Genomic DNA, 132,010 nt, shown 5'->3' with positions numbered 1-132,010 from the left:
GCTGTGGCAGTGCAAGCAGCAGGAGGGGCTAGCCATCTCGCGTACAACGTCTGAAACCCCAGGTATGACCCCTAGCCCCTCCTGTCACTCATGCTGCCCGGATACACTTCTATTTTTAAAGCACTAGGCTGATCACAGCTATCAAGGGTATATCTACTTGAGCTGGAAATTACACTTCCAGCCCCAGTGCAGAGACATCCCTGAGAGTCACCAGGAAGTGTGGCACTGTAGAGTGTCCTGAATATTACATGACAACCTTAAACTTCCTGTTGCAGCTTAACCCTCTAGGGGACATGCAGGATCAGGCTCTAGGGATGTACCCAGGGTGTCCAGTCAGTCCACATTCCAATGTGGGTAAAATGCTACATTTTAAACTAAATAAAGTACTCTTCACTTCCTGTTCGAGGACCTGATTCAGAAATTCACTTAAGTACGTACTTAACTTTGAACATGTGCGTAAGGCCTATTGAACTCAATGGAGTTAAGCACATGTTTAAGTGCTTTCCTGAATCAAGCCCCTAAATTGTTGTATAATGTAGCATTGTGTGCTGTTAAAATTTAGGATCCTGCAGAATGAATGATCCTGTATAAATATAAGACACTGACTTTTACTATTCTTATAGATTTTTTTTTGTCTCTTCCTTTCTCTCAGCCACAAGATTTTTTTTTAAAAGAAAGTTTAAGCAAAATCAGTTGAGCTATTTTTGATTTGTGCCAACTTGGAAGAAGAGTTCCTTTTAAAAAGATAAGTTGCCTTTTTGTGCTCAGATAACTCAAAGCAAGTTAGTTCTTTACTCATACTTGATTTGAACTTAGTCCTCAGTGAAAGCATATGATATTTCTGAGGAAAGTTGGTTCACAGATAAGAAGTCAGACATAAGCAAAGATGATGAAAATTGTACTGCACCTATAATCAGTTTATCACTTTTGTTTATTTGTGGACCAATTCTTTCCAACCTGTCATTGGCATTGGTCCTCAAAGGTTAGTCCAATAGATCCTTTATGCTAAACAGAGATTTGATTGATTTAGTTCCACTCATTACTTTTAAAGCTTTTCCTGGCTATTTTCAATTGTAATTTCTGATCACCAAAAGAATTTGAAGAACCATCTGTCTCATGACAGGCTTGTTTACATCGAAGTTCTTGAAAAATGGCCATCCTTCCCCCTGCTGGCAATCAAATCCAACATGTAATCACCACACATGCACACCTCCAGACTCACTAGCTTTAAGCCATGGAGACAATTGTTGCCCAACCCCCCCATTCCACTCTCCTTGTTACCAGTTTGGAAGAAGAACAAGAAATAACTCCTAAGGGAGCGCTGCCTAATTTTTGTTGCTTTCCACAATTCATAGCCTCTTTCAGCTTCAAGAACTTCTAGTATTTTGGTCCAAAATCCTTCCTATGTTTATCAAAAACATGCTAAAATTGTGTTTATATAAAGAAAACACTGCTTCTTCATCTGCTGCTGAATCCTTGGCACTGATGTTAGCTTTCATTGCAGAGCTGTAGCAGTAAACAAGAGAGCTGACTCCATCAGTATAGGACATGAGCTGAAATCAACCCCCATAGAGTGTTGTAAGTAGCACACCCAATCCTTGTAGATATCTGATAGCATGCCAGGTGTACAATAGGCTCTGAGGTAAGAGCTGAAGGCATTTCAAATGCTAGGCATAATAGGGCCCTACTTTAGGAAGGTTTCTAATAGTCACTCTCACACATGTCTACTAATAAAGATGATCTTTACTAGGGCTTGCAGGAAGGAAAGGATGTTCATGCCCTAGGCTTGATTGATATATTACACTTTACTGGAGAAAAATATGGAAGGTATATCGTCCCTTGGTAGATCTGCTGTCAGCTGTCCAGCAGGGAGGCACCAGGGGAACCGGACTCCTTGGGGGTCCTCAACTCTAGGCAAACAGGCCTGAGCTTGATGTGGTCTCTGGTCTCCATGGGCTCTTCTGCATCTCCTGCTTGGCTAGTAGTGCACATAGTCCCACAGAACTGTGCTCAGGGGCCTCTCTGTGGCCCACCATCAATGAGTGTGGTTCCTCTCAATAAGCCTGTTAAATCTCAATCCACAAGGTTTATATTTGTTCTTATGTCCTACCCTGCTCTTGAGTCCCCAAAATCTTGAGTCCCTGCTTGACTTGAGTCAACCCTGCTAGCACAAAGGGTACAAACTGCACCCTGGTGGAGGGTAGGAGGCATATCTCTGCCCCATCATAGGGTTGCAAAGCTGCTTTTCTAATGGGCTGCTACCTTCTTTCCAGCCTGCTCTAGTAAGGTGGCCAGATGGCTCACAACACCAAGATTTTTTTTTAATGTGGCCTTTTTCTTTTTTGTAACCTGCATCAGGACTGGGGCTCACCTGGTTCTGCTAGTTCACAGTCACATCTACTAAAGCATCTGAGTCTCCCGTGGTTGGCCATTGGGAACGCTTATGTCTCCATATGTCCAAGAGTATAGACGACTATAGTATAGAATCTTTCAGAATTCAAAGGCAGACCATGGGCTATTTCCCAGGCCTCCTGCTGGGCACGATGGTGGTGTGAGGGGTACAAGTGACAGTTGAGAAAGTGTCGGTGAATAAAGGAGAGACTGATTGAGGTCAAAGGCTAGGTGGAAAGGGAATGTAGACTAAAGGATGGAAGACAGAGACTGTCTACTACTCTGTGTCCATGCAGTGCCTCACAAAATTCTTGGTTGACCCTTAGGCACTACTATAATGAACATGACTAATAACAAAGTGAGGACTAGGTACAAAATGAAGAAAAGGAAAGACAAGATCAGAAAAAACAGGAGGACAAGGAGATCAAAGTCAGTATCAGGAGAAGGGCAAAGAATCCTGTAGGACTTGGAACAAAGGAGAAAAACAAAGAAACAAACCCCCTCCCTCTCAAACCAGCCTATTATAGTATAAATTATAAACTATTACCTTTCTAACTAAGCTCATTAACTATTTTCATACACTTAGATTGGCTATGAGAACTCTTTCACTGTGTAATATTGACCAAGGCATTATCCCTTTGACAGTGGCCCTTATTTGCTATAATAGGAAGCAAGTGGCTCTCTCAGTGGGTGGATCAGACCCACATTCCCAGCTGCGTTATAAATGTGCTTTAAGAATTCTGTCAGAAATTCAGTATTAAATTATTATGTCTCCCTCTGCCTACAGTTCTCTCCCAGTAGCCTTAATTTTGCCAAATATTTAATTCCAGAATCTTTTCTCTTAACAATCTGCACTCTCTTAGCTATGTAATCCCACCTTTGGCCCAGTTTTAAAATTTCAACACACCGCTATACACACAGAGGTTGAATAGTAAAATTGATCTGTGAGTATTGTTGTGAATAAAAGGCTTTGCTTGCCATGATTCATGGGGTCACATGCATTATTTATATCGAATTGGACAAATCACTGGGTATTTATAAAAGTTTGAGTTTCACAAACTTTAGGACAAATAATCATTTATGTAACTATTCACCCTGAAAGTATGATTTATATTTTCCCTCACCCCATTTTTTATTCTCTAGTTTAAAAAATTTCATTCATCTAGGGTTTGTTCATGCAGAATCCTGAGCATTTCTGTGAGCTGCGGCACACCCTCAACATATGCTGATCTCAGGGAGTGGTGAGCACACTTAGCCCTTTGCAGGATTAATCCCCCTTTTCAGGGAGCAAAAACAACATGGGACTTAATTTGCATAGTATGGGTCACCCACTTCTTCACCCAGACAAGTCAGTGGATACTTACAAAAAATGAACATTATCAGAAAATAAGAATTGGGCCACAGACAATTTGCTAATCTAAAGGGGCCAAATTTGTGCAATTGTTATTTGTAATGAAGAGTTCAATCATCTCTGTGTATATATTGTTTAAATTAAATGCATGTTCTTCAATTTAAATCTCATATAGGCTTCAGCTTAAGCACCAAGCCACTAAGATATCTGATATAAAAATCATTAACTTTAACAGCTTGTTCAAAGCCCCCAAGGCTTCCTGGTGTAGCTTTCCTTAGATTACTTTAGCATGGGAGAAAATAAGTGCTTGGTGACAGTGGTGGCAGAGGCTCTGCTGCTCCCTCAGCCTGATGGTACCCAAATGCTTCAAGCCTGCATGACAGAGATTGCTGACGTCATTGATTGCATGATGCACTATGTTGGTGTGTAACTGATTTGTGCATCCTGACGCTATAAGAGTACAACTGATTTCTAAGCTACTGCATCAGTCAAATAGTTAAATACTGTAAGTTTGTCAGCACATGATATGTATAAATGTCTGATGTATAATGTATCTATATCTTCATAGGTTGCTTTGTGCATTCAAAATGTATACATAGAAAGGAGAGGGTGTGCATATGCATTGCATGGAATCCAAATGAACTGCTGGTGAATCCAGTGGTGGCACTTTTCCCTTTGAGTCAGTGCTGAATCAATATCTGAGCATGGGGTTAGAGATTACTGTATTGTATGAAGTGCTGGTTTGGAGAACATTTAAAATCAAAGTCCTAACTACTTGTGGTCATTAACGAACCCTTAGAATCTTTCACAAGAGTACCAGTGTGGTGACCAAATTCCACAGAAGAGGCTGCAGATTGCAGATGCAACATTAATCAATCCACAGCAGCAGGGAAAGGGCGTGGGAGAGGGCCTGGAGATGTGCTGAGAAAACGCACAACATGGGGAAGATCAGTGATGCCCAGGGTCATCCCAGTGATTTGCAAGGTTGCCTTGTATGGGAAGATATGGGTCAATATTACTAACGCTGGAGCTGCACAACTGTTCTCCTCTTCTGTGTCTCTTAAAGCATGAAAGAAAGGATTTAGTACACATAATGGAAAAGGCAAGAGCAATGGAAGCTAAAAATGTAGATGAGATTTGGTACAATGAAAAGGGGAGGGAACAGCCTAATGAGCAGGGAAAAGATGCAAAGGTACCCAAAGTTATCCAAAATTCAACAGGCTCTAATGCTCAGATACTACGGTGATAGGAACTATATAGGTATTAAGATAAGTGAGAGTTATAGCCCTTCCTGGTTTCACTGGGTCAGTTATATCCTAAGAACAGCCTCTTACTGTGTTCCATAAATACAATAAGTACTAGCCAAACTTAGGAAGTGCAGAATCATGTAAACGTAATTTAAATGCAGTAAAGCTTCCTAAATTTCAGCAAGTTCTGGGTATGTATGTGGGCTGAGGGAAGGTGCATGGCATTTTCTATTAAACATGGGCATGAAGCAAAGTCTGGGATCCAGGTCAATGGAGAAAAGGAAGAGGGAAAGTGAGAGGCTTGGCAGGAGAAATGTGACAGAGGGAAGGTGGCAAGGAAGGAGAAGGGTTACAAAAAATTTCAAATCCCAAGGCATTAACAAGAATGATCATTTTCAATGTATTTCAATAAGCAACAGCCAACACTCAATAGTGGGATGGCAAGAGCAACTTCTATCACGTTTAAAAAGTTCTGCTGGCGTGAAACAAGAAAATAAGCATCTCCTCTTTAGAAATGCTGAGGAATGTTACTGGTACACTGAAAACCAATTGTCTTGGAGCAAGTGCGTGTTTTATAACTCAACCAATCAAAAGCCCAAAATGCACTCCACTTTTGTGAATAAGAAAAATTATGATTGGCTAAAGTTAAATAAGAATCAGTAAATGTATGCCAGTTAGTTTTCTAGTTGGATAACACAAATTCCATTTGGTATAATACATGGTCAGAAAGCAATAATTATTCTCCCTAATTCTAACAGCCCAGTCCTGCTGTCTTTACATGTGATTAACTCTCCTTGAAATCATAAAGACTGATTAAAGGATTAGGGCTGCAAAAGAATAAAGTTATTGGGCTAAATTCTCCCCAATCATATCTCTGCAGCCCCACTAACTTTAAGGACCTTGGTGGGGCAAAACTGAGGTTAGAATTTGGCACAGTCAGTAAAAAATATATTTTGCTTATTTATTTGCTTTCTGAGTGCCTATACTGACATCATTGTAGAATCTGCACAGAATCCTGCAGCATTGCAGGAGTGTATTATATATGAAAACGTTAAATAAATAAAGTCTATGCACAAATAATAACTAGTATTAAAAGCAAAATACTTCTGATAAAAATTACAAGAGGCAATTCAAAGGCAATAGTCTCAAAAATGGGTTGAAGGGAAACTCTGAGGGCTTGTCTACACAAACATTTTATTCATGGCAAGCTGGGGTATGAACCCACTCTGCATTAGTCTCCCATGCACTAACGGTCCATGTGGACCCTGCTGATGTGCATTTAGTTTGTTAGTGCACTTCGCTGTACCCTGCTTTGAAAAGGGAATAGATTGAATTTAGTTCTTTAACCAAGACCCAGATAATGTTGGATTACAGGTTAGTTATGTATTTGTATCTTTGAGGATAATGGATTTTGCCAGCTAATTTGTTTGTGGCTAGTAAGATGTTTGTCAAATAAACATTTCACTGTTGAATACTTATAAAGCAGTATCAAGCTATTGATGTCTTTATATAAGTAAGATAACGATAACATTCACCTTCATGGTAGAAATATTCCATGGGAATACTGACTGTTATTAATATATTAAAAGGAGATATTTGGGTTTAAATCAGTACATGCATCAGTAAGTGATTCAACTAAGCTTCAGCTAGCATACCAAAGCATTACTCATGTATACATTACCATTTTCATTTCTACTGCAGCAATAGATCATTCCTCTCCTCCCCCTACCCCCATCCCCCACTGAATGCTAAGAATACTGCTTCAAAATGTACTCAAAAAACCCTAAAGGCTCATGGCAACATTTGGGTAATTGCTCATTTAAATACAAACATTAGATAAGGACAAAGAAGAAAGACTCTTTCAAACCATGTAGTGTACAGTATATATTCTCAGGAGGAATACACAGACTCAGCCTTTTCCATTTAATTAGCCCACATTTTGCTTATCACAATTAGGAATGTAGAATCAATAGGCACAAGCCTAAAAGGTAAATAACCTCTTAATTTTAACCTTAGACATTCTCATATTTATCAATGAAAAATCAAGTGTGAGGATGGAGCAGAAGAGTGTGAACATTTACAACTGAGACTGTGGAACGTGTATGTGTTTGGGACTCATTATTCACTAGGGCTGGGTTCTGAGCTCCTTACGCAAATTTTACTATGTCACCGCTCAAGCTAATTCCCATTGACTTCATTAGGCATTCTGCCTGAGAATGGATTGAGTAACAACCTTAGAATTAGGTCCTAGAAATCTCAAGTAGTAACTTCTAAAGTAACGTGGAATCCTAAAAAGAATGGGTCACATCCTCCATTGGTGTAAATCAATGCAGCTCCATTGAAATAAATGGAACTGGGCCAATTTACACCAGCTGATGATCTGCCCTGATATCTGAATACAAAATTATAGTAACAGTAATTTTTAAAAGACCATGATATTCATAAACATGTATTTTGTAATTGCTGTACATATTTATTTATGTATTTGAAATCTATTGAATATTTTATTTTCTAGGCTGCTGCCTGTCATATTGTGATGCAGGCAGGAGCCAAGCTGCAGAAAGAGGTTACAATGTAGGTAAATACTCTTTGAGTAATCTTGAAGTGACACACTACACCCAGTGTAGTGGAAAACTCAACTCTAAAACAGCTGTAATGGACACTCCCCCTCCTCAATAGGAAAGAGTTGCTTCATGCTCTTGGTCTGATTCCTTTGTGTTTCATTCTGATCTCAGAATCCCCCTCCTGGATTGCACCATCAATGTAGATTACATTGTTTGTCGTGCACCATGTTGCCAGTGAAAATATTGGTGTGGTTTTTAATGACCTGATTCAGACAATATCAGTGCCTTCCTGCTGAGTGAAACATGTATTGAAAGCGTGAGTTTGGTTTTTGACAATTGCTTTGCAGTGTCCTATGGTCTAGGGATAGGGAAGGTTTATAGGACTTAATTGAAGGCTCTATTTTTCTGTGGAAGAAGTCTATGCAGATCCACAGAAACTGGAAAAAAACCTGCCCAGCTGAGTGATTCGGTAGGCAATCATCCTGAAAAAGCTCTTTATTGGTAGTATTTTGTTACCTTTATGTGACACCTGGCTATGAGGAGGAATAGAGACTATAGTGAGTTGGCAATTTTATGCAATTAGTAATTCAGTAGAGATTTTTAACCCCATGCATGAATACACACTGTATTTTCAAGATAGAGAATTATTCCCAAAGCTAAAATATCTCCTCAGTGCGTTCATGGATGGAGGATTGGACCAGGCAACTCATCTTAGAATGTCCTGCTTCATGTAATTTATTGATGCCTGATCCTGCAAAGATCTATGCAAATTTATAATCCTATCGACTTCAGTAGGACTACTTATATGGATACAATTAAGCATGTTTTTATTTCTTTGCAGGTTTGGGGCTTAATTTTTAACCTTTTGTTAGTTTTGCTGAGCGAAGAAATTTATTCTCTTTTGCTGTTGGAGATTTTAATGTCTTCTATAGCTACTCTCTTCCCTTTTCCAAAAAATATTGCAAGGCCAATTTAAGGTTCTCTGGAGGATTAAAATATCAATTCATAATGTCAGATAGTCAGTAACAGAGAGAGACAAAGACATGCATGTGTCTTGGTATAGTGTCTCTGCTTCTCCTAATACTTCAGGAAATAAAGGCATATTTCTGAGATCACTGTCTGTCCTTTGCAGAATTTAGGAATGCAGCTGTCAGTCAGCTAGAGGAGAGTGAACATGCCCCAGGGTTAGGCTCTCAAGAGAATTTCACTGAATGTGAGCTCAATATTGGACATCTATTAGGTTAAGCGGAGCTATTCGTATAGCTCCATGCTGGGAGACAGCAGGAGATGCCTAGTGTTAAATGTGGGGTTTTATTAACCAAAGCTTTGAGGGTGAAATTTAACCATATGCAGAGGGCCAGCACAAGATCTATGCAGCACTGAAATCCCACTTAACCCCCTCTGTGGGACTTCAGTCATGCGTAAGCATTGTGCTGGCCTTCTGCACAGGGGTAAATTTCACCCTTTGCTTGTAAGAAATGTCCATATAATCCTAGTTTTAAAAAGTGCAACAAATTCACCAGTAAGTTGAGTGAGCAATATTAATATTTGGGTATCAAACAAATGTGCTTATATGAATCCCTTTAAACGTCCAATTGCTATAAAAATACATCAGGCAATATACAAGGCCAGTGAAGGTTTTGTAATAACAAAGTGAAATGTGCTGTTAATGCTATAGCCACATGCCTGACAATTATGTTTAATCATCCATTATTTAATAATCCAGAGTTTTGGGGGTTGTTTTAGCTTGAATTATTTTTGGAGTTTAAATGGTTTATGATGTGGTGGGATAAATTCTCTCATTTCAAATTCACTGATTAGATTTCTAGGATCCCTGTTCAGAAGATGACTATGGTATTCCACAAATGTGCAGTCTAATGGTATACTTTAATATCCAGAGTTGCTAGCTCCAACTTCATATTTTGGGTGGAGTTCTGACCCCACTGAAGTCCATGAGAGTTTCACCACTGATTTAAATATGGACAGGATTCCACCCTTTGAATTTATTTGAATTCAGCCCTTTTCCCTCAGTCCAGATGTATCAGAGCTTTGTCAGTATTAATCTTTAATTCTGAATATTCATCACATTATTTTAATTCTGACCATACCTCCCAACTGTTTCTGTCATTACAAGGTAGATCATTCATTTCAGACTTTAATTCACCTTCAACCCAAATAAACTCAGCATTAGGCCTTTAAGCTACAGATGGCAGATCTTTAAAAATGAGCTTACTGAAGACCTCTTACATGTTAAAAAATTAGTTCCACATCATTTCAAGCTTCCTGCTCAGCTATTTTTGTTGTTCTTCCTTTTATGTGTCTCACAAACATAGTGCCAAATTATGGTCACTTTTGGATGGGTGGGCAAGGCAGAAAGAAGATGTAAAGAGCTTTCCTCTCCACTAAGATAAAGGTGTAAGATGTAGAAACTCTGGTAAAAAATGGAACATTATTTCCTGACCCCAGTTACAAGACATAATGACATTTATTTAAAAAAACTCAACAAACTAATAAAACACCCCTGTGATATGGTAGGAATCAGTATCCATTGATCCAGAAGGTACCCTTACACATGAAGCCCAGAACAGGGAAAGTGCAAAGATGACAGAAAGTGCCTCCTGGAGGAGTAGCACAGAATCTCAGCCTTTGTTTTTAACATATGTGATTTGTGATTAAAGAAGTTTCTTGCAATATCACCATATCAGAAGAAAACTTATCTATAAACAACAAGCATCGCTACTGAGTATAATTTTGAATAGCATTCTCTCCTTCTTCTGGTCAGGTTTATAGTCTAGTGGAGTTTCAGTAATCATCCTCTAGATCCATCTCATTCTGTAGCAAGTCACATTTAAAGCAAAATTCAACCCTGATTTAAACTAGATCTAAACTAGCAAAACTCCATTGACTTATGTGGAGTTGCTCAGGCTTACACTAGGCTGAGGCTGGCTCTTTGTCTCAATAGTTTTCCTGGTCTACACCTAAAAATTAGGTCAACATAGCTACAGCTCTCAGGGCTGTGAAAAAATTCACGCCTTCTGTGATGTAGTTAGATCAACCTAATCCCAATGCAGCCGCAGATAGGTTGATGATAGAATTCTACCATTGACCCAGGTACCACCTCTTGGAAAGGTGGATTACCTACAATGATGGGAAAAATCCTTCTGTCAGTGTAAGAAGCATCTACGTATGCTACAGGGCTACAGCAGTTCAGCTGCAGTACCATAGCTGGGCCACTGCTGCATAGACATACCCTGAGTGTCCTCGGTAGTTTTCATACTACCTTATATTATGCAATCTTTTTATCAACAGAAAAGTTATGAGTATTATTGATCTTCTAATGATCTATCCCATGACTTACCTGGTTATCTCCATTCTTTACAGGTCTGATTCTGCTGTGTGTAAAGTCCTTTCTGTAGGGTGCCAAGTGCTCTCACCTCTCACTGACGCCAATACATAACATGTAATAAATAAATCCCATTAAAGCCAATGGAACTATAGAGATTCCATGCCTCACAAAGGGTTTGGACGCTATTTCCTTTCTTATTGTTAAGAAGTCTGGTCGACTATGGTTGCATCTTAGCATTTGGCTCCTCTGTGATTACAATCTTTTATTAAAGTGCTAGAGGAAACAAGATAATGAAATGAACTATGAAGCATTTTGTGACGCTTCTCTGTATGAATAACTCTGTTTAAAAATAAATTACAATTGTGACTGTGGTTTTAGATTTGTCCTGAAGAAGCACAATGTGACTGCGAGAAATGGATCTGACTTCACTGATGGTATTGCACTATCAGACAGCATTGACAAGACTGAACATTTAACTCCTGAAGAACAGCAGGCTAAATGAGACAGAATGAAGCAACAAGCAATTTATATGACATGCTAATTAGGCATTTAGTGCATCTGTTCTCCAGTTAATACATGTGTGCAACTCCCATTGAGATAACGAGAATTATATGCATGTATCAAGGGGAGAAAAGTCTCCAGTTATTGCATAACTGCACTGTAAAGAACAGAAGAGAGCAAGACAGGGTACAGCAATTCAGGAATCTAGGTAGCAAAATCAAAACGAGAAGCAGTCTTATAAGGCACACTTATTCCATTAATGTAGAAATTACTCCAGATTTGTGTATGGATCAGCACTGAGTTTATGAACCCTCTTTGACATCACTTCCTTCCCCATGATTCTCTTTTTCTATGATTTAATTTTTCATCTCATTTTGATCTTTAGTTCTTTAATCAAGTCATATGAGACTTGCAAAGGGATCTTACCACGCAAAGACAACTTACCACCTGAAATCTTTAAACTTGCAGGTGCCCAAATTATTAAGGTAGCTGGGAAACTGGGAGAATTCCTTAGGATTTCAAAGACGCAATTGTAGGTATCCTATACAAAAATAAAGGCAACAAGTCTGATGGTGGCAACTACCCCCATCTGCTTGCTATCTGCAGGTACTAAAATACTGGCATGTATTTTGCTCAGTCGGCTTGTTAAAACAGTATTGGAGAGGTTTCTACCAACACCCAATATGAATGTATTTCAGGTTAGAATACCACAGACATGGTTTTCATTGTGACACAGACTCCGGAAAAATGCATTGAACAAAACATGGAACCATATACTGTCTTCATTGATCTAAAAAAAAAGCATTCAGCACTGTGAGAAGAAATGGCCTCTGGAAAATTCTGCAATGTTTGGCTTCCCCACCAAGTTTATTACCCTATGTCAATTCTACACAGACATGGCTGGTCTCAAGTGGTAGCTTCTCTAAACCATTCCCAATACCTAATGAGGTGAAGTAAGGCTATGGTCCGCTTTGGTTTCTTTTTCACAGTACTGATGGAAAACTCTTCAGTCAATGAAGGTTTATAGCAAAGACAAAAGTCCCTGAGGAACTCGTGTGTGAAGATCTTTTTGCAGATGACTGTGCTCTTTTCAGTTATAATGAAAGTGACATAGTGCTTAGCCTTGAGAGATTCCCAGGGTCAACTACACAGGTTGGTCTTACCTTCAGCCTGGAAAAAACTGAAGTCCTTTTCCAACCAGCCCCATCAAACACTGCCACTGAGCAAAACATCTCCATCAATGGTACAAAATTAAAGAATGTCAATCACTTTGCATACCTTGACAGTACTCAAGTGATGGTTCCCTAGATCAAGATATCAAACAGAATATGAAAGGCAAGCCAGACTTTTGGAAGACTTCACCACACTCAACCAGCATACAATCAAACTGTCAACAAAACATTATATACAACGCAGCAGTGATAACATCCCTTTTATATGGGTATGAAACATGGACAGTTTATCACAGACACATTAGGCAACTTGAAATATTTTACCTGAGCTATCTTCATTCTATTCTGAAGGTCCTATGTCAAACACTAACATCCTTAAAAGAGCAAACACAACCAGCATCAAGGCAATGATTATCAAAGCTCAGCTGAGATGGACAGGTCATGTTATCAGGATGGGTGGTGACAAACTCCCAAGAAAAGTCCTCTATGGTGAGCTGAAACTCAGATAGTGCAGGAAGGGTGGTCATTGTAAATACTTTAAAGACATCCTTAAACAGAATTTCAACTCATATGGTATAAATACTGATAACTTCGAGGACACAGCCAAGGACAGACCTGAATGGAGAGCAACTCTCAATAAAGGTTGTAAACACAGTGGGAAAGTCAGATGCAAAAGACTGATTTTAAAAAAGGACCAAATGTCATGCCAAGACTTTAGTGGGAGACTACACATTCCTATGTGACATCTGTTTGTGACCTGGATCCTCGCAGATCAGTCTCTACAGCCACAAGAGAACACAGGAGATGCTATGACATCATCATCGGCTATGATGGACAGCCATACTCTAATCCTGTATGTTTGAGGTGTAAAAATTCATATTCAGAAAAAAGTTCAAAGAAGCTGGGATGATTAGTCTGTTATCAGTCATGACTAAGATGAAGAGAGAGATTTTAGCAAGCCACTTTTCCTGAAATAGAAACCTTACAAACAAGAAATGTCAATCACATGAGATTTAACGAAATTCCTGATAGCAATTACTTACATCATGATCCTACCCCCTAGATTTTATTAGGAGTTTTGCCATTGATTTCAATGGAGACAGGATCGTGCCCTTAGGCTCTGATTCAGGAAAACATTTAAGCATGTCCTTAACTTTAAGCATATGCTTAAATTCCATTGGCTCCAGTGGGACACAAGCACATTCATAAAGTTAAACATGTGCCTAAATGCTTGCCTGCTTAGGGATCCTTTACTGAGTTGTGGCCTTAAAGAAGATTCTTGGCACTGGCTAGCAATTAAGAAGTCAGAACATGAAGGAAGGATTGAATGACCATAAACAGGTGATATCACTGGGAAGAAAGCTGAGGTAGGGAAGAAATGTGATGTGCATTCCAAATAAAGAACTGATGTGGCCCAATTTGGACAGAAGAGACGTCAAGGTGGTTTGAAAGTAACCTTGACAGTGAAGAAGAAATAATAATGGATTCAAGTTATGGTGACATATGAAAGCTATGTAATAATACTGGTTGAGAGAGACAAGTTGCCTTCTGTTTCTCAAGGAGTGGGAGTTCTCCAAGTCTAAAGTAAGTACTATAATAATTATCAGAAAAAAGGCAAGTACAATTAAAACACTCTCTTTAATGGGGCTAATTTAGACCTCGGCTTTTAAAAATTGTTTTCATGGCAAGTGTGATTTGATCCCATTTTTTCAGGTGTCTGTCTTTGGTTTACCTGTAGTTATGTGTATATTTTTAATTGCTTGTTTAATGTTCCAGAGCTCCTTACAAAAATAGCAATTGCTAAGGGTTTACATATCTTTGTCAATGTCCAAAGTAATAAAGAGCCAAGGGAATTCCCCCTTCTCCTTGGAGAATTTTCTTTTAAAATGCCTCTTTTTAAAGAGCGATCACATAAGAACTTGTTTTTGTCATCATGATAAACTTTTCTCCTATTGAGAGCAATTCCTACACACCAAGAACCTTTTCCTGCTGAATGTTCTGAAATGGGCATTTAGTAATGAACCCTTCATAGCTAAAAAAGGGTTAAACGCCTGTTCAGTAAGTTATTCTTCGAGATGTGTTGCATATGTCTATTCGACTTTAGATGTCTGTCTGTGCTTCGGAGCCAGAGAACTTTTTCCCATAGCAGTACCTGTCGGGTGATGCATATGCCTTCTGCACACTCGTGCTGCCAGCCAAGAGTATAAAGGGCTGGAGATGTCTTGACCCCCTCAGTTCCTTTACACTGGAAGCCAGGATTTGAAGTGACTCCAATGTAGAGGAAAAAGAGGGTGAGTCATGGAATGGATATGTGCAAGCCATCTTGAAGAACAGTTACTGAACAGTTATGTGACAGTTTTTTCCTCTTTGAGTGCTTGCACATGTCCATTCCACTTTAGATGAGTCGCCGAAACAGGGCTGGATTAAGGGGAAGGCGACTCAGGTGACTGCCTGGGCTCCCGGCTTGGGGGGCACTGGGCTCAGAGTGCTGTTTTTGTTGTTAGTGGCAAAAGGGAAAATAGAATGTTTGAAGTAAAATGCTTTAGGTATTCTATATGTGGATTCATTTTTCACAAACCTCGTAGAATGTTTTGGACTTTTGCATGCAAATTTATCATCTTATATGACAGGGATAAATCATGCATGCAAATCGTGCATCGACGTTGTGAAGTGGGTTACAAAGGCAATAAAAAAATAAGGTATTCAAAAGTTTAACAAATGGAAGGGGAGGCCAAAGACGCTCCCCTGAAATATCTGCAATGGGAACATGGTCCAGGAAAGCTGCTGAAACTGCTTGAGCCCTCATAGGATGTGCTAAAACTCTGTGGGGCGGAGGATCATTAGCAATGTCATAGCACAAACAAATGCAGGAGGAAATCCAGGAAGGTATCATCTGAGAGGTAACAGGCTTTCCCTTCATTCCATCAGCAAAAAAGCAAAAAATAATTGAAGGGATGATCAAAATGCCTTAGTCCTGTCCGGGTATAACGCTGATGTTCTGTGGGTGTCTAAAGTATTTTTTTCCTCATCTTTGTGAGTGTGAGGTGTTGTAAAAAAGGTCGGAAAGTATGTAATCTGATTCATATGCATATTGGAAACTACCTTGATAAGAAATGTTAGGTGCAGACACAAACCAACTTTGTCCATGTAAAAACCATGTAAGGGAGAGGTATAACAGGGTCGTTGCCGCCTGAGCATCCTCCTGGGGCCAGAGGTCACTCTGCAGCACCTTGCCTCTGTTTCCCTCATCAAGGCTCCTTAATAACTCACTCAGGCCAAAGGTAATTAAAACATTTCCCTCCTGGGTCCATTTTACTCAGTCCTTACACACTGGCCCTCCAACCCAACCCAACAGTCATCTGCCCTTCTTTCCAGAAATGGGTCCCAGTTCAAAGTCTCTCTCTCTCTCTCCCCTTCTCACCCCAAGCAGGGATAAATAGTCATTGGGCCAGAAAGTGAGTAAGAATGGTTCTGCTGCCTGGTGATTAGGGCACCTCTGTGGGAGGTGGGAGACCAAGACATGTGCTCCAATCACTCTTTCATTATTTATCCACAGTGGAACAGCTTCTCAACAGGAGAGACTGGGGGAGCCTCACATCTGAATATTCCATAGCTCAGTGGTTACAGCACTGAGAGGTGGGAGACCCTGTTCAAATCCTTTCTTCCCCATTAGGCAGAGGGGAGAATTGAACTTTGGTCTCCTATATCCTAGGTGAGTATGTTAACCAGTGGGCTAAAAGTTATAAGGTGGGTAGTAGCAACACACAAATAACATCATTTGATACATCCTGATAGTTATAGTGGGACATCTTTACTTGCAGAATTACTTGCAGAATATTCTAAAGGCAGTCAGATTGTTCTTCTTTTCTTTTCCTTTATGCTGCTTTTCCTGGTGAGGATCATGGAGGCAGCATGGATAGTAGGGAGGACCAGACCTCCCTTTCTTCCGCAACAGGTTCAAGCTCCTCCTGGGGGATTCCCAGGCCAGCCGGAGATATAATCCCTCCAGCGTGTCCTGGGTTGGCTTTGGGGACTCCTCTCAGTGGGACGTGCCCAGTATAGTTCCAAAGGAAACCTACCAGGGGGCATCTTTATCAAGTCCTCAAACCACCTCAGCTGGCTCCTCTTGATCTGGAGAAATAACAGCTCTATTCTGAGGCTCTCCCAAATAGCTGAGCCTCTTATGTATCTCAGAGAGTCAGCCCAGCCACCCTGCGGAGAAACCTCATTTCTGCCGCGTGTGCCCATGATCTTGTCTTTTCGGTTATTACCCAAAGTTCATGCCCATAGAAGAGGATGAGTCATGGAATGGTTGATCTATAAGACATAGATTGATCTGTAAGCCGAGAGCATCGTCCGAAAACTTAGCTCCTGCTTCATCACCATGGATCAGTACAGCACCCGCATCACTGCCACACTAATCCACCTGTCAAGCTCACACTCACACCTACTATCACTTGTGAACAAGATCCCTAGATACTTAAACTCTTCCACTAAGGCCAGCTGCTCCTCTTTCACTTGAAGAGAACACTCCACTTTCTTCTGGGAAAGAACTATGACCTCTGATTTGTAGGTTCTGAGTCTCATCCCAGCTGCTTCACACTTGGCAGCAAAGCGTTCAAGTGCATATTGGAGATCACAGTCTGAAGAAGCAAGAAGGACAACATCATCTGCAAACAGCAGAGATGCCACCTCCAAGTCCCTGTACCAGATAGAGTCCACAGCACAACAGCTCCTTGATATCCTGTCTGTGATAATCACAAACAAGAGTGGGGACAGGATACATCCTTGGCAGAGTCCAACGCCCACTTTGAATGAACTCAACTTAATGCCAAGAATGCAGACACAACTCTCACTCCGGGAATAGAGGGGCCGGACAGCATGCAGCAGTGGCAGCAGCATCTCATACTTCCACAGCACTTCCCACAGGACATCTCCGGGAACATGGTCATAAGCCTTCTCCAGGTCTACAAAACAAAGGTAGACTGGGTTAGCAAATCCCACAACCCCTTGAGTGACTGCAAGACAGCAAAGAGCTGGTGCGTTGTTCCACATCCGGGACGAAAACCACATTGTTCCTCCTGAATCCGAGGTTCAATTAACGGGCGTAGCCTCTTCTCCAACACCCTGGCATAGGCTTTGCCAGGGAGGCTGAAGAGTGTGATTTCCCCCTGTAGTTGGAACACACCTTTCGGTCTCCTGTTTTAAAGATTGAGACCACCATCCTGTTTTGCCAATCCCAAGGAACTGCACTCGGCTTCCATACAACATTGAAGAGATGCGTTAACCACAATACCCCAACTTTGTCCAGTGATTTCAACATCTCCGAGCGAATCTCATCCAACCCTGCTTCCTTATTGTTGCAGAGGCACTTTATTGCCACAGTGACCTCACAACAGAAATAGATCAGATTACACTGGAAGTTTCCAACACTACCTCCTGAAAGGAGGGTGTGCCCACCAGGTTGAGGAATTCCTCAAAGTGCTCTGTCCACCTAATTCTGGATTACCCTTATCGCCTCTGGAAAGTCATTCCACAGTTGAGGCCTCTTCAACTGAGAACCCTTTTTCTTCTGACTCTCACATGTTTCATCCTCAGCTTTGTCAGGGGAATTCTCCCAATGAAGGGCAGTTGCCTTCGTGTGTCATTGATGAAGATGTGATTCCTGGTGTAGTTGCATCTTCATACTTGATGACTTTGTAGATTAGGACCAAGGCCTTGAACTGGCAATGGCAGCAGACTGGCAGCCACTGGAGAGATCAGAGCACAAGGATGATATGCTCACAATACCTGAATCATTCTGCACAAACTGGGGCCTCCACATTGCTTCCACTTTAAGCCCTGAAGATAGTAAGCTGCCGTAATCAGTTCTTGAGGTAATAAATGTATGAATCGGGGAACAGGTGACAGTTCCTAGCAAGCTGCGATAGAAGAAGATATTGTTTTCCCTAGCATTCATTCATTACCTGCTAGTCTAAGCTTAATGAAGAGTCAAACAGGACCTTGAGGCTTCATATCACTTTAAGTAATTCAAAAACCAATTTTAGTTGAACTAGTGCAACTTTTGTGTATGAACAAGGTCTCAGGAAGACAACTCTGCATAGAATTTTACATCCATTTATATTCAGTTTATGATTAGAAGGATTTTTTCTTTTCTTTTCTTTCTTTTTTTTTTTTTGCAATTGTAAGGGCTTGAAACTTACTATTAAAAAAAATCTAAATCTTTCACATGGGCTAGATCCAGCCTACACATTGGATGTTTCATGCCGGTGGTGCGGGGGGAGGACCTTTGAATCTTTGATTAAGACCTAAACTAATATCTCCCGAGCTGTATTCAGTTCCCTGTTGGTTATTCTCAGCAGCATACTACACATGCGATCAAATCTCATTCTTCAGCAATAAATGCAAATGATTGCCAAACATAATATTTTAAAACAGTATCTTGACCCTGACAAGATACAATCCACTATACTTGTTCTGTTTCAGAGAGATATGGGCGCCCACTTCAGACTTACAGGATGTAATATTTTTCTAAAGAGACAAGTCTGTAATAAACCAAGATAGTCAAGAGGAAGGATGATCGCTTTCCTAAAATGGAAGATTTCTCACTTTGGTTGACTGGAACACAGTAAAAGAGTAGGATAAAACTTGATATGTATAGACTGGGGCAGGTTTAGGCAGACAAAAAAGGTTATGAAGTACTGTTAAATTTGTCATTATTCTATTTCATAGTGTTAGATCACACCATCAAATAAACTGCCCTGAAGGCTAATGGGACGGCAGTGGTAATTTTAGGAAAAATATCAATTCCTCAAATATGCATGTTAAACACTATCTATGTACTCTCATGTAAGAATACCATGAAGGTTTGATTCTATGCTGCTATACTGCAGCAAAACGTCCAGTGAATCCAATGAGAGTTTGCCTGTGTAATAAGAACAGGACGTGACCCTTGGTTTATTATAGCAGGAGTGGTAGCATAAAACACTGTTATCCTTCACTTATAACTTATCTACATTTTCATGTTTCAGACTGAAATTTTCCAGGCCTTTATCATTTTTCATGGACTTTGGCTTCATTAACAATTGCCCTTGTATGGAGGGGGTCATTAACCTATGCATTATCTTCATTACCATGTGTGAGGAAGTTGTTCTTTCTCTAGATAAGTTTTGTGTCCTTCAGAATGCCTATTTCACCAAGTTCTTTTTCCTGGTTCAGTCCTGAGCCAGGCTATTCTCTGCCTTTTGGCCACTTTGCGGACAAATTTAATTCCCAGGGCATCACTTCACCTGCTGTTGGACTTTCCTCTTCTAGCATGGATATCTCTCAAAGACACTCTGCTGCTCCCATCAATCCGGGAATCAATGGCATTGAAGAACTCCCAATGAATATCGCTTCAGCTTCTCAAGATAGAGCTTCCAGGTCTTTTAATATTGGATTAAAACTATTTTTGTCATTTAATTTCCTAGATGGTGTTTTTTTAAAACAGGAAAAGTAGGAAAAGAAAATATTGATATGCGTAGCATGTGTAGTTTGCAAGGTTCCTAATCTGAAAATATTGGGTGTGTGGAGTTAATGAGAGCCGACAGTTCTGTCATCAGATCTTGTAGTCTCTAAGAGTGCATGTAGGGCACAACCTGGAGAGATTGAGCACTCTGACCTTCCCTTAAGAAGGTGCCTAGCACCTTAAAGGATCAGGCCCTTAACTAGTTGCACAATATTCATGCTAAGTTTCAAGCTTCAGCCTTCAGACATTTTTGCTGTACTCATGTTTTTAAAAGTATGGCTGGGATGGTTTTAAAATGGGAAAAATCTATTTTTTCACTCTCTCATGATTAAAAAATGGTGGAAGCTATTTTACTCTCAAACCTTCCTCCAAAAGGTCTGAGCATGTGAAATTAGGGGTTGAAATGGGAACTGTTTTGCAACTTCTGCTATTATATATAGGGTCAAATTCTCTGTTGATGAAACTCCATTGACTGCAGTGAATTTACACCAGTAAATAATTTGGCCCATAGTGCATTTTCTAGTAGTTATTTGTACAATATATTTATTTCTTACTTAAAAATTGAATTAAATTACATTGGGTAGAGGATTTAATATTTCAAATAAGTTTTATATTAACGCCATCTAATTAGGATTGCCTGTTTCTAAGTAACACTCTTTTCGAGCTCTAGGGCAGAATAATGCAGGAGGCAAAATATCATAGCTATACATAATAAGCTCTTCTAGTGATTAAAAGAGACCTGCCAAAGCATGTGTCAGATATGATAGAGTTCATTTTCTATAATGGTTCCACAGTGAGTTAATTTTTTTCAGGCAGCTTGATTCTTATCCTTGAAAACAAGTTCCAGATTATTTATCTAGGCTAATGAATATTTCTAAATTGAGAGTAGAAAATGGACAAATGTGATGCATTACATATAAAGGGGCAGGATGTATTTTTTCCATTAGTTTTAACAATGTAATTACAAAAAATTAGGAAAGATTGAGGTGGGAAAGTATTTATCATCTTAAAAGCAAAAATGAGGCAATGTTACGTCTTTTCACTCATGGCAAATCCATGTTAACCAGTGCTGTGCATAAAAAAAATTCTTGCTTTTATCATGTGAACATGAGCATCCTTACCATGCATAGACAGGGATGACCCATGCAAAAAACTGATGTACAAAACCAGACAGAACAGTTTCATAGCATGGTTTATACCACAGTTAGGTAAATATTTTCATTTTTAAACATGGTCCTTACTTATGCTCTTTTAGTATGTGTACAGACAGGATCCAAGAATGGGATATGGACCTTTTAACCTCTAATTCACTAATTTAGGTCCAGCCCAGGTCAGTAATGTACTAAAGTTATTACCAACTAATGGCTCTTTGCTAGCTTAGGCCTGGTCTACACGTGGGTTTTGTACCATTATAACTCTGTTAGGGTGTGATTTTTCTTTTTTTAGTGATGTAGATATACTGGTCCAACTCAAACTGTAGATAGCCTTATACCAGTATAGCTTATTCCTTTTCCCATATAGGTATAAAACCAACCCTATAAGCACATTTTGTTCTCTATAACTGTATCTACACACTTGAAGTAAGGGTGGGGTTGTATTATACCTATCCCCTTAAAGTGATGCATCTTATGTAGATAGACAAGGTAGATAAAATGAGATGATAGACTCAATTGTAAATGTATCCATATCACAAAAACCATTTTCACAGTTGGTACTAATTGATGCTTCTAGGTATGTTGAGTTCCCACCCGTCTCTGAACAGGATCTACACAACTTAGTTGATGTTTATTCCCTTCCTGGGGTTTAGCTCTATTGATAAATCACAGAACTGCAAACATTTCAGCCTAGGTGTGCTCCTGAAGCATTGCTGTTCTAAGGGTTTCCTTGTGGAGATCTCGGACCTGAAGCCTAGTCCCTTTTACCCAAATTGCCACTCCTGCCTCCCTTATTATCCAGAGTGGAGTTAATCAGCTGTACCTGCTGCAGGCAGCATTTTCCTGCGGGATTCCAACACCTGCTAACAAGGTGGGGAAACAGAAGAACCTGGCCCTCTTGGTACAATGCCCTTATGTGTAGTTTTGTTTGAGAAGCCAATGGATATGGAGTCTGTATATATCTTTTGAAAAAGACAGAGAACAGGCGGCATGACATGCACTGTCACTCTCTGTGTTGTATCTTTCTAAGCCCTTGGTTATTGACATAGGACCATAGTTGAGGCCTATAAAGGGAACAACTAAGTTGTTTGAGTTGATGCCGGAAAAGTTGAAAAAAGTTGAATGCAGACTGTAGAATCTTATTCTTATTTTTTTTCTAAAAGGCTGTTGGGAATAAAGAAACACTGAATATGCAAATTATACTGAAAATGCACTTGACTTTGCTACCTTGACTTCACCAAGGCATGCAATGCATACCAGTGATTTCAAAGCGACCAGCTTCTAAATGGTTTTCATTACATGTTAACTTTAAATCTTTGTCTAAAACAGCTAATCACAGAACTGTAGATGACATATCAGTTAAAATTTTGATGCTGACATGAGACAACACTTTTTTATTTCAACCATAACAGATGGCATTTACTCTCCAAATTAAAGCTTTGTTATGCACAAATGTTAACATGGGAACATAGGAATTGCACACTATATCGAACCTGTGGTCTATCTAGTCCTGCATTCCATCTCCAATCATGCACCCCAAAGCATGAGGTTTAATCTCTTCCTCACTTTATGTTACCATTAATTATTATAACTCTGGATATTTTTTTATATCTAAATAAATCTCCAATCCCTTTTTGGATCTTGCCAAGTTTTTGGGCTAAATGACATCCCATAACAGCAAGTTCCACAACTTACTTTTTTCACACCATGCATAATTATTTCCTTTTACTGGTTTTGACTTCGCCACCTTTTAATTTCATTAAATGTCCTCTTGTTCTTTTGTTATGAAACAGAGAAAAGCGAAGCTCCTAATCTCCGTACCGTTCATTATTTTATATATACGTATTTATTATGTCTTCTCGTATTCATCTCCTTTTTGAGGCAAATAATTCTAATTTTTTCACTCTCTCATCATATGGGAGTTTTGCTGTGCCCCTAATCTTTTTCTATTGCTCTTCTCTTGAACCTTCTCTAATTCTGCAATGTTATATATTACTGAATGTGTGTCTGTAATCTGCCACCCTTTTGGGAAGTAGGAACTGCCTCATCCACCTTCAAAATAAGTGACTGGATTGTAGGAGGAAGGGGCAAGCTTTGCTAAGGACTCAAATGTCAACAACAAAAAAAGCCAATTTCTCACTTTCATCCTTTTTAATTTAATGACTACCCAGGAGCAATTCTTAAATGCCTGCATATTTAACCAGATGGGAGAGGTCTGGCCCTTTGGCTTTCTGGGGATGCACATCAATAACATTAACAATGCCTGAAGAGTTCCAGAGGGGTAGCCATGTTAGTCTGTATACAGCAAAAACAATGAGAGTTCTGTGGCACTTTAAAGACTAACAAATTTAATTTCAGAAGGCATAAGCTTTCATGAGCCTCAGCTCACTTCCTCAGATGCAGTAGGTAGAAATGATATAGCAAATGGGTAACATATAGGAGGCATCATATACATATACAAGCTTGCAATTAATTCTTAAGTTGTAATATCAACCTCTGGCTTTGGTGGACGGAGGGCGAAAGCTTTTGCCTGCTGAAATTAAATGTTAGTCTTTAAAGTGCCACAGAACTCTTGTTGTATTAACAATGCCTGTGTGCAAACAGAGCACAGGAGTAGGGAGTAGCCAGCATGTGAACTAAAGGCACAAAAACTTGGCTGCATCTCCTGGTTGCATTTGTTTATATAAGCTGTGAAGTTCATTTCCTGTCCTGTCACCTGATCACTCTAAAACCTGCATAACCCTGTTGCAAGCCAACAAGGATTTTTTTTAACTGTAACAGAGACCTGAGTAGCTTTTAATATAACACAAGCAGCTACATATTTTGAATCAAAAGTAGTTGCCTATAAATATTCAAATAGTGTGTATAGTATGTTCATTTTGGACCTAAATATTTTGCCAGGGTACTTTTTACTTAAATTTTCTGGGGAAAAATATGTTCCTGGCCACATATGATTAGTTTCACACCAAAATATTTTTTTCTTCTCTGAGTTGTAAGCTTTTGAAAACAGGTTTACAATGGAAATGCTGACAGGCTAACTGGATGTTGTTATAAGGTAATATTCATAATATGCAATTCTCTTTTGTAGTCACACAGCTCAGTTATGATGTATCATGGCTAGTTCAATGAGACATGCTCCTCTTCCAAGTGTTTCAAGGAATACAGTGCCACGAGATCCTACAGTTTGCACTTATAAAGGAGATCACTGACTGAGTAAAAAGAAATAAGCAAAGTAGTTCTGAACCATGAGGCATATCAGTTTGCTTCCTGAATCCTGCCAATTATATAAAAATTATTTGGCAATCAAGAATGGTCTCTTGTTGAGAGGGTGCTTGCTAGCTTATGTGATGCTCCTTAGTGAAAAGTCATGCAGCATGTTTAAATAAAATGTTCTCAGAATAGTTTTCTGTCTTAAGAAATAATTTCCAAATACACGTTTTTAACCATGTGCCATGAAACACAACTATTTTTCCTTCTATGATGTAGGAAAACAAATTTAAAAACCCTTTCACATAGAGAATCTCAAACAGCTTTTTATCTGGCAAATAGCAAACTAACTACAGTGCCAAACTCCTTCAGAATTGGAAACAATGCAATGTTCCTCCTAATTACGGACTTGGAAACAGGAATAAAGCTCTTGGTGCTTGTAACCAAGGTGAAACAGATGATCCCTTCCTTCCCCATGCATACACATACAAGCTTTTATGCTGTTCCTGGCTCTAAAAGGTTGTAAGACCACAACAGGGTCTTACTTTGATCTTGCAGCTTCCGGACTTCAGTATATATTCCTATGCTGCCCTTCAGTGAATTTCACAAATTAATCACTGAATTTTTCCTATCATTTGAACAAGCTATAATTTGTTTATTGTAAATATGAAATTATATTTGTAAACCAGTTTAGTGGTAACAGCTACATTTTCTCATGAACTACTGTCGCTGCTCTGAAGGTGTCTTATGTAGTATTATACAGGAGGACAGACTAGATGATCACAATGGTCCCTTCTGACCTTGGAATCTATGGGCTAGTCTTCCCTTAAAATTTACAGGGGCACAACTGTATCGGTACTGCTGTGCTGCTGTAAGAGCGCTTGTGTAGCCGCCTTATGTCAACGGGAGAGAGCTCACCTGAAGACATAATAAAACCACCTAAATGAGCAGCGATAGCTATTCATCAGTTATTACCTGAGGAATTTAAAGTGCCCACAGTTGCATCCTTGTGCATAGGCAATTTAACTTCAGTGGGGGCGCCTAAGCCTCTGATTCCACAAGGTAAGCACATCGCCTGATTTCACTGACTGAGTAGCCTCATTGACTTCAATGGCACTACTCACGTTGGCTTTACAGCTATCATGCCCATTCCCAGCAGCACCGGGGTGCATTGGCACTTAAGTACCTCTTTGAAACAGGGCCAAATCATGCGGGCCACACTCACTCCCCTCCCCCGGCAAAACTCTCACTAGGGTGACCAGACAGCAAGTGTGAAACAGCGGGACCCCTTTTGGGGGGGGGGGAGGGGCGTGGAAGGTGTGATGGTATAGCTGCGTATATAAGACAAAGCCCCTAATTTAGGGATGGTCCTGATAACATTGGGCCGCCTGGTTACCCTCAGTGCCACTGACAGCAATAAGCAGCAGCGCCAGGGATAAGGCAGGAGCACGCCCCGTGCAGGCTGGTCTCTGTCCCAGGTGCTCCAGGCTCCCAGCACGGTCCGTGAAGACGGGATCCATCCCGCCCCGGAGCGGGCACAGGCAGCAGCCGCTCCGGCGCAGGGCAGCGGCCGTAGACCTGGGGCTAGGTCCCCCGCCCAGGTGGATCGGGGCGATGCTGACCAGACGCGCCTCGCCGCCTCCCCCCGCGGCGGCCGGGCTCTGAGGCTGAGCGCGCGACAGGAGCCCGCCCCGTTGTGGGACCTTGCAAAGGACGCGTATCGCACCCACGCCACGGCTCACGTCACGTCAACCCCCGCCTCCTCCCCCCCCAGATGCCCGCTCCACGTGCACCGCCCCTCCCCCTCTCCCCATGCCGGGGATTCTCCAGCCCGGCCTGACGTCATTCCCATGCTGCATCGGTGCCGCCCCCTCCCCGGCCGCCATGTTGGGGGAGGAGGGGGGGGCGCGGTGCGCGCAGAGCAGAGCGGAGCCGCCCCCGCCGCCGGCCGGCAGCAGTAACAGAGCGAGCTCCTGCGCCGCCTCCGCGCTCTATGGGCCGGCGGAGGGGACCCACCGGCTCCGCAGCTTGCTGCCCCTGAGGCCGCCGCGGGGCCGGAATATGAGCAGCGGCTGCGGGCGGCGGCGGCTCCCCGGCTAGCGGGCGTGGGGACATGGTGCCGTTCGCCCCGCTGGAGGACGCGGAGGAGCCGGAGCCCTGCCACAAAATGGAGCTGTGTGTGAGCGGCGGCGAGGTCAGTGTGGGGCCGGGGGCGGGCGCCGCGCAGGAGGGATGGGGGCACCTGGCGGGCACTAGCTGCCCCCGCCCCGGTCCCACGCGTGGCTCGTGTTGCCGGGGAGAGTGGGCCGGAGGCGGGGAGTGAAGAGCCCACCGGGCCCGGAGCCTGGACCCCTCGAGACTGTCAGCCCCCATCTGTCCTCCCCCCCACCCCGAGACTGTCAGCCCCCTGATTATGCCCCCCCCGGAGCCCACTAGCGTCCCCCATCCCAGCTCCTGCGTCCTGAAAGCCCACTTGCCCTTCACTTCTAGCTCCGACTGCCCACAGGCCAAGTCTAGCAATTCCCCCTCAAAGCCTTCTGCACGCGTCTCCCCTTCAGCCATCCTTTCTCCTTCCGAGAGCCCATGTATGTCCTTACCCCTGGCTCCTGCTGCCCCTCACTGCCACTTCCTGAGCCCACCTGCCCCATCTTGATCCTGCTCCGTTTACCCTTTAGAGTCTGTCTGCCTTTTGTCCCTAGATTTAGCTCTAACTCCCTCCCCCCCCCCAGCCCTGCTGTTCCTCACCCTGATACTCCTGTCCCTCAAGAGACCACTTGCCACTCACCCCAGTCCTGCTGCCTGAAATAACCCAACTGGGTTTCTCCTGTCTGTTACTCTAATCCTGCTGTCCTAAACCATACTGACTAAATCCTGCTTACTCCTCATTCTGATCCTGCCGTCCTCACCACCCTTATATCTCAGCTACAAAGTCCATTTGAACCTCCTATCTTCAAGACCCTACACATCCTAAACTGTCCCTTCAGTCATCACTCTGTGCCCCATGTTTCTGAGATCTCAAAGTACCCATTAACTAGCCCATTTCAAAGAACTGGACTCATCCCCTCTACTAAACCACCACCTTGAACTATCCCCACCCCTTTCAGCTGCTTCCTCAGTCCTCTCTAGATCTGTTAGCTGCCACTTCCTTGCACCCAGAGCCCTGATGGTTACTGTTTCTAGGCTCAGCAGGAGCTGAGAAACCTCTTCTCTCATGGGTTTATTCTATTTGTAACAAGTGAAAAGTTACAGCAGTGTCAGCTTGTTTGAGTGAATTAATCGCCATTAAGAGTGTTAGATGTTAATTTGGTGTGGTACCCAGTTCTGTGTATGTTTAACTTGCCAGGCTATTAGTTGTGATGGAGAGCATGCTGTTTGGTATTGGACTTTTATAAACTATCCTGGTAATATAAACACTTGCTGCTGTTATAGTTTTGTTAGAAATTTATTTGGGTTTTTCAGATTGCGTAATTTTACTAATTAGCCCGTATGTTTGTGTCTGCATGCAGGCAGTAGCAGAGGCTGCCACATTTCTCTTTACATACATACAATACATACCAATTAGTGATTTACAGGAAGATGTCTGAGATGAAACAAGGATTTGGGTTCTTAGCACTTCCCTAGTAAAATCAAAGAAGCTTTTGCTAGGGGAGTTTAAATGCTGCTCACAGTTTCCCTAGTTCTTCTTAGAGACATGGCCAGAAATGGAGCACCAAATGTGATTTAGCTGCACTGTGCAATTTTTAAATATCTTTTAGTACTATATGCATCAGAGTAGTATGTAACAGCTAAGTGTTATTACTTTTATGCACTTAAATGTAGAAATCAGAAGTGCACTAGAACCTGGGTTTCCAGAGTTGTCAGGCAAGACAGTTGAATTGAATGATCACACGTATGTATCTGAGGGATTGATTTACATGTTGCATACATGGAAGATGTTATCTAAGTAAAGCTTCTAAAAGGGGTCGCATTCCTGTGGCACATCAGGCTGTTCTTATCTTGGTAAGAAACTGCATGCATCTGTAAGTACAAACATACATATAGTAGGCCTTGGATATTAAAGGTCTGGAGGGGGGAATAAGAGATTATTATTGAAGGACCCTGCAAAAGTTATATTATCTGATAACATATTTATACATGAAAAAGTATGATACTTCATTTTGGCAGGGAAACCATAAGGAGCCTTTAATTCTGTTGTATTTCTTTTCTCTGTTACTGTGTCCACAGAGTGCTGTTCCTAAACATTGTAATTAAGATACATAGCTGTACACACTTAAATATTCTAGTGATTTAATACTTAATCACAGTCTATGTATTTTAGTAATTTAGAAAAATACTATTATAGTTACACTGGTTGTCTGGATAAACACATTCAGATGTCTGTTGTATGAAGATTGTGTTTAAACTATGATTTGTTAAAATAATAAAACTGCATCTCAAGCAATAAATCTTATTTTTTTATTCTAAAGAATTTAATGCCATCATTCATCTGTTTTCAACTAGTTCTGTAACATGTCAATATGTTTAACAATGGTAAATTTCAGGTATTGTTATAGGTATCATTACATAAACTTGTGTATCTCTTACACTCACTTACTTTACATTGGTGTGATCTCTTATAGTTGCACAAATACTGCAATTTTTTTAGCTGACTTTCTTTGACTGTGTTCCTGTTGCTTTTGTGTTCAGTTTTAGCCTTCCACAAATAGTCTAGCACATGAGTTTGCTGGCAGCAATGGAAGACAGGCTTTAGCCTTTGTGCAGAAAAGCACATATTAGTGATCTTGTTAATTACAGCGGGACTAGGCTTGTGCTTAAGTGATTTGCTGGGTTGGGACTAAAGAAAGAAATGTGAAATTGGCAGTGGACCTTGTTAGAAACCTGATTCCAAGAGTTATGCTCAGGAAACCAACATACCATGTGATCTATGTCCGACTAAAATAGCTGAGATTTCTAATTTTGAATATATACAGTGAACTGTTTGTACAATTAAAAAGCCAATAATTATATGAAGGGATTCAGTGAATAACTTCTGTAGAAAAACAAACTTAAGAAATCGTAATGGCTTAGGATGAATCACGAATAGTAAGACTAATGAACTGTTTATGAATTCACCCAACTCTCTATTAGATTATTTTTAAATGCACTGTAATTCAAAAACAAAACAGAAAGCAGTCTTTATTTTATACTCTCCTTTTATGTTTTACGTGCATAAAGGACTTTTTCCTTGCAGCTGCATTTTTATAACTAAAAATGCAAATATTTACTATTTTGCAATATACCGTTTTGTATGAGTTGGATCATGCATATGCAGTAGCATTTTTTAGTTCCTTTTTGGGACTCCCTATTCGCTCAGTAACTGTGTTTAAACTGTAGTTTATTTTGAGTTAAATTTTTTTGTTGATGGCTTTTTAAATGTGTAAATGTGTAGTATGAGCCTTGGTATGTACTGCATCATGCGGCTTCATATTTATGATTTGGGGGGTCTAAGATGACCATGGACTCTATGGAGTTGCAAGGAGTTAATAGTGATGATTTTTCAATAATGCATATTTAAAAGGGCAGGCCACTTACTCTAGTATTCGTGCTCCAGGCCGCTGGGTAAAATAGTTTAAGGTGAACATTCAGAAATTACCTTTGGGGATATACTTGTTGGCTAAATTTATCCCATGTTTTCCAATGAAATGGCACTTATTTCTTGAACTGATAATTTAGGAACAATCTGGCAGTGAGGAGGGAAAATAAAATATTTTATTTGGGAAATACTATTGCTTCAAGGCATAAAAACCAACCTCTGAGAAGTTAGGTATAGGTTTTCCCCAATTGCCCACTTCAGGGTTTTTCTACACTCTTCCTTTGACACATCAGAGGCACTGGACTAGTTAGATCCCGTTCTCATCTGATGTTATAATACTTATGTTCCTGTGACAAATATGGGAAGTCGCCTAGTAGTCAAAAACATTGCTTCCTATAAACTGTCCTTTTTTTTAAATGAGTAATGTGTAGATGTTAAAGGTCTCTGTCAAGTAGTTTAGGTTTCAAATGTGGGGCAAATGATGTATTTTCATATTTACAACGGCTGATATACGCAAATGTTTTCATGATATTAAATGGACGAAAATAAATATTTTACTCAAATATCTGTGCAGTTGTAACAGTATACTACATGGGAACTGGAAAGTGAAAGTGACCAGGATACTTGTGTCATGTTGGTCATGTCCTTTTTAATAGTTCTTCTACAAAAGTGATCTCTCTCTCAAGTTGAGAACATGAATGGAACTTGGAGAATTTGGCTCTGATCCTACAATTGGATCTGTCTGGCAAAATCTCCATTGACGCTAGTGGGGCTCCATGTGAGTGCAAGGATCTGCTTGCACAGATACAATTGTAGAGTCAGAGCCAGAGTCTGTTTGGTTCATGTCGTCCTCATTTTACTTTTTGGTCCACTTGAATTACATGTCTTATCCATTCATTGCTATTGGCTCTGCAGCCAATTTAGGAGGGATTTGAAGGGGATGTTTTGCTTTGTATTTTTTTCTTTATGATGTACAGTATAAAAGACCTGGAAGGCAGTCTTCTAACTTTTTTTACCTTCGAAATAGCAAGAATATCTAGGCTGATTGTTCCCTGTATGACAGAGATCTTTATATGTTCATTGTAAGCTTTTTAAAGCTTTTATTGAAAGGGGTTGGGCATCAAATCTTTAACCAAAAATAAACCACTCTTTATCTAAGTATGTGTGCAGGAGCCTTACTTCCTCTTTCTTATCAGTTTCACATATGTTTTCTCTGATGTACCACTTTATTTGTCCATTGAATCTCCCTTGGAAACCGTTGTCAAGGACTAAACTTTGTTTAAAAAAAAGAAGTGAATATTTTTGTGAGGGGAAGGTGGAAATTTTTAAAATCTTATTTATACATCTTAAAGAAGGAAAAGGACACAACACAACTTCTTTATCAGGTCACCTTTATAGTGGCTGTAGGATCTATGGCCACTTTTCCCCTTAAAGATAAGTCTGCAGTGAATTCCATCAAGTTACTCATACCAAAAGATGATACTATTTTTGAAGATTTAATTAAACCTGTAGGATGTCTTTCATTGTGCTTTTGTGTATTTCCATAGAGAAATAGCATAAGATAACACTAGACAATCTATTTCATTCTATGTTTCTAGTTATCTTGTAAAGAATAGTTAACAAATGTTTGATATTCTCATATTGAAACAGATGAAAACAACTTTTGTTATTTAAAAAATCCATTCAGCAAAACCAGAATTCATGTTGAGTATGAACCCTTTCTGTTCAAGGGCCCATACCAAAACATACTTGGGTTATAAAGTTCCTGTAAGACTGGAAGATGCTTTGAACTACTTCCAACTACCTCCATTCAGCAAACAGCATTGATTGTTTTTAAAAAGTAAAGCTCATCACAGTCACTAATAGACAGAGGAATTTAATCAACATGAACATTGTGCTTATGCCTACAGATGTATTTAGAACCTGAAAACTAACTTTAAAGAGGAAAATTCTATGTTTTATCTACCAAGGGCAAGGCGGCTTGCATATACCTACCAAAAGCTGTATCTCTCCAAGAAGTTGTTGAGATTAGGTCTTTCAGATGTGAAGTGGTTTTGAACAATTAGATTATATTGAACAATTCACTGATTCTAGAAAAGGTTCTCAGATACACATAGAAGACAAGACAACTCTGGTACTACTAAGAAATCTGAATAAACTTGTTTATAGCATATTCAGTTTTCAAGGTCAACCTTGAAAAAATGTAATTAAAATCAATAATTTACGTGTACTAATATTGCATTTTTGTGTTTTGATACTATTCCAGAATTCTTGTAGTACTTTAAGTACTTTAGTACTTTCTTTTGAGGTGAGTGAGAGGAATTGAAAACTTCACATGAATTAAGAAATGCAAACAGCTATTTAAATTGGGTATTTAATCAACTTTTAATCAAATGAAGGTGGTAATGTGCAAAATTAGAATAGTGTCAGATGGCTTCAAAATCTTATGTTTTCTAATTGGGTTTGTTACATCTGTCAGTCTCTTTAGTTAGGATCTATTAGTTTTGTAAATTATTTTGCTCATGCTGTAAACTCTTTGAAGAATAGATGAAACCATCTCTTCATTGGTTAAAATTCACAGGGAAATAAAAGACTCGGAATAACAGTGACCAGAAATGAAATTATTCAACTATAACAAAAGGGATATTTGCTTAGGATAATGCTGTTAGTTTTGCAAAAGGCAAATATTGTCATGCATATGAGTTAAGCCTTACAATTTCTGTTGTGCCAAGTCAGTGCAGTGCATCTCTTGTCTCACCTATCCTGCAAGGTATTGCAGAGGCTCTATTCAAAACTCCATAGTTAGGGTTGAGTTCCATATATGGTTACCCTAATAACCTCCATAATTTATTTTCTTATTTGGTCACTTACAGTTTGAGCTGGCCAGGAATTTTTGACATTTTCTTGTTGGAAAGTATTGATTTTTTTAAACTAAAACTTTTCTTGGAAATTTATTGGTTTCAACAAAACTTTTGCCAAAATGGTCTTTGCAGGTCCAGGATGGAATTTCTGGTCAAAACTGGAAGGGAAGTTGGGCGGGGAGAGGGTAAGACACAGAAATACGTCATGTAGCCAGTAGCCCAGTGAATGCTTGATTTGAACCTGGATCTCTCACATGTCAGATGAGTGCCATAACCACCAAGCTATAGAGTCGGTCTCTCTCCTATCGGACCTGTTCCATTTTGTATGAATAGCTAAATATTCATTAGGCCAAAGGAAGATTTATAGCTGGTGGTTAGGCAGAACAGGGACTTGAATCAGGGTCTCCCACATCCTGTGTAAGTGTCTTAGTCACTAGACTGATGCTTGTCCTGGGGTGCCTCTGTTTTTTGCTAAAATTTTGAAAGGTCTGTTTTTGCTCCACATCAGAATGAAAACAAATGGCAAAATTTCAATTTTTTGCAAAATGGAAATGTTTTACAACCAACCCTACTTAACTGTGTCCTGTGAGACTTATCTTATGCCTACATCTTCTTCAGGAAGCATGCACAATCTGTACTATAAGATAGCTAATATAAGTAACTCAAAAACAGTGAGAGTCCTGTAGCACCTTAAAGACTAACAAATTTCTGCAGGCATAAGCTTTTGTGGGCTGCAACCAACTCCGTTAGATATATCTGCATCTGCAGAAATTTGTTAGTCTTTAAGGTGCCACAGGACTCTCATTGTTTTTGCTGTATACAGACTAACATGGCTACCGCTCCGGAACTTTTCATTATAAGTAACTCAGGTGGCCAGATACTTAATTGATGACATTTTAGTCAGGAATACAGATACAGTTGATGCATCTTTTATAGTAAGAACAACTCACTGTAATCAAAAAGGAAATAATTGCATCTGAAAGAAACTTCTAGGCAGTTAAAAAAATAAGGTCTCTGCCTGTGAACAGCAATGTGGAATTTCCCAAACAAATCTCAGGAATTCTAACTTAATTGGCAAGATAGTCCTTTTTAATCTGTCTAATGTGGCAGGCTCTGCACAAGCTTTATTTAAAAAGAAATGAGGACATGTTTTTCTGATAGAATACTTTTTTTGAGAACCCTTTTCAAAATAACTGGTGCTTCAGTAGACATGTTTTATTTAAAACATCCATGTAGGTTTGTAAAAATACTATCTTTGTGCTGAATAAAGGACTGGCTCGTACTGTGTCTTTTGGACTGAGAGTATGTTAGGGAAACTGTAAATTTTAAGGAATATAGTTGCAGTGACTTAGCATGGTCAGGTGTATTATAAGAGTGAAAACCATTTTCGTGGAAGCATAGTATTCAGGAGAAACTTTTATGTGGTCTAAATGCAGTGTTTTTATCTTCCAAACTTGTTATGAGCCTCTTTTTTACATGTTGATTTTACCCGGCTGACTGTAGATCTTATTCCTGAACCTTTGGTGATATTGCCTTTATAAAATGCCCAGTTCTTCTGTTTTTCATTTTTCTTGTATTCTTTAATTCTGTTGGAAAGACAAAATGAAAAATTTTAAGTAGATAGATAACCAAACCAGTTTTGATCTTTGAGAGTTGGATTCCTTTGTGGTTTGGAATTGTTGTCAACCAGTTGGAGTGTTCCACTTCTGCTCTTTTCTTTTTCTAGCTAAAACCTCCAGGCACATTAAAGCAAAACAAACTCACTAAACTAGCTGACACACCTTTAGTAGTAGTGTAAAAAAAAAAATTAAATTTAGCCACAGTAGTTCTAAGGGACTGTGATGACATTGAGGGTTTCCCCTGTTGGAGGAGTTATGGAACTCAGCCTATTCTGTGATATGTATATTTTACTATAGTAGATATATTTCAGCCTGATGACTAAACCCTACTTAGCCAAAAGGCTTGATTTAAAGGAAATAAAAAAAAATACCATTAATGTATTCTCCCAAATTAATGCAGTGCACTCCCAAACAGTCACGAGATCCACTAAAGCTGTAGCAATGTATTTAAATTAGAAAGCAAATTACACTTTATCTTCATATAGAGAGGCTGTTTGGCATTGAAAGGTTGGTTGGACTTTCAGAGCTGTTCATCTGAAAAAGTAAGTTATCACCATTAGTGTTGTCTTATATAATATGACTTATCTGGTCTTTTGTATGTAAAGGTTTCTTTTAATTTGTACTAACAAGTAACCTATAACATCTTTTTAAATTTATACAATTTGCTTAAATGTGCTGCAGAAGTTAGCTTTTGAGGTGATGGTTTAATATTTTCAGTCTTTCAATAATTACAAAGAAGTTAAATACTGAACAGCTGAGTGATTCCAGTCTCTCTTTCTGATGCCACTTGTTGGTTCTCTGTAGCTACGTTGTTTCCTTTCACAGATTCACTGTGAAAGGATTAGCCTGTTTTTTCTAGTTCACAGCTATTTTTTTTCTGAAGATAAATGCACCCAAGGATCTAGATGTTCTAAACTTAATGTTGTGGTCCTCTGAATAGATACATAGGTATTTACATGGGGTGGGCCTAGAATAATTCCTTCATCCTTTGTATATAACAATCAGAACCTTTATTAAAAATAGCTAAATATATCTGAATAATGCCACTTGCCAACAATTACTTTCTTCAATAGAAGACATGATAATTATCTGAAAAGATGGATTTCAAGTTAGTATTTATTTTGTTTTCTTTAAGTGTGGGAGTTAGGCTTGATATTTTATTTAGTATTTGCGGTGTAACATATTTTATGTAAGGTAATGGATAATGCTGAATATTAAACCTCTGCTGAATGCAGATAATTCTACAGAATATTAAAAGGCTAATGGTTCAATTTATCATAATTTTGACTTTTTGTAGGTTAGTAGCACAAGCTTATGTGCCCTTGTTTGAAGCCACTGGATTGTGGCTTGTAGTCCAAGGATTTGTTTGAGGAAAGGTGATTATAGTTCACAAGGGAATAATGCAGCAATGTAGTCTTGGACAATGCCAGGCTATAAAACCAAATTTATAAACTTGTATATTTCTTTGAGCTAAAAAGTTGGCCTACAGAGTTAAAACTAAAAAGGAAATATCTCTAGTAAACACTTGATGAGAGGTGGAATAATTTGAGGGAGATAGAAAATGTTTGTGTGCAACATCTTAGTCTTTAAATTTGCAGTCGTGTCTAATGTGGATTAATCAGATAGTTTATCTGAAAAATATTAGAACTACATTTGATTTTAAAAGTGCGCATTGCAGGTGAGTCAACTTCTGGTGAGCCAAAAGCTTGTTTTTCTGAAGTCTGAGTAGTCAGCCACTTTGACAGAATTCAGTAGGTGAAACTGAAGTTAGTAGCAAGAAACTTGGGATGTGGCATATTCTAGATCATCAAGCATACTTCACTGGGCCCAATAGAGTGCAATTCCAAAGACACAGTGACAGAGAGAGAGAATGGACAGAAAAAACTAGTAGTGAAGCGACAGCATATAATAGGAAACAACTAATTAAGGTAACTTTTAACTACCTGCCATTACATCCAATAGCTTACTGTATATGAGCTGACAGGAAAGTAAAAGTATGGTTATTCAGGTTGTTTGGAAAGTATGCAAAACAAACTTAATGGATTTTGGGGGGAAAATACATCTAGTCATTGAGCAAAGATGAGCTCGCGGAGGGAACTGCAAATGTTTGGCATGCCTGTAAATCTGGCTACTAAAAGTTAGGTGCCTAAATATGGATTCAAGAACTTAATTTAAGGTAACTAGGCTTGAAAATTTTGGCCACACATTACTGTTGTATCAGAATGACTTATCGAACTTTCACAGGCCTAGCAATATCACTAATCCTCTGACTGCAGTGGTGGCTTGCATACAAAAACGTTCTTTAACAAACAGAAGTCTTTGATGGAAAAAGTAATATGTGCATCTATGTTGTTTAAAACCTCTAAAACTAGTAATTGTTTGGTTCAGTATCAGATTTGGAATACAAAGCCATTTACTTTCCAGTCAAGGTTGGTAGTAACACCTGATGCTTTCAGTAGTCCCTCCAGAACAGGGTAGTGTGTGGTGAGTCTTCTGTTTATACTGTATTATACTACTTTTGTTGATAAACAAAGATCATTCTCCAGAGTTGTCATTATGGCAATTTTCGTGAACACTAAATTTTTTAAAAAGTAAAAATAATTAAAAAATTTGAGTGATAAGTCTGGTAAATCTCAAGTGGTATAGAGAGAAGTTGTACTATGTGTATATGCACATGCATGCACACAGCTCCAGGTAGCGTTTTGGCTTCCCTTCTCAGCTTTCTCACATGTAAGACTTTTTGTGTACAGTGCAAAACTATTTTTAAATGTGTTTTGGAGGTATCAGGAACCTTTAGCTAATGGCATGGGGATTTGCAGTCTTGAGGAAGTGGGGTAACAATGCATTGTGCATATTGCTAGCAAGAGGGGGCAGAACTGACTAACGTCTGATTAACGAGTGGTCAAATTAAAATAAATTTGTTTTGTGCATGTGTGTGTAAAATAGGAAGAGAATGAAGTTAACCAAAACCTCAACTTTTGCTACAAACAGTGTCTTGAGTACATTTGAAAAAAACCCAAACAAACCAAAACCCAGGACACTACCACTTTTTTCTGGGTTGTATCTTGCTAACCAGATTTAGTTTACATGAAATTTCACTGATTCAAGAATTAAACTACTTTTAAAAATCACACGCAACAGTGGAGGAAGAGATGTACTGGTAAACATCCTAATCTTTCGATATTTTAGATAGGCCAAAAAAGTAGGTAAAATTTAAAATTTGTTTTGTATTTAGCTGTGTAACCTAATGTATTGCCTGAATTTTCATGTCCAGAAACAAAAAATATTAGTTTACTAACATGTTTCTCATAATATTTACATTATTCAACATTTTCCTGAGGGATGTGTGCACCACATGAGGGTGGAGGTGTTGTGATAATTACTAGTTTTTTAATTGCATGGGACTTACTGCAGCAAAATGAATAATTGGCCTCACCCTCTTCACCAAGTTTTTCTAGTTTTTAAATAACACGTTGCATGTTGAAGCAGGACATATCCTTTTCTTTTTGTGTTTCTTAAGTTTCAACTGTTAAGCCAAATTTAGTATTTGTTGGTGAGGGGAAAAGATTTAACTACAGGACATCTACATTGCTAATTTTATAAATTAAATGTTTTTACTATGTTGGTTTAATGTACTTTTTGTTGGGTGAGAAGCTGAAAAAAGGAAGATTGAGTCTATTAAATCTACACAATATTACTCCCATTTCTCCTTTTCCTTTTACATATCTCCTAAAAGTGATCTGTTCACAGGCAAGTTTCCTTTTTCATGACATGTATAATTCTTTGTTCCCAATTTTTAAAAATCCTGTAGATCTCTAGATTACTCCACTAGAAATGGTAGTATCTCACTAAATTTGAGAATTACTCTATTTGCCAAGCTAAAATTATCTAGATAATTTTAATAATGGCAAATATAGCAGAATTTTCAAAATTACTTTACGGAAATATAGTTATGGAATCTCAAATTATTTTTCAAAATATTCTAGTACATAAAAAACTTGTACTCGATTTTAACTTCTTGATAAATATTTCCAGGTTTTCTTGACTAAATCTAAGATCTGTTAATAATCTTTCCTTCTTAAACTCTAAATTAGCTCCTTGGCAAACTGTGGTTTCTTAAACTGTGTGGCAAACCTTTCCCAGCAAGAGTGGGGAAAGGATTGTGTGCTATGTCTGACATAAGTGTTATGAACAGCTTCTATTTTAAATTAATCCTCAGTTAACCTGCACAACATACCAAAATTTACAGAGCAGTGTGTTACATGAATAAGCAGGTTTTTCTTTGTAGACTGAGCTGTGTTCAAAATTGCAGTTGCCAGTCCAACAGGAAATCCAACTTCCATTTTTGCTTGCTTTATAGTATTAATCAGATTAGCAATGACAGTACTTCTGTGGGAATTGTGTTGTAATGCTTTTCTAACTTGCTCCTGTCTAACATTGCTGCTGCTGATGTTTAATTTTTTTCCCTCACAGCTGAATGGTCTTAAAATGGTGGATGAGCCCATGGAAGAAGGAGAACCATACCCTTACAATGTAAGTACATTTTGATGAATATAATATAGGTTGCTTGTTGCTTGCTTAGAGCCGGGGAAAATCCTTTTAAAAAAAATTACCCACTTTAGCAGTTTTGTGCCTTGATTTATGAGGCACAAAGCAAACAGTAGGAGATGACTGAATGAGGCTATGCCTTCCAATTGGTCAAAACCCAGCCTCTTTCTAATCTCTTTTATTTCTGTGAGATGTTCTCAACTGTTGATTTTACAGTAGAGAGATAATGAAGCAGAGATTAATTCCAGTTTTCTTATTCCAAAGAAAAAAGCAGGCCTGCACCTCGTTCTTGACCTTTGAAAGCTGATTAAGCATCTCAGGAAGATGAATTCTCATGTTTGTTTTTTTCTGAAAAGTTATCAGCAGATTGGATTATGGCCCTCAGCTTCAGCATAGCTTCTTCCAGACATTCTCCTGATCCAGGCATGAAAGTATACATCTTGCTCCCAAGTATTGGTCAAGAGAATGCTTAGGATATGTATCAGATTTAAACTTGGCAACAACCATTTCATGATCATCTATCTTGTGCTGTCTGCACCCCACAAGGTTGTTCACTAAATGTCTGGTGATGATGGCTCTTCATCCTTCTCATCATAAGTAACATATAATCTTGCCAAGACGACTGGCTGATAAAATCTCCATTTAAGTCAAAGTATAATGCTCCCTTTTCAGTTCTTTAGAGGTGAAGGAGAATGTAGAAAAGTCCTATATTGAGCTTGACTCGGCTGTTGATATTTATAGGTGCAATTCTACAAGATACCTGGAGTGAAACTCTTGGCCACAAGCCTGAAGCTAAATATCTGATCTATTTCAAAGCAAGCATCTGAAGTTTGATAGATGTTTTTCTTACTGGGGACTGGACTCATTTACAATTATTTCTCTACACCGCATTTCTTCTCAAGGTTCTGAGAGAGATACTCAGCTTTTTCTGTAAATTGAACTTCTTAAAGGAGTCTCAAGTTGGGTGCCCAAAATTGACAGTTTATCACTTTAAAAAAATCTGGCCTATTTCTTTTCATTGGGCTGCTTGGATCCTGGGCTGCTAGCTACGAATTCTTATATTTTCTATGAATCTTCCTAAATCCACTTAATTTAAATATTTAGAATTGATCTATCGCATGTTAAGTCAATTTAGTTTGATGTGACACAGAGAGAACTTGTCAAGCTTCAGTAAATGGGCTACTCACTGACAGATTAGGGGTATGTCTACACTGCAGAGTGAAGTCCACTTACTTGAAGTCAACTTTCACCCGCCGATTTTTAGAAGTCGCTGGAGCGTGTACATGCCATGCTGTTTGCACTGATCTTGTGTGTCCATACTCACCACACTTGTGTCGACATTAAAAGCAGTGCACTGTGAACTAGCCACGGTGGCTGTTCGGACGAGTTTCGTCATCGCATGATGCAACGCTCCTTCTTCCTCCAAACAAACAGGAAACCAATTTTCGCACCGTTTGTTTACGCCGCGCGCACGCCATTGCTGCAGAGACATGGAGCCAGCTCAACTCTGCATTGCTATTGTGAGCGTCACAAATACATTGTGGCTTATCATTGAGTATTTTCGAAGTAGAGCAAGAAGCCAAAGCACAGGCAACTGCGGTGCCACCAAGCCATCGAGCGGAACAATTCCTGAGGCTGTAACACATCATCTGCAGTCCGTGTAGTGCCGCTTCTGGTCCCGGGAAACAAGCACAGACTGGTTGGACTGCATCATTATGAGCTGTGGGATGATGACCAGTGGCTGCAAAATTTTCGTATGCGAAAGCCCACTTTCCTTGAACTTTGCTCGGAGCTGGCCCTGCCCCAGAAGCATGTGAATGCTCGCTTGAGACAAGCTCTGACGGCAGCGAAGAAGTCGCCATCGCTCTCTGGAAGCTGGCAACCCCCGACTGTTACCGCTCGGTTGGGAATTAATTTGGTGTCCGTAAATCTACAGTGGGCGCTGCTGTGATTTAAATGTGCAGGGCCATCAATAGACTTCTGTTATGAAGACTAGTGACATTGGGAAATGTGCAGGACATAGTGGATGGGTTTGCTGCAATGGGGTTCCCAAACTGCGGGGGCACAGGGATGGGCCGTGCTCTTGATGGGACGCACATCCCTATCTTAGCGCCTGCCCACCTAGCAACCGAGTACATAAATCACAAGGGGTACTTTTCCATGGTCCTGCAGGGCCTTGTGGATCACAAGGGTCATTTCACCAACATCTATGTGGGGTGCTCTGGGAAGGTGCATGACATGCGCATATTTCGGAATTCGGGGCTGTTCTCTAACATGCAGGCAGGCACTGTCTTCCCTGACCAAAAAATTCACAGTGGGGGTGTGTAAATGCCAATAGTGATCCTGGGGGATCCTGCTTACCCCTTGCTCCCTTGACTAATGAAGTTGTACACCGGCCACCTTGACAGTGCCAGGGAGTGTTTTAATAACAGATTAAGCACCTACAGAATGCTTGTTGAATGTGTGTTTGGGCATTTAAAGGCCAGATGGAGAAGTCTGCTCACTAGGCTGGACATGAGTGAAAAGAACCTCCTGTCACTGATATCTGCGTGCCGTGTTCTTCATAATGTGTGTGACGCGAAGTGGGAGAGGTTCCCCCAGGGTTGGGCTGTGGAGGCAGAAAGACTGGCCGCCAATTATGAGCGGCCAGATGCCAGCAATATGCTGAGAGCTAACCGCGGAGCGCTTTGTATTAGGGAAGCATTGAAAACCAGTCCTGCATCTCATTGCAGAACCTGATTTCTGTTCCTGTATGTTGTTTGCCTTTACTCAACATCCCCCTCGTACCATTGATATTCAGTGCCTTCCAAATCCCGCCCAAACAAGATATGAATCAATAAAGAAATGTGTTGAAATGATGCAAACTTTTATTTATGATCATTCAAGTCGTGGGGGCGGGCGGTGGGAGGGTAGTGTTCATTCAGATTCTCAAGGGGTAGCCTGGTTCCTTGCAGGCCAGTTGTCAGTGGGGCCGCTGCTGCTTTCTGCTGGCCTCCACTGGTGTGGAGTGCATCACGTACCACAGCCTGGCTATCTCCCTCTGAGACCTCTTGGGGGTGGAGGAGGGGCAGGGCAGCAAAGCCATAGGCATAGCCATAGGAGGAGCATTATGGAGGGGCTGCAGTGGGACTCTGTCTGGCCTCCGCTCCTTCTGAAGCTCCACAAGCCGCTGGAGCATGTCTGCCTGGTTGTGCATGATTTGCAGCATCTCCTGCATGGTACTGTGATCATACTCCTGCATTGCTCTGTGACTCTCCCTGTCCATATTCTGGGACAAGGTCAGCTGCCACACTCGGAGCTCTGTCTCTGCGGCCGCGGAGGCGTTCATGAGCTCACCAAACATGTCGTCTCTTGATTTTTTTTTTTTTTTTTCCTCTTTCTAATCTGTGATAGTTTTTCTGCAGCATTTCTGGAGGGTTGGGCCAAGGCTGAGGTGTCTACAGAACGAAAAGAAATGCACAAATGTTAGCAGAGGCAGGAAAATGAAACAACTGCAGCAATGTATAAAATACACCCCTTGCTGTGCACAAGGCAAACCCACTCCCTCATTCCATTCCTAACATCCCAGAAGGGTCGGCTCACTGTGCTGTTACAGAGATGGTAAGCCAGGGGCACTTTACTGTGTTGTAGAGAGGAGTAATAATCTTTTTAAAAAATGATTTCAAATGCCCTGTATTAGAGGGGTGCCTGGGCAACATGGTTTAATTTGGATGACCATTTTGTCACGAGGCGTTATAGGGGATCTGCAGACAGCGTGGGGGGGTTTATAGTCTCTTCTGAAACCAAATCAAAATAATTAAAGTGACTTGGTAGGACACTACAATGGGGAATGCAGAGGTACAAGGCATCTGCTGTATAGCTCGGATATTTTAAACATGCTCCGTCTTCCCTAGGTGACCAGGAGCGATATCAGTCTCCTGAGGGTAACGCACGAGGAAAGGGAAGATTTGCTGCGTGCAGTGAGGTACTGGCCTGGCCCTTATGCCACTATGCTGTGTTCTGCCATGATGCCGGCTCCCTTGATTGCAGCGTGGCGCGGCAAAGTATCCTACCAGGGAGGAAGGAACAAGGCTGCCCTCCCCTGAAACCTTTTGCGAAGGATAACAGATTACCTCCATGAAAGTTTCCGTGAGATATCAACTGATGGTTCTCAGAGCATATCTCATCACATAAATAATCTGTTCTGGGGGTGATCCCCCAGTAAAGTCCGCTAAACTCCTGAAATCCCCTTCCTGGTCGTCCCCTCTCCCCCCATTTAAAAGGACAGAACTGCTAAGAGGAGGAAAATTCACCAGATATGCCTTCCTCGGCATCATTATTGTTGTGTTGTGTGCTGCTGGACTGCTCTGGGGTCAGGAATAAGTCCTGACTGTCTGGGAGAACGGACAACCCGCTCTCCTGCACCCTGCTCTCCTCAGCTGCCTCCTCCTCATCCACGGAGTCCTCATCATTGTCCATGGACTGTGATTTAGCAGAGGTATCGATGCTGCGGTCGCTGATGAAAATTGCATGCAGCTCCTCGTAGAAGCGACGAGGCAGAATGGCTGTTAGCTTCCCTGGTTTTCTGATATGACTGCTGCAGCTCCTTGATCTTCATGTGGCACTGCTGCATGTCCATGTTGTGTCCCTTCTCTAGCATGCCCTGGGATATCTTCCCGTAAATGTCGAAATTCCTTTTGCTGGCTCTGAGCTAAGCCATAACGGCCCCCTCGCCCCACAGACTGATGCAATCTAAGACCTCTGGTCAACTCCATGCTGGAGCACATTTGGACCTTGCAGTAGCCATGAGGAGTACAGTGACAAAGCTCTCTCCATGCTGGCTACACAGGAAATGAAAATTCAAGTTTTCCCAGGGCATGAGGGGAGGAGCCATTTCCAGGTAGTGTGACCATGTAACAGCACAGCACGAATGTCGTGAGTGGTCACATTGGGGCATTGTGGGATACCTCCCGGAGGCCCTTAATGTCGAATTATGTTACGCTCTGTCTACACCGATGCAAAATCGACCCAATAAGTTCGAATTAGGCATTACGCCACTTGCAGAGATGGTTTTATTACGTCGACTTTTGCTGTGGTTTAAGTTGACGGAACTGCCGTGCCAGTGTGTAGACAGGCTTTTGGAGATCAACATAAGTGATGTTACGTCGACCTCCGTCGCCAATGTAGAGCAGGCCTAGCAAACAATTTTGTCTTGCTCTTTACTCCATTGAACAAGAGATTAGATGCTTTTATGAAGTGGTCTTTAATTTCCTCTGAAGCATCAAGTACCAGAATAGGGATACTGAACTTGTGTGGATTAATTGTTTGAGAGACAAAGTCTGTTGGTGAGAGAGTGTTTGTTCAGTTATGGCAGATCTTGTGTTGGGTGCCAGGCCTTAATGCATTACTATTTTGACTTTGAAAACTTCAATCACCCTTTTCACTGTAGTTGTTTTGGTAGTTTGGCTGTATGTGCTCTAAAGTGTCTATTCGTCCCATAAGATAAAATAGTAAATTGTGTAACCTGCCTATCTAAAACAAAGGTATAGTAATTTTGACCTTTCTGTGAAGATGGCCTTTTTAGCACTACTGTTCCAAAGACAGATCCTGTCTAACATTTTTTCACTTTACATTCCCAAAACATGTTGAATATTCATACTTTCTGTGCTGACTGGATACTGGCATCAATCTTAGACTAAGTAATTCTCCACAGTGAAAAGCCTAAGTTGTTTATCAGCAAATATGCTATCCATAGCTTCTGGATAGGCCCTAAAAAGAGGTATCAAATAGACCTTATAAGTAGTAATAGCCAATCTGTGCACTACTACATTATTACCAAAATATCTGAGTCTTCTTTAAGTGGTGTAGATTGTATGCCTGGGCAGCAACTCTTATTTTATGTCTGTACATCTTCCAGCACAATGGAGTAAACGGTTTCCAATTTGATGATAATCTGTTCAACAAGGTAAAGGGAGATGAGCAGTGGGTTGTGCTATACCTGAACTAAAGGAATCTTTCAGAGCTTGCTTGATCTGATTGTGAGGTGCTTGAAGCCACACACCCATCTTGCTTTAACTAAATTATTGGGCAACAAGCCAAAAGTAATGGTGGCGTCACTGTAGGTACTAGATTATGTCCAGTTTAAACAGCTGAAACTAACTACCTCTTTTGCAAACAAACAAGTCAGTGAGGCTTGGAACATGCTGAGCCTTGAAATGGATGTTATTGCTCAGGCAGCAAAGCACAAAAGCACTTAACCAGATTTATAATCAGGGAGACTAGAGTAGACTAGAAATAAAAAAGAAACCTATTAATATATTTTCACTGTTCAAGTTAAATCAATATAAAGAGGAATGGTGAAAAATAAATTAGATTTTAAAAATTTTCAGTTTTAATATCAAACTTATTGGGGAAAAGTTGTAATCTGAGAAGGACCATTTGGGGAAAGATATTAAAATGTAAATTGTGTTATGATCAGGATCAGATTGTGTGCAATTATACTTGTGATGAGATGTATTTGCGAAGAGCAAGTTAGTGTGCAGCAAGCGAGAATGTGACTCTATAGAGTGTTGTTTCTTAACTTGCTGAAACTACTCCCAAAAGTCAAAGTGCACAACAGAACTTCTAGTGCTTGATAGCAGCATCTGTATGGCACCTAATGTGTTGCAGATTCACACCTTGGCTTGCATGCACTCACTGTATAGACATAATGATGATAAATACACTGCAAATGTGGTACCACACCTTGGTAGTTGCGTCACCTAATTGAAAGCAGCAATGTAGCTTATGTTAATTTTTTTATGCACCAAAAAGTAAAACTGAGCATTATTGTTTTACGTTAATTCTTTGTGGGTGTTGCAGAGATTTCTGCATGCTACAGTGGTGCCAAGTTGCAACACTCTAATAGTAGTTAACTAAATAGTATACTATGTATAAAATAAGCTGTTTTTTAAAAGAAATGTTTAACCTTTATAAAGGGCATCATTATATCAACTTATTCTTTATTTTCATTGACATTAGCATGAAAAACAAATTTTTCTCCTGAGTTTCCATTTAATAACTGTCAGTTTCCACAGTAACCAATTGTGATGTCAGATGATAATGATTCAAGGTGGGTGATAAACATAAGAGCAGATGAACTCTTAAGAAATCTGTTTTCATGCAAATGTTCTAAGTATTAAGGAACAAAAATGAAGACAGTGATGCTGAAATAGAAAGGCTTCTAAGTAGGATGTTTCTCTGTCTTAATGTGAAGCATCGGCAGCTATTTAAGACTTCATTAGGCAGTTGAATGCATAACTAAGGAAATTCTTGCTATCACGAGGCAACTTGAATGCTATATTTCTTTCTTGCCTTTTCTTTAAAGCAAAAGTTAAATTCCTAATATATGTAGAATGAAAACCAGTTGGAAAGGTGATTTTGGCTCTTGTGAGTGAGGCTTGGATGTAGAGGCTTGTCTACATTAAAGATTTTTGCACCAGTATGGTTCTGAAGCAGCTCTATCACTGCTCCCACCAGAACACACTGAGGGGTGTGGAAATGGAGGCTACGGAAATGTAGTTAAGTTGTGCTCTGTTTCCTTAACTTAACAGAGGTGGAAAGAAATGGAAAAGAAAGCAATTCAGCACTGGTTCCTCTATTTGAAAGTTTCTCCTATCACAATGCCCTCAGACTTTGTGCATTAATATTTCCTATTCTGAAATGCTAATCAATAGAGCTGGCTGGAGGACAACAGCCACTCTTGTTCTGGAAGTGTAGAAGAAACCATATAAGTAGGTGACCTTACTTTTGTGTTAATGAAGTCTCTGGGCATTTAATCTAGATAAAGAAGAAATAATCTTGTCACAGGAGATAGTTAACATTACAGTTGTAACTTCTTGTAACAAAGGAGAAAATTAACCTATTAACCTGGGCATAAAACTTAAGTTGACTCCTGACCTTGAGTTTTGACTTTGGTACAGTCCCAGAAGCGCACATGGTATTTTCCTCACTCCTGCCTGTTAATTGGAGTAGATAGAAGGACCCCTCTATCTTTGAGTATGGCTCTCAGGGTTCCGAACAAAACAGCATCTTATTGCCTCTTTTGTCAAAGGAAAGGCTTTTTTGGGGGGGGGACTTGAATCAAGACTTTAAGGAGAAAAAGATTGTCTATTTACAGGAAGTGCTGCTTTTCCTTCTTACAATCAGGATCACCAGAGTTTCCACAGATCATCTGAGATATTTCATATCTCTTCTTGCCTCAGGAGACACTTTATATCTGATCTTGGAAGCTTTTATGAATGATCTTAGGCAGTTGCTCTCCCATGCCTCAAATTGTTCATGGAAAAATGTTGATGCCAGAAAGCCAAGCCTCGGATTGGGGCAGGGTTGGCTTTCCCCTTTGCATACCCCCCACGTTTTGATGTGCAACATCAGGAACTGGATTCTATCGTCATAGTTAAAACCCAGTACAAGCATTATATTCCCTCAGACATGGCTTCTGAGGATGGGAAGGAACTAATATGGAGGCAGTGGGTAGCAATGGAGAGCCTCCAGGACTTGAAAGCAGTGAGCCCAATGCCAATTCAGGCAAGATTCTCTAGAGTATATTCACTTCTGTCTGTAGTGCTCAAGAAATAGGTTGGTATTTTTTCATTAGATCTGATCTTTTTCACCTTCAGATATTTCAAGGCTCAAATGACCTTTATTATTGTGGTAGAATCAAGCACTTAACTTCATTTGAAGGATGCTTATTTGATATTCCAACTCACCAGAAGTTTCTCTCATTCACCTTGGGCTTAATATATCAGCAGTACATCATCTCATTTGGTTTCACTTTGGATCCCAGGGTTTTCTTAATAGTAGCTGGTATCCTGCTGCAGACAAAAGTTTACATACTGTTATCTGCACTGCTTATTAGAGACGGTGCCATCCCTGCAAAAAGCAACCAGAGTAACTGAAGATCTGGTGAATCTCCTATCCTAGTTCAGATTTGTACTCAACTTTAAAAAGAGTGAACTTATTGCGGCAAAGACTGATCCTTCTGTGAACTGTTTTACATATCACAGGGGTGGCTTTTTCATTGGATGAAGATTTTTGTAAGCTTAGACTATTCATATCTTGTTGACTGTCGTCAAATGACGCACATCCTTCTGCTGGTCAGGTTAAAACCCTCATTTGTTTGTTCCTGACTCTTGCATTTATTCTCGGTTCACTCAAAAGGATGAAGGAATTATCAATACCTTTTCATTAACAATATTTCAAGCCAAGGCCAAGATAAATTTCAGCCCCAAATAATGGTTTTTGAGAAAGCTAAAAGGAACTGAAGTCAGGGATTTAGAATGGAAGTGCCATCTCAGCCTTAGCTAGAGTTTCTCTGTTGTGATGCTGTAATTCCTTTCACCTGGGGAAAGCTTGTAATGATTGCAATCCATCATCTATTAACACACTATAATGTAGGGTTGTAATCTTAGTGGATGGGAAGAAACAGCCTTCAGGTTCAAGATATCTAAAGGAGAATATATATAAATAGTAAGGAAACTGACTTTAAATTATGATAAATAACATTAGTGCCTTTTCAATTATCTACAAAATGCAGCAGGTAGTTGTGTGTACATCTTGTAAGAGAGAACTATTTCAGTGTTGTATTTTTTTTTAACAGGATGAAGGAAGTGTGAAAGAAATTCCTATTACTCACCATGTGAAAGAAGGGTGTGAGAAAGCAGATCCCGCACAGTTTGAATTACTTAAGGTTCTTGGTCAGGGATCATTTGGGAAGGTAAGATACAAACTTTCTTTTTATCCCAACTCTCTATTTCTAATAGACATTTACTAAGTCCTACTTGTTAATGTTAATGAATGTCTCAATTTAAGTTGGTTTTACAGCTTCTGAATACTCTTAACTGCTGTCAAAAAGTATATCTCTTTAGAATTTACAGTGTCACTGGATACTTATGGATTCTTGAGGCCTTTGTTACTAGTCTGCCTATGGAGCAGAACGTGAATTTCTCCCTTTGATCACCACATTGTTTATCCTTATCCTCAACAAGGGCCGTTTTTCTTTAAGTAACAGGACTGCAGGGTTGAGTGCAGAATAATACAGAAACATTCTTAATCTTGATGAAACGGGTTACCATCAGCAGTTTGAGACTGAGTTAGAAAGGGCGACATAGCTTTTAGAGGCCTAATAAGCCACAAGCACACAACTGTAAAAACTGGCTTGTTTTTGAGGAAGTTATTCCCTGTTTTGCAAGTTCTTGTGCATAGGGGACAGTTTCAGAAAACTTAAAACTTATACCCAGTAGCCCCATATGCCTGTGAACCTGAACTTGCTTGTCCTTTAGACATTCTTTACCTTTTTTCTTGATATAACTAAGTCTAGCTAGGAAAGCGTTGCCCTTCTATTCTTCCTGTTTGTCATGCTGAGATCAATTATCAGTTTCTTTCAGAAGAAATAAACAGTGGGGTTCATTTAACCATGTCATATAAGGAGGATAAAATTCTTGTGGAAGGGTATATAGGATCACTTGATACTTGTGGTAAGTTTCCTTTATCCTCTTCCACAATTATTTTTTCTAAGTGGGAATACATTTTTACTCACAAGTGAGCAATGAGAAAGGTCTTTTATCTACTCGAATCTCCCTGCTAATATAAATTTAGTCCCTATTGTGCACTTACTAGTGCTTTGTCCAGTCTAGCTTTAATTGACCTGTGCATTGAGACTTTCCTCGGGAGACTGTTTCACAGCCTAATAGATCTGTCAGGAAGTTTCCTCTGAAGTTCAGCATAAATGATCCCTTATTTCTTTTATTCCATAACTCTGAATTGTACCCTTTGTATGACTGTGACCTGCCATATGTACCCCCTGAATTGTAGTTTAGCCAGCCTTTGTCAGCCTTCTAAACATTTTTGTGTTTCTCCAAATTCACTCTAGTATCTTTCTGGTAATAAAGTTCCCAGAAATGAATGCAGTATTCTAGGTCTGGTTGTGTTGGAGTTAGGCAAAGGAGCATGTTGCCTGCCTGATACCTGTTGTGATATCTCTGCATATGTAACCAAAATTGCCGTGATCTTTTGTGCTATCATATCTCACTACAGCCTTTTGTATAGTTTGCCTAATATAATTTGTTGTTCAGCACTATTGATTTGTAGGTTTTTCTCTTCTGTTAAATAGTAATTATAGATTACCTTCTCCTGTTCTTAGTAGTTATATTATCTGATGTTAAATCTCCCTTAATTTCCTGTCCATGTTTTTAGAGAACCCAAAACTTAGGCAACAACTTCTTATGACATGTAAATTCTTTAGCTCCCTGACACTTTTGAGTTCTGAGAATTATTTACAAATGGCACTTCTGTCTTGTATGTATCCCTCACCATGTCACAATAAGCATCTCATATATCCATTACTCAGGTGCATTACTGCATCTCAGAAAGAACAATTTTTAAAGCCTGGAGATGTGTGTTCAGTAATAATAATGGGACCCCACTACCAGGAAGTCTCACAGGCAAAGAAAAGGATTTTTTTTTCTTATAAGAAGAAAGGAAACTCCAATAAAAAATAGTTAAACTAATCCTCTCTATTTACAATACAATGGATAGACGACACAGTGAGGGAGAAATTCAATGGCAGTTCCAACTCAGTGCCCATCAGTGAGGGACTACTGAAGTCAACCAAGTTACTCTGACAGATGCCTATTTCCTTAGCTCTGGTATCAGGGAATAGTTTGCTGCTACCAAGTGCCTTCGGAAGGCTTTGAGCAACTTTATACGCAGTGGGTGGAAGTAATCAAGTCCTAAGGTAACACACACACACATACATCTGCTGCTGGGTCTGTGTAGGAAAGGTATGCGTATGTCATCCATCAGAAATTGGGAGAAGGCTTTTCTGATCACTGTCCTTAAGCCTATAGAGTGATGATTGCTGCTTTAACCACCAAGGTTATACTTAAAATCCTGAAATTCTTTTTATTTTGGAGGATTTTTTGTTATTTTGTTGTATCCATTTCCCCCTCAAATGGGGGTCAGGTTCTGCCCTTGGAGGTATGTGGGAGGCACGGAGTGAGTGGGTGGGTGTGCGATCCTGCCCTTTGAGGTATGCGGGAGACCGTGGTGGGAATCATGATGGAGGGGGGTAGACGGGTCGAATCTGAGTGCTGCAGCTCCCTGTGCCAGGTTGCAATGCCTGGGACAGGAGAGTCAGGAGCTGCTGCTATGGGGTGATTTTTTTGTTTTAATTGTTTTGATATCATGTTTTACATTTTGTGAAAAACACCAGGATCTAGGTATTCTCCTTCAGTGGTGGGGCTGGGTGAGGTCACTTCCAAAATGCAGAATTCAATTCCAATCCAAATAGAGCTTCAAGATCTTAAAAACTTTACACCTGATTTAACTGAAAAGCAGATACAAAGTTAGATGTAGAACTGATTTTGAAAATATTAATATTGAAGTTAACCTTACTTCTGTTGTATTTCACATTAAAAGTGTAAAACTCTGAGTTAAAACTTTTTCCAGGTGTCCTCGTGTGTTAGTTACAAGCACTGCATCAGAAAATTGGCAATGCAGAAAACTATTCAGGGTATACCTCATTTGACTTGGGAAAATTAAAATGGCCTAGTTTCACTGGCAGATAACCATACAATCACTAAATTGGTTCAGTTGATAGTTCAGTGTTATGTCTATGATAGGAAGTTTCTTCATCCTCAAATTCCGGACTGTTTTTAATCGTAAAAGTTCCAGTGGGTGAATGAACTGTTAGTTCAGTGGTGGGACCTGTAGGTAGGTAGGCAGGGAGGGAAGTGAAGCAGTAAGAGGCATGGATTGTTGGGGGTGAGAGGACTATTGCTGTACATCTGTCAATTTCCAAGTGAGAATTACAGATAAATGTTGTTAGCCTCTGCCACCAAAATCTGTGAAAACTTCTAAATCTTGTCCTATTGAAAACAGACAAACCACCATCAAATCATAGTTTAAAACATTGAATAAAGCAGTCATTCTATAAAATAAAGTAACATGTATAATCTCTTTTTTCCTTTTCTCTCCGTGTCCATATCGTGATGTCTTTTTTTTTTTTTTTTTTCCCTTCAGTCGTCTTTGGGGTTCATTGTTTCACTCAAACTAATCTTCTCTAATTTTCAGTACTACTTATATCTCATTTTTTTTTCTGATTTGGCATTTCTTTTGTTTTGTAGTTCATTGTTTTCTCTCCCACATTCTCTTCCTACATTATCTTCTTCCCTTCCTGTATTTCTTCCCCTCTTTGTGGTGCCATCATTCTGGCTATCAAACACTCACACACACAGGTGAGTATCATTTCCCCTATGTCCCCCAAAGCTGTGTCTCCTTCACTCTCTCTGGCTACAGCTATAAGGAGATAGGGAACTGGAAGAGGAGAGGGAGACAGCCCTAATCTGTGCTGCTGCAGCACATACTGCATGTACTCCTTCCACGCAGTCTGTGTCATCCTTAAGATGCAGGCTCTGTGCCAGTGAGCCATTGGTAGGGAGGAGAATGAAAAATCAAGTGAGTGGTTGAGGGGCAAGTGAGGGGGAAGATGCTCCCCCCCCCCCCCCGATGACTTTGTGAAATCAAAATTCTCATGAATCATTGCAATCCTCATATGTAATTACATAATGAGTAGGGGACTTGAAGAGTTTTTGCTCATCACTTCTTAGATACATCAAAGCTTTGTGTTGAACTGCTAGGCTACTAAAGCACCACAATAATATGGACAGGAATCAAAATGCATGTTGTTGCAGCCATCAAGATATACATTGTTGTATTTTGAATCTCAGGTCTTCGTTTGCATACTCTTAAACCTATCATTGGACTTTCTTTAATGTTATGATAATTACAGTAGAAGTTTGCTAATTGAAACTTACTAGAAATGGTAATTCAACAGTTAAGCTAGAAGAGCTCTTAGTGTTTAGATGTTTGGATAATGGAAATGCACATGACTTTTCTAATCACATTTGTTACTCTGCAAAATTGTACACTCCAAATTTAAGTACACTGAGAAACAAAATGGTAGGAATACTGCTGGACTGGCTCTTTCCTTTTCCCCCTCCAAGGTGGCAGGGCCTTGATCTCAAATGGTGCATTTCCCCACTCCCTTCTCTCCACACTCCAGCGTGAGACCTTATGTGAAGCCTCTGTGTATTTGAGACTACATGGTATTTGTAAGGGAAGAGACAGAGCTAGAGAGGCCTGTTTCACAGGTTTCTCTTTCCCAACACAGTAGTGTAAGTTGATAGTCATTCTGTAAGTATTAATTTAAGCTGATCTTTGCAGAAAAACTGAAGGGTGCCTAGATCACAGGTTTAGCTACTTCAGGAACGTGGTGTACTGTGAAATCTTGCTGATTTCTTTTCTCCCTGTCATTTTACAGTGTTTTCCTGTGGAAGCTATGATTTGATGCATAGTCTGTGTTCTTTTCCTCATACTAAAACAGACCATGATTTTAATAATAACTTTTTTGTTCAAACTAGATCACTGTTTACATATAACAATTTTAGCAATAATTTGAAATATTAAATTTTTTTGGGGTTAGGTTTTTCTTGTGAGGAAAATAATTGGTCCTGATGCTGGGCAGCTTTATGCAATGAAAGTATTGAAAAAAGCTTCTCTAAAAGGTAAGTGTGTTTTCTTTAAAAGGGTCTTGGAAATTACTTTTGTTGCATCCTATGTTTGTCAGTATTGTAAATATTTCTGTATTAAATAGCCTCTGTCTTAAACAACCTGTTTTCTTCAGTGGAGTCATAGTCTTTTCTTTCTTTGACATCAATTTTTTTATGAAACTCTTTGAGGTCATACCTTAAGAATTATTTCAAACCTGTCCAGATGACTTTTTATATATTTATTTAACATATTAACCTGTAAGGTTAGCATTTAGCATTTTTTATTATAGCAAGAGAATAGCAGAGAAAGTTTTCCTGTGTTTTCCAGCGCTCTCATTTGGTCAAAATTGTTCATTTGTCAAATTGAGTCAACCCTGTTTTTATTGTGTAAGGCAAAGTAAGCCAAATTATAAGGTATTTATTTCTGTCTTTCCAAGACATTTCAGTGGACTCTACTCCATTGTGGGTTACATTTGGGAATGAAGTGGTGTTGGTAGAAAATCCAAAATACAGTCTCACACAATACATGTTCACAGGGGGCAGATTGAGTCACATCAGGACATCTCATGGGAGATGTGGACAAACCCTCTTAAATGGAAAATGAGGCAAATACTTGTATCCAACTGTGGTCACCAATCACAAATGGAGTATGTCGTATCTGAGTGCCCTTTTCATTCTTTCACTGGAGGCCTGAAAGACATTCACCAGCTTGTTGCTGTGGCGATGTGCTGGCTATCAAATCTAGATATAAATTTGTAATTGTTGCTACCTACCCAAGCCATACGAATGAAGAAGATGACGATGACTGGGCAGAATCCAGAAGTTGAAGTTAGCTGAAACCCCCTTCCTTCAAATAACCCACCCAGCCTTCCCCAACTTTTTTATGATGCTTGAAAATAAACTTGCTGGATCATTAAATAGACCAGGATTTGTTGCAGAATTTAGAAAGATTAAAATATATGGAGTTAGGAGGGGAAAAAATGTAATATCTTAAAATAAAAACAAATGTTTTAAAGGGAAAATAAAATTATTTTATATTTCTCTGGATATTTAGAACTTACTATCTGTTCTGTCCCACTCTACCTTCACCTTTACTGAAATAAATTATTTAATATTATTCTGCTTTTTTACAGTAAGAGATAGAGTTCGTACAAAGATGGAGAGAGATATATTAGTAGAAGTAAATCATCCATTTATCGTCAAACTGCACTATGGTTGGTATTTTTGTTCTGTTGCCTATATATTTTTGGCAGGATTGGTGTGTTAAAGGTGTTAGTCATCTCTTTAGTAGTGGAAGTGCATTTGCTTTAAAACCTAGCCTTCATTAAGCATGTCAAATGTAATCTTAATCAGCCTTACTTATTTTAACAGTTATTGTAAGCAGGTACAGATAATGTGAAAGCCAGGCATAGATGACTAGAAATTGCTACCTTTCAGTATGTATTAACTAATGACAGTAAGGAAAACACATTTGTTGGGGGGGAAAATAAATTCTTTCCATGATGATGCTTCATTGTCTACAGAAAGTGACATTAACAGATAAGCATCAACCAATCTTTCTGAAGCATTAACCTCTGCAGAGATCAACAGAACCAGTATTTTCTGCCTTGAGAGATTTGAATATGCTCTCAGTTACATAAACATTCCTTTTATTATTACCGAACATATCTCAGTTCTCATTATTATGGTCTACATCTCACTCTGTCCCAAAGCATGTGCCCAGTTCATTCTGTATTGACAGCCTGTCCCTCGTGTAGAGGCTTGTCATTTAGGCCTTTGTCTCTGGGTTTTCTTCTGTAAGATGTGAACACGTCTTGAGGTGAATTGTAAGCTTTTCAAAGATGTATTTCTCATGTGTATGCACTTATCTGTTCCCAAGAGGATAAAGAGTACATTAAGTAAAACATGCATGTGATCAATTTAACATACATTAAACAATTCCTAAGCACTTAATCAAGAAAAAAATTACCTTTTTGCAGCACTTCAAAGCATATGATAGATTTATAAACATCTTACCATAGTAAAATGGTAATGTGCACATAAGAAAACATCTAAATAGACATCATTTATAGTAAGAAATTTGATTCCCTTAACAAAACTGAAGAATTAAAATATTTATCTCCATCTTTTTAAAAGAAATACTTTTCAAAAGGTCATGAAACTGCAGGGGTCCAGGTCTCTACATTATAACCCTTTTTGGTCACTGGCTTCTGTTTTTCTCTTTTCTTGCTTCTTTACTTTTTCATTCACAGACCATTAAACTCTCCCCACAATCTTATTTTTGAAAGTTTCATTAGACGTGAATTCTGCTGTTGGTCGTACTTTCTCCACCAGCAGAGGTTTCTATCACTGCCATCCCGTGTCTTTAACTGGCTGAAGTGTGTGGTTTTTTCTCCTTACTTTCAGCTGCTTTTCTTTATAGGTAGGGACATTCAACTTCAAATCCACTCAATTTAAAATAAGTTAAGCCTTGTTTCAGCTACTGTACCTCCCCCCAGTCAATTTGTATTATAATACAATTTGCCCTTGTTGCTGTACCAAACAAAAGTGGAAGTTGACTGATTTTATTAAACTGAAACTGACTCTACACAAAATGCTGTCAAATGTACACAGTAAACAAATGGGGGGGGGGGGGGGGATGAGGGAATGGTGCTTTCATCTTACATTTCATTTATAGTAACATTAGGTTTTTTTTGTTTTTTTTTTTTTACCAACAGTAAGTAAAAACCTTTTGACCAGAAGTAAAAAATGAATGTCCTTTTTAAATTTGATTGGCCGCTCCTGTTTAAAATGTATCACTAAGTTTAAAATGTAATTACTTAAGTTTTAATGGGTAGTGCAAGGGATTGGAGTAAGAGCCTCCTTGTGCTTCTCCCATTCACTGGACATATATGAGAGCAAGTCAGACAGAATCTGATCCCTTGTTCATATTTCAATCTTATGCCATTGTCATGGGGTTCACTTGGTGCTTGTGGTGCCTCATCCTGGGGATTAGCTCTGCCAAGTGCTGCTCTCCTCTGGCGGTGTCCCTATCAGTAGTCCTTTCTCACCCTGCAGGCTCCTCTCGCTCTAGGAAGGGCAACCTTCTCCTTGTGACTTGTTGCTTCATTGGTTGATTGGGCTGGCCTGGCCTAATTTAACCCTCTCAGGGCCAATATGAGGAATACACCCCATCACAGCCATAAAACATTTTCATAATTTTTGAATGCATGTACTAGTATTAAGCTCTCCAAAGACTTTACAAATTTTGCAAAATTTCCCACAGATTTTGCTTTTCCATTTTAAAAACCAATACTTTGCAATAATTTAAGGTACTATAACATTAGTCCAGTATAAAAACTGATACTGGCACACTAGTAGGTGGGGTGGTGTGTGGATGATTTGTTTGAATTCCGAACCTTAATTTTTCAAATTGTTAGGTCCTAACAACTTGTTCTACTGTAATAAAATGTGGCCATCTTATTAATTCACATATCAATATCCAAAACATAATTATTGCACATGATGTTGCTGAAATGAGAACTCTTATCACTAAGACTTTGCAGTATATTAGTAATTGTTATTTTTTCAAACTACCCTACACAAAATATTCACAACATTAATAAAACTAAATTACATTTCTCAAATATATATAGACATTTTGGTGCCATATTCATGTGGTGTTAATTATTCATGTTAGTTCACAAATTTCAATAATTCATATGAAATTGTCATGCCTAATTGAATTACTTCAGTTCAGAAGCAACTATGTTCTATTACGCTAAAATAAAAAAGTATTGTAGAATATGTGAGTATTGTGTATAATTTCACCATTGTTATAGAAAACTATCCATTAATTTTGGGGTGTTTTAAAATCAGCCTTTCAGACCGAAGGGAAGCTATATTTAATATTGGATTTTCTCAGGGGAGGAGATGTATTCACACGATTATCCAAAGAGGTAAGTACCTACATTTTAACTGAATACAATAGTAAAAAAATTTTCAAAGAAGCACAGAAATTAGAGCTGGAAAATGTCATCCTTGTCCAACCCCCTACAAATATCGTATTGTTCCTATGGCTTTTTCTCTAATTCTTGCCCCATTTAGGTTTTTAGAAACTCAGTTGAACTTTCATTATATCCCTTGGGACACTGTTCCATAGCTTAAGATACCTCAGTGTCAAACTTTTATTGATAATTGGCCTGAAATTTCTTCTCTGTACGTCTAGTCTAATCTATCTATCTAATTCTCTAATCTAAAAATAGTCTTGTTGCATAGAGACCTAATTGAGGTAAATTAGGTTTATATGATAAAGAACAGAGGTGTGATTAGAGCTTGAAGTCAGTTTATCAGCCCTGAGATCCTGATGAATCATTTAGTATTTCTCAAGCTGGAATATTTTTTCCTAAGAAAAATTACTATTTTTCCATTTTGGGAGAAATTGCAATCCTGATTGACATTGTTTGGGGGTGGGAGTCTTAATTGTGCTGCTCTGATGATATGTCTTTAAATCGGTTAGTCTGTGAAATTGCATGTAGACTATAATGGTATTTGTAATATTTCAAACTAAGACATTTTATTTTTCAAAACTTTTCTGTAAAAATTCTAGGCATTGAATTAAACTTTTGAAAAGGTCTTCATATCAGAGTTTTAGTGCTTGATAAATTTCACAAATCTGCTTCCCTATGGTGATTTCAAGCATTCCCTAAATAGATATTGCCTAAAATTGAGCAAACTAACTGGCTGACTGACTTAAATTATGTGAAATAGATAGTCAGTAGCTATTGCTAGTACTGCACTAGTTGTTGCAAATCAGTATCCTTAATTTTTAAGAACCCGTGAGCTAAATTTTCTCAGAGCATCTGTTTCCTAAAACCAAACTATATATTGGGGATGGAACAGGAAACAAAGTGAGGTTACCTAGTATGTGCACTAAAATTACTTTTGAACTCCTTTTATTAGCTTGCAATAGTAGTGTCTTGAGTATTTCACAACTAAACTCAACATAAATACCCTGTGGCTGTGCTTTGAAAATATTGAGAGAGTTGTCTCTGGGTCAGCAGAATGTTAAGATTTAGTGAGTCATAGAGCAGGAAAGTGGTCAATTTCTACTTCCATTTGATCTGGGATGTCTCCTTTAAGAAATCCCAGTATAATAGGAAATGATTCAGCTTCTGTTGTGACAGTACAGCTAGAATTTACTGATCCTCCAAACAGACACTTAAATGAAGGGTGCAAATCTGGCTGTAAAAATATTAGCTGGGTGGATGAAAAAGGCATAAATCTCTATTTTAAAAGTAAAAAAAATAAGCAATAATTGTGAGATCGCTTCCTACTCAACAAACTTCAGATTGTTTCTGAAGTACCATGATTTTTAAAAACATTTTATTGTGTATATTAAAAAACATCTGAGATTTTCTAGAAAGAAAATGTGATAGTTTTAAAAACACTGTTTTCCATTGCAATACCGCATGGCAATGGAAAGTGAATGAAATGACTCATACAGATTGAGCAGGGGCAGTTCCTAGGGCCAATTGAAACTATCCTACAAAAAAAACAGCAGAAAATGTTTGAATGCCTCTATTTATGTAAATTGTGTGCAGATTCTGTGCACTCTTCCACCCCATTAAGGTATGCACTTAACTTTAGGAACAGGCAATTCCTTTTTTAGAAGGAAACTTAATAATAAAAAAGTCTTAATAGTGTTAACATTGCTCAGTTAAAAATTAAATATAAAAATTGAAGGTTGCAATTACACATATAGGTATATCACACTGCATGTTAAACTGGAAAAACAGGAATAGGGCATTGTGGCTGAATGAATACTGGTAAACCAGCAAGTCAGACACAAAAATTAACTTTCCTTTAAGTATACTTCCCTATAGTTGCAATGATATTTGTTTTTACTTTTAATTCTGTAAGAGCTGGGTTGGTGAGGAACACTGTAAAATAACTTCAGGTTAGATCTACAGAAAACTTTGTGGTCGGTAGTTTTCTTGCATATCACCTGTATTAAATGAAATTGCCTCCTGAGAATTTGTGAAATAGTGTAGTTATGAGAAATATTTGAATTTAGGGAAGCAGAAGAACTGTCTGTTTTTAGATTGCAGTATTAGAAACTGTGACAAGATCTGAAGGTAAATCTATACAGTTCTTATTAGGTTATGTTTACAGAGGAAGATGTGAAATTCTACCTCGCAGAACTGGCCCTTGCTTTGGATCATCTACACAGCTTGGGGATTGTATACAGGGATCTGAAGCCAGAAAAGTAAAGTAAAATGTATTTTATCTACTCTTACATGTGTTTTGTTTAATTGTTTCTTTGCATTTTCATTATACATCTGTATAATTATATAAAAATAGAGTAAAAGATGTTTTTATAAGATATATGTATTGGGTTCAATAGTTAAATATATGCATTGGTTGAAATACAATATACAGATTTATTAAATTAAAAGTTGGGAGATTGGTTGAGATCTGTCTTTAACTACTGGGTTTAAAATGTTTTATATAAATATTCTTGTTATGTGTATTGGTGAATGTGAATTTTAATTTTCAGCATTTTGCTTGATGAAGCAGGACATATCAAGTTAACAGGTAGGTAACATTTAATAGTATAGCTCTTCATTATTTGTAATGAAATATTATAACCAAGATTGTTTTTATATCCGTTTGAGGTTTTGGTTGCTTAAGGTATTTGTGTGCAGTTGCATAATTTCTTGTATAGCAATCTTGGCATACCAGAACTTAATTTAACAATTTTTAAAATTAACTGAGATAGCCCCTAATTGTGCAATGTGATCTGCATTAGCAGACTATTATGTCTGTGCGGAATCCCATTAAAGTTAGTGTGACTCTAGATGAGTGAGATCTGCCCATGTGGGTTAAATGGCAGAATAGGGATCATGTTATTTTTATTAAACCTACAAGCAAAAAACAGAAACCACTGTAAAGGCTAATTTGTGGGTAAAGTGGTTGTAGAAATTAATGTTTATAAAATAGACATTGGAAGCTACTTGCATTTTGAAAAATAAGGTAAATAAATTCAGATGACACTTCATCAATAACAAAAATAAACCATGGTTCAGGCTGAAATGGCTTATGTCAAGGTTGATTGTAACACATCTTTTTATCTGAAGATCAACAGCTAAGGCGATTGAGCAAGGCAGAAGTTCAGCAAAGCTGAAATGTCAATATGCTGAATTCTGTCTCTTAAGAAAGAAAAGATTTAGTACAGACTAAATTTCTGAGTTCACATTTTATAATTTTTTAAAATCAGTTTAAAAACAAAGGTGCAGAAAAATTCTGTCTTACAAGAAAAAATGAAGCTATTTTCTTACAGAAAATAAAGTTCACCAACAAGACTTTACAATCTAAACATTTGGATAAGTACAAAGTGTTGTGAACTAGTTTACTCTTCAATTATATTGCTACATTAGAGTTATAATAAAATTGCCACTTTGATTATATCATAAAGTCCACTGTATACTGTGCTGTATAAATATTAGCAGCCATTAGAACCACCTTGCAAGAGTGTAAAAAATCATTATTTAAACTCTGATCCATTTAATGCAATGTATATACACAATAGTTTTACCAGTAATTTTTAAAATTCTTTCTGATGCAACTTTTAGCCAAATGGGCTTTGCTTAGACCACAGAATTACTGGATATTCATTATTTAAAAACACTACAGGATGTGTTTTTGCTTCAGGGTGCATAGACTCTTAAGCAATATCAGGGATTTGAATCCCTATACAGTATTATTGATTTCTGGATACCATTTTCTTGGACCCCTTCAGCTTCTGAGCTGTTTTCTCTCTTGCTTTCTGCTTCTGTTTGCTTGAAATGCCAAAAATCAAAATTGAAGGTTTTAATTTAGATTAACTGCTCCTTCCAGACCACAAACACCTTAGCCTTTCGGGGCTTTCACTGTGCTGAGACTAACAGAAGAGTGATGTTGAGGTGTGTGGTGGTGGTGAGAAATCAGGGCTACAAGATTATTTTGTTTTGCAGAGTTCATCAGTACTTAAATTCAATTTCAACTTGGGCCCAAAAGGAGAATAAGAAACTGTTGTAGTTCTTTGAGGTTTTTCTTTCCTATCATTTGGAAGCTGTTTGTAAGGAGATTTTTGAGTTAACAAGTACTTCTACAATTCCGTTTTCCTTCTTACAATGGAAAGGAAAACTGAGAGGTGTACTTGATATAAATAAGTTTTACTTTGGCAAGTTTATATATATGTGGAATAGAAAAGGAGAGAAGCAGGTGAGTGAGCAGATACCTTGGAAGCTGAGCAAGCTTGTGATAGTAATAAGTGTGTGGGTTTGTTGCAGCCAAACATGCTTTTGTGTTGCTAGCTTTTTTGCCTGTGCACCAACATTTTGGCCTTTATTTACAAAACTGCCCTTATATAGAGGCCAAGAACTTAATCCCTGTGCTACTCACCCATAATGGTTGTATGTGCAGAACAGGGTTGAGTTACCTTTCCACCGGGGTATGTGTTGCACTCCTTTGCCCAAGCTATAGGAGCCTTGAGTTTCAATTCTGTACGTCCATAAGCATATGATGCCTGGAAAATTATCAAGTTCATTATCAGGTGTGAAGTTGAGTTGTATATAAACTGAAGGCATAAAATAAGGCTAGTATTTATTGACAACTATGCCTATTTTTCAAAAACAGGCAAAGCTCCTACTGTAATTGAATGTACAAATTGACTTGAATCATATGCAAAAAACTTGTGCCTAATATGTTCTTGCATGTGAAATTGTGCTAATTGCATGTGCAAATGTGCTTGTATGATTACACAAACATTTTTGCACTTGCAAAGAAACTGGTACTATTCTCCAGTATCAGCACACAGTGGAAGTGCAGCAAAGAGGAACATTGCTTTCAAATTGTAATACCTCTTGTGTGTCCAGGTATTGGAAGAAACCAAGTATCTGTCCCCTAGGTACACATTTTCATGCTTTTATTACATTTTCTTGAGCATAATGTTCTTTTAATATTTAAATACAATACATCTTTTAAATAAGATTGACACTCACTACTTCTGGTTGCTTGCGTAAAAGCGTATAGGATTAGGTTTTCAAAAGAGATTAGTAGCTCCTTTTATTTTTATAAAAGAATGAAAAATAGCATTTCAGGGGAAACCATACCATGTTTCTTGGAGTGCCTGGATACCTTGAACACTTAAATGGGTCCTGTTCAATTCTGAAAATCTGGCATTGCTTTTCTTTTTTTACCAAAGAGCTTTCTCCTTTCAGAAAGCTCACTCTACAATTGGGCTAACATCTAGAATCGTAGATAAAATTAACAACAAGGATACAAACTAGAAAAGAAGTAATCTTTTGTGGAGATAATTTTTTTATACCTCTGCTCATTCTTTAAACTACCTTTATTAATCAGCTTGTGATCCTGGCTACAGAAGCCATATGATCTATTGCAGACGTATTCTAAGGCCTGGTCTACACTATGAATGTACTTTGGTATAGCTACATCTCTCAGGGGTGAGAGAAATCTTCACCCTTGAGACGCACTTAGCTATATTCACCTAATCCCCAGTGTAGACATTGCTAGGTCAACAGAAGAATTCTTCTGTCGACCTAGTTACTGCTCTAGGGAGGTGGATTACCTACACTGATGGGAGACACTTTCCTGCCAGCATAGTGTAGTGTTGTAAGTAAGTGTATACATATCCCAAGTCTGATTTTTACGTAAGCAGTAATTTAAGTAGTTGGTGTTTTCTATGATGAAACATTATTTAAATCTAGCTTTTCCATCCTATTAAGCAGGCAGCAAAGTCTCAGCAAATAAGAAAAATAAAAGCAAAACCTTTGATAATTTCAATATTCTAAATATGTATTGTTTTAAACACCTAATTGCAGGTATACTAAGTAATGGTCACTGAGTCTTTCAGTTCATTTTCAAATGTTCCTGGCACTGTATAATAGACTCATGTATATTGTACTCTAAAACTGCACTTCCATTCTCAAGTGAGCTTTAGGATAACCATTTCTTTACTCAGAACCAGTCTTTCATTGTTTGAATCCAAAATATACAAGTATTGTATAAAATATTGTTTTCAGAGTTCTTTACTAGATATATCTTTGTAATGCTGTTGTTGTAGACTTTGGACTCAGCAAAGAATCAGTAGATCAAGAAAAGAAGGCCTACTCTTTCTGTGGTACTGTAGAATACATGGCACCTGAAGTAGTAAACAGACGAGGCCACAACCAGAGTGCCGATTGGTGGTCATTTGGTGTTCTTATGGTACTGTATGATAAATTGCATAATGTTTGCAACCAAATACTCTGCATGCCTCTATAGAGTAATATTGAATTTATTTAGAATAAACTTGACCATACCTAATTAGGACTGCTTTGGGTTAAGGGGAAGACATGGGAGAAGCTGGTAACTTGATTGCTACTAAAGTAACAGTAGTTTTGAAATAAGTTTAACGTTGACTTTAGAACTTAAAGAAAATGCGTACTTTTAAGAATTATTAGCATATATGTTACTTTGTAGCAGTCCAGAACAATTTTATTCAGTCACTTTTCTAGATTGTTGTAAGGCTTCAGTTTGAACATTTCTTTAACACATTGCTTATTAGTAAAAAACCAAAAAACTGAGTTTGACAAAGCATTTCATAAAAAATATTTGTAACAGCAATCCTGTTGAATGAACAACATGGAAAAGTAGAATACACCAGTAATACTAATATTTGTGTCTCTGCTGACAGCAAATTGTTACACCATTAGCATTTATTTTGAGGAGGAAAAATAAAGGCAAACCAATTTTTGGCTACTTTTTTGTTATTTAGGAGTACATGGCTGCAGGGGGGATTTCATTTGACTCCCCAAGTAGCTTTCAAATTATGGTCCATGAACCACAACATATATGGTTGGTAAAGCCTTCCTGGGTGTTCTACATAATTTTTTTCCTCCCATCTACAGTTGATATTGATTGTCGTGTAAGTTACCTCTGAAATGTTTAACTTTTGGACATTTTTAAATTTAACATTAGTGTGCATTTGCTAATCACCTGAAGACTTCTTAAGTCTTAATGGGTGTAGTACAAGTGGAATACCATGTTAATTAACATCTTGTAAGAGTACTTTTTAAAAAATTAACAACTTGATGTTGATTAAACGTTTGTTCTTTTCAGTTTGAAATGCTTACTGGTACACTACCGTTTCAAGGTAAAGATCGAAATGAAACTATGAATATGATACTAAAGTAAGTATTTTTCTCTTTAATAGAATTATTTTTGTTTCGGAAAAACAGAAAAAATGTAGCTATAGATATTATGCTTCAGCTTGTGTATTATTATTTGCTCACTTGTGGGATGTGAAATTATAAAATGTCAAACACAAAAGTAAGAATTTGATCACAAACAATGTCGATACTGGAGAATATCTCCAAGGCTTAAAACTGTAAGCATAAACTTTTGTGTGCGTTTGTGCACACATGCAAGAGAGAGTGAGAAGTTAGTATTAAAAATAGGGGCAGTAAAGTACACTAGAGAGTTTAATTATTTACCAAGCACTTCTACACACTGATTGCCTTTTGTTATAACATAGCTTTTGTTTTGTTTTTAAATTAGCTATTTTATACAGATTGTGTATCAGCTTGTATATATATACACACACTTTTTGTATAAAATATCCATGTTGTAATAGCAGTAAGATAGTGTGTGTGTGTGTGTGTGTGTGTGTGTGTGTGTGTGTGTGTGTGTGTGTGTGTGTGTGTGTGTGTGTGTGTGTGTGTGTGTGTGTGTGTGTGTGTGTGGAGACAGACTGTATAGTAGTGATTGGTAAACAAGTCCTAACTGTACTCTATCACCTGCCTCTGCAGCATGGGGCACGGGTCATGTGCTGGTGGATTCTCTGTACCTGGAAGTCTTTAAACCATGATTTGAGGACTTCAATAACTCAGTCATAGGGTCTGTTACAGAAAAGGGTGGGTTAGGTTCTGTAGCCTGTGTTATGCAGCAGGTCAGACTAGATGACCATTATGATCCTTCTGACCTTAAAATCTGAGTCTAAGTCTATGAGCCACTGTTTAAATGAGGGAGAGAGAGAGTATTGCTTTTGTGAGTAGTCAAAGAGGGGTCTCCTGCAGCTCAAATGGTTAGACTTCTGGGACTTTCTGAGGTGGGAGGGTGCTAAAGGAAAAGGAATTCTAGTCCTGGCTCCATGGCAGGCAGGAGTGTCTGTGGTTAATGTATAGCAATGTTGATGCAGAAGACTGTGATTAGTTCATCTCCCACTTTTTTCAGGATTTGTAGCAAAATGAATATGTGCATACGTAGCATAATCTTACAATTCTGCATAGAAATTTTAGGCTGCACTAGAAATTTTGATTATTAAAAAGATGGTTCAAATCACTTGCATTGTTTTAATTTAGTAATGGTCTCTACGAAATAATCTCAATTAAGTTGATCGCTTTGACTTTACCTGATTACTTTATGATCTAATTCTTGAGACTTTTTCTGGGTGGAGGAATGAACAGGTACTTGTGGGGTTATGTGTATATATTTCAGGCGTGGTTTTGCTTTTTCCAAGTGCCTTCAAAACTTGGTTCTGATAGGAAAGTGGGTGAATATTTCCTTTTTGTCATATGCCAACATGTTTGGATAGACTTGTGTATATGTGAGATCTAACTTTAAGTGCTTTATGCATCTTTAACTTGAAGCAGCCTATTTATTGAAAACCACTATATTACACTATATTGTACTTTTTTCTACAAGTTTCTTGAACTGGCAGCTATCCAAATATTTATATTTAATTTGAAATCTCATTCACACAATTTCACTGCCTTTGTGACACTCATTGACAGATGTGATGGCAGAGTTTTTACCCTCACTTTAATAAGTCCATCTAGAGTGTTTTTAGCAAAGTATGCTTTTTGAACTCATAATTCCTCCATTCTCTTTCTCCAGAGCAAAGCTTGGAATGCCACAGTTCCTTAGCCCTGAAGCGCAAAGCCTTCTTAGGATGTTGTTTAAAAGGAACCCATCAAATAGATTAGGTAAGGGGATGTTATTCTGATTGTTTTTTTGGGGGGTTGGATTTTTAAATAAAACCATCTACAGCATAATTTGTCAACAATTTAATTGTTGAGTGAAGTTTCATTGAACAGCCATATCAGTCTTTGATTATTCAACAGACTTCATTTTCTCATATTTTCTCGAGTTTGTAGTATGTTTATTTTGTGTTTGGCTCACCAGAGGAAGGTAGGCTGAAGATGACTTTCTTCAGCCACCTAGATTCTGGATGCAGCATTCTACAGAACTCCAGTTCACTATCTCCATTTAAGCAGCTGCCATGCTGTCTATAAGGGAGCTTTGGAGTATGTGAATTTGCTCTTGCAAGCTGCTTGGGTATACCAAATAAATTGGATATTCAGGAATTGGAACCAGTTGATCTTTCTCTTTGGCACCCAAAGATCCTGTGCACTGAATCTGTATTCCTACCAGTTTCAATAGCATATGAATCATAGCCTCTGTGTTTTACCAGACTGTTTTACCACATAATGTGCTGGCTTCCCTCAATAGTATGGTCCATACTGCTAGTCTGGCAATGTTAGTAGGCCATCATTCAGAAAAAAGTAGTCTGTGGTATGCATCTCTCATACTTTCACTCTCTCAGTGTGCCTGTCTGTGGCTTAATATCATGTCCCATTGACTGTTTTTGCTGGCAATCCTACAGGTGCATGGAAAAGTGGCCTATCAGATCATCCAAATACCTGTAATCCTGGAGTAAAAACTAAATACTAAAGTGCCAAAAAAATATCAAGAAGCAGATTGAAAAAATGTTAATACTCCCCTAGGCATTGTCTCCTGTTACTTGTTTGGAGGTTTAATATTAGATTAATTAGTGACTTTTAGGGAAGTACTCCTGATTCTTTGTAAATTGCTAGATGTAAAGATGTCCCATGAGGAGGGCTGCTTTATATATCCAAAAGAGGTAAACAAGGTACGAGCCCACTTTTTTCTTTTTTCCTGGTTCCCTTTATACGTGACTGTTTTTCTTGAGTGTGTGTGAATCCTACTAGCTATACACTAGTCTGTTCTCAGTCAAGTATCTTGCTTCCTTGGAAACACTAAACTTAGATAGTATTCCATGAGTAAGTGATTCCATGCAATTTTTCAAGAAACCAAGTGACTTTACTTTTAATGCGATCTTGTTTAGAGATTTTTACACTGAAGCCGGTTTTAATTTAGTCACTTTTGTTCCTTACAATTACAGGAGCTGGTTCAGATGGAGTTGAAGAAATCAAGAGACATCCTTTTTTTTCAACTGTTGATTGGAATGTAAGTACAGTAATTTAATTGCAAAGCCATTTTTAGTTTTGCTACAACAGTTTGCAATATCTCTGTAAATTGCAATATAATTAAACAGGATATACTAGACAAATGAGACTTCTGACTATTGTATTGTTTCTCCTCATTAGTGTACAGTATTGAGGATCTTACTAAAATTGTTAAACATGTATTAACATTTTAATAGTAATTACAGTTGTAACATTCTAAATTTTAAAATACCAAATACAACTCCTTCATTTGTAGTATTTTTAAAATGATTAAGAGGGGAGAGGTAGAGAAATTGGTATTCTTTGTATGTGTCAGTGTAGAGCCCGCTATAGGTGCCCATGTGCAAGAGATTTGATTCTTTTGAATAGCAGTGTTCATCAGAGTTGTGCATGCACCCTGTGCCTCTTTGTGCTCTTGTGTGAAGCCACATAAAAGGCAATGAGGCAATAGTTCTCCCTCAGTTCCCTACTACTGTGGTAGCAGGGCTGAACCCAGTGAGTGTCCAACCTGCTACTTCTACTGAATGTCAAACTCGTCCTTCTCTCAGCTGGTTTGGTGAAGGGAATTATCTTCACCCTTCTATCTTGTTTTCGTTAATTTGGATATTCCAATAAAAAAGACATTTCCCCATACAGTGGAGTGAGGTGCTTCACACCAACATGGACTCTAAATAATCATGGTTCAAACCCTTTCATTCTTGTCATGGCCTCATCCCCTCACTGACTGACATAGACATTGCCTTGTCTGCCTGCGGGAGAGCCATATCTCAGACAGGTGTTGAGTGTGCTAAATGGCTTTCCTCCAAGACACATCTGCTTGAGTAATCCATGCAGGTCACTTCAGACCTAGAGGAAACAATCGCCATCAAGATGGAACTTCAGGTCTGCACTGGCTAGCACTCCTATCGTGTATAGGGAGGCCTTCATTTCAGGTAGAGATAGAAAGGCAGTGAAGAGGACATTGTTGAAATTGGGGCTAGCGACTTGAGCATTGCAGCCAACACCTATGCCATTCTGAGAGAAGGGGAGAAGCTGAGACATAATTCCATATGCAGCGTAAATGCATCTCCAGACAATACTTGGGGCCATCCTACAAGGACATAAAACATCACTTATCCAAGGATGGCGCCTCTAAATCGCCCACTTTCATGGAAACAGCATAGGGTGTAGGAGCTCCAGTGCTTGTATTGGTGCCCATGACCAAACCAAAGATTAGCCCAGGATATGCCCATGCGGAAGCCCCTATATCCCTTGTTTCTGTGTGTTGACTGGTATCTTCCCTTGCCCTCTTCAGAGGACTTATTATAGAACTTATTGCAAACATACGTGGACTGTTACTTTGTCCAGGAGCCATAGAAGTGGTATTGCAGGAATAGAAGGGATGAGGCCTTACTCCTGATATGTTCTTATCCTGAAGAAGAAAGTGGGTCTTAGTCCTATCCTAGATTTGAAGAGACTGAACAAATACAGCTGCCTCATATTCAGGATGCTAACTCTTGCCTCTGTCATTCTGTCCATGCAGGCTCAGAACTGGTTTGTGGCTCTCAACTTACAGGACTCATATGTACTTCAACATAGCCATCCTCATGGGCTTACAGGAAATAGCTGAGTGGGGCCAAATCACTGTCAGTACAAGGTGTTGGATCTAGTTAAGCATCCCCCTTGGTCATTCATGCTATGAGGGGCCACCTCATCTGTATTCCCATGTGCTTTCCACCTCTGGAGTCAGAACTGTTCAGGCATTCCAGTGGCTGTATGGTCTCTGAGCACCCAGTTTGTGTGTAGATCTTCTGTTTAGCCCCCTCTCCTGAGCTGAGTCCTCATGGTCCAACTGCCTCACCCCTGGGATCGTGCTGATATCTTAAACTCCCCTGTAGCTTAAACACACTCTGCCAGAATTCCAGCCATGTGCGTGTTCTGGGTCCCTAAGTTAAGTATTACAGGGCACGTGATGGGTATAATGCAACAGTGGCACACAGACCATGCATGGGATTCTAAACCACCATTGGTCTTTCTTTAATAGCACAAGAAATGCATAGATGGTTTAAAAAACAAAACAAAACCCACATTTCCCTGACTCTCTTTCCTCATCACTTTGCACTATTTTATGGGTTGGGATCTGAATCCTCTAGAGGTGTCTGCAACCTTTTTGCTGAAGGTCACAGCTTGACTTCTTAACCATAGAGTCCTTTTCTATCCAGGTCAGCTTGCTTTGACTTGGTCTGTCCTATGGCTAAACCAGGCCCCTGCTATGAAAGCATGTCTCTCTCTCCCCTTCTCCTGCCCCAAACTTCCTGTTTGGCTCTAGGCTTCCCATGACCCACCCAGTCTCTGTGATTTTTAAAGGCTAGCATCGACACCTTGATTTATTTGTCCTGTGTTTGGGGATTTTCCACTTTCCAAACACCAATGCCCTGAAGAGGGGTAGGAGAAAATTGGTTCTCTTGGGTTCAAGCTAACCTATTGTCCCAAGGTGCTTCCATCTGAATAGGTAGTCATTGAGTTCTAATGATCCCAGTGAAGTCCGAAGGTCTGTTGTACAGGAAGTCAGACTAGATGATCACAGCTCCCCTTTGGCCTTATCTGTGAATCTTTCCAATCTGTCCACACAGCCAAATTCTCATCTAGTTCTCATCTCAATTACTGCACATTCTTTTCCCGGGCCTTGACTAATGCAATCTTGCCCTGCTTGTATTTAATGCTGCTGCAAAGATCATTTTTCTAGCCCAGTTATTTGATCTCATCACCTTTCCCCCTACTTTTTTTGCATCCCTCCCCTGGCTCCCCTTACTCTATCACATCAAACATAAGCTGCTTGTCTTCACTTTTTCAAGGCCCTTCACGTCCTGTCTTAACTCTACCTATCATTTCTCATTCACTATCAAGTTGACAACTGTAATTGCCAATCAGCCCATGATGCCAGCCTCCACTGCCCACTTCTAAATTTTCAAACAAGCTCCTTCGTGCTTTCTCCCATGCTTCCTTTCATGCTTGGAAGGAGCATCCTATATTCATCTGTGAAACATCCTCCTTCAAATCCCTCCCTAACTCTCCTTAGCTGTGATGCCTACAAAAAACTTAGCAGCTAGGAAGATGGTGTGCTGAGACCACTGCCTATCATGCTGACCAATGTTGTTTCATTTCCCTGTTCTCATGAGTCTGGCAGGTGCTATTGGAATATAAATATTAGAGAAAAAATCCTCATATATAGATAGACACACACACACACCTAGTAATAGGAAAATATATCGATACAGTAGCAAGAGGCTTTCTGTCTATAAGGATCTGAGCTTTCTAAAGGGACAGTATCTAGAAAATTGCATTTTTACCTGAAAGTACTGTACTGTTTTTTTTGTTTTTTTTTTACAGTGTGCACTTTGTGTATTTGACAGCACTTAGTGTATAGTCAGTTCTGGTTTGGTAATGGTCATTTTCACTTCCTGTCTCATGCACTGCTCTGGGTGAGCTCATGCATGTTTCCCCAGGTTCTGTGATTGTGTGCCTGGGATCACTTCTCTTCAGTGAATATTCCTGCACAAAAGAACGGGAAATAGTGGGAATCAGGTGATGGATAAGGGAGTACTATCTGGCCAGGATAGGGGGCAGAAAGCCCATACAATCCACTCAACTTTGCACAGGGCTTGATGTGTGAGAATGAAAGCAGGGGTGCTGAATGAGCCTCCTTGTTCTCTTCCCAAACCCTGAATAGGGCTGGGGAGTACCTAACAGCTGTTTGGGGGTAATGCTTTACCTCTGCAACCTTTATCAGAACAGAGGAGAATAAGGAACTGCCATTCATCACTGTCCCCTTAAGGAAAGACCTGGAGTGTTTGTTTGAGAGGTCGCAGTCCCCTTTGTTCCCTAAGGCAGGAGGAGCAAAACACTAGTAGAATTTCCTGCCTTAGGGATCCAGTATGAGATGGATCCTCTCTCTTTTCTCTTGGGAGTGGAGGGGTTTGGAAAGCCTGGCTCCCTCTGCAGTCGCCGTGAACTGAGATCGAGTTTGGGTGTGTGGGGAACACCCCACTGCCAGCCCATTTCCCTCTGAGGTAAGGATGAGCTAGCGAGGGCAATTGTATGCTGCTGTCTGCTAAGACAGCTGGAAGAGGAGAGCACCTGATCCACCAGGTGCACACGGGAAGAAGTTGGGGAAGGCTGTGTTATATTTCTTGTGGCTTTCTGACTCTCTTCCCTATTGAGGCCCTTCAAATCAGCAGAGCAGAAAAACCTGAATATACCTTTTTGAAAAAGGAAGAGCAATACACGTTGAAATTCTGTGCCTGCTGTTTTGAAATGTGCTCTTCCTGACAACCATATCTTTGGAAATAGATTAAAAACATTCTAATTGTTTCTTTTAGTAAAGCAAAATAAATAGCATTTGTAAAATAATTCTAAATTTTAGTTAAATTCCTTTTGTGGTTTTTCTTTTCCAGAAACTGTTTAGAAGAGAAATTCAGCCCCCATTTAAACCTGCTTCTGGTAAACCAGAAGATACCTTCTGTTTTGATCCAGAATTCACAGCAAAAACACCAAAAGGTAATGTGTATATTTAGAAGCTAATGAGTCAATATGATGAACACATTCTGTGGGGAGTGCTAAATCATATTGTTGCTTGGTACCTGGGGGCTAGAGCTAAAAAGTTGGAGCCATTGATCTGGGGAGTTGGCACAAAAATGAAAGGCAGAATATATACAAACCATAGTAAAATTAACTGTGGCATTAGTGTAATTTAGTGGATAGAAAAGTGTGTTTTACTGCTTGTCTCTCAATTTTACTCCTTCCCTCCCTTTCTTTTTTTCCAGTTCTGGCCTTTGTCATCTTCTTTTTGATCCCCATTTTCTCCAGTGGTGGAATTGACTTGAAATTGTTGAAGGGGACCTGAAATCCCAATCTCCCTCCTCTCTCCCAAGTGACTCATAATTTTCCCCACCTATCTTCATCCCTTTATCCTTTATAAACCATCTTTACTTCAGTGCAGGCCTCAGAGAAGAGAGCTCTTAGGCAGTGAATCATCTTCTCTCATTCATCCCCTCCTAGCTGCTGGAGAGAGAAACTGCAGAGAAAACACATTTTTTTCTTTGCCTTCTCCTCTTAAGTAGGTAAACTGTGAGGAAATCCAGCAGCAGCTCATTTTTCTTCTGTTCGCTTTCAGTCAATGGAGAATAAGAGGCACCAGATAATCATGGAGAGAAAGAACTGTACTTCAGGGCCTCCACCCTTATAGCAATGCTCTTTTTTTAAGTGATTGATATCCAGCTAATAGATTGTATCTGGTAGTGAACATTGGATATTTCTGCTAAAATGATTAGCAGTGAAATTATTAATATTCACAGTTCTGTTGTAGTTTCAAAATTAGCACTCCATTGTAATGAATTAGGGCAGTTCACCCTCATAAATGTGTTGTGCCAGGCTGTCTATAGATCAGGAAGACTGCAATACAAAGTTTAATTTGGTTTCACATTAGAAGAGATTATTTTTCTAGCTGTAAGAGCTAGGAACAGTTTTTATAATTATAAGCTTTGATTCTATAAAATCTGTGTCTGTCAATTGTTAATACAGCTAATGGAGCAGATCTGTCCTGTGTCTGGGTCTTAGATATTGCTTGTGAGTCTAGATATGTTAATACATAGTTCTTCACATCTTATCAAAAATCTATTATGTCAAAAGTAAAGTAAACTTGACTGTGACGTTCTAGTCCCTAGTGGATGTTTGAGTATATTTCAGGATCACTATTCTCTACAGCTGAAAATAATTTGGCTCACTTAAGTTTTTGATGGGTGTACTATTTCTTTTGCCCAGTTAAATTTGAGCTTTAGGTGAAATTCAGGTTAGAGAGCTGAGGGATTTTTCCATGTCAGGATTGAGTTATCTTGGTAAAACTGGATATGTGAAGAAAGTAACATGGTATATGTTAATGTTTTGCCTGACTTGAGCCATTGCTATCGGATCAATTTTAGGAGTGCTTCAAGTAAATTTGTGTAAATATCTTCTGTGAAGTCATCTTTTAAATACCTTTTAGAAATTACTTCACAGTGAAACTCTTTTGTTCCAATGTTTGATCATTCAATAAAGGCTTATAATCATTACTATTCAACAACTAATATGTTAATTTAAGGTTCCCGTTTATGAATCTTCCCTTGACTGTTACATCTGAACTTTAAAATCAGATATCTGGTTTGTTGGCCACGTGATGTATTATCAACAGTTTGTGTTCCAACATAGCTCTTAAGTTTACATACATCTATTAAAAAACCTCTGGGCCAAATTGTGCTTTATTTGTATTCGTCTAAACACAGTAAAGTCAGAGTTACACATAGTATATGTTGGGGGAAGACCTTGGCTCTCATGACTTTTGAAATATATCACTACATTCTTCAAGTATTGTCTCCATGGATTCCTGTACTTCTGTCATGCCCATGTCTATGGTACTTCAGTTTAAACTTCTAGCCATCGGTGCCCTTGCATGCACCTCTTTTGACTCCACTTACTTGAGCTTGCAGCTATGAATGAAATTGGCTGCACCAATCTTTAGTTCTTCTTTGCGAATAGTCACAGCCAGGGTTGTTTTTGGTGGAAATAAATGTGTTCCTGAAATTACATTTATTCTAGTTTATGCAACATCTTGAAGTCTTCTAGTTTAAAAAAAAAAAACATGTTTTAAGCATGAGATACTGTTAAAATATGTAAAAGTGAGAATATAAGTGAAAGGTGGCAACCCTTCAACAACTTATAGTTCAGAACCACTTTTACTTTCTTGTATTTTCCTCAAAATACTTTTGAGAACATACCTATGCTAAACACACAATGGCTTAGTTTGAATATCCTGTAGTAACAATATACTCTTCAAATTCTAATAAACGATGTGTATTTAACAATTAGATTCTCCAGGAGTTCCACCTAGTGCTAACGCGCATCAACTGTTCAAAGGATTTAGCTTTGTTGCAACTACTGCCATAGAAGATCATAAAATCTCACCCCTCACCAATATATTGCCAATAGTACAGGTAAAATGTATTTTTCTTGGTATAAATTTTTCTTAACTGAAATGTCAAACGCTGATGATGTATGTATAGATAGTTAACCTCCATTCTCCTCTGTTGCAAAGACCCTTGTAAATATCAGCAGAGCAGCAGCAAAATCGTTATAATATATAAACATTATATGCAGCAATTTAAACTAATCCAGTGTCAAAAATCATGTTGAATGTCTCTTTAAATGCATGTTTCAAAAGGAAAAAACTGCTTATAAATAAAGAAAAATGTTCTGCTTAAAGTAAAAATCATGTTTTGTTAAAGTACAGTTTTTCATTTTAAAATGCACTTTATATTTGTTTAAAGCAACTTCATGGAAACAGTGCACAGTTCACTGATGTGTATGAGCTAAAGGAGGATATTGGTGTTGGCTCCTACTCTGTTTGCAAGCGATGTGTGCATATAGCTACCAATATGGAGTTTGCCGTGAAGGTACTTGGTGTAAATTCTCTTTTGATATTTGTATAGTTTCTCTACAGTCAAGTCATGTATCTTTTTAATGTACTAGTAAATAGAGATCTTTATTTAAAAAACACACCCTAATTTTTCAGTCAGCATAATGTTGTACGTACTTCGAGAGGTGAAAAAGTAAATTTTTTCCCTTTCAGCTAAGTTTTGTATTGGCTTTTATCATTATTTCCTTTTAGATGGAAGGTTGTCATCACATTTTACTGGAAAAAGACTTATGGAGAAATATATCAATTATTTGAAACTATTCTTTTGGCTTTGAAATTACTTCAATTATCACGTTTAGTTAGTCTGAATAAGCATACATTTAAATGTTCTCTTTTCCTTTTTTATTGCCCATACAATAAGTGTACAATGGAGGTGAGATCAGTGAGCTCTGTAGTTGGGAAGGTGGGCAAGAAGGATGTAGAAATGTTTAGGATAGTCTGATAAATTCACTAAAATCTTCATAGTAGAGCAATTTTCAGTATACACGACAACTTGTTTTGTAAATTAAGTGAGTTGGCTGGATAATGTGTCACTCATGACTACTAAGGATGAAGCATGAAAGTACAGAGGGCAATAATGTGTTACTTTTATAGTAAAAACAGCTGTCCTGCTCAGTTGGAAAATTCTTGTCACTTGTAGTTTTTTGTGGTCTCTTATCCAAAATCCAGGTTTTTCATCCATTTTGCCTTTATTGGGAAATACTTCCATTAACTTTGAGACCTTTTCCACCATTTTATTTCACAGATAATTGACAAAAGTAAGAGAGATCCCTCAGAAGAAATTGAGATTTTGATGCGCTATGGACAACACCCTAATATTATTACTTTAAAAGATGTACGTACCCTTTTAAAATTTATAGTTCTTGTCACAGAGCAATCAAAAAGTGAATAAAATAATGGTTGCTTAGCTATCTCCCATTTCCAGTAAAATATAATGGAAACAATACTTAGTTTTTTAAAAAAAGTAAAATATTTTAAATATGGTGCATACTGTTTCTTATAAATTATATCTTTTTTTTTTTGTAAAGCTACCAGGTTTTGGGAGACTCAAAATGTTCTTTGGCCTTTGTTAATGAACTTCCTGTTTAAATTCCTAAATGATTACAGACATTAAAGATAACCTGCAAAGAAAAGAAAATTCTGCAGTTATTTGCTTTTAGGGTTTTTTTATCTCCACTCTCCCTCCCATTTGAAATTCAGTTCTTGTTTATCATGTTTCTACTGGACGATTATGTAGACAGCTGGAGACTTACTAGAATTATGATACCATAAATAATTAATTGAACTTGTGCATGTGAGAGGGGATGGGGTTTTTAGATACCATACATTTTTTGGCTTTTGTTTAATGTCTACTTAATTCAGAATGCCTAATAAACTGCTAAAAGATTTACTTGTGAAAGATACCATTTAAATTGAGGGATCACTAAGCCCCTACTGTAGCTCTCAGGTATCCCAAGGAATTATCTAGCAGCAATTTAAAAAAGGATTAAAAAAAAAAACCTTCTGCTATTTCAGGTTTAAAAAACAAAAACAAGCAGAAACCAAGTTCATTTGGGCTTTCATCATTTGCTATAAAGAACCAAAATGCTACCCACCCATCTTAATGGGTGGGAAGTTGATGGGGCCGGCTGAGGTTGGGACAGCCACAGTTGAACAAGGGAGGAAAACACATAGTAGAGGGATGCAGGGTGATTCTTCCCCTTCAGAATCTCTAGCCATGGGAGGGAGGGAGCTGATTGATCCCTTGCCCTTCTTTCATTAACTTAAACTTTAGCCTGGGTCATGTGCAGCATCTTTTTGCTCCATTCCAACAACTCCGCTCTTCTCACTATGTACTGGTGGCTTCAAAGCTGTGTTTTGTGTTTTCTGTGGGTCTGACTGAGGATCTGTTTTGGGGTTAGGCCATAGGGACCAAATTGGCTGAAGTTGGGGCATTTTCTCCTTCCTCATAGCATCCTCAAGGTGCAGTTATGTTAAATAGGAATAGGATTTTGTAATTAGTGATAGTACTTGGTAGGGATGTTTGCTCAACACAACTTGCGACTGGTTTCTAGTGCAGTTTAAAGGAACAGTTTCCAGAAGTAAAAGACCTGGGATTTTACTGATGGGCCTTGTGCTTATGGGATAGGGGGAGACCTTGTGGCCTCTGAAGTCTGAGGTTGCCCCCCTTTTAGTACTTTATCCCCCTTACGTGGGTAGTGGGGTGGTGGTAGGATTCAAGAATGAAGTGAGACTTTGGGATAGGCTGAGGAGAGTTTATTCTGAGTTATGGGTTATATGGTAGGAGCCCTGTAACCCCTGCACTGGAACAATTTAAAATGTCCTGTATATGCGAGTATGGGTGACCAAGTGGGTAGCACCCCTCCCCTGTATTAAATATAATAAAGTTGTGACCTGTCACTGAAAATCCGTCCCAGTGTGTGTTCCTGTTGCAGGGTATCTTGAGTTTTAACCCTTCTGACTATTGTTCTGTGCTACTTTGGTGTTCCTACTCCTTCAAAAAGCATCTAAATCTGTTTAGATATCTAGATCTTTGTTACTTGAATAGCAGTGATTGAATTTGAGAACTGACAAGGCAGAGTGTATGTAGTCTTAAGAATTACAAACATATTTCAAACAAAATGTTAGAAATTGTGTGGAATGATTCTCAGATATGTCAATTCCTGGCTCTTTGTTCTCTGCGGTCACTGAAATCAAACAGGAAGTACAACCAAACAGCGTTTCATGCAATCTTTAAGACCAGTTCCATTATACCACATTTTCAAGTGGGCCCACTTGAAAAACTTACTCAGAACTTGTTCAAACACCAACTTCGTTGAATTCTGACACTTGCAAAATTTTCATTAAGGCCTTAATTATCAGGAAATAACCCTGATAAATTTTTTCTTTAAGAAAAAGGCTTGGAAAACCTTGTAAAAAGGGACACTTGGATTACTGGACATTAGCCTTTCTTTTACTGAAACTGGATCTTCCAGTATGGTTGAAGGCATGCGTGCACATGTCTGAACCAAGGCCTGCCATACCTATGCTAGTTACCAGAACTGTTAAAGCCTCTTCATTCTCACTCGAATATTGTGGGGCAAGGTGGTCCACAGATTCTCTGATTGCATGAATTAGATCTGTTCCACATCCCTGATCATCATCAGTGATGGCTGTTTGAACCTGGCTTGTAGTAAGTCAGCCACAAATGCTGCTATCCCTAGACTTGCATCTCTCAGCACTGAGCCTGCTAATCGCTTCTGTAACCAGAACAAGATGTACAGATTTAAGATGCTAGCACTGATGTCTGAGAGGTAAATCCATCGAGGCAGAACAGATTGGGACAGTATGTGATAAACCCTCAGGCCTACGGGCTCGGATGTATATGTAGTGCACATCAACTTCAGCCTGTCTATTGATGACCATTCAAATGTGCCACAGGAGAACTTCCCTCCATAGTTTGCTGGAAAGAATTTGTTGTTCATGTTTTGGTTTTTTAAAGTATTTTTATAGTCCAACACTAGATAAAGAAACCAAGTCACTGGTAATGGCCTTTGGGCTACCATGGAGTCTTTGGTGATGTATACTAGTCACCATTTAAAATGTTAAGTTTTGCCAACAACTACCATCGTTATTTCCAATCCTGCACATAGAGAAAACTAATGAGCTTGCAAAAACTGACTCTTTTAGAGACCACTGTCTGAGGGGCATGAACTGGTGCTGTAAGAATCACAAAGTCTATAAACAAGCAGGCATCCATGACACCTATTGGCTAATCATTTGTGGACTTGAAGGATAATGCTGTGTCTGAGGGTGGGGGTGGTTCTAGAATGCTGAGGTATGAAGATTGACATCAGGAAGTTGAGACCATGAAGCGCACAGAAACTGCATTAAAGTACAGTTCTACTCTGTAAAGTGACAGGTAAAAATGGCACTACCTTAATCTGTCCCTGGATATATTCAAATTCATATCTGTTGATTTCACTGGCTAATATAAATTTTACAGTTTACTATTCACTGGCCATGTAGAGCCAACACAGCTGAACGTGAGCATAATTACAGTCTGGTGCCAGCATCAGCAGAATTAACTAAATTTTGATTACATCATTTTTATTGTTGGTAGTGATGTGCCAGAAAGAGCCCAACTTGGTATTCTGATTGCAGCATGAATTCTTTTTGTTGACAGCTGACATTTGACGTGCAGAATCTTTTTGCTTATGAACTGAGCAGATATGATCCAGAAGTCATTGAGCAATCACCAGTATGAAACCCAACACAATCTATAAAATCATTTTTCAGATTTGTTTTATAGGTGTTCATAGAAGCCCCAAACGAGGTCAAGTTTCATTGTGCTCAGTCTAGTAGACAAGTATAACAAAGAACATGAGAAAAATGTTATTTTTATTGTAAACCGGGAGAAACTGAGACACATTAAATTATTTGTCCAATTTCACACAGGATGTCTGTGGCAGAGTTGGGAATGGAACAGTCATTTGAGTCTCAATCCAGTGCCTTAACCACAAAATTATCCTTCCTATGTAAAATTGTACTTTAAAGACCCAGGGGATATTTGGAACTGCTTCATGATGGACTTTGTGACTGCTCAAAGACTGTAGTTTAATAATACCTTAAGGGAGGTTAGCTTCTCAGCCACCATATCCTCTAGTTTATTCAATTATAGTAAGTAAGACTTCTTGCTGACTGTATGTGAGCAAAAGTCCACTGGTCAATGCAAAGCCAGCTCCTGTGAACTATCTTCAGCCAGGGGCAGCCTGTTCCCTACGCTGCCCTCAATTCCCTGATAAGAATACAGTTAGCTAGCACTATTTTTCGTCATTCTTGTTTAGCCTGTATGCAGCTGGAGACTGCAGCTGTAATTATTCCATGTGTTTCGCCAGATCATCCTTTAGTTTATAAAATAATAACAAAGAACCCTGCATTATATAAATAAATGTAAAGATCTTGAACAGTTTTAGTATATGCAACTAGTGGAGTCTGTTACTGAAAGCTTGTCTTTGCCATCTTTATTTCAAGTGAACATCTAACATGTTGACGATCTAATGTAGAAATAAACTACTTAGGTGACCATATGAAAGGGCCATCACTCAAAATTGCATCAGGAAAAGCAAAATCCTTTTTCTCAGGGCAGCACAGGTTCATAGACTGTATCTCAGAATCATCATTTAATAAACCACTACCTCCACATTGCAGTGAGATGTAAGGTTTCTTTAATCCATATGCCATGAGGCATGAATTTTCAGTTGCAGAATTAAATTTTGCAATACCTATTTTTATTCATATACACTTAGATGATACAGGACTTTTTTCTGTAGTCCTCAAAAATCTTAGACTGTATATTGTGAATTATTCAGATGAATGTGTGTATATTTTTAAACTTCTGCAGGTATATGATGATGGCAGATATATTTACCTGGTCACTGAATTGATGAAGGGAGGAGAGCTGCTTGATCGGATTCTCAGACAAAAGTATTTCTCAGAACGGGAGGCTAGTGCTGTGTTGTATACTATAACTAAAACAGTTGACTACCTTCATTGTCAAGGAGTAAGTGATACATATTATGTCATGATTTTATTTATACTTTGGGTAATTAATAATCACATTTTCTTTTTCTTACAAATTTTTGTTGACTTGTTAGTGCATGAACATGTTATGAAGAGAGTTGAGACTTAAGCACAACATAATTTAAATTTTATACATAATTTATAAAAAGTCTCACTAGAAAATCTATTAGATTACATAGATCTTTAATTATCCTACATCTCCATGCAGGGTCAGGAAGAGGAGTACTTTTCTGTATGTCATATCAAGATTTCAATTTTGACTCATGCAATTAGACAAAGAGAAATCTTTTTGCTGCTCTGATGGAAAACTAGAATACAAAGTTACTCTAATATGAAGCATTTAATTTGTGTAGAATAATTATGTACAATAAATCTGTGTTTAAACAACCGGAAACAAAGTATTCTATATAAATGTGCCATCCAGAGATCTGATTGTATATGTGAAAACTTCAAGTATACAAACAACTTACTCAGTTACTCTGTTTTAAAATTGATCTGAATTATTAGAACTATCCAGCTGAAAATACCAATTGGATTATATCACAGCCATAATCTGATTTTTATTTATAATGATCAGGTAATGCTTAATCCCCTGAAAAGATGAACGAGACAGATACCTATATATATACTGATGAGGCTTGTGCATCACACAGCAGGAAGTGGGCATCTTGTGGAAGTCTAATTTCATTTTGTTCTGAATTTCTGCTTTCACTATACACACATCTATACAGTCTGTATGTTTTAATTAATACACATTGCTGTTACTACAAAGCCACTATTAACTCAGAATAAAATGCAGCCAGATTTTAACTACACTTATTATATTTATTCACCTCCAAGGCCCCGAGCTTCCTTAATTTATCTTCTCTCTTAAATCTGTAAAATTGGTAGCATCTTTATCTTTATATACATTTTTAATAATATATTCCGATTGTAATAGCTTTTTAATTTTTTTAAGCACATGTTTAGTATTAGAAATGTGTTTATGCCAGAGTTTTGTGGTTTTTTAAAATTACACATTTATTAGCAGGAATATTTAGTATATTTTATAAATATATATCCTAAAAATATATGTATATCTTATAAAAGTCATATTGTAAAGTGACTTTTAAGGCTCCAAAATCTAGTTAATATGAGTGCACTAGCTTTTCACTTTTTGGAGATGTCTAGATCACAAATGTTTGTTTATCTTAGGCTACAGCTACACTGACGGCAGCAAAGTTGCTGCCGTGTAGCTGTAGCCTAAGATAACCAAACTCATTTGTCAGTGAAGACCCGCTCAGTCGATCCAGAAATCGACTTACTAAGACCACCTTCACAAGTGGCGTAGTGCTGCGTCGGCAGGAACGCGGTTCACAACAGCGTGCAGAAGAGGAGCAGAGAAGTTGATGGGAGTTATGCAAGTTTTTTGCGTAGCTTGCGTAACTCCTGTCGACTGCCGCCAAATCTAGGTGGTAAGTGTAGACAGAGTCTTAGTCTAATCTGAAATGAACATTTGTCCACATTAACTATGGAAGCTTGTTAAAAATACCTTTTATCAGAAGGCTTCATTTATTACAGATAATGATTGAGGTATATTACCAGAATTGTGTGAGGATACTGTCATAGCATATTTCTCTCTCTCTCTCTCACATGAATAGGCTTATTGGCTATAAAGTATCTACTCACATGAGTAAAGACTATTTGCATCAGAAATTGTTGCAAGATTGGGCCCCGAATATATGTGTGAGGTGCTATAACTGAAAATACCCAACACCCAGATAGTAAAATTAAAATGAACACTAATATTCTCCTGTCAAGTAGTAGAATCATTAATAAAGGTACAAACCCTCACATTTTCCTGAATTGAACACAACCTTCATCATAAGATGATGGCAAGAGAGTTTGATTCCGTAGGTACAAACCTAGATTCAGCAATTAACACAGGCATCCTGCTACTTAGAGTAGCTTTTGTTACAGGCTGCAGTTTTGAGAAAATGAAAGCCCATTTAGGGGTTCTGGTTTTTTGGTAGTAATTATATTTTTCCAAATCTTAAAGGGTCAGATTATATGCAAACAAATAATTACTAAATTGTTGTTACATACCAATGCTGTATCTAGTACAAAATCATATGTGTGGGGCAATGAAAGAAACAAGAGGAGGATATTTTTATGTTGTTGGAAAGTACTGTTAACTTTTTTAAAATCAGTTTCTATCCTAGGTTCTTTCTCTTCTTGTAAGAGGGGTTGTTACTTTATTGCAAATCTTCCTAGCATCATCAGCCAGAGAATATATGTTATTATCCAGTATAGGAGATGCATCTCTTGGATCAATTAAAACAATAATAATTTTATGCCTGTGGTTATACACTGTTTGATTCAGTTAGTTAGTTATTTCCCAGATTTAGCCTTGTTAATAAGGTCAGGAAAGAGAACTTTTCTCTAAAGTTGCTTTTTCAGTGGTCTTTCATATATTTTAGAGTAAGACTTTAAATAACTACATTTACATTAAACTTATCTGCCACCACATCAGTGCTAATGACCTTTCGTGGTTTAAAATGTAAACAGTATTTCAAACAGAAAAATTATATACTTTATGATCATTTAGCATTGTAGTAACAATTCTGTTCTGATGAGTTGATTAACCTTTGTAGCTTATGATATGGAGTAGGTTTTATTTCTCAGTTGGGGGTCAATAAAGGGTAATTGCATCTGCACCATGATTCAGGAGCTCCTATGTAATGTTACTTAAAAAAAATTGAATTTCTGGAGTTATATCATATGCTTCCTTTTTGTAATTGTGTGGAGCCACATTGTGCTACCTTCATAGAACTGTTACAGGTAAAGAAGTTACATATTTTTGCAGATTTCATCAGTCTAGGGCATTATAACATTTGTTGTCTTTACATATTACAAATAGTTTCTATGTATTGTACTTTGAAGTCTTTATTTATTTAAAGGTAGTACATCGAGACCTTAAGCCAAGTAATATTTTATATATGGATGACTCAAACAATGCCGATTCTATCAGGATTTGTGATTTTGGATTTGCAAAACAACTTAGAGGAGAGAATGGACTTCTTTTAACTCCTTGCTACACTGCCAACTTTGTAGCACCAGAGGTATTTTCAGCAGTTTAATATATTGACTTTATATGTACCATTCTGACTCATGAAGAAACCATTTTCCTTCATGCTGTTACCCACATTTAGATCTCTTTTTGTCCTCTAAGATACTGGTTTGATATTGTCTACACTGTAGGCTAGTTTGTAGACTCCTTCCTTGCTTTTGCTCTTAGTATTATTAGCAATTTACCAAAACAGTTAGAAGTCATTGTTATACTAAAATAGCTGTTACACTTAAAAAGGAAAAACATCCTGTCATGACAGTGTTCTGGTTATGTTTCGAGTGGTGACCTTGAGCATCGCCATCGCCATCCTGTGTCTCAAAAGGATTAGTTCCAGATAAATTCCAGAAACTCAGCTTTAGGCTAGGTATCTTTCTAATTATTACAGCTTCAACGTTTTTATCTTCCCTTTAAATATTTATCCAGGAATGCATTTAAAATAGTCATGTCTTTTTTTCCAAGCTTCTCTCTTTAGAGACAATGTTACTTGTATTCTACATCTTTAGATTGCATCACTGTGCCATGTGCATCTAGTACAACAATGAGATCTTTAAAGAGAACACGTTCCTTTAGAGAGAGAAAAATGTCACAATAAAAGACACTAAACGTATTATCCTTGTATATCTGTTCCTAAAACACTGGGATACAATATTGTAGACCTTAATCATGAAATGGTTTCTATGGGATTTTTCCATGATTAAGGTCAGTAAGAAAAGGTTCTTGGGTTTCCAGCACGATATTACTGTCAGTGTATTTGTGCTGATTTCTCAAGGAGTGGTTCAAACCATATAAAATGGTGGTAATGACCCTCAATAGGAAGACATAAGAATGTTTTCAAAATATTTATACTGGCTAACTATATGTAAGTGTATTTGCCGTATTTCTGTTTTATTTGGTCTTAAGAAATAATGTTGGAATTGGCTTACCCTTACTGTAGTTTTTTACATGCAGGAAATAAAACTTTAACAGTTCTTTGTTTTATAGGTTCTCATGAGACAGGGATACGATGCTGCTTGTGATATTTGGAGCCTGGGTGTCCTCCTTTACACAATGCTGGCAGGGTAAGATTTTTCTCAGTTTTCAGTTGTCATCTTAGCTTCTTGGAATTATTAGTATGACGTATACACACAGACATTCTTATCTGACAGCAGCCCTGAGATCGATTAGACATAATAATGAAAGTAAAAGTTCTGGATTTTACTATTTGAAGGAAAATCCTACTTGCAGTAAGGTTTGCAAAGTATCAGGCATTGTGGCATGCTGAATTAAGATATATGGATTGCAATATAAAGTATATTTTAATGGAATGCTTCCCATAATTCAGCAGTGTTCTTCATGTGTTAACATTTAACAAACTTATGGAAGTATTCAAAATCTAGAATCAGTTAGTTGCTGTCAATGTAATTGTGCTCCTTTCTGAAAAATTGTACTTGTTTTTGTTATAACTAATATCTAAGATAACTAAAAGATTAGAAACATTTTTTCTCTATTTCATTTTTGCTTTATGTGTTAGACAGTCCTACATATGTAATCATTTTCACTGTTTCCTCTGTCTAGCTTGTTATCTTGGCCTGTATCTTTTATATAGGAACCAGGGAAAGAACAGTTCTTAAAAATAAAAAATGAGTTCAAAACTACCAAATTTGGCAGGTAGATTTAGGATCACATATACAACTGTTTGTGATCAGATTTCAAATGGCCCGTGTCCCTTAAAAATTTCCATATTGACACAAATCATACATTACATGGGTATGGAACATTACATTAGGCCAGGTGTTGAAAGAGGATTATTTCAGAAGTGTAAACATTGTGGACTTCATCCTCCATTACAACAGTTACACAACAGATTTGTTAGGTTAATTCTTAAACTTTAAACAAAATTTATTAAATCATTAACTTTTTAATGTTGTTAATATTCACTACGCACCAGGTACTTGACTGTCACTGTGTGTATCTTAAAATGTTAGTGTTCATGTTACATATCCTAATGCTTATAGCTTGGGAAAGGCAAGAGATTTCAACCATTAAATTCTCAAAAAATGCAGTCCTTTCTGGGTAGCAACAGTCATACATCCTGGGATAAAAAAATTATTGATGTCACAGTAAATTACAATTGAAGGTTAGTAGCAAATGTTTGCAAAGTGTCATTTACTAATCTGAATAGACCTGATCTTGTCCAAGTTTTACTCAGCACTTGCTTCTAGACATGGAAAGGCCAAGATAACATAACAGTCTCAGGGCTACTAAAGGAACTATACAGATCACTTGGATGTGGTTTATATTTATTAATTTTAACTCTTCTGAGCTCTGCACAGTTGGATTCATGGTTACCAAGAGACCTTACTTTACAGGCAGAGCCTATTTTTTTAAACTTTCCAAAAAGTTCTGAAAACAGCTTTTCTATAACTTGAGTAATGAGAACCTCCCAAACTTGTTACAGAAAAAATAAATTAAGAATTTTCTAGAGAGTCTTACAAAAAAATGTGACATTGAGTGTTTATATTTTCTGCCCGTGATGAAAGGTGTAGACCTATTTATGGACACCATTAAATTACTTCAATCAGAACTATTGGTCACTTCATTGCTGTTCAGTTTGAAAAGTGTGATGACCTTACATGAGGATATTTTTGATCATCTAGTGTTTTTTTCCCTCTATTTGTGAAGCATTTTGATTTAATTGATGAGCTCTGGAATGGTAAGAACGTATAGCTGCAAGTTGTTAACCTTTACCTACTATGTGTCTTTGGTCTGAACTTAGTTTTTTCCACTTGTTAAGCCACTGCAGTGAGTAAAAAGAAAATAAGTTTTTAAAGATTACACTTTAATTTATTTTTAGTAAATATCTGAAAGAACATAATACCACTGCTGTGTGTTGTAAATAGCTAAACAGAATGACACTGCTTTCTGAAGATTTGCTTATGTTATGTTTTTTTATACATTCTTAATGCTTATAATCCTTTCTTTGTTTGTAATTGTTTTCTTTTAAATAGCTATACTCCTTTTGCCAATGGTCCCAATGATACTCCTGAGGAAATCCTGTTACGAATAGGCAGCGGAAAATTCTCTTTAAGTGGAGGCAACTGGGACACTGTTTCAGATGCAGCAAAGGTGTAAATATATTTTATCTTCTATAATACCAGCTAGGATACAGGCAAACATGTTTAATTTTATCATATCTGACTAGTGTAACTTAACTTTTAATCATTATATCTTGGTATATTTTTGTCTGAGTATGCAATCTGTGGTATATTTTTTTAATTGTTTCTAATGTTAAGGCTGCTATATCAAGAACTACATTTTTAACACGGGCAGAATGTTTTATAGTGCCTCACAAAGCCCACATTTAACATTTCAAGTGCTGAGTACAAGAGTAAATTTAAGGATTTGGGATCTGTACAACTTCTCTTGCTGGAAGACTTTTGGCAGTCTTTGTAGGACAAGCATGGTAATGACATATTTCAGGGCTAAAACCTGAGTTGTATTTCCCACAGACCCCAGCTGAAGTGGGATGGATATTGTCTGACACTACTTTAAATCTGGTTCTTGTTGAGTTTTGACTAGCTCCTCCTTGCTTGGCATTAATTATTATGAACTCCAAATGGACAAAGTCAGAAGGATGAAAATTTAAATGTTTTTTTTTGTATTGAAGTGAACTACAAAACCAAACTGAGAAATGTTAAGCTAAGATTGCTGCACTGAATGCTCTTTCTGACTGGATTGATGAAGGCTGATTTCAGCAGACAAATATGTTTATTACTAACTTCTAAAATTCAACCCATACCTATAAAATAATGTCACCTTCTGGTTTACTGAAGGTATTCCCGAATGTATCAACACAGATACTAACTAGAAGTTGCAATCCATGATATTTGTGATTTCACAGGGTGATGCATTCTGGGATACAACCAATAAATTAGAAGCCAAGAGAAGTTTAAAAGAAAAAATGTTTTAAAAGGTTAGTTATAAATGTCTTTGGATTTCCCTGTAGCCTGTCTAACAAGGACATTCAGCACAAAAATCTGAGTGATTTTAAAATAGCTCCCTAAAATTAACCATCCACAAGCCTGACAGTTGATGGCAGCTCAGGTTTCAATCTCAGACTTGCAAATGTCACTATTCAGATTCTTTGAAGACTTATTTTTTTCCAGCAAAAAGTTGGGAAGACTGCATCTGATAATACCCAAAGGAAAAACTAAGAGGAATATACTTCCAGAAAAATAAAACTGTTTCTTGTATTTCCTTAAAGGCGTATTAAAAGTAACACAATTTTTGTATGGCAAATCACATTTAAATCAAATGTTTATTTAGGACTTGCTTGGCTGCTGAATTTTAAGTAGAAAATGAAAATAGAAGCATTAAAAGTTGAAGAAAATTTGTAACTACACCAAGTGGAAAACTTTAAATTTCAATGAAGTATACTGACACGATAGTGGAGAAAAGCTAGGACAATCTACTCCAATTAATATTGTGATATTCAGTGCAACAAAAGCAAAGCAAAACACAAACTCTAAAGGATCTGACTCAAACCAACAAAATAAAGAAAAAATAGTTGACTGCCATCTATTTTTTCTGAATATTTCAATATGTGAAGTTGCCTTTTGCTGTGCTTACACACTGCCAATTTCTTGGTTTGGGAGTAAACATCCACTGCAGTATTTGCATCTCCTGTGTTGCATTGTGCTAGTGGGAGAAAATCAACAGGAGGAACTAATCTATTTTTTTTCATGCCTTAGCTATGTGAATTGCAAAAATAATCATACAGTATCAATGGTAAAAAGTAGATTATATAAATCATCCAGTTCTAATAATCTAAAATAATGCTAATATAATAGTTATGAATTTTAACCTGACCAATTAGTAGGTTAATACCCTTTAAAGCTAGAAAGGGTCCATTATCGATCATCTGATCTTACCTCCTTCTTAACACAGGTGATAGCATTTCACCCATAATTCCTACATGTGCCAAAAGCTATTGGCTTCATATTTTAAAAAGATGTTAAATCTAGACTGACTGTTCCATTAGTTAGTTATCCTCACTTAGGTGTAGCCTCACTTAAAATAAAACTTATTTGTAATCTGACTTTTAGCTTCAGCCTCCAGTCATATGTACTAAGTCAAATGCATTACACAAGTCTAAGTATATTATGTCAACACGGTTACCTTTATTAACCCACCTTGTAATTTAATAAAAATATCTAATTTGTTTGACAGTACCTATTTTCCATAAAATATTGTTGACTGGCACTAATTTAGCATCTTGTAATTCTATACTGACTGCTTCCAGTATCAGCCATTCCTTGATTTTGCCAGGATCAATGTTGGCCTTGTGGTAGGGTGGCCTTCGTGCTCCTGTGGGCCAAGCGCTTTTTCAGCGTGGTGGGCACAAAATGGCCGCCCGGGGCTCCCACCAGTCTTAAGATGGCAGCCGTCTCACTTCTGCCCCGTCTCCCCTTAGGCCAAGCAGTGCCCCCGGGACCTTAGGTTCTGAGGTTGGGGGTAGGGGGTGTCCAAGCCCACCCTCTTCTTCGGACACCAGCCCAGAGACCCTGGTTGACAGCAGTGGCTGGCTGCTGCTATAAGGCACAGTGTAAAGTCTTCTCTCTGGGCTGCTTCCCTACCCTGGTCTTCGTTGGGGCTGAGTAGCCACTCCAACAGGCAAGCCCGTTGCTTTCCTCTGGCTCCTACCACTCACAGTCCTCCTACTCCAGACCTCCAAACTCCAAGAGACCCTGCCTCGCTGGCAGGGAGCTTATATCTGCTCCCAGGCAGTGCTTAATGGGCCTCAGCTGACTCTGGCCTCCGCTGGCCCTAATCAGCCTGGAGGAAGCCCCGGGCTGCTGCTAGGGGAACAGGGCCTTGTTCATTCTAAGGCTAATATAGCGCCCTTCTACCACCCTCCGGTAGCCCCTGTCACAGCCTATTATCCAAGTCACTCAGTTTACCCTTTTTAAGTTTTGGCACAACATTAGCCTTTTTCCATCCATCTGGAACATTTCTAGTAATTCAGGAGTTGTTAAAAATCAACGTCAGTGGTTAAGAGAGATCCTTGGCTAGTTCTTTTAATACTCAGGCGCAAATTATATTTAAAAATGTTGAACGATAATAGCTGTTTAACATTCATCCTAGTTAGTGTTGGAAAAGAAAAATATTTCATCACTGAGATGACTGCATCACCTAGCTTCTTTCCAAAAAACACATAAATACTTATTGAACACTTCTTTTTGTTTCATTATTGACAATTTCCCCATCTCTGTTAGTAATGGACCAATACTATTGCTAGGATTTCTTTTGCTGTTAATATATATATATTTTTTGAAATGCCTCATTGTCCTTAATCCTACTGCACAGTAATCTTTCCATCTCTTAATGTCTTAATTCATCTGTTCCCTCTCCCACCTTCTTTTGACCAATCTTGCAATTGCATATTAACTTATAATAGCTCTTTCCTAATACTCCCAACAGGGCAAAACTAAATGTACGTTTCTCATCCGTTTTACCCTTCAAGTTTGTACCTTGAAGTGGAAATACTTCAGCAGCATATGACTATATATGAGTTTTAGATTTTGCAGCTGCTAGTCCACAGACATTAATTATTTGGTGGGAGTGAGGGAGTATCTGCCATTAGAAAAAATGCATACAAGACAAATAGATTGCTTATTTGTTTGTTCTGGGTTAGTGCTTACTATTTCTGCCCTTGTTTTTAAAGATTACTTGATTCATAAGCAAACCTAAATAGGAAAAATCACAAAAATTATAGTAAGGCTTTATTTAGAATAAACGCTCACTCTGCTAACAGACCTCATAGTACCTACATAGAGCCACACATTATATTCAGACCTTAGCAGTGTCAAGACACAGTATGCCCCACTTCCACTGTTGATTTCCTTGTTAGGCTCTTCCAGATGAATTAAATGTTTTTTTAATGTTGTTTGTAATTAACACTAACTTTCTGGCACTTCATATTTGGATGTAACAACTGTTGTGTTCTTTATCATTTTAATTTAGGACTTGCTATCCCATATGCTTCATGTAGATCCACATCAGCGGTATACAGCAGAGCAAGTATTAAAACACTCGTGGATAGCCTGCAGAGACCAGTTGCCTCATTATCAACTAAACAGACAAGATGCACCACATCTAGTTAAGGTAAAACAAAAAGTCATCCATCTCAACACTTGAGAGAAAAGCAGTTATTTTCCAGCTCTAATTATCTTTTGCCCAAATTCCCATTCCAGTTTCAGCTGGATATAGGATTGCTTTTCACTTCCTGTCCTAAATTGCAGACATGGCTTTTGGGATTTTTCAATTTTTTTTTATTATAGGGGATGTTAGCATGGGAATAAGGACGTTGTTGCAAAGGGATGAATCTGCTTTTACTGTATTGCTTCACTTGAAGTTGTCCTTTCCATAGTTGCTCTCATGCCAGAGGGGCTGATACTTGCTCCCTTCTTCCCCAGTAATACCAGTGGAGAAGATCCCTATGGAGGGGTTGACAGAGGACATAAAGAGAAGGGCAGTTGTTTCCAGGCCTGCTCCACTGCCCAGAGAAGCCCTTCTACCCCAATTCTATGGGATCAGGACTTTGTAGGTCAGGAGGGAATATGTAGGGTGAGAAGGGGAGTATCTACTCTCTTTGAAATTCCCCTCAGATCCTGGGCATCTTTTGTGTCATCCTCCACTGTGTGCCCGTACCTTGGTTCATGGTCTCTGGATCCTTTTGGTGCCTCAGTTATGTTGGATGCCAGGATATCCATGCCACCAAAAACTCTAGTAGTACCAAACAAAGAAGCCCTGCCACTTAGCAACTTGGGTTACTATCAACACTTTACTCAGTCGTCCATTGGCTCTTGATTGAATACAGAGTTTAAAATCTCTGTTCTTGTATTCAAAGCCTTCTAGGGGATTGGCTCTAGCTACCTGAGAATCCACCTCTGCATCCATTTTCTGCAACTATGAGCTCCCACTTTTACTATGTAGAACAATGAAACTGTTGAAGGTGGTTCATGAGTGCAAAAGATAGAACTGTCTCAGGAGCTGGACCTAGACTATGTAACCAGGCATTTTCAGACCTAAATGCTGAATTCCGTTCTTAGACTCAGCATTCCATATGTCTTCACACAATGCACCCATTCACTCATCAATAACTTGCAAACAAAATATTGACAAACTATAAGTGAGCTTTTTTTCTTAGAGGCTGAGAGGAGAGATTGTTACTGTTCTTTCTATTTTTAAATATTAGAGTAGTAGAGGTGATACGAGTACCCAGACGGAGAATTTTCTGGAGGCTTTGGCACATCTGTAAGGGGATGTCTGTACTTCAAGCTGGAATTCACACTTCCAGCTTGAGGAGACATACCTGCACTAGTTCTGATCAAGCTACCATGCTAAAAATAGTAGTGTAGTAGTGGCAATGCAAGTGTGAAGCAGGGCTAGCCACCCTGAATATGTACTTAGCATCTCGGACAGGATCATTTCAAGCTGGCTAGCCGCTCCTGATGTTCATGCTGTGACAGCTGCATTGCTATTTTTAGCATGCTAGCTTGATCAGAGCTTGTGCAGGTATGTCTCCTCGAGCTGGAATTTACACCTCAAGCTAGAAATGTAGACGTATCCTAATAATTCCTGTGTAGAAAATTACTGCTTTATATCCTACGTTTAATATGTTCTTCCATTGTGCTTTCTTATGGGGTGTACTTAAACAAAACAATAGCTGTTGTTGCAGATGTTCAAATGTCTCCTGGTAACAAATACAAAATAAAATACAGAAAATGAGAGCAGAATTGTGTAACCTCTTTGCACTGTTTACCGAGCTTATTTAAGTGTAACATGCTGTTATACACAGAAGCATGTCCTCTTGAAAGTGCAAAAACGAAGACTGTAAGCTAAATTCTTGACTGATAGATATTAGTGCAGTTCTATCTGTTTCAGAGGAGTTATGCCAGCTTAAGCAGCAGAGAATTTTTGTCCCTTTAGGTCTAGTCAGCAAGCCATTGTTTTTGTGGTATGTAGATTGCAGGCAGGAGACCCAGGTTCAGGAGCAAGGATCCACCTGTAATGGCCAGGTACAGGAGTGTTGCATTTGTATTGCAGTACCGCTTCCCAGTCCTCCTTTCTGAGGCCTATCTTAATAAGTAGCGTTAACACTAATTTGTAGGACTCTGCCCATCCAGTTCAGTGTTAAATTAGCCACTATACTTCATATACATGGAGGAAATTTAACGGAAAGTGAAATAAATGTTACTGGGAAAAGGTCTGTGAAGAATCCATGCTCAGTAGCCTTGAGGATTCAGGCATAAATATTAATTATCCCTTTATCAACACAAGCCTTTACAAAAGTAATTTTGCCCAAACACAAGTTCTCTCTGTGGCTTTTCCAGGGTTCATAAAGAATTAATATTTAACATTCAATGTTTTCATTCCCAGGTAACTTTTACAATCTTTGTGTATTTCATTGTTCTCTAGGGCGCCATGGCTGCCACATATTCTGCACTGAATCACAAGACATTTCAGCCAGTTTTAGAGCCTGTGGCAGCTTCAAGTTTAGCTCAACGACGGAGCATGAAAAAGCTAACTTCAACAGACTTATAGATCCACTGGGGCACCTTAGCCAAACTGGAGCAAAGGAAAAATCCAATAAGTGGCTCCATTTCTGCCTGACCTGTGATCGAAAGGCATATATGGTTTCCTGCTACACTACTTGAATTCTGTAAAATTCTTTTTTTAAAAGAAAAAAAATCCACAGGTTCAGGGGGATTCACACTGTGTCACCAGGTGGTGGTCATGTTTATTTAAGTTAAACATCAGGGTACGTCACAAAGATCATAAGGAATTTCTGTACACTGTCCTTTCAGAGATTTGTTGCAAATATTATTTACATACAGTATAGTTTTGCTGGGTTCATAAAGAAGTGGTTTAGGGGACCATTACCAATAACCAGATTGTACGTAAAAAAAAATGTCAGTGTCAGTATTTTTACCATCAGACCCATTTGTAAAAAATCCAAAAGTTCTTACTTAAATTACATAGTAATTGGGCACTTACCAATAGATTCCATTCATTTAACTCATTGATACTAGAAGACAAGTCTGACCAACTTACTGTGCCAGTGCAAAATGCATTAGTGCTAATATGGGAGATTTACACTTGTCTGGTGCCAAGAATTGAAAAGGTTTGTGTACAAATATTAAAAAATGGTTTGTATCTGAGACATTGCACTTTGTCCATAAAATTAAAATGATCACTTATGGACCAAACAAGTGGATAACAAGTGACCTTGTTTAGGGAATGGGTGTCTCTAATGTCAATATATATTTCTGTATGTAGTTATAAGCTTGGAAAAACAGCCCTGTTTTCAACGTAAAAGATCTAACTGAGCTATGAAAATGATCATATTTTTGTCTTCAAGAGTGAGAGCGTGAATAGTATTGGTACTACATTAGATAGGACATGTGACATATCCAAATAGTCCGTCTGCTTTTAGTTATCTTGCCTATCCCTCTGTGACTTGACTAAATTATGCTTCTATTCCATGTGGAGTATAGGGACTTCACCTCTGCCTTCCATCTTTGACAGTCTTGGCTTTTTCCATATCATTTTGATAGTTTTCTATCATGTGTTTCTATGTTATCCTTGGTCTACCTCGTTGCCTCTTGCCCTGGAGGTTCCAGTCCAACTCCTATCTTGTTATGTTGTTCAGGGCTTTCCTCTGTGTATGTTCAAGCCATCTTCATTTTGTTCCATAACTTCAAGGTGACCTGTCAGTTTGTTTCATCATCCTCTAGAGTCTGTTTTTTCCCCCCCTGCCCTGGCCATCTGATATTGAGGATTTGTTTAAGGCAGCTGTTTATGAAAACTTGGAGTTTAGATAGCAAGGTCTTAAGTGCCCAAGTTTCAGTGCCATCTAGTAAGATTGACTTTACAATGTTGTTAAATATTCAAAATTTTGTTTGGAGGGCAAGATTTCTGTTTCTTCAGATGAGCTTTAGAGTTCTGAAGACATGTCTGGTTTTTGCTATTCTGGCTTTAATGTCTGTCTGTTCCACCTGTTGTTCTTGATATGTGAAATATTGGACCTATGCTGTCAGGCCCAGAAAGTGGTGTTGGTGTTTCTTGTTGTGTGTTGATTTTCAACCCTACTAATTGTGCATAGCCCGAAAATCATTTGTTTCGGCTTGCATGTCTCTGGGTATGGAATAGCAAGTTGATGTCACCTGCAAAGTCAAGATCTTCTAACTTTTGTGTGAAAGTCCATTGTATGCCGCTTGATTGTTCTGTGGTCTTTCTCATTACCCAATGCACCATCAGTAAAAAGATCATGGGTGACATAAGACTCCTTGTCTGCTGCTGGTAGTAACCTTAAATGGCTTAGTTCGCTGTTATGTATTACTTGGTATGTCATATTGTCATAGAAGCTCTGTGTGGTGATCACATATTTCTGAGGGATTCTATAGTGGCGTAACAACTTCCATAAAGCTGTTCTATCCACTGTATCAAAGGCTGTCCCTCAATACATGGCTATCCCTCTGTACGTGGACTAGATTGCTGTTCCTTTAGAGATCTTTTCTATTGAAGAGCAGTGTATCCAATGTTAGCTTATCCTGGATTGTTAGGTAAACTGACACTTCATTGGTTTTTTATTGGTTTTATTTATTTAAATGTATATAAGTACTCCTATCTGCGTCCCTTGGCACATGTAAAAATACTACAAAAGATTAATGCAAAGGCTCGTAGCCCTGTTAAAAACCCTCTTCTTGGCTAACCACAGGTGAAGCCTGGAAAAATAAGTAAGCCTTGCAGTGTGCCCTTAAAGTCAATAGGTATGCGATTTTGACCGAAGAGGGCGAGTAGGTTCCACAGTTGTGAACCTCACAGAAAATATCCTGCTTCCAGCTCCCTCTCATTTTTAACCTAGGGACATTTAACTAAGTGCCTCAGCTGACCTGAACTATTTTGGTATATCACAAAGACTGAGTCAGTCTGTAGCACTGCCAGGTCCCAAATCATTTTTAGCATTTTCTAAATCAAAATCAACACTTTTTGAATTGCACAGAGGAGAGAATTAGAAACCAGTGCAATTCTCAGGGGAGATGATCAAGTAAAGCATTTCATGAAGCTTTCAACTCTACTATATAATTGTTCTAATGTAGTAGGGTGATAAACATTTTAAATATTAGGAAAGTATACTAGTGATCTACAGCTAAATTTGAACATTTTTAAAATCATTGACCAAAAATCAGTTGTTGTCCTGTCTTGTCTGCTATCGTTGAATTTCTGATCCCATAACATTTTTATAGCAAATCATAAAATGGTAGTGCAGAGATAACAGGGGAGACTTTGCATACTGAGATAATACAATGGTGAAGCCTTTTAGGGGGGTTCTGGAATAACAAAAGTGACGGTAACTCATCCTAAAATATGGAGGAGACTCACTGCTTATTTTGTTTATACATGGGTAGTAATTGATGTCATTGGCAGTACTGTACATAGTCTGCTAGTTTCTTTCTATTACTATGCAGGAGGTAGGAATTGTCTGACTGAACAATTAAGTATTTTAGGTTGGGATGCTTTTAGATATGGGATTTAATGAATACGAAGAACATGTGTACACTAGTGTATCATGGAAGTCATGCATACTACTCAATTTCTTGGGTGTAATAGGTGTTGGAAACATTAGGGCCCATCTGTACCTAATTTGAGATGCCTGTTTGAAGTGCTTGAAAAATATCAAAGAACACAGCTGCCACATGGGAAACATACTACTTAGAAATAATTCTACATTGTATGTGTTCTATACTTTTTTCATTACTAGAGATTTTTGCGTGCAAATAAGTGTATACCTCTGCATATTTCCCACCTAATACTGTAATTTCATTTGTAGTAATAAAAATTATTTCCATCAAAATTGAGATCACAAAAAATCAGTCTCTGGATGGGGAACAAAGAGCAAAAAACATATTTAAATACAAAAATTCAATGTAATGCAGATTTTCATGTTAGTATTAAAAATAGGGGAAAGAAAACATCTTAAAGCTTATTTGTCTTCAATTTTTACCCCTGGTAAAGTGGCAGCTGTTCTTCTTTGGCTTTATTCATGACTGATTTAGCAGTGTTTGCATTGGTATTTTCACTTAACGTGATCAGAACCACCATGCAATAAGCACCTTATAAGTATCGGGCACAAAATCAGTAATAAGCAGACCAAGGTACTTAGCACATAATGGTATCTTCCTGATGTGAAGGATAGCAGTGTAAAGAGGAAAAAGTACAAAGACATGCTGATTGGTGAACACAAAATTTAGAATACTTTCTAAATCAAGCCTGCAGTTTAGATAAAAACATCACTAAGCTCTACTACAAGTAAAAAATAAGGTTTCCTTGGCTGCACCATTACAGGGGTAACCATTTCACAGAGACAAACTGTGTAGACAACACCTTTGTTATATTTGACACAAACATCAGGCATACATGACATGTCTACTTCCACTTCTTATTTTGGGAAGAAGGCACAGTTATTGTAACTAGTGCAAGCAAAATCCTGTCTAAATACTTAAATTTCATCATGTCAGTCTTTTAATATTTGTGGGTATTGCTGGAATCCAGGATAAAGTTTCACCTTCATATTTTCAGAATACCCTACTGCAAAGTTTAATGACACTACCTTCGTTAATGCTCTTTTGAGGCTTGAGCTGATTTTTCTCATTTTAAAGGAAAATGCCAGTTTTGCAGAACCCAGTAGTATAGAATGTAAAAGGCAAGCAACATGAACTCATCATGAGTAATCTGTGAATTGTTTGAAAATGAAGATAATTACAATTATTTGAGTGTGTTGGTAGGGGCTATTGAAAAGGATAATTTGTGTCATATACATATAGCTACCACACAGTCAAACACTGTAAACTGGTTAGCATTTTATTGTGTGTACTGGCTTAAAAATAAGCTACAATAATGTAGTGAATTTTTTACTTCATGTCCTTTATAAAAACAGAATGGAGAACTACTTTATGTATAGGGATTTCTGTAGTGCTAATTACCATCCTATGTAATATGATCCAACACAGACTAGTGTCTCAAATATCATTCCCCAGCAAGAAGCCTGCCAACAGTCATAGTCTCAGTAGTATAATTGTAATCAAAGCCTTTGTTTTCAAATGTTCACACAGAACTTGATCCAGCTTCCACTGAAATAAGTGGAATACTCCTGTTGACTTCAGTTTGACCTGGAGCAGATCTGTAGTAAGAGGTGTCATACTCTGTGTACCATGAGATAGTTTCTTTGAAGTACTGTTTTCTGGTAAAATGTAAAGATCTGCAATGTGTTCCTGGCCCCATTACTCAAAAGTTATGCGGTGGCACCAATAGCAGGTGTTGCAGAATCAAAAGTGTCTAGGGAGTTTAGGCCTGGGCAGATTGCCTTAAGCCAACGTTTTCTAGCTTTTGCGGTCTGTTATTGAATACAGGTTTTAGCATTTTATGTGTTTACCATATGCTCAAAAGAGCCACACTAAAAACTTGTGATATGTGGTTGTACAAAGGCTGTCCGATTGCTGGTTGGACTGCTGTATAGTGTAGATGTTCTGCTTAGTGAGTACTTCCAGAGAACGCATCCCAAACATCTCCTGGATATGAAAATGAAGGCAAATCCCACCCAAGTCAGCTGTTATCTTTAAACTTCCAGTTATGGAGCTGAATTATTTATCCTTTTCTCTTTAACTTTGAAAAAATGAATTAAAACAAACTTACACACTCAGTGTATATTTCAAAAGTTGAAAAAATAAATTAATTGAAACATCCAATAACTAAAACTGTATTTCTAGACAAATTTAAGATTTACTTTAACAAACAGTAGAAACATAATTCATTGTAGACATAGTTGTTCATCAGTGCATTGTAACAGGTTGTTATAACATCAAAGAACTTAATTTTTTTCCCCAGATGTTACAATTAGAAGTTGGGGGAGCCTGCAAAAGATTGAGATTCAGTTGTATAAATTGTCCAAAAGTGTGGTGATTATCTAGACTTAGTCAACAGAATGAAGCTAAAATTGCCATGCAAACAGAGTTTTGTGTACTACTATAACATGTTTTTAGTCCTAGCCAAAAACTGAAAGCATGCATGTGTGTTAATTTTTTTTTAAACTTAATTTTCAGTGTGTTTAACCTCCTGTTTGATTCAGTTATAGTGCTAAAGTTTGCAGAGGGAGGGTAATCCTTTAGTTATATAATACCACAGGAGCAATAGATTTGACAAAACACTTGATTCACAATCACTTATTAAAGCATTCATACAGGCCATCAAGTGTGTGTATGTATAGATGACAAACGCTGTACTTGGTTATATACCATCCTTCTGTATCCGCAACTATTCAATTAAGTGCGTTCTGAATGCCAGCTGTCCTTATTTCCGGTGTATCTTTTTAAGAATTATTGCTCCCAAGCTGTACTGTTTTCCTGGCTGTTGTTAAACTTGCATATTTCTTTGTGAATATAAATATGGAAATTAAATGGAGAAAAAGCAACTGTGTAGTTAAAGCTGAGTCATAGAGTGACTAGTCTTTTAAACACAAAAACCCTTTTCTATTACAAATCCTTATTTCTTAGTTTTTTTCTATAAACAAATTTTCCTGAAAAGATCAGTTTTGAAAGCTGTATGTAGAGGATCTTTACACTCTAACTGGAAAGTCCCCTTATTGATAAGTATGTTTCAGAAATAATTCCAACTCCATTTAGAGTAATCAGCAGTAATTAATTCTGTGTTTTGCTAGGGTACTGAAAAAAATAGCAAAATATCTCCTTTGCAGGGCAAAGTGTCACTGTAGTATGTATGTTGCGTTAGGCTTATGAACATTTGCTAACTATTGTATTGTCATAATTTCCCAAGCACTTTGGCATTCTTGCACTGATACTCTGATTATAGCTAAAACAGTTTTGGCATGTGAATGGGCAGAAATCTCAATATATGAAAGGGCATTAAAGTTAAAACAAAAAGTGTGCAATTCAATAATATGCTATCTGAGGTACTTCAAAGATGAGTTATACAAAAGGTCCCCATTGTCAGATATTGTAACTATCATTTCCTTCTCTAAACATATTGTGGATTTTGTATCATATTGTATTTATTTCATTTTTTAAAAGATGTTTTCTTTAAAGCTCTGTATATATTGACATTAAAGTTTGCATTGTACTACATTCTTCTCCTTGTAAGGCTGAATCCAGTAGTGCATTATACAGTATGTATTTTTTCTTTTACACTATGCTGCTAAATATTACTATCACCTTGAATTATAACATGCCAAAGACTGCTTAGAAATTGTATTTATTTTTGTTAAAAATGTTGTGAATAATAATTATAAAGGGATAGTTTTAAATAGTTAGCAGTTCCTTGGTTACTAGGGGAAAAAAGTGCACATTTTTATAATACTTTATAACTGACCAAATGTGATCATGTGTGGTTCAGAAACTTTCCAAGCTCATAATTTTTTTTAAAAAGCAGTAAGCCAACTTTCATAAAATAACATGTATTGTGAACTGCACTGTTTATTGAATCTTGCTATATATTTCAAGCATAAATCAAAAGCCAGTTGTATATCTCTAATCACAGCATAGTGTTTTAATATGTGTATATTAAACACTTCAAAAAACATACCTACACAACAGAAATGGGTGAAGTGTGAACTTACAGTGGGAAGATCCACCACTTCACATGATTTTGGTGGTTTCTATTGTGGGTTTTCTTGTTCAAGGAATCCTTTTTATACTCCACAGGACTTTCTCGCAGAGGCCTCAATTCTGTAAACAATCGTGGACATAACTTTAGGCATGTGAGGAGCCCCGTAGAAACTAGTGGGGCCTACTCAAGTGCTGAAAGTTAAATATGCAAAGCATAGCTTGCTAGATGAGGGTCTAAAAGCTCAAATTGCAATCCATGTCTCTGACTTCAATTTAAGTTTAAAATAAACTTAACTACCAATTTGCCTGGCTCATAGATGAGAGCGCCATTATTGCAATAGCAATTACAGTTAAAATATTCATATTATAGTTGATATGCTGAGTATGACAGTGTAAAATTAATGTATCACATCATAAAATAAGATTATTAAATACTTGACTGGCTTCGGGGCATATGCAGTGTAGTTGTAGCCATGTTGGTCCTAGGATTTTAGAGACACAAGGTAGGTAGGGTGGGTAATATCTTTTATTGGACCAACTTCTGTTGGTGAGAGAGACATGCTTTTCAGCCCCACACAGCTCTTCTTCAGCTCTGGGAAAGGTACTCAGTGTGTCACAGCAAAATACAAGGTGGAGCAGATTGTTTACCATAAGTACATGGCATACTGTAAGGGACCATTCAAGGTAGAGTGGCCCATTAACATCTCTGCAGTTTTAGGACAAAAAGAGGGAGAGTTAGTATAGTGGCTTTCAAACTTTAGGCTGCATACCCCTTTCCAAATAATGTAGTCTACTGCACACCCCTTTCTGAGATAGGCAGAGATGGTGTGTGTGTGTGTGTGGTGGGGGGGGGGGGGTGACGTGGGTCATGTGCCTTTTTGAAAAACTAGCAGTTGAGTTGTGTGCAAAAGTCATCCTGACATCCATAAACAAAAGTGATATGTTATGTGACAGGGTCAGACTGGATGGCTACTGGAGAGTGCTAGAAGGCCAATATATCAACCCCCAGATCAGTAAATCTCTTTTTCACTGGTAGCTGAGCAGGCGTTACTCCCTGTTAGTTAATACACCTGGAGCCAATCAAGAACCTGCCCAGGACTTGTTAAAAACCCTCCCCTCCAGAGAAAGGGTGTGGCTGGAGTTGTGGGAGTGAGGCGAGCTATCAAAGAGTGTTTGAGCAGGCAAGATGCTGTCAGAAACCAGGAGGGTTTAGGAGAAGGAGCAGAACGCTGGCAGAAGAGAACCTTCCAGGTACAAAGATGGGGAGGGGAAAATCCTGCTCGAAGAGGGCAAAGGAGCTTTCCAAGGCTTAAGGGAAGAGATCCTGCCAGAAGGGAAAGATTGAACTGGACATTTGGTTTGGGCACTACCACACCTGTGGGACTGTCAGAGGTCAAGAACCTTCCCTGGCAAGGAGGCCAGGAAGGGCCCTGTCCGAGCAGGATATGGACATTAAGTCAAGGGGCATGGGGAAGTAACCCAGGGAAGCTAGCAGCTTTCCTGAAGCCACAGCTTGAGGCTGCTGCTTGTAGGGTCCCTGGATTGGGGCCTGGAGTCAAGGGTGGAACCGGGCCCCCCAGTCTCCCACTGGCCATTCACTAGAGGGGCAAGAGCCCAACCGAAGAGGCAAGGGCCTAAAACAACCAGAGGCAGGAGTGGGAGCCAGCAGTGAGCGGCCATCTTAGAGCTGCTGCATTATCCTCACTCACCACTAGAGTGGAGAAAACACTAAAGGGTGAAGCAATTCCCTGATTTACTGCTAGAAGGAAGCACTGGACCCACCAAGGTAGAGGAAGAGTTTTGTCACAGTAAGTAAACGGGAAAGGGGGCGCAAAGATATGTTGCCTGTCAATGTACAGAAATTGCTGTTATTTATCAACTGTAAATGATATTGTTGCTGTTCCTCCAGAATGAGACCTTTGTACATACGGGCTTAGTACATGAAATATTGTGTTCTAGTGACTGGCCCGTAGAGGATAAGGGTTATAGTAAGCACTACTGGTTAGGGAAGTTCTCATTCAGTTCCAGTAGTAGAGACATGTAATTCTGGAGCTGAAAGACCAGGATTCTAGCCTCAGTGTGATTGATTAAATGTCTGCAGCACTTGGATTTGTTACACTTGATGTTCCAACACACTTACTGCACTCTAAATAGGAGTTCTTTAATTCTGGTAAAACTTGGGGGCTTAGGTAGTACCAAACAGTGAATGCACTGTGCATAGCTAACGCTTGGGAAAATAGGAAAGTGACCAAACTTTTAAGTGCATACACAAACATACATTTTATACAACAGTACAACATTTTTCAACACATGAATTCCAGATAGTTAAAATGGCTGCTGCTACATGGCCAACATGGGACATGAGTATGTTCACTGGAATTCATGCCAGTCTTCCCAAGGCCTTAGCCTCCATTTTTAGTGGCCTATCTTCTTCCTGCAGGCTTGGTCCTGCTGGTTAGCTCCCTTCTTGGGTGCAGAGAGCACCAATCTGCACCTTTCTGCCCTGACAATAGCCCTTCTGCTACTATTTGTATTAGAGATCAGTATTTGACAAGGCTATTACATGAATATAATGGTGAGTTGAGGGGCCTGTGATCTTTGGGGACCTGATCTCCTGGCTGGACTTCTAAGTTCCAAGCCTGTGAATGCTAATTAAAAAAAGGAATCCTCTTTGGCTTCAAATATCGACATTGAAAATCTTTGCATAACAAATAGATACTATCAGCTTTGCTCCTTTCTTGAAAGTAACTTTGAAAGTCGGAATAACCTAACTGATATCCATATAGCTTATTTCTGGGCAGTGAACCTCAAACCATAGAGCAGTAATTTTAAAAACAAACATTTCCCAGGCTCCAATGAGCGTTTAATTTGAGAAGCAAAGGGCAAGGCAGACGCAAGCAGTAAGTGTTTGAAGGGGGAGCTCATAAGAATAAGACTTTAGGATAGATTCAAGGCTGCCTTCTTGAAGCTATTAGCTTATATTTTACTTTTCACATTACTCTATTTTGTGTTTGATTTGTGCATCTCATATATGAGAGGTTTTCAAAGGCACTTTTCTCTCTTAAATTGGTTGTAATATATTTTTACAGGGGTTGAAAGCTGAAACTTTCAAGTGATCATTACACCTCTGGGCAGCAACTAAAATGGCACATGCTTACTTTAGCAGATCTGTCTGTTTAGAGTCCAAGTCATATCCGCATAATGACCAAAAACAGATTTTTACTGCCTTTTACTCCTGTAAACATTTGATGTTCCAGTACAGCTAAGAGATTGAGCTGGTGCGTTCTATGTCTCATACATCAATAGTTTACTAAATCCTAGTCATTTACTGGTGTGTAAACCCATTGAAACCAATGTGTCTGCACAAGTATCAGTGAGGTCCTTGCAGAAAACTTATTACTGGAAATAATGCAGCTTGATTCTCCAGATCCCAGGTCAAGTTTGCAGGCTGTCAGGAAAAAACAGCTTTTGTTTTGCTTGTAAACATTTTATAAGGAAAAACCCTGAGACAAACATGGAAACCCAATATTGATTTTTTCAGAGCTGAACTACACAAAGTTTAAATGAAGCATGCACGTGATCCTTTGTGGTAGTGGTGTACCTATTGTACTATGTTTAAATACCAAGGCTGCTACATAACCAAAATTATAGATTTTTTTTTTTTTTTTTTTTTTTTTTTTTTTTAAATGAGCCACTGCAGATGCATGTGTGACAGGGTCAGGCCAGATGGCCCCAGGAGAGTGGCAGAACGCAGGTATATCAGCCCTGGGATCAACAGGTCCCTTTTCCCTTGGTAGGTCAACATGGGGTTACTCCAGGTTAATTGGGACACCTGAGGCCAATTAAGGATCTGCCTGAGGCCTGTTAAAAACCTCTCCTTCAGCCTGATGGGTGAGTGGTAGGAGTTGCAGGAGTGAGATGAACTGCTGGAGAGTTGAAAGGTGCAGACCTGGATAAGAATCAGGAGGGTGCAGCGGGAGGAGTGGAATGTCAGGGGAATAGCCCTACAGGATCAGAGGCTGGGAGAGAGTCCTGCCCAAGTAGGACTGAGGGCCTTTCCAGGCTCAGAGGCCTGAAGGAAGGGGACCTGCCAGAGGGGTGACTGAACTGAGCATTTGTTTGGCGCTGCTATGCCCAGGGGGGCTACCAGAGATTGAGAGACTCTCCAGGCACAGAGGGCAGGAAAGGCCCGGCTTAAACAGGGTGTAGACAGTTGAACCAAGGAGCCATGGGGAAGGAACCCAGGGGGACTAGCAGCATCCTGGAAACCAGCAGAACAAGGTTGCTACTGGTAGGGCCCCTGGGTTGGGGTCCACAGTAGAGGGTGGGACCAGGCCCCGCTACCGGCCGTTTGCCAGAGCAGCCAAAACCCCAATGAAGAAGCGAGGGCCTAGCAAGCTCAGAGACTGGACTGGAAGCTGGAGGGGAGCAGACATTTTGGAGGAACAGTGTTACCCTCACCCACCACTAGAGGGGGAAGACTGAGGGACAAAGGTATACCCCATCACTAGAGAAAAGTGCTGGACCCACTAAAGTGGAGAATCTCTGCCACACATGGTAGAATGCTAGCTTCTGAGTTCTTGTCTTAGTGAAAATGTGTTCCACATAAGCCTTCATATTTGCAGTTTCTAGACTCATTTTTTCAGATCAGATGAGACAATGTTCAGATTTGAATGAAACCTACAAAATAAGATGTTTGAGGTTTCTACCTTGAGTAATTTTGGAGCTGTGTAAGAGCAAACATGTATTAAGCACTAGTGCTTTGAGACTAGGAATTTACTATAACACTGCATTCACTATAACTATGCAAATTAGTGTCTCCTCCCACCCTTGTTTTCAGAAATTCTGTCTTTTGTCTAAAAGTTTGATCTGAAGTTTATGTGGAGAAAGCAACTTTTGAGTTAGCCAGGCATTAAAAATAAAAATTCTTCCATGGTGTGTGGTGAAGGTGACACAAGAGCTCTACTGTTTCTACTTAGGCTAATTCAAAACCAGCCATACTTTGCAACATGGAACTTGTTTGTGAATGGTCCCATATACTTTTTAAAATATTAAAAAAAAAAAAAAAAAAAAAAAAAAATCTGAATGTAACATATGGCATGCTTTTGCAGTATAAAATTTCTGTTCCTGTTTGACAGCTGGGACACCTTTTGGCAACTAAATCTTCATCAGTTTGAAGATACATCAATAACTTATTATGGGGTTCAATAATAGCCATTTTAGCTTATTTTAGTCTCTAGCACAATTATGATTGCACCACAGGTCAGTATGTTTGAGTGAGTGCTATCACGCTATCTTCCAGGTATCAATTGATTTGAAAGGGGAGAGGTGCATCCAGTCTCTCCAACACATGGCAATAAGTGATAATAGGTCACAAGTAATGTACATATCCTGCCAAAGTGCCTATTAACCTTTTCATTGCCTGTGTGTGCTGAACACTCCTAGCAGTTGAAGTGGTTCACGAGCACTCAAGCAGGAACAGCGTAGATTCTTCGTCCTGTTACCTACTGTACAGCAGCACCGAGCTCCTAGATGCTCACTTACCAGAAAAAGCCGTGCCAGCCCTCGGACTTCCTCAGAGCAAGACTTACTTGTAAGCAACCAAAAAAACAAAACAAAAAAAAAATCCAAGCAAGTTGACCACGTCATAAGGCCTCCCTGTTTTCCACAGTGGATTTTAATGGCAGGATGTCAGGATTATTTTTTTTGACAGCTCAGGCAGTTGCCCAATAATGTCAACACCCAGGACAGGGTTTAAAGAATCCTGCCCAAAGTGACAATTGGCAGGAATGCTCCAGTCTTTAGAGGGGCAAGATTATTGCAACTCTTATTTAGCAATGAAGCTGCACACCCTGAAATACTCTGATTAGTTTTTTAAAATGCTGCAGCCCCTTCCCCTTAGGAAGTTTGTTCTACAGTTGTAGAGTTGTACAGTTTGAGACTTCCTATTCTCTAAAGTGGCTCATATTGGACTGCTTACCTTCTGTGCTCTTGTGGTGAGAGGACCTGGGGTTGGTTACGTGGGTTATTCATAGATAGAAGGGACCTTTGTGATCATCTAGTCTGACTTCCTGTATAACAACATACCATAGGCCTTCTCTGAATTAATTCCTGTTTGAACTAGAACATATTTTTTAGAAAAACATCAAATCTTGATTTTAAAATTGCCAATGATTAAGAATCCACCACAGCCTTTGGTAAGTTGTTCCAATACTTAATTACCTCATTCTTTGGAAATATGCCTTATTTTCCAGTCTGAATTTGTCTAGTTTCAACTTCCAGACACTGGATCTTGTTATACCTTTGTCTACTGACTTGAAGAGCCCATTATCAAATATTTGTTCCCGAAGTAGGGACCTGTAAACTGTGATCAAGTAAGTATGGCCTACGTTCTTTGTTTCTAGATGTATACATTTACATGTATTAAAATGCATATTCTTTGCTGGTGCTCTGATTCTAAATGATCTAGGTTACTCTGTATCAGTCACATGTCCTCTTCATTCTTCATCACTCCACCAACCTTTGTGTCATCTGCAAACTTTGTCAGGGGTAATTTTTGTTTTCTTCCAGGTCATTGATTGAAAATGCTAAGTAATATAGAGCAAAGAACCAATTATTGTGGGACCGCATTAAAGACATACCTGGTCAATGATGATTCTCTGTTTACAGTTACATTGTGAGACCTATCAATTAGGCAATTTTTACTCCATTTAATATATGCCATCTTGTTTTTGTATCATTCTAGTTTTTAATCAGAATGTCATGTGGTACCAAGTCAAATGCCTTACAAAAGTGTTATCAGCACTATTACCTTTATAAACCAAACTTGTAATATCAAAAAAAAAACATATCAATGTAGTTTGACAGGCCCTATTTTCCATAAACCCACGTTGATTAGCATTAATTATATTATCCTTAATATGTGTCCTGTATCAGCTGCTCTTTTTGCCCAGGATCTTTGTTAGGTTGTCACACCTATACTTAGCTGGGTAATCCTGTTTACTCTTTTTAAATATTAGTTCCCAAATCCTAATCCCTTTGCCTGAGAAACCATCCCCCTCCCTGCCCGCATCTTTCTGTCCCTTAGCCTTTGGAGGCAGGAATTAACTTCAAGAACAAATACTACACTCAACAATGTAACACATGCATGAGTAGAGACAAACCCTCTGTTAATATTAAGGATGGACTGAGGGTGGAGGTGCACCTATCAGGAGTCATCCTATACACCAGCAATCATACAATATGTGCAGACCCAACACCCCAATGTACAGATTAACACAAACAGTTTCAGTCCCAGTTTCCTCTCCCAGTGGTCCCTGTTGGTTGGATACAAGTGTGAACTTGGAGGGAGGATGGGTCCTGGCTTCTGCTGCACGGTGGTTGCCTATAGACTAATCATTGTTCTTAGTTATTTAAATGGGTGATTTTGGCTTTTCATGTGAAGCAGCTGGGGGAAAGGGGTCTGAAGCTTACACTCAGGGCATTTACATGGAGGCACTGACCATGTAATCTGGTACTGGCCACGCGTGTGGTCAGTGTGCACGCTGCACAATGGGCAAAGCTCTACCAGTGCTGCTCCATTTGAAATTGCCACCCAGGCTTGCTGGGCCTCTCCTGATTGCTGTCTGCTGAACAGATATGGATAAACGTCCACTGAGGACTAGGATGAGTCCACGCAATGCACTTTCACTAGAGTCACTATTTTTGTGTGTGGGGGGTAAACTAATGATAATGGATTGTATGAATTTGATAGCCTTGGCAACCAAGGCCCTCTAGCCAAAGAAGTGGTTATAGTGCAGACAGTAGCAATACAACCTTCCACCCTGCCCTCCCACTCATTAATGTTGTTCTGGTGCCCAGTGCTTAAAGTGCACCAAGTCGCAGTTCCTGGAAATAAAGTTTGTAAAAAGCAAGCCGGGCTGCATGTTTTTAGTAGCATCTGAGGGAAAATCCTCTCCCATTGGCTTACTTCCCCCCATTTGCCTACCTCCTAAAGTAGAGCTACTAATCAGGGCTGCTGCAGGAAGCAGGCAGAGCCCTCTGTGTCAGTAGCCAACACACCCTTCTCACTGGAAGGGGAGTGGGGAGGGAGCAGAAAGAGCCCAGCAGCTCAGGGTGGCTCTGCTCCCTCTTTCTCCCTGCCTGTTCACTCCGTGCAATTACCCAGCCTGGGAATGGGGAAGGGAAACTTGATACAGCCCATCCCCAGCCTGAGGGGGCAGGGGGTAAGACCCTAGAAGCTGTAGGAGGAGCAGACATGAGGCTGGGCAGGGCAGAATTGATATAGGAACAGAGGCCGGTTAGATTTGGATGTTGGGGCAGAACTGCTAGACAAGGGTATTGGCAGATGTGAGCGTGATGCCCGACCTCCTCCACACACACACTTTTCAGACCACTTTAAGTGCTGCTGGTGCCCCATCTATAGGAAATGAGGTAAACTAACATTTCATGATGCCTCTCTAGTGACTGCCTACAAACATTCAAGAGGGTACCAGTTCTGAGTGTGACTTGTGATAGGGACACCGTCCACTAAATGCTGGGCTGAATCCATCAACCCGTTTTGCATAGGCCACTGCACAGCTCTGAGGATAACATTGGGGTTCTATTTAGCCTTGTTTTGACCCAGCAACCAGGACATGAAAGACTCCTTTTAATTTAATTTGCTCAAATCTGAAGCAATATTTTTAGCTATGAAAATTCAGTGCCAAAATTTACCAACTGCACCGCTTAGCAGCCACTATGTCAGGGAGCCCTTCCCCTAGAACTCCATTCACAAAACTTTCCCTTTTTTCCTTTCCCCCGTACTTCTCCTTTTGGCCATTAGATGGTGCCATTACCTAACTTAAACTAGTGGTACTATCAAAGGGGTGCTACACAGTATGACTGGAGAACAAAAAGTATGCTATGTTTCGCTAGACTGAAAACTCAGGCTGTTAACTTTGCTTTTTTACCATTGAGTAATCAGACTGAGATTTTACAAACCTTTTTATTTAATGAAATTAATAACCATTATTACAGATTAAAATCTAACGTCAGATTACAATTAAATGTTAAATACTGAAAGGGAGGATTGAAATTCGATTTTTTTTAAAATTAAATTTTTATCCCTAACCGTTTTGTGGACAGACGTTTGTCTACAATCAGAGCAAAGCAGGCGGTTTGGCAATAGTTGTGAAGGGGTATTGACAAACCAGGCAAATGATCTGTCAGCCTCCATGAGTCATTATAGCAGATCTCCTTGTATCTTTCCTGGAGCCCGTCATTTCTCTTTTTCTGGGGGTCATCTCCCTAGTTCTTTTCCTGATCTCTCTGTATCTTATCACCTGTCCTTTATAGGGCAAGTAATCTGTCTTCTGGCTAGCCTACTGCCTCCTCCAACTTGTGTTTTAAGGAAAGGTTCCCAGAGTAGTATGTGTTCTCTGGATTGAAGGTTTTCGCCTGCAGCATGGAACCATTTCTAGTTATGTTGTAGATCTGTGGAAGAATGAGGCCATATTTCCACTATTGGTATATGTTTGTGTGATTTGTCTTTGATATTGATATCCAGAAGCTTGTTTAAAATAATCTCATGTAAGCCTATAGCCAAAAGCTCCGGAGGGGAAAGAGTGCTCTGCTTCCTCTATTGGTGAAAAGGGGAAAGTACTGCCATAGAGAGCTTCATTTGCCTAGGCTACCTGCCCACAATTCCTGCAGTGACACTTGGGAAGTTACCATAACCAAACATGAACTTGGATAGGGGAAGGGTGGGGAGGGAGGAGTAGGCTTCTTACCTTGTGATAATGGCTCATTTCCACGCAATAAGAACTCTGCTCAAGGTGCTCTTGGTTCCCTGGTCATGAAAATTTTGCTGTGAGGGATAACTGAGAGCTGAGTGGCATCCAGGAAAGTCCAGAACCTCAATAAAGCTGAATTTCTGAGCTAATTAAGTGGTGGCAAGCAGCTCCTTTCGGACTGAAGATACACCCACAAAGAGATGTGGACTATTGTTACTAGCTGATTCAAACTGTGACTGTGGTTTCATGGATGCATGAGGTGGTGCAGCCAAGGGACTATCCCCTGTTGTGTTCTTGCTAGTAGGTGAGAAGGGAGTTAAGTGAGCTACTGCCAAAGTTATCGAAAAGGGGTGATGGTATTTTTACACTTTATTTGCATATATGTACTTTTGCTGTATTTCCCCAAATTTATGACAGTGTTCCATTGCCCCTAAAAATTTTCCTTGTTTGTACACGGTCTTGGAGGACTTGTGAGCAGGGAAGTTCTGCCTGTTAAAGGCACCCATGGAAGGTACATTTAATTTGTCCAGATTACTGAGTGAGAGGTCGAGCCTGTTTAGTTATTTGCTGAGAAGGACCCTTTTTGCTGCTGTTAACCACCTGGCAGAAGTTATGTTTGGAGGCTTATACAGAATCCTCAGGGTTAGTGCCCCTCACAAACATATCCTGAGTAATTCTTCGATTTGGGAAAGCAAAATATTTGTGTTATATTTTAATTACATCAGTGGCATGATGGCAGTATACAGGTTGTGGATTGGTGTGTTTTGATCCCAGAAGATCCCCTGTGGTGACAGTGATCGCTGAAACCTACATTTAGGGCTCAGTTGAGACCAGCCATGGAGTGCCTGGAGCAAGGTGTGAGGGCTTGTGGTTCGGAGGGAGGAAAGACCTAAGGGGCTTTATGTGAACCGCTGCTAATAGTGGAACCCCTGCAGGTCCCTGGTGAAGTAGCCGTGGAAGGTGGCAGCCTTTGGAAGTCAGACCTCACAAGCCAGCCCCTTGCTTCAAAGGATGAGTTTTTAGATGAGATGTCAGCCTTCTTGGCAAAAATCTATGGCTGATGTGCAGGGCTTGTTAGACCCTAATCCTCCAGTCTTTCTCCCTCACACTGCTGTGACATCTCATGTGGGCCAGGGGCAAGCATTAGAGAACACTGTACAGCCTCATCTAGAGTCAGCCCCACATCGAAAGTTAAGATGAAGGTGTCAGGGTATGCAGAACCGCTGGGGCACCACCTAGTAGCTGGGATACCACTGAGCCTTCTGTCTGACCAGCTAGGACTCCTCCTCACACTGCGGTGCTGTGAAAAGCCACAAACCTCTGACAGGAGCTGGACTTACACAGCCCTCCACAGGCAGAGACCGTACCCAGCTTAGTTCAATGAATTCTTTCCGGCCACTCATGAACCAACAATAGAGAAACTCCAGCTGGCTCCTCAACCCAGGAACACAGGATTATACCGTCTACCCTGGTAAAAAAATCCTGACCAACGGAGATTATCCTCCAATCTGCCCTTCCCTTGAAGAATAAGGAAAGTGCACCAGCTTTTGTTACTGAGCAGTTTGTCTAAACACATCACTCAAAAACACACTGGTTAAGAGAAAACATAATTAAACAAGTTTAACAACTACAGAAAAATAGATTTACAGCTCTGCTCAGGTTTGATTCCCCCCCCCCCCCCCAGCATTGCCCACGTCATGATGGAGGGGTGGGCGGGCCAAACTTGAGTGGCTGTGTGCCTCCACATTCTAGGTTGCAACGGCAGTTGCTGAGATTTGGCTGGCCCCCCCCCCCCCCATCATAAGTGGTGAGTAGAAAGTGGGCATGTTTTCCAGCCTCCTTCCCCCTGCCCGGTGGGCTCACTCTCCACCCCTGCCCTCCAAGGTCTCCCCTTCTCATTGGGTAGGCTAGCTCTCCAGCCCCTTCCCACCTCGACTTCACTTCACACAAGGTTGCAGCTCACCCTCCCTTTGGGAAAATCACGGACAGGAAAAAGTCATAGACAAACAGAAAAATCACGGTAAACCTTGCCTAAGGGAATGGAAGAGAATCCCCTGCTGTACATGCTGGCTAGGCCCTATTCCACGCTCTCTCCCCCAGTGTAGCAGTCCCTGCATTGGTGTGAGGTCTGTCCTTGGGATTGTAATTGAGACCCAGAGTTAGGAACATTGACCAGTCACTATCCCAACCCAGGGCTTAGCAGCAGAGGGATTCAGCAGCTGCAAACCATCACATCAGACTCGTCCATCCAGAGAGTGGAACTGACCAGGCTGTGTCAGGGTAGATAAACCACAGAGATTAAATGACTGAAAATAGGCAGGCAAGGAGAAATGGACACCCCAGACCAGTCATGATGATAGTACCTGGTATTTAATACTTTAAAATTTAATATTGAAGGTGACAGAACTTACAGTGCCCCAGGATTGCTCCAGAGGTATTTACATACATTTTCACCAAATAAAAGATGAACTCCTCTGCCCTCTGTAATTGCATGTTGGTGACTAATGCTGCTCTCGTGGAAGCACACTTTAAAACTACCATTGGAGTTGATGTTCTAGGGTATCTCCTGCTCCACAGAAAGGCTCAGTATCCAGCCCTATTATCTGTTCGTGGCGCACAAAACATGCAGTTTGGAGCCTCAACAATGTTTATCATTTTAGCCCATCTTTAACAACATGATCAAGATACTTGAGGGTTTGTTACAATTACTGTGGTGTGTGCAGAGGCAAAAAAAGTTAACCACCATTAATAATAAGCATTAGTTAACTAATTTCCCCACACACCAGACCGAAAACAAACCCTGTAGCAATCTTGTTACATTTTCATGCATCTCATAAAAATCATATTTTTAGCTGGCCAAAATAATTAATTTAAATGGACTGGAAATGGCAGTTAGTGATGGACTATACCACCAGAAAGGCACATTTTGGAACATTAGTAACATAATTGAAATTTTCTAGCAAACTACTGACAAAGGCAATATAAACTTGTTTTCAAATTAATTAATGCAAATAAACATATTAAGCACTACAGGCCAAATTAATATTTCAAAATTCTTTGCCATTTATTTCTGTGCTTAATTTTCTTACTTAAACATATTGTGAGCTATAGGCAGATAAGAATTTAATTTTTAAGGTAGTTTAATGAGTTATAAAGCATATTTCGAACAGAAGTGAATTGCTAATAAATGCCAAAGGTGATTTATTTTCTGAAATGTGGACAAGTCTTTGTTATGTTTTATTCAAATTGTTCAAAAGTAAAAGAAAAGAAAATAGAAAAGTGGAGCAATTGAAGTTTTGATTAATTTACTAAATCTCAGATTGTTTTCCTATTCCACTGAAATCTCTGGATTAGGGAGAGTTTAGAAATACTCTCCCCTTGTTGCTATGTAGGGTTAAGGAATACTTTATCGTAAATCCCTCTCCTGTGTCTGTTCCTGAGGCTTACAAGAAAAATTCTTGGCCCTGACTCAGATTTCATCCACACTGGTGTGATTCAGGTGTAAATCCATTGACATCAGTGGAATAACACCCATGACCATGAGCTAAGAATCAAGTGCTTTGCTGACCTTGCATTCTGTATACTGTGGACTGTAATTTTAGGGTTAAACATATTGAAAATCCTATTTCAAGCCCCCAAATTTAATTCTTTCTTTGAGTAAGATCTGATTCTTAGTCTGATACTATGTTGTCTTCGTCACTTTTCCCCAGCTTGGTTTATGATGCTCTTACAGCTGGCAATGGACTTGCTACTATACTTAAATGGCAGTAATATTCTTAGGTCCTAATCCTGCAATTGCTAGCTCCCTGGTAGCCTGCTGCACCCGCATAGATCCCCATATATTTCAACGGGGCTCCCTGTGGGTGCAGCAATTTGTATGTGTGCTTTCAGTTGCAGGATCAAGTCTTAGGTGCTGTGAAAGGGAAAGTGGTTATTCAGTTTAACTCCTCATCTGATAGGATTTAAACCTAGGAACTAGTTTTATTTTTAAACTAACTTTCGAAAGCAAACTCAAGTAAACCCACAAAAGTGACACCATAATATTTAATGTATTGACAATAGGGTTGAGTGAATTTTGGGAGTGAATAGTGAGATGTGCCTGGCTGAAGTCCGTCATCAAGATGATGATGATCAGTTGTTTTTTTGCCACTACTAGAGTAGATCCAGATCCAAACTCTCTCAAACTTCACAAGTGTTCCAAGTTGGAATTTTGGTTTGGCCCATTATAGAGAGAGGATGAAGTGTAGATACAGTTGCCTAAAAGTTTGGGGTTATTTTGAGCCAGAGATTTCATTTGGGCTCATCGTTGGTCTCTGTTCACTGGAGCAAGATTTGAACTGGGGACACACAGAGTAAAGGCTTTGTTCTCTATTATCTGAGCATGCAGATCCCAAATCATGGTTTGTTAATGCAATGACGCATCAGCCTTTGGGAAATATTGAAGTTTAATAACGATTAGTTTGTCAAGTGATGACTCTGACATTGTGTTGTTGTGGAAGAATCAATGAAATAGGATTAGTGGTGGAATTAGAAATAAATGTGTTGCAATGAAAAGGTCTGATTTTTTTTTTTTTTTTTCTGTGCAGGACTGGAAAATAAAGTTTCTGTAGGAGAAACATCTGGGTGATTTGTTGATTACCATGTAAAGATGTGGTGATTTGTGAACTTGATGGGACAAAATAGTATGTGTTTGTACGAAGGGTAATTGTGGTTTAAAATGCAAATGCAAATTAAAAAAGACATAGTGTAGGGGCTAGAGCGCCTAGATATTAGATATCCATTTCAAGTAATGAAAACTTATGTCTGGTAATACTTCCTCTCTGCCTTTTGGGTGACTCACTCCACCACTTGCTGCCTGATCTTCTTCCTCTTTGTTCTCTGATAAGCTGTTTCTTAAAACTAGTTTCCTACATAGCTTTTGCAGCATGTCATCCTGGGCATGCATGGGTGAAATGAAAGAACTTTTCAAGAGATTTCATGTACATTTAATACTACTGGTGACTTCATCACCAGGGCTGTTGCTGCTGCTGCAGCAGCTGTTGCTACCAATTTATACCCTCTTTTTTATGTCTATGTCTACTAGAAATGTCTGTAAATTGTAGGATAGTTGAATATAAAACAATAATTATGAATTAAATTTCTGTATTAAATTATTGCCAAATATACGGTATGGGATATACGAAATCTGGAATATGTATAATAATCTCATTAGAACTGACTTCATTATCTGGATAATGCCAACAGTGTGCAAAAAGACATGAAGACAGGGTCCAGCACAAGACAAGGTTGTTGGGGAAAGCTTTTCTATTGTCTAGTTGAAGGTTGCTCATATGGGAAGATCAGGGTTTAGAAGTCTTGTGGATGGAATGCTCTTAAGAATGGATGTTGAAAGACTCAGCAGTTAGCAACAGGCAACGTATCTGTTGCCGTCTGGTGCCTCACTATTGTATGGTGAAAGTCATCTTAATAATGGGACATGTTCTTGTAACTGAAAGCATAAGTGGTGCCAACTGGGTAGGCTTAAAAATAAACAAACATGTTGTGATGTTCAGACTAAAAGTAACCCTGATTTAATAAACAACGTAGTGAGGATCACTCTAAATGAATGGTTATAAATGATCAAGCACTCTTCTGTGATGATAAATATTCAAGAATCAAACTGGCTTTGATAACTTTGAGGGAGATAAAGTTCTAAAATGGGGGAGTTGGATTTTCATTTTTGATCTTACTTCTTGGACTAAAAGAATAATCTCCATGAATGCAGAAATGATGTTATCATTGTGGATCATAAGACAGAGCTGACACAACACATTATTTCCCACGTGCCTGAACTGACACAACATTTCTGCAATATGTTCCCTTTGTAAATTTAACTGAATGCAAGTGCTGAAGCATGCATTAGCGTGAACAGCGTTTTGTGAAAGTGGCATAAAATGTGGAATGAAAGTAACAGCATAGAAAGACATAAATTAAGAGTTTAGTTTACTACATTGAGGTTAAAATATATTTTGAGTGTTCAAGAAACCATGTTCTTGAACATTTAGACTGAAATTTATTTCATGAGCAATGGATGCTGCAACACAAATGTATATGGCAAGGTACTATCAAAGGTTCCCCTGAAGAATGTAGCAAATAGCATTAAGGATTGCAAATAGCAATAGACTCAAAGAACTCAATCTATTTAGCTTAATGAAGAGAAGGGGAAGGGGTGATTTGATTATAGTCTGTAAGTAGAGAACAAATATGTAATAACGGGTTTTTCAGTCTAGCAGAGAAAGATGTAACATAATCCAATGACTGGAAGTTGAAGCTAGATAAATTCAGACTGGAATAAGGAATAAATTTTTAACGAAGAGAATAATTAACCACTGGAGCAATTTACCAAGGGAAGTCATGGTGCATTCACCATCTCTGACAATTTTTAAATAAAGATTGGATGTTTTCCTTAAAGATCTACTCTAGGAAACGTTGTAGGGAAGTTCTATGGCCTGTGTTATACAGAAGGTCAGAGGAGATGTTCACAAAAGTCCCTTCTGGCCTGAGAATCTCTGAGTATGAGCTGTTTTCCTGGGGTAGCTAGGCAATGCCCTCTGACAGCTGAAACTGCTTTTGCATGGCACATTAGCTAGGCCTAGCTCCTAGTGTATTGTAACAGGGTTCCGGTGCTGGTGGGTCTCTGTGTGTGGCACAGCCACAGGCAAGCAACCCCTAAAAATGATGTGCAGATCCTCTCAGAGGGAAGGAGCCCTGACTCAGCAAGTAACCCTGAGAGGCAGGGTGAGGGTATACTTCCTTCCCGGGAAAGAGTGTCTTCTGAGGTCAGTAAGCATGAGAAGTAGGTGGGGAGGTGTAATACATACAGTAATAAATACACATTCTGCTGTTCCTGAGCATGTGCCTGCATCGTCAACCCCATTCCAGAGACTCTGCCTGCTTGTGCTAGCCCCCAAGACGGAGACCGCCAGGTCATGCAACAGTAGTCGTACGCATTAAGGAGGGATCCTGCCCTGATGCTTGCATAGTGGGAAGCTGCTCCCTGTGCCTATACTTTAAAGGAATAAATTTCAGCAGAAAGTTTACAGTTGCCAGCAGCCTGCAGGGCAGCAGGTGTTCCAACAGGCATGGAATATTTTCCTCCTTCCCCCTGGGTTTGTCATTTTGACAACAAGCACATTTTAAAAAATAGACTAGAGGGGTTTGTCTCAGGAAAAACTGCGACATTACCTTTCCTCCTCCATTATTTTCAAAAAGAACAAACATTGAGAGAGAAAACAGTTGCATTTAGAAAGGAAAAGGAGACACATTTCAAGGTCAGATCAAGTGAACGCATCACAATCACTTATCTTCTGATCCTCTGTTTTGTTGCTTGTGTAGAAATGGAGCTGAACTGCTGCTTAGCTGTCACGAGGTCATGTCCATGAGAGTAGGAAATATGAAGCTATTTCTTACAGAAAGGTAAAGAGGAATGCTTTTTCCTTCCTATATTTCATCTCTTCACTCGACCCTTCTTACTTAAGCCTGGCTAACAGCAGGTAGGGCTGGTCCTGCAAAGAGCAGAGCACCCTCTAGCTCCCCCTGACTTCAATAGGGGTTGAAGGACATTCAGCACCTCCTGAGGTTTGACCCCAAGGTGGTATTGCATCTTCATATAGACACACTTCATCATCCTGTTTTGAACTAGGAGCATGGAACACATTCAATTTGATATGATAAGGATCTCCATAAAATTGGTTCTCACTTTTTAACTGAAACTGCAAGAATAATCTAATGTTTGTTCAGTGCACTCATCTGAATACTATTTTAAGCCAATATTCTCTCCTGCACCTCTTCTTCTCTTCATTTCAACAGTTCAGGCCATTACCAAACAATCAAATTACTTCTATAAATCACTGGTGAGCAGTGGTTTTGTGCGCAGCATACTTGCTCATGACAGAATTTATTTAGTAGCATTTGGGAGGGGAAGAACCATTCCTTGCTACCAGTCTCTGTATGTGCTATCCACAGGGAAGCAAGCTGCTGAAACTGAAAAAGGTGTCTTTCTTTAGAAGAGTTTTTGGACCCATTTTGCTCCAGGCTGTGGAATAAAAGACACAAGAAAGAGAACAAGGGGAAAAAGAAGACATATTTAGAGGTAAAATAATGTCTGTGTTCCTCTTCTAATCAAATTATGACTTAGGTGAGAGATCACTATTAGGTTCAAGCTCCTCATGCCATAGAGAAGACCACTGGCTCTCAACTTTTTCCATATCAGGAAGCCCCTGCCCTCAGGACATCATCCCATCTAACCTATACAATATGGGAAAGGCAGGGTGGTCGTAGCTGCCTTGACACCTGTTTGCAACCTTCTGACCATCGTAAACCTCCAAATTGAAAACCCCTAGACTAAACCAATTATTATCTGGGGCTGCAGCATTTACTGACTCATGTGGATGGTTGTGTGAAAGCTATGATTGGTGGCCAGTTGGTTACGTTATCACTTACAGCTTTTTCCACTCAGATCTTTTTCCCAACTAGGAACTGAATTAAGGCACCTGCCATGTCTTGACTATAACAATGTAATCCACTGGCCTGTCCATTCATCACTATGCAGGACTGGGCCCAGAGTTTGTGGGGAAAATGTGCACTTGTCTTTTAAAAAATTATCTGCCTGGCTTCTTGTTGGTAGGGTTCCCAATGTTCCTAGCCCAGAAGAAAAAAAATAAAATAAAGAGCCTAAGTATAATAGCACTGAACTCTGAGTAAACTCTTAAATTATCCTGGGATTTGATGATCCCTTTTGGTCAAACAGCGTCAGATAATTTATTATAAATAATTGTTGAGGCTTGCAAACCAACATTAGACTAAATTAAAACAATTAAGCATTAAAAATCATCAAACACTATAAAAAAGACAGGTGGGGCTACGCATTTTACAGTATCCTCTATAACTTTCCTGAGAATGCAGGAAGCCACTGTCTTTTAAGAAATCACCGGGAATGTCTTTTCTCTCCTCCCTGCCTCCCCTGACCCCAGGCTGGAGGATACTTTTAAAATTCAGTCACTTATGTTTAAACCCAGGAAGAGACTAGCTGCCATAAGAAAATCACCAGGTTCAGAAAAGAGAAAGGAATGATAATTAGTGAGGCATCCTGAAAATTTGTAAGAGTGGTACAAGCTATAAATCATGAGACAAATTAATTTTATATAGGGTTCCTGTTCAATCTCTGGGTAGGAGTATTTGAATGCTAGAACGTTAGAACCTCAGTTAAGAATGAAGTGTATTCTCACACCTGGGTTAGAGCTATGTGCTTGGAGGTGGGCTGCCACAGTTCATCTTTGCCCTGTTTGATCTGTTGATATTCCTAGTGGATCACTGTTAGATGTTGAGGCTCCAAGCTGTGGTGCTGGAAAGCTGGGTGAGGGGTAACATGGTGGCTCATACTTAAATAGGGGAGTGGCCAAGGAGACTAGGAAGTGTGTGGGTTTGACAGCTCCCAAACGGGGTTCCAACTGACTGAGTTACCTGAAGCCCTTGAAGGAATGAAGAAAGGGATTTTTAAAAGTGCCCAGCACTGGCTTAACTCTGTTTCCCATTGCAGAATGAGTATTTTACCCCGGGTTTCAAGAGAAGCAGAGTTAGGCCAGTGCTGAGTGTTTTTGTTCCCTCTCTACTGTACTCTAGCAGAGTCCCTAGAGAGGGCAGTGATACATCCCTTTGGACTACATGCAGTGTGCTGCTGTTACCCTTCCCTCCATGCAGGTGCAGTAGGTTAAATTGGCATGGGGGTGGGGCTTGTCCCTCCTTGCATCAGCGTTGCTGCATTTGCCCCATGTTCATGGATGTTCTAACTTGTTGGGTCTGAGCCTCTAAGTGCCCCATGTGCTGAGCTCCTATGTCTTCAGTGGGTGCTCTCTTAAGCACAGGGCATTTGGAAGATTAGCCCTAGTGCATATGTCTTGTTTTAAATAACATGTTACGATTGCCAAGTTTTAACTTAGCAATTTAAAAAGAGTTTGAAACAAACTTGCTTCACTAGATATAATTCTTTTGCATATTAGTCATGGCCACAGTGCAAAGCTGGCAACTTAATTTACACCTCTTGGCTATGAAAGTAGCAGTAAAAATTATCTTGAAACTATGCAAATGGCTCTGATGTGACAACTTCAGAGGGGAAATTCTCCACATACTGGATAGCATAGAAGGTGAGCAGAACACCTCCATGTGGGTCTAATAAATTATCTTTTTGCAAAAAGAAGAAAAACTGCAGTGGCTGAAAATCATAAACATTCCAGGGCCCAATTTCCAGACATGAGGCATCCAAATCCCAGATGTGGCCAATCAAGTGTGCATGTATGGTAGGTGCCCTAATAGACCTTTATGTGCTTTGGTACCATTTAATATGAGCCATGTGGGGGATTTGGGTGCCTGTGTTTGAAATGAAACTCCCTATCTGCTCATATTTCATTCATAGAATCATATTGAAATATTGCAGGTTTCTTTCTTTCACCCAGATATTTGTATTCAGACACTTTTAATTGTTTTTTTTCATCTTTTTGTTGCATGGACAATTGGAGCTAGCTTCCATCAAATCCAGGATCACCCTTGGAATGAAATGCATTCAAATTACTTTTTTAATTTGTCTCATTTCTGAGTAACAGCGCAGAGAAACTTACCAGTGGTGCAGATCTGGACCCTGCTTTCTTCTTCAGAGGTGCCCCAGGAGTCACTGTAGATGTGACGCCATTAAAGTTTGTTGTTTCTCCAGGATCTTTCCTAGCAGCTCCAGATGGATCACTAATACTGGTGGTTGCTTGGGTGTCAGTGGATGATTTGGCAGAGATAGTGGATAACAAAAGAGTGGGCTGGCTTAATTCAGGGATCACTGTTTGACCAGGTGCTAGATGTACAGCTGTGATTTCCAATGCTGAAGGTGCAATGCTGGCATTCACTAGAGTTGAGCTTATTTTAGAGGTAGCTTGAGAGGAATCTATAAGAGCTGGAGGTGACTTGGTTTCATTGGTCGTTGAAGGAAATGTCGAAACAGAAACAGCTTTAGAAGCCAAAATGGGAGGTGGTTTTTTGGTTTTGGGAAGTGAACGTAATTTTAAAAACCCTTTACGTGGCTTTGATGGCTTGGTGGTGGGAGTCTCAGGCAGTGCTGGGATAGGGGCCTTGGAGGAAACCTCTGGTGATGGGGTGGAAAGTTGCAATGCTGAAGCTTTAGAGTTTATCTCAGCATGTGGAGATTGTGATTTACCTTGCTTCTTGAAGATAATTAAATCAGTTTTCTTAGAAGCAGCCTCAGTAGATGAAGAGGAAGCTATAAGGCCTGGGTGTGATTTGGTTTCATTAGCTATTGAAGGAAAAGTTGAAACAGAAGTTGCATTAGTAGCCAAGGTGGGAGATGACTTTTTCTTTTTAGGGAATGAAAATAATTTTAAAAACCCTTTGTGTGACTTTGACAGCCCTGGGGTGGGTCCTGGCATGGGGTCCTGGGAGGGTTGTGGGGAGATTCCTGATAGGGGTTCATGGAAAGAGCCTGGGGAGGTGGGGCTCTGGAAAGGGTCCTGGGTGGGCACCTCAGGAGATGACTGTGAAGGTGTCTTCAAAAGTTGACATGCTGAAGGTTCTGAGGTTATTTGAATGGGTGAAGGCTTCAGTTTATCCTGTTTCTGAAAGATAATTAGTTTGCACATTAATAATGATCTTAACCACCTTCCTGTTCCAGGAGATGGTAACTGGGAGAATGCAGGGCTAACTCATCCTGAACTTCACACAGTACCTTATGGAGGAAACTTTTGTGTACATTTGCCGCTATTTTGTCCATTTTAGTTTTAACTGTTCCAAGCCATCGGGGTTTCTATCACTTCCTTTGGAAAGCTATTTCACAGCTCTAATAAGCCTAAATTTTCCCTTTCTTAATGTTTATCTCATAAACTCTAACTTTACCCTCTTGTGTACTTGGGGGTTTGCATCGTTCATATCTTTATAGACTGCTACCATGTCTCCCATCAGCCACTGATATTTCTTCTGAATATATCCACCAACATGGAAGCCAGTATCCACACTCCTAGAATCACAGAAATGTAAGGCTGGAAGGGACCTTCCTTCTTAGCTCTCATAGATAGGCTTTCTAGGTCTAGTTCAGGATATTTCTTCTATGTCTTCATAAAAGTTAACCTGCAGTAGATGGTACAGTCAACTATAGAGTGGACCATAGGGTGACTGTAACACTGTCTGCTGATAGCAGATATCTAATTGGAATGATATATAACTCACTTATTTCCATGTATAATATAGACATTGCTTTTAAATCAGTAAAATTTTGTGGCATTTTTAAACACTTACAGTAACTTTGTTTGTCTGTAAATCTGAAGGCTTTGATCTTGCTTTTGTACCTGGTCGGGGTGGCTTTGGAAAGTCCAGAGAAAAACTTAGTGTATTCCATGAGCTTTGTATTAATTTGTAACTTTCAGTATCTGAAATTGAGATGGAAGAAAAATACAGATTGGTCATGAAAGTAGTAACTCCATGTGTATGACATTTAGAGCTAAATATCTGGGACTGTTAAAAAAATAAAGAAACTAAAAACGTAAGAGACCACAAATAGTACTTAATAAGAGAAAATGGCTTCACAAAATGGCCTTTGGTGTTTGCTAAATGCTTTGTGTTAGGTAACATGCATTTAATTTACAGAAGCATGTAGAGCAATATTATAAATAAATATAAAAGCCTTTTAAAGGGATATAATCAACTTGAAAATCACATTTTGGTTTAGCAGTTTTTTTGCCACACCTTGGTACAAGGAACACCTTTTCTGCACACACAAGTTGTACCACATCAACTATCCTGATATACTTAAAGCAGTACAATCCTCCCAATGTGGACATAATTACACCAGTATAAAAGTGCTTATACTGGCATAACGTATTCCCATACAGAAAGGGGAATACGTTTTATATGGGTATAAGATATCTTTATACCAACATACTGCATCTACACCACATTAGGGTTGCATATGGGTAAAAAAACCACACCCCTACCCAAAAAGAGTAATACTGGTACAAAAGCTGTAAAAGAAGCTAGTGGAAAATCATCATTTCTCTCTATTTAACTTGTTTACTTTGTGCATTCCACAGCTTTTTGTGTGCTATCAGTTTCAGTCTTTTATAGATGGCTAGTTTCCCTTCCTACCTCATGCACTGGGTTGGTGTCAGCCATCTTCTGCACTATTGCAGAGCTCATCTGCATGGTCTTTTCTGGGCACAGCAAGAGCATGTTTTCCAGTAACAGCAAGAGAGCTATGCATGTCCTTTTGTCACTTAACTTCCTCACTTTCCTTATACCCTCACCCTATTTTGCAGGTGTCCAGATTAAAAAAATACTGTGGGAATAGCTTGGTCCTATAGTATTTTGATTGACAACTGTGTGCCTAGGATGGAAAAGGCTAATGGACTACTAGGAATGTACGAAAGTTGGGTCTTGTTCAATACAAACCCATCTGACATCTTCGAATCGTGGGCAATAACATTTCCCTCCCACAAGTTTTACCCACTCTTAGTAGTGAACATAGAATGAATTATTCACCTATCTTCTTAAAAGCATTGTTAAAAGTTAGTTCTTTCTCTCTCTCTCTCGTTCATTTTTTAAATCAAATTGGATGAGTACTCATCATATCAAGTAGTTTTAACTACCTACTATGCTGAATACAACATTCCCAATCTCGCACTGCTTCAGCTTCTTGTATTTATCTCTTCTAGTTATAGAACCTTTTGTTAACTCGGTCTCAGGTTAATGCCATGGAATGTTCACAGAAGGCAGGACAGACTTGTTTGTAGGTCTCATGTGAAAGTTAAGGCATCAGACTCCATCTATCTACTTTGGATGCCTGAAGGGCTGAGATCACCCTGCTGGGCTGGGAACCTATATTTCAGAGCGAGTATATTGAAGTCCTTGGACCCAGTGCTACAAGTTGCTGAATGCCTCCTCTGAGATAATGACACTCAGCACCTAGCAGGATTAGGTGCCTTATATTAAGGTCACCAAGCCATTTCCTCTGGCAACTGAGATGAAATGAGCCTAAAGCCCCAGTCAGACTCTTACCTGGAACATACTTTTCATACAGTGCAAGTCTTGCATTTTGACTAAAAAAGAGAGGAAAAACTGAGCTGCTGACTTTGTTCTACCAGCACTAATTATACGTCCTTAATTGTCTAGCAGTCTGAGTTACATGCACTTTGAGGTTGAAATTGTTGCACTATGACTAGACTATTGGAATTCCATCCACATGTACAATTTTATCTACAGTTTCCACTGATTTCTCTCCCCCCTTAAATTATATCCCATTTCCCACTGATGACAGTAACCAGAATACAGGCCAGATGAAGTTTAATCTGGAGTCTGGAGAAAGCTACTTGGCATTCAAGTGATCCTTGTTTTAGTGCTTCTGGACCTAGGGCAAGCTGAATAAAAAAAGATGTGCTCATTTGGTTGAGGGTGTGTGTGCTGCTTCTTTTTTAAGTCATGAAATAAATATATTTACTAGGTGAAAGCACCCATGTCAAATGTAAATACAATTCAGGGTTGCAGTGTTTGTCTTTAAGATGTGTATGGTATTATTTTACTAATACTATCAGGAATATTGACATGTGTGAGCATCCTCACCTAAAAGAGAAAACTAATAGCGTGATTATGTGATGACGTACAGGCAATAACAGTGATTCAGGAGTTAGGGTGCTAGCCTAGGATTTGGGAGACCCAGTTCAGTTTCCTAACCAACCACAGACTTCCTGTGTGACCTTGGGCAGACCACTTATTTTCTGTGTCTCAGTTCACCATTTGTAAAATGGGGGTGGTGTGATAGTAAATACATTCAATATTGTCAAGTGCTCAGATACCATAGAAATGGGGCCAGATAAGTGCCCTTGATGTGTAAATTGCAAGACTGGCCATGATGTATGTAGCTTGCATCTTTTTATAACATTTTATCTTGTGTCCTGCTCTTTTTAAATCTCATTACTACGCTGTCTATAGAGACAGGCAGCCATTTTGTGCTCATTTGAGCACAGACTCTCAGAAAGATTCACATTCTCCCATAAAGATGTTTTTCCTTTTGAGTTATTTGGACTGAAGGTATTAGCATACGATTTCTCTTTTAGTATGGGGAAAATACAACTGTGTCAAGTTAAAGTGGTTGACATTCTAGAAGGCACCATATATGAGTTGATTGGTTAGGAAAGCTTTTAAGTGCTTGTTAATGTGTTTTTTCATTAAGGCCTAATATCTGCAATATTTACCCAGGCAGGATCTCCCAATGCAAGTAATGACAATGTCCATAAATGTCCAGGCAAGACAGTGGGTGAGGGCTGCAGGACCATATGGCCTTATCCAGCTTTCACTAAAATCAATGGCAAATCTTCCACTGACTTTTGGGAAGAGGGGTAGACCCCTTGCCCTTTGAGTGTATAGCTATTTATTTGCCAGTTTCTGAGTTTGTTCACCTAAATTTGATTTTTTGTGCTGATCCTGCATTTTTGCATATCTAAACTCCCATTGGCTTTAGTGGGATTTTTGGTTCTATGTGGATTAGGTCATTTTTAATCAACTTGCCCTTCAGTTTCTTCCTCTGCAGTATGCTGATAACTTGACTGGATGCTAGAGTGGGCAGGCATGCTGTTGCTTTGTTGTTTTGATTTAATTCCTCTGCTTTCTGTTACTCCCTCCCTCATTTGTCATGCCTTCTTGCTCAGAAGTAAAAAGCTGATATGGAAATATGTATTAGCCTTGTTCTGAGATAAAAATAGCTAGATGGAACATAGCTGGATTAGACAGCAGTTTTCCTAGTTTAAAAAATGTAAAGAAACTAAAAATAAATTATAAACTAGTGATTACATATAAAAATAACAATAAGAACTGGTATATTTGGCTATAAAATGGCTATAAAACATTTGTCTGTTTAATGTTTTAAAACAATGTGAACTCATCTTGACATGGGGATTGATGTGCACAACTTCTGGCCCACTAAAATAAGAATATCTGCCATTAACTTTTGTGGCTCAAAGCCAATCGTCCTTTAGATGCTTCTCTTCCCAGGAAAAGAGACACTTTATAAAATCAACATAGGGGTAATTGTTTTGGATTCAAAGTGAACTATCTGAAATTTCACATGAGTCGATATGATATGAATGGTTTTCACTCCGGTATAGTGCGTCAAACGTTCTTGCCACTCACATGTATCTACAAAATGAATGATTTGCTGCCAGTGGCGCTTTGTGGAATATTCATCACAAATGTTTGTTAAAAGATCCTGCAATAAGAACGCATACAGACTTTCAGTGGTGAAGTGGTGATCAACAAGCCATCTTCCAGATTACCTTCCTGAGATATATGTGCACACACACATAACGTATTTGTGTGTGTGTGTGTGTGTGTGTGTGTGTGTGTGTGTGTGTGTGTGTGTGTGTGTGTATTGCACAATGTCTATATATATTTGTGCCAACACATTCACTCTTCTGCAAAGAGTTTTGCACCATTGATAAGTAGTAGATTTCACATATAATAATCACTATGGCTATTGATAAGTGAGGTGAGACTTTGAGAACTAAAAATGTGTAGGTGGTTTAAATGACTGGAAGAGATATAGTTGTCTACAAGTATTTCAATGATGAGAATACCAAGGAGAGAGAGTTATAGTTTAAGGGACAGGGATAAATGGAATAGCGATACTAGTAATGGGATGGAATTAGGAAAAGGGAAATTTAAGTCAAATATCATAATGGCTAAGAATATGGAATAATCTTAGAAGGAAAGTTGTAGGGAAGATTGCTTGAAATATTAAAAAAGATATTAAACAAAATACTAGAAAATGCAGTGTAGAGAAAGATCTTCCATAGCCAAAAGAATGCATAACCTAGCATAACAGATCTCTTCCCCTGTGTTACTATGACTTTCAAAACAAATTTCTCAGATGTCATCTTAACCAGCTGTCCATTATTTATAAGTTTTAGGCAGTAAACGGGATCTCTATAAAGAGCGGGCAGGTGATGTGTAATAATTTAATCCTACATCAAGAAAACAAAGAGGATAATACAGTATACTGTAGAAACAGAGACTATGATTAGATACAATGATTTATGCTGGGAAGATAGTCTTATTCTATTTGTTCCAATGTAGTCTGGTACTTGCAAAGGGTCGAACCTTTCCATGATATGATGCTGTTTGACACATTGTAGGGCAGGGTCTCCCTGTTAGAGCTCTGGCATTAAGGCAGTTAAATTCATAGATCAATAGATAGTTAAGGCCAGAAGAGACTTTTCTGGTCATTTAGTGTGAACTCCAGCATGACACAAGACACAGCATTCCACCCAGTAATTTCTGCATTAATTCCTTAACTTCTGGTTAATCTAGAGCCTCTCTCTTCGGATATATTTTTATCGTAAATTGAAATTTAAGTCTTAATTTTCAAGTAATGGAGAATCCTCCACATCCTTAGGTTAGTTGTTCCAGTTCATTACACTTGCGGTTAAAAATGTGCCTGGCAATGATCAGAACACATTTTTGATGTTTCATAGAAACTTCTAATATTTTTCTTGATCATTCATAACAATGAGGACACGTTAGTCCCAGGTATACCTTGACCAACAGATAATTCAAGAAATGGCATTCTTGTCCTTCCACTGGGACTGGTGTAAGAGAGAAAACAGAGGAAGTCGGGAGGGCAGGTTTGCCATTCTTTGAAATGAAAGGTTTGTGTGAGAGATGTTTTCCTAAGGAGAAAATAGTCAACATGTAACTATAATAAAATAAGCTTTTAGCATCATTTTTGTGTGTTTCTTTTATCTTGGAGAATAATATGGAGGGTAGATTGGCTAGGTACTCAAATTAATTGGTGTTAAGGAAAATAGTCAATGCAGTTTTTCTGCTGAAGCGGGAGTGATGAAGGAGGTGGGTACAGTTGCTTGGTCTATTTCTGTAGCACTTATATCAATATATTTTTAATATTAAAGATCAAAACTTGCCCACTGGTCTGCATTGGGGAGGTGGGGGGAGGAATGCACAGCTACTGTACCAGGAAATAGGGACTTTCCAGACCCCTAGCTAGTTAAAATGTATGGGTACAGCTACACTACAATAAAAAACCTGCGACGCCAAGTCTTGGAGCCCAGGACAAATGACTTGGACTTGCGGGACTCGGGCTGTGGGGATAAAAATAGCAGTGTAGACATTCGGGCTCAGGCTGGAGACTGGGCTCTGAGACCCATCCCCCTCATGGGGTTTCACAGCCCAGGCTCCAACCTAAGCATGAATTTCTACACTGCAATTTTTAGCCCCACGAGCCTATACTCAAGTCAGATGAGCCAGGCCAGCCGCAGCTAGACCCCGAGTCTTTTATTACAATGTAGAGGTACTCCAGTGGCACAGCTATGGGTGGGCACTTTGAAAGCAGACCCACCCAATTGGTTGCAGAGGTTCTGCTGCCGAAATGCTGCTTAAACTACCTTGGCAACTGGAGTGTTGGGCAGCTTAGTTTCTCGGCTGGTCACTTCCTGAGCTTATGGCTTGTGGTCATGTGACCGGAAGTTCGGGAAGTACTTATTTATCAGCTAGCCCACCTGTGTCAACCACAGGCTCTGCCAAAAAATCACTTCTGGCTACACCCCTGATTTGTACTCTATGTGGCTAGCAGCAGCACATGCTAACTGGCACTATTTAATCACTGCTTGCTCTTGATAAAATTCACCCCAGAGGTCAGCTTACGATTTATGTGCATCATTTAGGTCCCTGGGCTAGCAGGAATTCTCAGGTGCTGGTCAAAGAGCTGGCAATCCCCACCCTGCATGACTAGTTGGCTAAAGGGAAAGAATCAGCCACTTTTTTGTTTGTTTGTTTGTTTTTAGTATCTCAATATGCAGCTAAACATCAGATGAACATGCACTGACTTGTTTATCAAAATGAGGGCAGCCGGTATTGATTAGTACTGTTGTGGGTTGAATCCAACCTTGTTGTGGTGGTTGGGTGTTACTGCTGCCTTTCATTTAGGATGAATATAAAGAAGTGACTAAAATAATAGCATCTTCCAAACACAAAACATAGGCACATGTCCCTGGCAAAAACAAAAGAAAGTACAAGGCTGCTCAGAAATTTGAATGGTCTGGCCCTGTGGCAGAGGTCCTTCCTGGGCATTGTTTTTTGGGTGGAAGGTGAGTGAGAGAGCAGAAGCAAGACAGACGGAGGCTGTGAGGATTATGGGGATGTGAATTGGCATGATATACCAAAATGCTGTACTCTAACTGTCCTGCATGCACAAATTAAAAGGTACCTAGTGCCAGAAAATACCTGACTCTATGATCAATTTCTTTTCCTAGATGGAACAAACCCACAAGACCCCAAATTTGGCTAACTGCTTGGATCAAAAGGGGGTAACATCAGAGTATTTTCTTCTTGTCATTTTCAACACACTTTTATAATCTAATAAATGTTTGCTTTGTCTAAAATCTCTGCTTTTATGGCAGGAAAAACACCTAAAAAATCACAAACACTAATCCTGGGTCAAGACAAGTTTCATCTGTCAGACATTTTCATCCCAGCCTAGTATTCACAAGAACTTACTTTCTTGCTGTGTCCATCTCCCCTGTAGCTGTACCTCATTATGTCAGGCTGTTAATGGCAGATGACATCATATGGCTTGGCAAATGACATCATAAAGAGAATGAGTCTAGTATTAAAGGGGAAATGCAGATAAACCATTCATACAATGTACTGGCCACTTTGGAGGGATAGTTTGAAGTAAATAACTGATGGATGAACATTTTTAAATGAATTCCAGTTCGTCTGCACAAAAATCTTTAATGTGTGGAATTCACACTGTAATCCATGAAAATACTGCATTCTTTGCTGCATAGCTCTTTCATTTCATTATGGAATTTGAATACTTCAGGCATAAAGGAACAATTCAAAGTCTATTAAAATGAAGCTGTTTTTTAAAATGACATTTTGTGAGTGTATGAAATATTATATTTAGATTTTTTAAAAAGACCAATTAATAAATAGATCATTCATTTCTGTCCACCAACTGTCTTGATGCAAGATCCAGGAGGATGCAATGTGAGATAAATATTTTGCTTGATTGCAAATGTTTTAATTAATTTGGGGAAATTAAATGGGAAATGGTGAATATCTGATGATAATGACTTCTATTAAGAATTGCACGGTTCAGTGTGATATACCAAACAGCTCTCCACTTTGACATTCTGTACGCTGATACTGATTTTCTTTCAGCATTGGGCTGCAATCAGCAAAAAGGTTGAACAATTGCTCAGGGAACATCTGAGAAATGTCTTTAAAAATTTGTATGAACATAGACAATGCTGAATATCTATTGCAAATACATACAAGTATTTTTTCTGGTCCAGCCATTGGCCCTGTGTTTCAGAAATGACCAAGTTTAGTTGGTTTGCCATTCACAGATTTATGGGGAATAATATAATTTATTCATCAGCAAATTACATTTTTTTAAAATGAGCTTGTTAAATTCTCTTAAACTGTCACCTCTCTTTTTATTAATAAATTAACTGCAGAAAATCTGCAGTTACTCCTGAGATTTATTAAGGTGGCCTGCAAAGAAAAACAAAATGTGTTATGCCCTTTTAAGATTGTAGAGTAGGCCTGAAATGATTTAGGGCTTTTTTAAATCAAAGAATTGTCATGAAGACCTGGTTTTCTTTTTCCCTGACTAGAGAGTTAAAGAAGAAGCTTTCTTAGCTCTCAATTAAAGTAGGGGTCTACCTACCCCTCCCACAGTCTAAATAATAAACTAAAGGTGATAAGATGTATAATGTAAAAACACACAAAAATATACTTAAAAACCCTTCTGAGGCCCTTTCTTTTGACATCATAATAAAGCACAACGTTCTTTTTTCCATTGCAGGTCACCTTTTCAGGGTATAGATAAAGGGTGAGGGCGCCTGGGGAGACGGGGGAGAATAGAAAACACCTAGTGACCCTTATCATTTTGAAAGACAATGATTTCAAAAGAGCAAACTTAATATAAAGAGCTGTTTCACTGTATAACAATTGAATTTTTGATTTTCTCTTTCCTGAAAGCTTGGAGAGTCATTGCTACAGATTACATGAATGAGACATATTACTGCTACTGTTTAATTAAAGCAAAGTGAATGCATTTTGCACAGGTCAGTTTGCTGACAGTTAACATGGAAAGAAGCCCCTTTCATTGTTTATCAACTGCAAACTGCGGTTGTGATCCGGCAAACCCTCTACATACAGCACTCCCAGTGCAGACAATTAGAGTAGGGCTATTAGGGTCAGTTATTTCTGCACCTCGTGAGGGAGGCAGCCATAATTCTGAAAGATAACTGATACAGTACTTTTCATTTCAATGTTCATTACACATATGAACCACAGAGCATCATAACTTGCCTTTTTGCAGACCTCTAGGGATCAATATTATTTGTTCATATATCATTCATATATTGACATGTTGCATTTTCTGATAATTAACTTGTTATATTCTTAATTTTATT

At 39.0% G+C, this 132,010-nt stretch overlaps 1 protein-coding gene across 4 annotated transcripts; it reads left to right on the top strand.

Moving 5' to 3' along the window:
- Nucleotides 1-26,377: 26,377 nt before the first annotated feature.
- Nucleotides 26,378-100,849, top strand: RPS6KA6 (ribosomal protein S6 kinase A6). 4 transcript variants are annotated; one of them, XM_067548365.1, is made up of 22 exons: nucleotides 26,378-26,634; nucleotides 38,966-39,025; nucleotides 48,660-48,776; nucleotides 53,544-53,625; nucleotides 54,744-54,824; nucleotides 57,469-57,548; nucleotides 59,751-59,857; nucleotides 60,149-60,186; nucleotides 63,716-63,858; nucleotides 64,753-64,823; nucleotides 66,529-66,617; nucleotides 67,838-67,902; nucleotides 72,335-72,437; nucleotides 74,781-74,905; nucleotides 75,239-75,364; nucleotides 76,133-76,222; nucleotides 80,771-80,929; nucleotides 83,889-84,050; nucleotides 85,040-85,116; nucleotides 87,046-87,163; nucleotides 91,061-91,201; nucleotides 93,518-100,849. In XM_067548365.1, exons 1-22 carry the CDS (start codon nucleotides 26,554-26,556, stop codon nucleotides 93,641-93,643), a joined length of 2,241 nt encoding a protein of 746 aa, XP_067404466.1. In that variant the 5' UTR covers nucleotides 26,378-26,553; the 3' UTR covers nucleotides 93,644-100,849. The 4 variants fall into 4 exon arrangements, with proteins under 4 accessions (XP_067404466.1, XP_067404469.1, XP_067404468.1 ...); XM_067548367.1 differs by lacking the exon at nucleotides 26,378-26,634 and adding an exon at nucleotides 35,009-35,034; XM_067548366.1 differs by lacking the exons at nucleotides 26,378-26,634; nucleotides 38,966-39,025 and adding an exon at nucleotides 43,845-43,919.
- The last annotated feature ends 31,161 nt before the right edge of the window (nucleotides 100,850-132,010 follow it).

The sequence above is a fragment of the Emydura macquarii genome, unplaced genomic scaffold (genome assembly GCF_026122565.2).
Source record: "Emydura macquarii macquarii isolate MOO-44397 ecotype Brisbane River unplaced genomic scaffold, CSIRO-AGI_Emac_v2 contig_1253, whole genome shotgun sequence".
NCBI classification, from domain to species: domain Eukaryota; kingdom Metazoa; phylum Chordata; order Testudines; family Chelidae; genus Emydura; species Emydura macquarii.
This window is presented reverse-complemented; position numbering and strand designations above follow the sequence as displayed.

Bases quoted from the DNA above. Each gene is read 5' to 3' on its own strand.
- RPS6KA6 (XM_067548365.1), top strand. From the start codon at position 26,554: ATGGTGCCGTTCGCCCCGCTGGAGGACGCGGAGGAGCCGGAGCCCTGC. The intron at 57,549-59,750 runs GTAAGTACCTAC...AGTTCTTATTAG, and splicing joins TCACACGATTATCCAAAGAG to GTTATGTTTACAGAGGAAGA. The intron at 63,859-64,752 runs GTACTGTATGAT...TGTTCTTTTCAG, and splicing joins GGTCATTTGGTGTTCTTATG to TTTGAAATGCTTACTGGTAC.